This window comes from Ambystoma mexicanum, chromosome 2p, assembly GCF_040938575.1.
Source record: "Ambystoma mexicanum isolate Mex_15411 chromosome 2p, UKY_AmexF1_1, whole genome shotgun sequence".
NCBI classification, from domain to species: domain Eukaryota; kingdom Metazoa; phylum Chordata; class Amphibia; order Caudata; family Ambystomatidae; genus Ambystoma; species Ambystoma mexicanum.
This window is the reverse complement of record NC_090923.1, coordinates 758,792,062-758,936,240: the sequence shown is the minus strand read 5'-3', so window position 1 is coordinate 758,936,240 and position 144,179 is coordinate 758,792,062.

Here is a 144,179-nt window from a genome sequence, read left to right as displayed (position 1 = left end):
ACACGTCCCTTACGGGTCCCGTTAGGGGACCAGGCCGCTAATTACGGGCCTGCCATTAGCAGGCCCGTAAATAGCACCTTCCCCATTCCCATTGAGCCCTATGGGGGCTCAAATGGGAATGGGGAATGGTTTGTTCAATGGGGACGTACCGGTCCCGCCAGAGTCGGACTACACCGGTAAGTCCCCATTGAACAACACCGGACTCAGACCCGTTATTGGAGGCAGTCATGGCGCAAATAGCGCCATGACTGCCTCCAATCTTGGAATGAGGCCCAATGTGTCCAAAAGTCAAACCCAAGTATTGGCAAAAAGTAATTGATAGGGAACCCTTAGTGAATCAAGACAACTCCTGCAATGAATGGGAGGGGGGAATGGAAGAAGGGATAAGGGGAGGGGGAAGCGGGAGAAGAGATCAGGGCAAGCTTCGGGGGAAGGACATTGAGGGGGCGAGAAGAGGGTTGGGGGCAGGGGGCACAAGAGACATTACAGGGTCCAGAGGGAGTGTGGGGGGCACAGAGAGACATTACATGGGACCAGAGGGGACGGGGGGCACGAGAAGCTTGCAGCATTCAGGCAGCAGACAGGGAGCAGACAGGGGCCTTTGAAGTGGGCCTTTGCACAGTGGGCTGGCTCCCGCCTCCCGCCTCCCAGTCCAACCGATTGGCAGATGAGGTTGAGGTGCCAATGGGTAGGGGGCAAGTACAGGCTGAACAGGTAGCATCAGAAGGTAGCACCCATCTTGGAATCTTGGAAGGGGGTGAGGGCTACCCAAGAAATTTTGAACAAGGCTCGCAATTGTGCAATACGAGGCCACACGAAGCACAATGTAGCCAAAGACACATCCTTCAGCACATGTGTTTCATCATAATAAACGGCTACAAATTACACACTGTAAACATCAAATAATGGCCAAAATCAAGTACGGTGACATCATCTGTTCATTTTGATGCTAGGGACCTCTGGCAGTTCTTGGGGGCCACAAGACTTACTTTGGTATGAGAGCGCCCACAGCTGCTGGTGGTAGTTGCAGGAGATAAAGAACAGCAGAGTAGAATGAAAGATGCACACAGAGAGTACAGCTAATTACAGGAAAAAGCGAAGCAAGGAATACCTGATGCTCAACACTCTCCCTCCCATTGTATTTTGCTGCGGTTCCCTGAGAAGTTTGCTCCTCGGAGAATGGGGGTCTGTTTATCTTGTAGCTATGGCATAGGGGAGGGTGTTCAGATCCTACACTCTGCGGCGGTAGGTAGCTGTGGAAAAACACATCCCGCTCTGTGTTGTTGCCCCACCCGGTTCTCCTCGATGTCCTCTTGGTCCCACCAGCCACACCTTGCTTTCGGGCCTATATTCCATACCATGCCATCTGTGGTATGAGCAGCACTTTTGAGGTTTTTCTCTATCCTGGTGGATTGGATGAACTTGGCACGCTCTTTTTCCAGGTGGTCAGGAAGCCTACAATGCTCGGATGGACAGTTTTTGAATCCAGTGTTTTGCTTCATAGTGGACCTTCATCTAGGCTTGCTTTCCTGCCTTTATCTCCTTGATAATATTTTGCTTATAGGTGGGCTCTAAGCTTAAATTGACCCCTCTAATCAAACACCAAGGTCTGATGTTGTTGGCAACCTTCCTTCCTCACATAACGTCAAAGGGGGGGTACTTCAGTCACGGCCTTTTGAGTGTGTCTCTTCATTTCAAAGGGCATCATTCATCGCGACTTCCACTGCATACCCATCCAGCACAGCTGCCTACACGCTATCCTTCACAAACCTGTTGAATATATAATCAAGGATATTCACTTGCTTGAGGATAGTGCAGGGCAGCAGTCTGGTGCTGCACCCCCAAGTCATTCATCTCTCATGAGACCATATGCACAACGTTGTCTATGATGATTGTGTCCAGATATCCTTCACAGACAAACATTTTCCTGAGGAATTTGACCATGCATGCTGTGATTGTTTGTTTAACAAATTCCACTTCAGGCCATCTTGAGAAGTAAATGAGGACCTCTTTGTCCCTTGGTAGCCTGTTTTAGGGTCCAGTCAGGTCCAAGTCTATTTTCTGCCATGGCCTTCGTGGAAGTGGTATTGGGTGAGATGCTTCTTGTTATTGTTGACACAGTCTTGGTAGGACCTCACCCAGCTGTCTATTTCTCTGTCGGGCCCACTACCAGAACTCTTCAAGGGTAAACCACTTTATTAGAGTGATGCCCATGTGGCCTCTATGAGTACCTTGTATAATTCTCCGGTGTAAGGGAATGGGAGGCACAATGAGCTGCAGGGAATGAAGTTGATGATTTTGCTTAGCTCGTTCACTACCACAGATAGCCTTTGTGGGAAGTCAACCCTTCCTTATCTGCTGTTTGAGTTTAGTTAAGAATGGATCCTGCCTGTCAGTGTCTATCCACTGTGGGTCTGAGAAAAGCCCTTTGCTCATGGCGTCAATGCACATGGTTGTCTTCCTCCTGTCGAGGATTTTTGCTTGCACAGGCTTTGGCTAGTTGGGAGAGGCAATCAGTGGCAGTGTCCTTTTTATCAGACTTGTACTGCACTTCATATACATAGTTTTGTAGTTCTGCCGATAACGGGGCTAGCCTGGGGGACACTTTGCTATCTCCCCCTGCAGTCAAGATCCGTCCATGGTCTGTAAGGAGGGAGAAGGATGCCCCCCACAGGAGTTGTCTGAAGTGCGTTGTTGCCCACAATCATACCAAAGCTTCCTTTTCTATCACTGAGTACTTCAATTTTGCCCCCATCGATGGTCATGAGGCAGAGACCACAAGGAGCTCTCTCCCTCGCTCATTTCATTTGTGAGTGTGTGATATATGGCTGCCTATTATGTCCTCAAAGGGGTTCCGTTGGGCACTATGGATACTTTTCTTACAGTAACTGCTGCTTTTACTGTATGGCTGAATTCCAAGTTTGACCTTGAAGTGGAGGCTTTAACTCCAGCAGTGGGATAGAGGTAAATCCTCCACTGTAAGGTAATATATCAGCAGATGTACAGTGCAGAATTACTGCTCACGGTTAATCTGTCAAAAATCCAAATAGATTCCCATGGACTCCAAAAATGGGGATTTACACTGCTATACCACCACTCACAATTCCGTGTCATTTCCACAGGACCAAGTTGAAGTAACAGTGAATTAATTTGATGATAAATCAGTGGATTTACTCCTGAGTTACTGCCATATTTGTAATGAGGCCCATTGTCTGTTTCTTGGGACACTCGTGCCCTGGCTCCTCTAGCCATGCATCTATCTATGTGATTGAAGTCCAATTATTGGGCAAATCTCATGTTTCTATCTCATGAATGTCGGAGCTGAACTTTACATGCTCAACTATGTTATATCTGGTCCCCCTGGGCCCACGCAGGCACACACACAGACCCGAACACACAAGAACACTCGGGACGCGATGCTGCTTGCTCCGCGTCCCGGCAGGAACTGCCGCACGGGCGCACTTTATTAAACTACGCATGCGCGGGGCCACAACGAGGCCCGCGCATGGGCAACAACCAAACGGGGACGTCACATCCCTTTTTAACTTTAACCAACACAAAGTAAACAGTTGGGCGCGCATCTCCATGCACGCCGGGTGCACGGGCGGACATATGACTGCCAGGGAGTCTCACCTTGCCTCGTTCAGCTCAGTCACGTGAGTCCAGGACATAGTCCTTGAGATGCCCGGGCAACCGCCGCTCACGGCGGATAGGGTACCTTGGCGAGGCGGGAGGCGGAGTAGAAACCTCATGTTCCGGTCTCGGTGGTTCCTTGCTCTGCACGCTCTCCTGAGCTCCTGGCGGACTGGCCTGCCCGCTCTCCGGATCTCCTGGCGGATCAGCCTGCCCTGCGCTTTCCTCGGAGGTCCCATTCTCAGCCGGTCTTTCAATGCGTTTGAAGAACGACCGGTTGCGCGTGACTGTTCCTCGGTCGCAGGCTGCCGTCACCATGGTGCCCTTAACATGCGTTACCTTCCACGGGCGTGGCTCGAAGGGCAGGGACAACTTCCCCTTGGGGTGCCTGTTCCGGACCAACACTGTGTCACCCACTCGCACCTCCTTTTCTTGCAGACCCCTCCTTTCACTTTCTTTATCATTGCGCCTGGCCCGTTCATCCCTGACACCCTCATCGTCTATCACTCCGGGCAGACGGCCATCCTCCTCCGGTAGCATTCCCCTCGGGCATCGCTCAAATAGTGCTTCGGCTGGGGCCACTTTCGTGGATTGGTGTGGCGTCGTCCGGTATTCCCTCAGAAACTCCACGAGCTTCCTCTCCAGGTCTACCCCTCCGCAGGCGGAGATCCTCAGGACCTTGTTAAGAGTCCGCATCATTCTCTCAGCCTCTCCGTTGGCCCGCGGCCAGAGCGGGGACACCCTGCGATGCCGGATCCCCCGTTCACGCAGGTAAGTTGCAAATTGGCTGCCGGTGAACGGTGGTCCATTGTCCGAGCACAGGAGGTCTAGGAATCCATGGGTGGCAAACATTTTGTCTAGTGCCTTCGTTGCGAACTCTGTCGCTGTCGACTGTACCACCTCCACCTCGGGGTACCTGGACCATTGGTCCACTGCCACCAGGAAGTACATTCCCCGACCAGTCGAGCCAAAGTCCACATGGACAGTTTCCCATGGTCTGCAACTACGCTCCATCGACCTTATCGGCGGAGCTCTGTCCCCCGGGGCCGCCGCTTTGCATGCGATACACCTCCTCACGAAACTCTCCACTCGCCCCTCCAAGTCCGGGAACCATACTTTGTTTCTCAGCCGAGCCTTCATTTTGACAATCCCCTGATGGCCGATATGGGCAAGTTCGAGGATCCTTGACCGCAGTGCCCTTGGGATAACAATTTGCCGCCCTCGAAGTATGAGTCCATCGTCCGCGACTGGAAGTTCATCCTTCACCTTCCAGAGCGCTCAGAGGTCGCTCTGAGCCTCCGCTTGACGGCGGGAGTTGTCCTGCAGCACTTCCCTCCACTCGCCGCTCCTCACAGCATTCTTGACTATGGTGAACACCTCATCCTTTGAGCATTCCGTTGCTATCTCCAGCCTCGATATTGCCATTGGAAGAGACCCTTCCACCACCTGACACAACAGCCCGTGGAACTCATTCGCCCCAATGTCGGTGACGGAGTTCTCCTTGTTGGGATGGCGCGACAGGTAGTCGGCTGGGTTGTTCGTGCCTGGTCGGTATACGAGTTTCACCCCGTACTCCATCAGGGCCAGCATCCACCTCTCGATCCTGGGGGGCGGCTTGGACGACCCCCCAGCCAGTATGGGCAGGAGCGGCTTGTGGTCCGTTACCACCACTACAGGTTTGCCCAGTATGTACAACCGGAAATGGCGACAGCCCCACAGGATGGCTAACGCTTCCCGTTCAATCTGAGAGTATCTCATTTCCGTGTCCGAAAAGGCCTTACTCACATATGCGATGGGGCGCATGTCCCCACGTTCGTCAGGCTGCATCAGCACCGCTCCCACTCCTACCGGACTGGCGTCAACCACCACCTCTGACTCCACTTTGGGGTTGAAATAGGCCATGGTGTCTCCATCTGATAGGGCATTTTTCAGAGACTGGAATGCCTCCTGCTCATTGGCTCCCCATTTCCAGGCAGCGTCGTTCCTCGTTAGCACTCTGAGTGGTTCTGCCAGCGACGCTAGCCCCTTGATGAAGCGCCCACAATAAGTTACCATCCCCAAGAAGCTCCTCACTTCCATAGGTGACTGGGGGGGGGGGCGGCTTCCCTAATGTCCTTCACTTTGGCGGGGTCGGGCGACACACCGGCTGCGTGGAATATGAACCCAAAGAAGCCAATGCGGTCCTTGAAGAACTCACATTTTTGTCGATGAAGGGTGAGCCCTAGGTTCTTCAACCTCAGGAGCGTGTCCTCCAACCTCTTCATGTGCTCCCGTTCAGAGTCCGCGAAGACTAAGATGTCGTCGCTCATGTTCAGCACCCCTTTAAGGCCAGCCAAAGCTCCTCTGATGGTGTTCTGGAAAACTTTGGCGGCTGATGAAATGCCGAAGCTCAGTCGTTTGAATTGGAAGAGGCCGTCATGTGTCGTAAAAGTAGTTATGAATCTGGAGTCCGGGTGCAGTTCGAGCTGGTGGTAGCCCGCTCGTAGGTCCAACTTCGAGAATACTCTCGCCCCCTGAAGCTCTCCGATGATGTCATCCAGAGTGGGTGTAATGTGCCTTTCCCTCTTAATTGCGGCGTTTGGGAGGCGCATGTCTACGCAGATTCTCACTGCCCCAGGCTGCTTTGGCTTGGGGGCCACCACTATCAGGGACACCCAGGGCGTCGGCCCCTCCACTCTCTCAATAATGTCCATCTCTACCAGTGATCGGAGTTCCTCCTCCACCTTTTCCCGCAGGTGAAACGGGATCCTGCGATGCTTGAGGGCCATCGGTCTGATGGACTCGTCGATATGCAGGCGCACTGGGGGTGCTTTAAGTTTCCCTATGCCTTCGAAGATGCCCGAGAACCTGTCCAGCAGTGTCTCAATGTCTATCTGGTATACACCATATGCAAAGTGAACCAAATTGAGGGCCTCCGACGCCGCGCAGCTGAGGAGCGAGTGAGGGCTCACGTCAGTGACAAAGAATTTTGCCTTGATGCTACTACCCCCTTTCGACACCGGTGACACGAACACACCCTTGAGTGGCAGCGGGGTGTCTCCTCCAAAAGTAAATATCTTCGCCGTGGACTTGTCTAGTGTCGGCGGACCTGGAAGTTTCTGGTAGTCCTCCTCTGCCAGCACGCACACAGAAGCACCTGTGTCTATGAGTATCTGGGTCGGCACCCCCAATATGTCCACCTCGCACCTGGGCTGCCTCCTCCTTTTGCTCCCCGAGGCAATGTTGGAGATGAAGAATAGCTCCTCTTCGTCCTCTTCGTCTTCCTCCGCGATCTGTAACTTCCGTATCTCCTGTTCGAGGGCAGCAATGCTGCGTTGCCTTCTGAATCCGCCAGCTCTCGCTCTCGCGGGACCTCTCTGGGTGGGTACAGGGGCCGGTGCGCGGCACATGCGAGCATAGTGTCCTAGACCATTGCACCGCCCGCACGACCTCGTCTTGGCGGGGCACTCCTCAACATGAGGCAAGTCATACCCGCAATCCGGACAAATCGACCCAGGCGTGGACGGGTACCTGTTCCCCGATGCCTTCAGGGCCCACTTTTCTTTCAGCTTAGTTCTCTTGGAAACGGCAAAGGCCTCCTCCCTTGCATTCGGCCTGACCGCTGCGTCCATACTCGCCCCTCTGGATTCCGCTAGCTCGTAAGTCCTCCCACTGTCCAGTATCTGCTGCAGTGACCATCCTGGCTCCCTCAGCACTTGACGTCGCAATTTGCCCGAGCTGCAGCCCTGGAGCACCTGGTTTCTAATCATCAGTTCGTCGTTGTCCCAGTGACACGTGCTGGCAATCAATCGAAGTCTGGCACAGAATTGGTCGAGAGATTCTTCCTCCCCTTGCTTCTCTCTGCAGAAAAGGAACCTTTCGTAGTCGACATTGGACTGTGGGATGAAATGGTTTTCCAGCGCGGTCTTGACCGTGTCATACGTGACCACCGGTATGGCAAGTGATTCATAGATGCGCATAATGTCCAGGCCAGCTGAATATAGAAGGGTCGCCCTTTTTGCGTCGTCATTCGAAGTCCCCGTCGCTGTAAAGTACATTTCCAACTTCTTGACCCATAGGAGCCACCTGGGACCCAGCTTGGACGGGGGCCCTGACATGTCGAATTCCTGCATGGGCAGTAGCGATCCCCGTTGTGTCCTCACCACTCTTGTCGCCACTTCTGCTTCATCCTCGCTGCCTGACATCTTCACAGGTGGCACAGGCACCACTCGGTGTGATAGAGGCCGCTAATCTGGCTGATGTGTTCTTCCGCGCACGTTCCACTGTGTCCAATCAGCGGCTTCGTGCCTGGCTTTTGTCATTTTTTTTTTTTTTTTTTTGGATTGTCCCCGGATTGCTGGGGACAATCAAAAGTTCCAAATTTTTTTTTTTTCGTGGCAGCGCACGAGCACCTTTTCAGGCCGCTACTGCCTCGAGGCGACAAACGTTCTCGCTCAGTCCGTGTCGTGCGCTGTCGTGCTGACGACGTGTGTCCTACGCCCACGTCCGTAGGGCGAACGCTGTGGCAGCGATCCCGCATCGTCGCCAGTTGTTATATCTGGTCCCCCTGGGCCCACGCAGGCACACACACAGACCCGAACACACAAGAACACTCGGTACGCGATGCTGCTTGCTCCGAGTCCCGGCGGGAACTGCCGCACGGGCGCACTTTATTAAACTACGCATGCGCGGGGCCACAACGAGGCCCGCGCATGCGCAACAACCAAACGGGGACGTCACAAACTATTTACTAGCGTAGTTTTTGCAAAGGTTTGTGAGGTGTTCAGGTTATGGCAATGTTTTATTGCTGCATGTGGTCTGAAAATGGGCAACATTTAAAAAATACATGAGATGAGGAAACCGACTTGGTAAGGTGCCATGTGCGTGCGCCTGCCAAAAATCATCATTCCATGATGAGTCTAAATGGAATTAATCTTAACTGGAATTATTTGTAATGTTAGCATAAACAATTCTATCAAATTATGCAGTACAATTTTATGTGTTTTCATAAGTGTATGCACTCCTTTGGTGGACTCCCATTGTTATTTAGGGAAAATGTATTTTAAACGTAGACAATGCGTTTGAAAATGTTTCTGCACGATGGTCCTATTGGGTCTAGTATATCCACTGTAGAGAGGTAGGCTTGTAAAATAGAAATAGGTCACAATATCTAACGAACCGAACATGATCAGCCATGTCCTGCAATTCCTCTATGTGATCTTCAAGTTTTAACAAAGCCACATGTAGAAGGTTCCACTAAAAGTAACAAGTACTTGTATTTGTTAACTGCTGTCAAGGGACTTCTGTGATCCACATATATAGTTTGGTTTTATGTGTTTTCATCGCAGCAATATTTACTGTGGCAATTTGCACCATGGGGTTTTCACCCCGGCTGTTTTTCGTGATTTGTTTTTAATGGGCCGGTCCTCCTAACATCCACCAACCCCCAAACCCCTGCACAAACATACTACATATGTATATATATTTTTTAAATTGACAAAACAACCGGGGTGAAAACGCCACAGTGAAAACTGCCACGGCAAAAATAGCAGCGATTAAATCACGGTAACCGATAGCTTCAAATGGTATTGTTCCCCTTAGTAGTGAGGTTTCTTTTGGTTTACTTTTATGATCCACTGTGGTCTGCAAATATCTCCAGCGATTACCAGTCTACTTTTATACCTACTTTTCTCAACTCTGGCCACCAGTACCTATCCTTCAAAAACTAAAGTACTGCTAATATCCCAAAGTGGGTAATATTAATCCCTGCATGTTCAGTAGATATTAATTTTAATCTGTCCTGCTTGTCTGGAAGCACCTTCTAGTTGGTGTATTTTTTCTTTTCAAGGACTATGACAATAGTGATTTGACTGTGTGTATATATGTTAAGAGATCCTTTCAAGTTACAACTGCTTACTTGTAGGCAGGATTTTATATCATCATCACTGTATGCAGACGAGTGTGTCCAATTTGTCACCACCAAGCTTGTGGTCTTCTGCCTACCGGAAGTGCCTGCTAGCATATAGACAGTACTGTGCACAGAATCTGTTCTGTGTGATTTTCCCATATAAGAGGATTGACCTCTTTGTTGTTGCAAAATATCTGCCAAAGCTGTTTAGATACTATTGATTTCCCTTTGGACTCTTTAAAATCATTTAATTTTATTCCCACCATTGCAGCTGATCCAAATTGTATACCACGACTCCGTATTTTCAATCAGAGACAATGGCTCTCATTACGAGTCCAGCGGTAGCCATGCCGGTAAAACTGGCAGGCTGCCGCCGGACCCGTAGAGATTTATCTGGTCCGGACTTGCCGGAATTGATCTGGTAATTCCGGAGCCAGCATTCTGTAAATCCCCATTCCCGTGGAGTCCCATAGGACTCCACGGGAATGGGGAAGTTGAATTACCGGCACCATGTGGTAATGGTGGCGGTGTTTCCGCATCTGTTTGCGGCCGGTGGCGTTACACCCGCCAGGTCAGACCTGGCGGGTTTAACACCACACGGCCACAGAATCGTATTTAGCTGGTCCGGAAAACAGTGCCAATACGGTTTTACCGGCACCATTAAATCCAGACCGGCTAACTTGTAATGAGGCCCAATATGTTTTTGCTTGCGTGGATCAACACGTTGTAGTGCCAGTAGAAGACCATTTAGCTCTCCTGTCTGTGCTAACGTGTCTCCTAAATTATGTGTTCTTGTTTCCTGACATTCGCAGACATTATTATGGTTGAATGGCCTTTTATGGAAGCACATGTGCCTGCATGTGCCTGCATATTGAGACCATGTCACAATGGCTGGAATTTCTGAAGCATTTGTATTGTATGGTTCTGCAAACTTCCACTTCCAAATTTCCACAATGGTAAGTCTGGTACCGATACTTCTTATGACTGAAAGATCCATTCAAGATCGCACATCTGATTTACCTCTTGGCTGAAATGGTACTCAACATAAAGAGCTTTCTGAGTAGCAGCCTAATAAATCCATCTAGTGTGCATCCTTTTAGCCCTTAAGGCACTTGATTGTGTTGCTGATTCCAGCTGAGCTATGGAGTATTTGGGTGTATAGTTTGATTGGCTGTGAGAGCCCTTTCTTTATTTCCCTTAACCTGTTTAGATACTATCTTCTGGAGTGAAGGTCTTTTCTGGTATTGTGTAGACATGGGAACTGCCTGCTATTGTCTTGGCACCACCAAAAATACTAACTGTGTATGTAAATTAATTCTTGCCAGGAAACAATGTTCCTTCTAAATCTTTATCAGTGATCCTGTCTTGACGAGGAGTGTTTTCAGTCATTGGATTGTAAACGTGTTTCACTATGTGTGTGTTCTTCTTTCCAGACTAAAAGATGAAAATTCACCTTTACTAATCCAGAATGTAGTTTTGCCAATGCTGTATAGTTAGCTACATATGTATGACCATAGTTAAACAAACCGAGTAATGCCTTCTGCTATCTGAGCATGTGATGGTTTTTAAGTGTGCACAGTTGTCTATACATTATAAGGAGAGACACCTTCCCTTCTAGCGGGCTCTGTATTCTGCTTACAAAGGTTGCTTGACAAATCTTACTGTGGAGATTTTGAAATGCGTCTGAGCCAATTTGAGTCAATTCCTTTGTGCCATCATCTTCATACTCGGGCCTGTTGATGCGCTCGATCCGCCTGACCCCATCACTATCTTCCGCCTGACCAAGAAATGTCGGGTGCATCGTGGCCCCAGAGCGAGGACTACGACCTCGTTGCCCAGCCACTAGGCTACCAAAGCTCTACTTTTGTGAATCAACTTCCGCCGGGAGGCGGAAACGCCGGCCTACCGACAAAGGCCCTGTTTGCCCCAGCACTCAGTACAGCAGTGAGCGCCAAGGGAAGAGGGCAGGAGCCCCATCCCCTCTTCCAGATGCATCGAGGAGCGCAGTACCATTACATGACCTGACCGCGAGTACCACTTCCCCAGTGTCCAGCAGCCTGCAAGGGAGAGGATCAGGATTATATTACACCCGCTTCCCTCTGAGCCAATTTGAGTCAATTCCTTTGTGCCATCATCTTCATACTCGAGCCTGTTGAAGCACTCGATCCGCCTGACCCCATCACTATCTTCCGCCTGACCAAAAAATGTCGGGCGCATCGTGGCCCCAGAGCGAGGCTACAACCTCGTTGCCCAGTCGCCAGGCAACCGAAGCTCTACTTTTGTGAATCAACTTCCACCGGTAGGTGGAAACGTTGGCCTACCGACGAAGGTCTTGCCACAGGCCCTGTTTGCCCCAGCACTCAGTACAGCAGTGAGTGCCAAGGGAAGAGGGCAGGAGCCCCTTCCCCCCTTCCAGGTGCATTGAGGAGCGCAGTACCATTACACTACCTGACCGCGTGTACCACTTCCCCAGTGTCCAGCAGCCTGCAAGGGTGAGGATCAGGATTATATTACACCTGCTTCTCTCTGAGCCAATTTGAGTAAATTCATTTGTGCCGTCATCTTCATACTCAAGCCTGTTGATGCGCTCAATCCGCCTGAGCCCATCACTATCTTCCGCCTGACCAAGAAATGTCGAGCGCATCCAGGGCCCAGAGCGAGGCTATGACCTTGTTGCCCAGTCGGCAGGCAACCGAAGCTCTACTTTTGTGAATCAACTTCCTCTGGCAGGCGGAAATGCCGGCCTACGGACAAAGGTCTTGACAAAGGCCCTGTTTGCGACTGTTTACCTCGGGGCATCAAGGGGAGGTGAGGATCCTTCCTTCCCCTACATGAGCTCCGGGCTAACCAAGCGATTGATGACCGTCACTCCCGCATCCTCATACTATTGCTGCACGTATGAACTACCATCCAGTTAAGTACTTTTCAACCATTTTCCATTTGTTCATCATTATTGACTTACAGCCCAGTATTATCAGCATGTCTATCCCGTTCAGGATGAGACTGGCAACCTCATTGTGGCCTTATCCTTAATACCCTACCCACGCCTATAAGGCACACCTTAATACAGCCTCTGGAACATGTTCCTTCTTGTTAGCCACAGCATCCGTTAGATCCTAACATTATATATCATATACCTGGCAGTCAGCTCCACATTTCTGCTCAACCCTGTCTGCATTCAGCCTATTCAAATCAGGATTCTGCACTGACAAAATAATACATTGCCGGTCTCAATAACCCTGCTTAGCCCATCTTAACCCTAGCATCCCACTGAGTAATAATCTAGCATCTCGCCAAAAACTATTAATTCTCCCACACATCAAAGCGAGATACCTAGTACCATTTTATTATACTCAGCCTATGTGATGCCGCTGAATACTGCTTCAGCCATGTCATTGAATACTGTATTACTAACCTATTGTATTTAGCTTATTTGATACCATTGAGCATTGCATTAGCCATGTCATTGAGTACTGTATTTCCAACCTATTGTATTTAGCCCATTCGATACCATTGAGCATTGCATTAGCCATGTCATTGAGTACTGTATTACCAACCTATTGTATTTAGCCCATTTGATACCATTGAGCATTGCATTTGCCATGTCATTGAATACCGTATTACTAACCTAGTGTATTTAGCCTCTTCGATGCCATTGAGCACTGCATTGCATTAGCCATTCACAAAATATTGTACCCTTTATCGTGCATCACAGACCTACTCAGTACTAACCCAGTACATTCAGTCCATTTGATTACTAGCCATACCATTGTGTACTGTACGATCCTCCTACTATATACTGTACCCATTGTACTGTGTATGATACCAGCCTATCTGACACTAAGCCACTTGAGCTTAGCCTACCAAGCCCACCTGATGACAATCTCACCACTACTTCTACCTCTTGCCAAATACTGCCACATTCCTATGGCGACTCAAGACTATCGCCGCTACACCCAAAGGAGATCATCTCCTCCCTGGCCGCTTGCACCGCTGCATTCACTCTCTGCCCTATTTCACTGCACGATTTGCATATATTAACATTGCTTTTGCCTTACTAAACCTAGTCAATTTTCCCATCAACACCCCCAAGCATTGTCTGGGGACTTACTATCTTACCATGTCTGCCACACACAGCAATTCAATCAAACGTTCCTAGCTCCTTCAGAAACTCGAGACTCGGATCTCGCACTGCATCAGGCCTCCTAGCCCAACATAAATCACAGAGGCTCATCCATACTTCCATTATGGACACTCCACCCCCAACTCCTAACCTAACCAAAAAGTCTGACGGTCCCCTTCACATCTAGAAAGCGCCTCGCTCAAAGGAGCCCTTATCAACGCTAGGTCTCTAATTGCCCATGCACTAGACATCGCTGACTTGATCACATCCAATGATCTAGACCTCCTGGCTATCACAGAGACGTGGCTACACCCAGCGGCTGGCCCAGCTCTGATGCTAGCAGTCCCAGATAACTATACCATCTTCAGGACCGATCGAACCACCAAGAAAGGAGGCGGGGTAGCCATCATTGCAAGAAAAACTCCCTTGCCATTAGAGAATGCCCTAATACCCAGTTTACATCTGGCGAACTCCTCTCAGTGAAACTTCCTCTCTCAGCAGAACAGACGATACTCATCCACATTATATACAGACCTCCCGGCCAACTCAAATCCTTTGAGGATGACATTACCAGCCTTCTCTCCCTAAACACAAAATCCAATTCACAAATACTACTCCTAAGCGACCTAAACCTTGGTCTACATGACAACTCAGATTCTAACACCCTAGCTATCCAAAATACTCTCCAAGAACTGGGTTTCTCACTAAGGATCTCCAACCCTACTCACTGCAAAGGCAGAACGCTAGATTGGGTAGCAGATCTTAACTGCAACACCAAAATATCAGCCAACACCCCCTGTGCTTGGTCCGACCACAATGTCATATCCTTTACAATCTCATTCTTCAAATTTCCTTCCCAAAAGGATACTCCAACCCCACCAGATTTAACTAGAAATAACCTCGAAATCTCTCTAGAAAACATTCTCCCTTTGATCACTCAACAACAGCGACCTTCAGATCTAGATCCAGCCGCTATGGTAGAATTCTACAATCAGAACTTACTAGCTGCCATAGACCAACTAGCACCCCTCAAACTTAGGAAAGCCAAACCGACAGCACATCTCAATAAATGGTTCACTCCTGAATTGAAAACATTACGCAAAATAAAAAGAAACGCAGAAGCGTCCTGGAGAAAAAACCCTTCTCCTCTAAATCAAGACAAATTTATAAGCACCTCCAACACTTATAAAACAGCTATCCTGGAAACCAAAAAGGAAAGCTACAATAATAGAATTTCCAATGCCAAATCCAATACTAAGGAGCTCTTCTTAATTCTTAGAGAATAAGAATCTCCTATTGTCCCTCCTGATTCATGCAAGAAAGACATCCTCTGGTGTATAAACATCCAAAAGGCGCTCCTCAATAAAATCTCACTACTCCAAACCAGAATCGATGCTAAAAAGGCCAGCCTTGTGTTAGGCAGAAACCTGTGCAGTTCCCTCTGGGACCACTGCAAAAGATTTAGGACTAGAGGTGTTTGGCAGTAAACCCACTTGGTAGCAGTCTGTACCACACAGATTCACTTGGTAGCTGTGGCTGAGCAGTCAGACTTCCCTCAAGAAGAGTTAGGCAGTATACAGAGTATTCACAATAGGTCAAGAGCACACAATAGAACAAGTAAACACGGACCAGGGCTTGGTGTAAAAGAGATATAATTATTTATTTAAAACCACTTCTAGAAAAACACACAGGCACTAATAATAAGCAATTCAGAAACACGGTCACTAAAAGATATACACTCCCTTAAAAGAATATTAGACAAGTCTTAAGTAAAGCCCCACTTATTTTCAGACAGCGGTGAGCGCTTAACTTAGATGGCACTCTAATAGTTCGTTTTTAAAAAGGGAGAGAAAAGCAGAGAACAAATTGAAACAGATCCCAATGCTTTTTCAAGAACACAACAAGGGAGAAAGGCAAAGAAAAACCGTGTACTTAGAGTTCAAGAAGCCGGATCCACCTTCGGAGGATCCAAACGAAATGTGTCCAAGGTCACACGGTTGCAGTGCACAAAGGTCTTGTAAAGGTTCAAAAAGGAGTTGGACCACAGAAAGGGACCATTTAGAGGGTCAAGGCGGCCAGCCCAGTCCAGAAGGTTAAGGAGCTATTATTACCTTGTAGCAATCTTTAGAAAGGGAGGCCTGGCGGACACGGTACCTTAAAGTGGTGAGAGCCCTCCTGCGGGGGCAGTTGTTCCTGGCAGCGGGTGCAAGTTGGTGCTTCGTCCGGGGGAAGAGAGGATCTCGTCGTGGAGGAAGACAGGGGTCTGTTGCACTGCCAGGGTAGAAACCAGCTGCAGAGTTTCCCAGGTATAAGGCGCGATCCGGTGACTCGCGGTTCAGGGGTGTGTGGCTATCCGGCTGCCGGGGTGCTTGGCACGGGCAGTTCGACCACAAACCGGGCTGGGGTGCGAAGAAAGAAAGGAAAACTGGTTGTGCCCACCAGTCAGGGGAAGAAGCCTCTCCAGCAGGGAGATCTTCTCTGTCGTCGGGAAGTGGTGAGTCGGTTCTGCAGGGCTCCACCAGTGGTGTCGTCGTGGTAGGTCGGCTCAGCTTCTCCCTCGACAGATCCTCAGGTCCTGTGGCGACTTCTGAAGTTCCAGTCCCCAAAGCCCTGCTTTTATGCAGAAAACCACATTCACTCAGCCTAGCTGTCACTCAAACATGCTAAGTGGTGAGCCGGCCGGCTCACCACTTGGGCCAATCACACAAGAGTGCACTTGAGTTACCAAGGTAACTCAGTCCAGGGTGCCTAAACCCCCTCCCACACTCCCTGTGGTACCCAGACAGAGTGGCACCACTTTTGGAGGCTTCTGTGGAGAAGCCCGCCAAAAAGTGGAACAAAGGGCTCGACTTGGGTTGGAGTCACAGAAGAGAACACAAACGCCATTTTAGAATCGAGTCTTGGCAAAAAATACCAACCGGAGAATTAATATTAATTAAATAAACCGGCGGTATGTTGAGGCTATGAGAATTAAATAATTAAATTTGGTAGCCTCAAACAATGGGAAAATCCCATTGGAAAATATTCGCAGTCGAATATAAAACGTAGTTTCCACTGCCACCAGCCAAAACTCGATCAGGGGGACAGAGACGTGCCCCCTCGACTAATAGACCCCGGGGCAATCAAATTGCCCCAACCAGTACGTCCACAATATGATGGTTTGTACTGGTTTATGTTAATAATTTGGGACCAGTAAAGCCAATGGTGACTTTACATGCCCTGGGAGACAGTAGTCAGTCCCAGGGTATGGAGTCTATGGTGGGGGTCACTATGACGCCCCTGTGTTACTGCACGGAGGGTGCTGTGTAACACACATAGTAAAAACACATGAGACCCTATGGAGTAAAGGACCCCATAGCCCACAAAACACATAAGCAGTCAAAGGAACACCAAAATCATGTCCAAGAGTGGGAGAAAAAAGAGTCTCACTCTTGGCAGGAGGAAAAAACAAACTCCAGAAATCCAGCAAAGCTGCTGGGGGACTCACTAGGTTAGGAAATTCAGCCTAAAGAGAGAATTCTCCCTAACTCCTTGCACTGCCCACCAAATAGAATAGCCCCACTGCACCTCATCCTAAACAAAAACCCCAATCTGACTTACCAATGACATTAAATACAACTTTCAAATTCATGCCTGTTACCCCCCCTGAGGTTGAATCCATCATCAGAAGCTTGAAACTTTCAAGGTGCCAAGGCAAGGTGACATATGCCCAGCTACCATCATAAAAGAAGGTTCTAAAGAATTAGCACCCCTCATCACATCCTTCATTAACGCCTCCTTCCCCTCATGTACCGTCCCAAAAAATCTCAAAGACGCCTAGGTCATGCCGGTTCTCAAAAAGCCGAATCTTGACCCGAACATCCCAACCAACTTCAGACCAATCACCACAGTGCCTTTTCTTCTAAAAATCCTAGACAAGGCCGCCTATATTCAAATCCAAAATCACATAGAAGTAAATAACCTCCTAGGCCACAGACAATCAGGCTTCAGACAAGACATGGGACAGATACAGCCCTTCTGGACCTGAAAATCCAAAGGGATCAGGCTATAGACAACGGCAAACTGGCACTTCTCTTACTCTTGGACTTCTCTGCAGCATTCGACCTAGTCGACTATAACATCCTTACTAACCATCTAACCTCAGGGGCCTCATTCTCCAGCCTAGCGGGAACCTGGGTCAGCTCCTACCTGATGGACAGATCTATGAGAGTCTTCTCCCCTATTGCATCAGCCATACCATCACCCGTCACCTGCAGAGTCCCCCAAGGCTCTTGTGTATCACCCACCCTCTATAACATATACACTAAGCTACTGTTTGACCACTTAGATGAGCTAGGCATTTCTTACACAAACTACGCTGACGGCGCACATATTCTCATCACTCTGTCCGGCAACTACCAATCTGACTCTACCCTTCACAATGAAATTTACAGTAAAATACAGGGATGGATGGCCAACCATTGCCTCTGTCTCAACGACGACAAAACTAAGATCCTCCTCATTGGATCCAACAAAAGGCTCAGCAAACTAGGCCCCAAATACTCATTCTCCATTGATGGCAACCTTATCTAAGTAGACAAGGTAGCTAAAACCCTAGGTTTCTCCCTAGTCTCAGCCTTAAATCTCCAAAGACAAATCAATGCCACTGCCTCATCCACGGCTTACACCTACAAATTGATCAATGCTTGCCGACCCTTTCTCAATGCCAACAGCTGCCTCACTTTGGCCAGAGCCCTCATAATGTCCAAACTGGACTACTGCAATACCCTATACTTGGGCACCAGGCAAAAGAATCTCCACGAACTCCAAGTATTGCAAAATAATGCTCTCAGGGCTGCACTCAATATTCCTCGCTCCAGTCACATCACACAGTCTATACAAAATGCCAACTGGCTTCCAATCCAAGACAGGATCACATTCCAAACTCCTGTGATTACCCACAAATGCCTCAATGACTCTGCACCCAAATATCTGATGAACAAATTCTCCAGGAGAGAATCCATGAGACTCACCAGATCTTCTTACTCACACTGCCTAAACATTCCTTCTTTTAAACTAAAGAAAGCAGGAGGCACCAGTTTCCCTGTGTTAGCAATCAAAACCTGGAACAAACTCCCCCTTGATCTAAAAACTGACACTGTGTTCCTCTCTTTTCAGAACAAAATATAATGTTGGCTACTCCTGCATCCAAGCTAATTAACCAATAACATCTTAACTGACCTATCGTGATCTCTAGACCTTTGCCTCCCACCTGACTATGCCCAAAGCCACAGTAGGCCTTACCCCTAGGCTACTGGCTATTCTTTCCAGCAGCTATCCTACTAGCTCTCATCATGTCCCAAAGAGATTGTACATTCTATAAACCTCAAAATTGTGTATATATTGTATATATTCTCGTCTTTATACTCTACTGCATTTCTCTGTATACTTGCACTTCTCTGTACTCTGTGTTCCTCTGCATATTCCATTGTATTTATATTATGTATCATGTACCTAAGAAAAGCGCCCAGATACCCTAGGGCTTGGTGTGCTATACAAGCAAATAAAACAAAGAGTGTGCATTAAGTACTATGTAGTCTAGAATACAATGGTATGTATCTTCTGCTTTATCCACTGGAGGTATGTTTTTATCTTGTAGATTTGCCTGTTGTAGTATGACTCCTTGGTGTAACAACTGATCTACTCTAACTTATATATGGGAATTGCCTGTGCTTTGATGGGATATTGTATCTGATGACTTGGTATTAAGTACACTGGTATTTTATGTCATGGAAATTCAATAGCATAACCAAAATGGGTTTTGAATAGTTGAACTGTTCCTATACCAGCCCCCGATTCTGTGTATTTATTGAGTAGTTCTCAATGTCATGTGAATAGATGATTTAATATAATCTTCTCCACTAGGATTGTGACTAAGGTAATGTGGGCGAAAGTCTTGAGTTGCCAAAAGACCATCCTCTTTTATATGTAATCTGGGCCACAAAAATGTGCCCCCTTTTCTTTTGGCTGTTCCTCTTCTAGGTGAATTGTTACTAATTGAATGTCATTGTCTTGCGTGAGTAGTTATTTCGACTTGCCTGTTTGCTAGTATATTAATTCCATTTTATTTACGTTTATCCTCAAATATGGAAATGTATGAAGAAAAATCTAAAAGTACCTCAATCCTGTCACTGGGTTTCCTTTGTTTGATTTTACATTGTTTGCTTGTAGAGCTCTGTCTGCTTTTTCGATCCCTTTTTCGCCTTCTCAACCACATGTTTTTTATTTCTCTGGCTTGAGTTCTATTTCTGAGATTATAGATAATTCTAATTCTACTTTAATTAATTCCTTCTTTCAATTGGCTATGTTTTTAGGACTGGGTCCTCTCTTTTAGAGGAGGTTGCTCTGTCACAGTTGGTTTCAAGAGCTTCATAATCTTCCTTTGCTATATTATGCAGGCTTGCTTTGTGCCAACTCTCCGATTATACTGAGCTAACGAGCTGGTTCTGGATCTATCATATTTGCCTGGCTCTATCGGATTTCCCATAGAATGTCACCCTTTTATACTGCTTTTTCTGTTTTGGTTCTGTTCTAGAAATGTCTCTTGACATCTAAACAGGTGATCTCTACCTACAGCTTTATATGTATTTTGTATTCATTGGGCAGTGAAGTCTGTTCTCAGTAACACCGTCTGGCAATTTCACCTTGTAGTAGTTGCATGGTTTTCCCTTTCACCATGGGATAGTCCCCACGAGCCCCAGCTATGACTAATGCTAAAATCATTCTTGTGCTTGCTCCCTGAGTGTTCATTATGTCCTCCAGAATATTGGTTAATGTTATGATTGACAGAGTGCCTATGAACTCCAAGTATAGTCCACTTTAAATTGAAACATAACTGTCATGGTTTTCTATTGGTGGACTGATCCCCATTGGCATTATTTTGCTAGATGGCATTCAGAGGTTTTTGATACATCAACCTCAAAGTGTGTTGTCCGTCTGCCATTTTAGTAGTTCTTTACTAGGTTTGTCTATCTTTGTATTGTTAAGCTTGAGAGCCCTCTCTGTTGACATTTTGTATCATTTGTAGCCTCTGGATTCTAAACCCTAGATGTAAGGGTCCCACATTGAGTGCCAAATTGAATGCTTTTCATCACACCTTGCTTTCCAGGGCATCACTTTTACCCTAGAGGTAATTGAAATGCCCACCTGGTACTGTGATAGGTTTTGTGGCAGATAATAGTGCTCTAACTCATGCAAGGCTCCAGAGAGAGTTGGATCTTTGTAGTGCAAGAGAAACCACTACTCCTGAACAACTGACAGGTTTACTATTGGATATCAAGATTGTCATGGGCATATAATCTAGGAACCAATTCTTATCCCCCTTCTGTAAATGATTAGCATTAGATGTCATCAGTAAATATAATATAGTGCCTCTATATACTAATAAATAGAAACACAAAAGGAATTATCTGTTTTTTTATTTATCAGTTCTGTTTATGTATTCTCTTGCAGAGATAATATATGGTCATTAGAAATAGTACAGTCAAACAATAAGCAGTCCCTAATATTAGCTTTGATGTAATTAAATATATTCCTAACATCCTAATCTTCCCCTATTAACTTCTATGATTCTAAAGCCTACAACCACTCAACATTGTACATAGCTACCTAAAGTATGGCTAAGTAAAAGATATGCTCATGGTATTGCTGTCAGGAATGGTAGCCAGTAGACCACCGTAAACTAGTTAAATGGAAAGGGCCAAACAATTATACAAATGGCTGGTGCCTTCTAAAGGCATTCACCTAAAACAATCTAAACCATGTATTAAAAATGCAAGTGCAATAGTTGAAATCTATGTGCTGTAATCCTCCCTTTCCTCTCCTAGTACACCTGTACGCCCACATTTCCTGACACGGCAAACTGCACAGAGAAACAGAGGTTATTAAATGCTCTTTGCCCACACTTTCCATACACCATGACTCATTGGTTTTCCACACACCCATCTGGGGAATAGTCATAAGCTATCCTAACATAAATACATCATGGTCCCTCCAGGCTATCAAATGGTATGGTAAGGAAAGTGTGGTCTTTAAAAAGGTTTTTAAAAGGCTTTGAAAATATTTAAAAAGGTGTATTTAAGTCCACACATACTTACTTTGCTTTGGTAAATATACTAGCATAGCTCCTGTATCATTTCACCAAATCCAGTCAGGAATCCTATCCAGCTCTGTGGTTTAGTCTCTGGGGAAACTTGGCAATGCATGGAATCTGTTTACCAGGAAACTTCAGGAAGATTTGTGTTACCACTCCCCTTTGGAGGATGGTTTATAAAACAAAGTCAGGTTTACCTAAACTTCACACATTTGCTATTAGTTAATCTTGATTTGTGCCTTAGTGCCTTATCCTCAATTTGATCTTTTCAATCAGCTGGCTGCATGTTTTCTTCATAGTTTAACCTTGTTTTTCTGACATTGTGAGGTTGTGGCCTGTAATCTGGGTGTAATCCCAAAACAAAATGTAGCCAGGCTACAACAAAGTTCACTACAACAACTCAATAGCGTAACATGGGTGTGTAAGAAAAACAGTAGACATGTTGTGTTAACAATATTTCAATGGTTCCATAGCATTAACGTGAATCATCCAAGTGTTATTGGGTCAATTGCTTGACCAAAAACTGGTCAAGTTTATTTTTCTCATTTATTTCCAATAATTTTACCACCAAAAGAGAGATGGTGTGTTGGGGTGGGCCTGGCAATTTTGCTGGGGTGGAGTAGGCGTAGTGGGAGGGATGAAGGAGGTCTCCCTCCACCTTCTGTGGTAAATCATTTGAGACAAATCGAGCATAAAAGATGTGAGCAGTTTTTTCAAGGACTAGCCTTTTTTCTCAGATTTTCAATTTACTATTCAGAATGGCTGAAGATCCAAATTATTCTGCATATGCAGTCTTTATTATTGAGAAACCCAAATTACTTTCAAATTGTGTTCTGTTCATTATTCAAAGGCATGTTCTTCCTGAAACATAAACAATGATTTTAACAATGTGTTATAACTGACGCCCTTCATGCAAAATTTTAATGATTTCTATTTACAAGCACTTTGTTCTGAGCATATGACCCTTTGGATCTCGTGCTTGCAATGGATGGGGATGCAGAATAACTCTGACACCAAATAATCGAACCAACTCAGGAAATGGCAAAGATTGTCGTTTTAATATTAATTATCTAAAATAGGGAGTTACAATGGACATCAACAGACGTTCACTCGAGCTCACATAAAAACAACCTTTTACACAAAAAATACATCAGTCGTGATGTCATACTACATGGCAAATGAGAAAAACCTACGAGGGGTTGTGATAGTCTCAAGGGGAACATTTAAGTATACTTTCTATAAGAGGTGGGATTGTGATTGGCTATCTACTATCAGGTGGACAACTTATGCCTACCTCTAAAACATATCATCTTCAATACTATTAAGTACACAGTATATCATTGGTCTTCAAACTATAAGGCCCTTAATTATATGGCCCTCTACAATTGGTTGGCACGCTCGTGGCATGTCTGGAACATTCAGTTCACTTAGCAGCACGTAAGCTCAGACCCAGGTACCAGGAGGTGGACTTGACTTTACCTCCCCACCCAATTAGCCCAACATCTCTCATCGACCATGCCTTTTGTCATGAAGATTGTCTTTGAACTTGGCCTTGCAGTATATTCTTGTCTCTGGGAATATAAGGGAGTGCAAGCACGCACTATTGTTGTTCTAGGACTCCAAGCTCCACTCTATTCCGATCCTTGGCTCACATAACAGGAGACCACAATTTGGTCCATTTTGCAGCATTTAAATGTCTTAAATTAATAAAACTTGGCACGCTTGTTGTTCTTTCTTTGCACCATAACAAGGGATGATTCAGCTTCTCACGTTCATTGCCTTTGAGAATAGATAACCGGCCTTGGCTGCCTCAGCTTTGACACCAGGCCAGACAGCCTCGCCATTCATTTCCACGATCTCAGCGTATTTTTGCTGTGACACAGTTCTCAGCCTTTCCTCCCCATGGGTTCGGGCTTACTAAATTCATGACACCGATGTCCAGCTACTATACAATGACGGTTTCACCTGAAGTCTATTCACTACGTATAGCCAGCTTCTAAGATTACTTAATCTACTTGCGTTACTGCATCTGTACAGTTAGTGAACGGCTGGCATTTTCTGCAGTGCTTCGCACACATGCAATATTCTTTTCACATTTATAAAAGTTTACTCGATTCTTAACTTCGTTATCAGTTTTTATAAGATCCATGCATTCTCTTCAGCCAGTATCCTCAGTGCATCACGCTCTTCTCTCGTGACGTCACTAACCTCTCTTTCATTTTTTCTCATATTCCTTCGGGGAGTTCCTCCCTCAGATTGTCATCTCTTAGGGAATGCATTTGATAGGGTTTTCTCACTGGGTATCTTCTTTCGAATATTCGCTGTGGTATTGTCACAATAGCTGGTGTCAAGCATGGCACAATCTCAGGCTTCCAACATACAGGTGGTAGGGGTGGGATTTCCTGCGTAGGCATGCGCTGCTCCTCTACAGTGCTACATTAAAACAATTTGATTTTTTGGTGAACACAGCAGCCTGTATGTGTGCATATTTACTACCGATAACTAAATGGGTAACATTTTAAAATAAATGAATGAACCACATAGCGCTTTGTACACATAGTTAATGTCTTGCATGTGAAAAACAAGGCACCACACAATTCATATTTTCACATCTGGTTTGGATTCGGGTAATATTTCGTTTTTTTGACAAGCAAAGCAAAGATAAACACTGCAATGCCTGAGAGCTTTGTTTAACAATACTACAGAGCAAAGTCACTTTAAAATGTGGGCTTCATTACAAGTTTGGTGCTATTTTGTCAGTAAATCTGCTGAAATACTGGCAAACTGAATTACTGTTACCGCCACTTGCTCCAGCGGATTTATAATGGGATTACAAGTGGCGGTAGGGTGGTGTACATTTTCATTTTTGGAGTCTGTATGCCTCTCTGGGGATTTAGGTGGAATTTCTCCCGGCGTTAATTCAACTAGCAGTAAATCCACCAATTTTTCAGATCTTGGGGCTGTAAAGTGGCAGATTGAGCTCCAACTTTTTGGTGGAGCTTTATCCTCCACCTTAACAGCAAACTCACAGTACAGCAGTGCAGTAATGCAGTGGTAACACATCAGTAACAGAATGACTGCCACATTACTGCTCTTTTTCTCAGACCGCCAAATTCGTAATGAGGCAAAGTGCTGTGTGCTCTACAGGGATCTGTGTATGTGTTTGCCACAAAAATAAAATGATACATCTAATATGGGAAACCCAAAGTAAGACATGACTTTTTAGCATGGGTGTAAACAGTTCAATTACTGTTCAAATATCAAATGAATAATAGTTTGGGGTGGATTTTTTAATGTCTTTCCTTTACATTTTTTATTGATTTGGCGCAGGCATTTGTTTAGCACATTAACATTTCTTTTGAACCTTTTAATTACTATAGAACTAAAATACTGCACTGCTTTATTTGTTTATTTTACTCTTGTGTGCACCTTTTTCATACTTTTCAGAAGCAACAGTCTAATCTGTGCTATTACTCTGCCCAAATCACCCAATGAATACTGGTCTATGTGAGGCTCACCTGGTGTGTGAATGATTAATTCACTTGGTTTGTCAAGACGCCGTTTGTGTGAAAATCTCTGCTTGTCTTTGAATTTTGGGTTGGGTTGATATGAGGAGAGGGCATCACCCTAATATGGAGGTTTTAACATCCTGCAGAGTGACCTATACGATCTCTAGCCCGTCACGAGTTGCTCACACCTTTTAACATGGGTGATTCCGGTCTTTCCAGGATGAAACATGTCAAAAGGCCCTGATTAAGGCAACAACCGTTAATGGCTTTATTTAAACAGTTAAACTGTAGAGTTCTGCGCTCCTCGTGTATCCCTCCTCTACTTCCCAATCTTCCCCATTAGAAGTCCCCATTTTCAAGGCAACCATGCAGTTAATATTTGGGATTTGCAATTAGCTAATTCACCTTTCTATGGGGATTTCTTTTCAGTTCCTTCTTTCTTTTCCAGACTAATATGTCTGGCTCTTTTCACAATGGGTTGGGGTGCCTGATATACATGATTTCTAATTTACTCACCCATGGATCACCCATGGATCAATAGATTTAACCATTTACACGTGAATCTGCTCTTTAAGGAAACATTGTCTACTTTGCTTTTTGAAGAAAAAATTGAATTATTTTTTAGATCCTTTGCATAGTATTTGCTTTATATTGATTTGCATATTAAGTACTTGCATATGTAGTGCAATAAGGACAAGAACTTTGCACTTTAAAACTTTAAAACAAGGATTCACTGTTTTTTGGACTGCTGTGGATGAAACCTGTAACCTATGGGCAATGTGCCATCATGTTTTGTGTTTTTACTTCACCTTCTATACCTGCTCATAGGAAAGATTTCTCTTTTAGGCAACTTTCCCTCCACATTCTAAGGACCCCAAATGTGTTGCTTTTGTTTTACACCTTGTCCTGACAGAGAAGCTTCACTTCCCTGGCCTTTTTGCTCAGTTGTAATGTCGAAACTGACTAGTTCTTTCAGACTGTCAGAACTGGGAACTATGTTTACCTTTTGTTTTGTACTTGTTAACTGTTTGGGTAACTTTTTCATATTGCACACAGCATCTTCCAATGCAGTGCATTGGGGATACTTTTAAATCACCCTAGACTTTTTCGTAAAGGATGTTTGATTACTTTTAAATATGTCGAAAGACAAGTTGGTGGAAGCAGATACATTTTTACAATTTTTGCTATATTTTAATATGCCAAGTCGCGTTTACCATGTTTGCTACTAACAGTATCTAATGGCCAAAGAGGGCAGTGCCACAAGACTTTCCACTTTTTCTTTGGCCATTTTATTCTTTGGTCTTCTTCCTGCCTTCTCAGGCCAGGAATTCCCTTTTTATGATCATGCATTTGCAAGGGAAAACTGCTGTTTTCTCAGGATAGTGCATGCCATGTGTTTATGGAGTCAGGAAGTGGGATGGGACTGTCTGGTGCATGAGTCAGCCCCACAATGCTCCCTGACTCGACAACTGCTGATGTGCATGAGTGGTGCAGATCCTTGCTATTGGAGGGCTTAGTTTGATCACTCTCCTGAATTTCAAATAAGAAGATGCTTCCTGCAGCCATTCCAGCAGATCAGAAGAGGAGGCTGACTGAAAACCCGAGGACGACTTCTAAAGAGGCCTGGCGATCATTTCTGCAACTCTCCCAATAAAGCCCAGATGGACTACCTGATCTGAGGAGGCCCTTGTCAGTACTTAGATCCTTGGGCTGGTGGGACCAAACAGCCGTGATGTCTTTTCATGATCCTGCATCCTGGAGCCTTTGGAAGTGTCTCTGGACCACCCGGTGGACTGACCAACTTGTTTTGGGCTACCGTGGCAGAAGCATCGCAGTGACGCATTTTTGCCAGGAACTTCGGTAGTCACCAGATAGTCCTATTAGTCGCCTTCCTGACAAGTTTCAGCACCCCACTATCCAAGGATTCTGTTCTTGCAGTGCTTCCATTGTTCATGACTGGAGAGACTCATGCTGTTGCCCGTGTGCAGTGACTGCCACTGGAACCGGCCAACACTATCTGGAAGCATGTCCTGAAGAGCCCTGCACTGGTGCCTTCTGCATTTATTTGCTGGAACCTTCCTTGCACCTGCAGCTCCTGGTTATCTTCTACTGGATCAAACAGCAGGAAAACCTACCTCCAACAACTCCCATTTGACCTGGCAAGTCCTTTTGGAAATTGGAGAAAGGGCAATGACTAGTCACAATACTCATTGGTGCCCCTGTCTTACCCATTAAAAATGTTTGTGAAGAACTTTGATTTCTTCCATTCTCTTGCTTTTTAAATATTTATTTAAAGAGCGATTCTAAAAAATATTAAAAGTACTTTACTTATCTTCGAAAGTCCTTAGAAGTCTTCTGTTATCTTGTGTGATGAATCAACATCCGGGGAACCAGTGGTCCAGGGATGACTATCGGTTTCTAAACCATCAATCAACCTGAAGGGATCCGAACAGATTGGAATACAGGTGAATTATAAGACCTCCTTATCCAATTTTGTTAACATGAACGTAACGGCAGGCTTATCTCTACAGAGTCGTAGATCGTTGGTTCGTTGCAACACAGCGAAAATACAATTATTACCCAATGATAGAAGGGACTGAGTAGTCAAGGTTGTATAAAAAATATCTACTTTATTATTACTACAATAGACAGTCCTAGCACACTACAAAATACAACCCTCCCTGTAAAGGAACAAAGAGGACAGACAGTTTCACGAAGGAAAGGGAAGCACTCTGGACACTGACAGGAGGGTAGTTGGTGAAGTAATCAGTCTTACTGTTCAAGGTTATTTGGTTTCAGCATCAAGCAGGCAAAGGGTCATAACTGTCTCTAAGGGCCTTTGGCGAAGGACCAGAGGGGCAGAACCACAATGTACCTGGTGCTGTAGAAGTCCTTGGTGCTTGACAGTTTCAAAGCGGTTCCAGGGTGCTTCAGAGCCCTTGAGACAGAGTTAGTGGTGGGAGACAGCCGCGGGTACCAGGCAGCAAGCTGTTCGGCAAGTAAAGCTAGGCGGACATCTGCAGGCGTCCGGGGCAGTGGCTCAGGGCCAAGAATCGTTGCTGGTTGGCGGATCTGGAATGCGGATTGAGGGACCTCGGACGGCTCCGGTGACTGCGGCATGACAACAGTCATTGGTGCAGCCAGATGTGTTACGCTCACCTGACTCCCACAGAGGCGCTGGCCTGGTTCGCACTGCTGTGACCTCTTCTAAGGTGATGCGCAGGGTTCGGAAGACGGACTGGACCGGGCCCCCAAATCTGGCTTGTCTGGCTCGCAGAAGTATCCTTCTGTAGGCGAAAATAGGGGATTAACTGTCTGCGGGGTAATGCAATCGGCCTCCCACTTTCCCCTCTCACCCTCCTTGAAACTCTTCTGTGATTTCTCTTAGCATCTCACCTTAGGGTCTGGAAGGACGAGCTCTCCATCCTGCTTCTGATGCAGGGGCGCGTTGGTATCCAGTTACTTCACTGGATTTTCGGATTGGTGAGAACCAAACTTGCTTGGCTTCCAGGTAAGTTTTTTTGATAAGAGGTTCCCCTTGTGTCCATGCATTAATGTACTAATGCTAGTGTCTTTTTCCCCATAGGGGCCGGGGTACGGAATGCCGTGGAACAGGCACCGACCCGAAATGAGAGGTGAAATCCTTGTACAAATCAGATAAGTCTTTAATGAGCGTTTTTTGGTAATGTCTTTTCATTCGCTCATTAACGCTGATGTCTCTTTTTCCCCTTAGGGGCCGGGGTCCGGAAATGCCAGGATATGGAGCGGACCCAAAATGAAGAGGGAATGAATCAACAGGTAAATCTTAACATGGAGATTTAGCTTTCCTTATTCCCTTCTCTCTCTCACCTTTTGTTCTTGTCTTTTTCACCCTAGGCGCTGGGGCGTGACTGCGAATCCGGATGATCGCTGCTGAACATGGAGGTGCCCTGTAAAGGTGAGTGGAATGCGGCGCTGCAGCGATCGACGCGATGAGCTTTTAAATTAAAGTCTTCCTTTTCAGGATTGTCGGTGAGATGTCTCCGGGATGCGGATTTAGCAGGTAAGGACTTTTCCTTCTTCTGTTCTCTTCTTCTGTTCCTTTGCAGGTGATCCAGGATGCTGGCAGGCGTGGCAGAAGTCAGGATTCAGAAGCAGACACGGTGAGTGTCCAGCTGCTAGATGCAGAACAACGCGAAGCACGTGTGGCTGTTCGGGTGGGGTTTAAATAGCCTTGGAAGAAGTTCCAGGTGTGTATCCTTCCTCCAATCAGGTATGTATCCTTCCCCGACCACGCCCGGATGGTAAATTAGTCCCACAGGTAAAGTAGTTCCTTTCAGGCCTCAAGGAGGCCGGGATCCTGCAGCATGGTCTGCATCAGGTAAGTGCACCCAAGCATTCCCATAATGAGCCTGGCGCCTATGGCGCCAGGACTGATGTCTTTGCTGGGTCCTTCCTTGGGGACTGGATGTCCGCTTTCGGGGACGCCGGGCTTGAACCGGCTCCCCGGGAGCGGGCATCATGACAGATGCGGTTCAAGGACTTGACTGTCTCAAAATTGTCCTTAAAAGTTGGATGCTGGATGAAGCTTGTGTGGCACACCTCCCAGCTTCTTCGCAGGGCTCATATCATCCTTTCAAGGAACATGGCCTGAAGCTTAGGTGAGTATTTGCAGGCAACGGCTGTGTCTTTTGTCCAGAGACTCTCCGGAACTTCCCAAATAGGAAGCTTGCTGTCAGAACCTAGCAGGGCATGCTGTGTACTGGCTGGGTACCGGTTCTGGAGCGGCTGCATGGGTTCTCTGGGAGATGTTTGCTTCCCTCATGGAACTCCTGGCCTTCAATCACTGGCGAAAGATGTAAGGTAGACTGTACCTTCAGCCCAGGTCCAAATGAGTCCTTCTTCTTACTCCTTTCAAAGTCCTTGGATGATCTGCTAAGTGAAGGGTTCAGCCCTCTTTTAAAGCCAAATGGGCCCCAGTGATTTGTGTAGGCTAAGCCTACCTTATTTTTTTTTTTATTTTTTGTATATAATCTATATTAGATTTTTACAAAAGGAGTTCTCGTGATTACGTATACCTGACATAGGAAATGTTAAAGTGTTGAAAGTTACGTACTAATAGAAGTTTTAGAACATTGTTAGTGTTAGTGTTTACACCATCCAGAATTTATCAAAGTTAAATGGCTTTTCTCGTTAGATGTCAGAAATGTCAGAGATGGCTAATCTTTTCCATAATGATGTTTAGTAGTTTTGTCGTCGGGATTAGCCATCTAGTTTGGGCTCCTGTAATTAGGCGGTTCCACCACATATCTTCATCGTTAATAAAAGAGTTTGTAAACAAGGGACCAAAAAAAACGTCCCTTTCCTGTGCGATCGCAGGGCAAACCATCAGGAGATGTCTTATGGATTCTGTAATTTCAGAATTTTTACAGAGACGACATGATTTCTCATTAGTAGCAGCTCGGATAGCTAGAATTTCTTTTGTAGGAAGCAAATTAAGACGAGCTTTCAGTAGAGTTTTCATTGACAGCTTACTGGGATATTTTTTACAGTATTCCATAGGCTCTTTAAGTTTGTTAAAGATGGGTGGTAGATGGATTAGCAGCTTGTTTGATGTTGCTTTTTCATTCGTATTTGTCCAATCTAACCACTCCATTTTTGATTTTATTCTTAACGGATTCTCGATTAGTTCATCTTCTGAGCAGGCTATCGCCTGCAGGGATTGTTGCTGAGTTTCAACCCAGTTTTTAAGTAGCTTGTTGTTTCCCTTGCTGATTTCTTCATTGATCATACGGTATATTTGAAGACTCTCTGGATGTCTTATTTTTCTGAATAACTGAATCCTACTTTGTGCCACCACTGCAGCTATAGAGAGCAGACCTAGTTCGCGTCTTATTGCTGCAGAAGATGTAGATTTAGGAAGTCCAAGTGCTGTTCGCCAGATATGGCCTTCTAGTTTGGTCCAGAGGGTCGACGGGATAGTTGGTGTTGCGTCCATACCGTATGTTAGAGACGGGATTACTTTAGCTTTATAGAAATGGATAGCAGGTAGGAGGCTGAATTTGCCATATTTTCTATGAACTGCCCGAAGCTGAGATGTTAAATGTTTCGCCTTTGTCCATAGAGTTTGTTGCATTGTGTTAGCGTTCTTAGAACTGTCAATTTCAACTCCCAAGTATTTGAATGTTGTTACAACTTCAATTTTTGTCTGGTGAAGGAACCACTGGAGATTTTCTTTCTTTTTTTTAATCCCCTGTTTTTGGAAGATCAGGATTTTAGTTTTTGATTTGTTTATCTCCAGGTTATTATCCTTTATGTATTGGGCAAGGTTGTCGAGTTGTCGCTGGAGTCCAACCTGCGTGTGGTCCAAAATTATCAGATCGTCGGCGTATAGGAGCCGGCTGACCCCTACGTTGCCGACTTTAGGTGGAAATGACCTGATCGCATCCTGGGAATCTTTAAAGTCGCCTAAGAAGGATATAAAGAGTGCGGGGGCCAGCGGACATCCCTGTTTCACCCCACGATGAGAGGGAATTTGATCTGATAGGAGTCCTTGGTTGTTCAGGCGGACGGCCACCCTGGTGTTCGAATGAAGGGCGATTATAGGGTCCAGGATGTCTTCAGGACATTTCCACGCTTTCAATTTCTTCCACAATTTCGACCTGTCGACTCGGTCGAACGCCTGGGAAAGGTCAACAAAAGCTAGGAAGACTCTTGGTGCTCCCGACAAGACTTTGTCTTTGATGATGCTCAAGATCATTATGTTAGCTGCCGTACTTGCGTTTTTTTGAAAGCCAGTTTGCAGTGGGTCTGCCGAGGGGGATAGCCTTACCCAGCTCTGGAAGCGATTCAAAAGCATAGTAGCGAAGACCTTGCCTATAACGTCCAACAAGGCTATAGGTCGATAGTTCGAGGGGTCCTCCCTGACGCCCTTTTTAAAAATCGGAACAATGACCGCCTGAGTCCAGGAGTCTGGAATTATCTTCTGATCTCTACAGTCTTTGAAGATTAAGCTCATTACTGCTGCCCACACGTCGGGGTTTTGTTTAAGGTCCGAGTTTGCTAGCCCGTCCGGACCTGGGGCTCGGGATAATTTTAATCTTGTGATGGTTTTTTTTATCACATCTTCGTCAGAAAGGTCCACCCAGTTTCTCACTGGCGATTGCTTTGGAAGAGTGATGGTTGTTGGGGGTGCCTCAAAAAGGACAGAGAAGTGTTTGACCCAATTTGTTTCTGTGACTGAGTTGGTCATAGCAGCTTTCGGATGATGGTTTGTTTGATTTATCATAGTCCAGAAATCCCGCGATTTTTTCGAAGCTAACACCTTGAGCATATTTTCTGCATCGGACTGATAGAGAGAACTCCGAACATGTCTCAGCCATTGTTTGTAATTCCTCTTTTCTGTAAGATAAATTTCCCATGAGGTAGTTGTATTTAAAGCAGCGGCTTTTTTCTTTGCTTTCCTTAGCGTCCTACGTTTAATTACCAAATTAGTATTGTAGACGTGGTTGTGTTGAAGCGCAGAATCATTAGGAAATTTCCGTGGTTTTTTGAACGGAAGAAGTAGTGGAATATAGATGTCTCTGAAAGTGACGTCATCAGTATCGATGGTGGAGGTTAACATTTTATAGTTAGCAGTCAATGATTTAATGTCTTTGGTAGACATACAAAGGCGGGTTGCCTGGGAATTTGTCTCGATCGATTGTTTGTAGAATTGCTGATCATGAGCAGCGGTTTTGCACATAAGATTCATAAGGTTATGGTCACTCGCCTTGGTTCTAATTATTTCAAAGGTGGTTATGCGCTGGTAGATTTGTTCAGAAACAAAAATATAATCAAGGGTGGCCGATGAGTTGTCGCGTTCCCAAGTAGGGATCAAATTTTGGCTCTGTGTTGCATTGGCAGCATTGTGGAAATTTCTAGAGCTCATTAATGTTAGCCAGATTTTACCTCTTCTCTCTGCCATAGTACTGGGTAGTGCGTTTGTTTTTGGCACGTTTGAAGCCACGCAGTTTGCATTTAGGTCCCCACAGATAACGATATTCGAAGTCTGATGCTTAATTCTAATTTCATCGATGATGTTAGAGGCGGCATCACAGAAGGTTTCTGGTGATGTTTTTTGGGGGTTCCAGTATGTGTTAATAATGGCGAGCGGTTCAGAGGAGATTTTACCTCTTGGCGAGGATTTCTCCGGCCATGTAGCCAGAATTACCAGCAGTCCGTAAAATGCTTCTATTTTCTTAGAGATATGTATCCCTGAGCCTATACGGACGGCTGTAAGTAGGCCAGATGATGGACGGCCGAGGGGGCCTTTATGGGCCGGAGAGATCTCTATGATGTAACCATCCAGAGCCGGTTTGTCCAATAGCCAGGTTTCCTGAAGACAAATGATGTCGTGAGTTCCCAGGTTGTAGCTGTTGTGTTCAGTTAAGTGCATATGGCCTCTGGTGTTCCATGATGCTATGGACAAAAGTGAGTTTTGAAGATCCTTTTGGCTCAGCCGGGGGGGTTGAAGAGAAGGAGTGGCCCCCCCCGTTTGCTGCTATTTTTTGAGTCCTGGTGTTAAGACATCTCGTATCCAAGACCAGCGACCCTTTTTTGGCACACTGTCCAGGTTAGTTGTCAAAGAGTGTGATGGATTTTTCCTGCTTTCAGTTTCTTGGAGTGGAGAGAGTCGACGGTCTTGGTGTCGTACTCTAGGGGAGTATCGGCGAGTTTGGAACCTCCCATAGTCATTATGGCTTCTAGGCTCTCTTTTAGTTTTTGTTCTTTCGTTTTCCGATTCATCATGTCTGGGCTTGTCCCAAGTGCTAGATCGGTCCCTATTTGGTCTAGTAAGGTTGTAGTTGAATTCTCTCCGATGGGGTGAGGTTTTTCTCCGTCCTGCTGAGCCATATAAGTCCTCCGTGCGAGATTTAAATCTGTTTTTTTTACTGGGTGAGATCTTGGAGTTTTCTTCATCCTTATTACATGTGTTCTGGACCGGGATCTCAGTAAGTATAAATCCCGACTGTTCTAGCTCCGTGTAGACACCTTCTGAAATTTCACGAATTGCCGATGACTTAATGTGGAGGTATGCTTTTGCTTGCTTGGACCTGTGATACGGCTCAATTAAGATGAAGTCGTCTGATTTTAAGGACCGGAGAGTAGCAACTTGTTTTAGGATCTTGAGTACTGTTCTTCTGTTCAAAATCATATAGCGATCGTCTGTGGTTTTTTGTTCAATTTTGAATAGGCGGGTAGCTCTAGTTATGGAAGCATGGGAACTTTGGAGCGTCTCTAGTTTTGTAATTGACAGTTTTTGTTTTTTTGTGTATCCTTGCTCAGAAAAGATTTCCCCGTGTTTTGAGGTCTCCTTTTGGTGTAAGTTCGGAGAAGGTAAGGGCAATGCTGTTGTAATTTTAGCTCTACTCTCCGGATTGAGATTAGTTGATGTCATCGTGGATTTGTCATTCTTAGAGCCAGGGAGTGCATTTGATATTTCGTTCTTAGAATTTGGTACACTTTCTACTTGTTGTTCTATGTTTTCTATTGTATCCCAATGTTGCGTTAGATCGATCAGAGGACTTCGAGACATAAATTCCTCACAGGTCCTGGGGGACGGCATAGAATCAGGCTCTGTGTTGACGTTGTTTTCACTCCGATGTAGTGTAGCCAGGTTTCCATCGAGCGTTTTTCGTTTGTTTTTTGGCGATTTTTTTGGTGCTAACACTAGGTCAAGAGCAGACACTGTTTTCAGATGGGAATTATCTTGTTGGGCACCCAGAGCAAGTTTCAGCACAGGATAATGTTCCCCTACGGGTGTCGCTTTTTGGGGCCCTTCACTGGGTGGAGCAAGATTAGGTGCTTTGTTTGGTGTGCGCGGGTGTTTGTCAATTAGTCTTGCAAACACCGGCGCGAGTTCTATAGGTGTGGGGAGCAGCGTTGTCTGGGTTTCTTTATTAATCGAGCTTTTTTTAGCTCTGGTAATAGATTTTAAAAAGTTAATCTGTTCGTCTAGCATGGCCAGTTTTAAGTCCCAGGTGTCGCTATGTATCTTGTTCCTTTGGTCCAGGGCAGTTATAAAGCCTTCGACAAAGCTCAATTTAGTGTGCATCATTGCTGTAACTGTAATGTGGTCTTTTAAAGAATCGCTAATATTCTCGTACAGTTTCCCAAAAGGTGCCAATGCTATTGTTATAGCAGACATGATAGTTGTAAGGTCAGGTTTTTTCGGAGTTGCTTCCTTGGTACAAGGCGTAGATATTTCGCTAAGCCTCCTGTTTTTAGGTGGTGACCGATCCCTTGATCTGAGCGGTGATGATGGCATGGATATTTCAAAACATTCATCTGTCTGAACTGCTTTTTTCAAGTATGTTGGTTGTGGCATAGATTTATCAGGTTCCGAATGGTCAGTAAATGGACAGCCAGGAGGTCGGTGGTGAATAGCGGGTGGCGACAATACCGAAGTTGCTCTTGAGGATGATGTATCTTTTGATGTGCTCTCCACGGCTCGGGATTGCACAGAACCATTCAAGACTTGGTCTGCTGTGGCTTTAATACTACTGAGTGTTTGTGATTGCGATTCTGGTTGTGTTAGATTTGTTTTGGGCGATCCTCCTGGAATCGTTTTTATTGGTGAATCATATTCCATCATCTCTCCAGAAAGGTTAACTATGGACGAGTTTTGAGCGTCCATAGGTCTTGAAACTCCTTTAGAGTCCAGCTTTTTTGCCAATGTAGGTTTGTCGTTTATGGGTGAACCAAATGACTTTTCTTTTGTTGTTTCTCTCACTTTCCTTACTTTGGACACTGGGGGGAGATCTTGGATGGCTTCGAGAATCTCGGCGTCCGAAAGTTCATGTACTTGGTCCAGTTTTCTTTTACATTGATTTTTAAAGAAGTCTTTAAGTGCAACTGAAAGAAGCGGTTGTGGGAGGGTTTTTTTTGTTAATGGTTTTTTTTTGAGTTTTGAAGTTTGTTTATTCTGTGAACTCAAACTGAGTTCTTTTGACGATTTTTGACGCGATGATTTTACTGCTTTGTCGACTTTGTCAAAAGAAGGTAGTTTTTTTGACTTTTGTTTTTTGGGAGTTTTGATGTTTTGTATCACAGAACAATCTACTTCTATATTATCGCTTGATTCTTTTTCTGTCGATAATTGTCTGGTAGAAGGCACCTCTTTGAGTATTAGCACATTTTGAACATTTCTTTCCTTGTTTCTATGTGGTTCCAGAGATGGGGTCAAAGACTTCCCCGATGGTGTATTGTTACCCATGTTTTCGATTTCGATCTGCAGGCCTTCGTTGTTCTGCTTTTGCGAGTCCGTACTGGGACTTCTTGATACGTGGATTTGTGCTATAACCATCGTGCTTACTTGTCCCACGTTAGTACTGCTAGTAGGAGAGACTTTTTGGCGACGGCCTTGCAAGCCTTCAGTCAAGTCCTCCATGGTTTGTAGCTGGTGGGGGTGATTAGGTTTAGTTGCAGCGGGCGAGGGGAAATCCACCTCCCTTGGCGGAGCCCTCCAACCGCTGGTCTTCGTTGGTTCCCGGCCCGAGACTTGTACTCCGGCAGCCGTGATGTCACGTCGCTCCCCCGACGGGGCGACCAGCTCAAGGGCGGCGGCCGGCCGTCCTCCGACAGTCACGGCCTCCGCTCCACTCGCCACCCCGGAGGGCTGGCGCTGAAGCTGGGCGGGAGAAGTCGCACAGGGGGAGGAAGAGAAAATCGGCGCCGCAGGATTCAGGCGCGGCTCGCATGCTCCCCCGGGGGAGGGGCACGTCTCCAACGCCTCCAGCGCCACGGCCCGCGATACTGGTGAAATGGGAAGAATCGGGGGCATGGTCGGATCGATGGAGGAATTAATGGGGGACAGAAATGGGGAGCGCCGAGTAATATCGAAAGGGTTTTCAAAATCAAACTGTGGTCTTACCATTTCTGTCACTTTGTTTGGTGAAATATTTGTAGTGGAGGGCGGGTTGATACCAGTCCTTATCTCCTTCACCTTTCTGGTTAAAGACTTCTGTGCAAGGAGTACGTGGGGTTCCAAAACCTTGCGGTTGCTCCTAAGTCTTCGTACTTCCAAAACTGATTCAGCAGGAGTCGTCAGGTCGGAGAACTCAGGAATTGAGTTTGTGGTTTCGACAGGCTCCGTAGGCTCCATATGGACAGGCACGCAGACAGCCGCGGACTGCTGCAGACTGCACAAGCCTCAGCACACGGCTCCGCTCACCGCTCCGCGGTGTATACCAGGTATAAGTGGGTCCTCCCACAAAGAAAAGAGTAGAGAGACTGCTGCAGACTGCAGAAGCCTCAGCACACGGCTCCGCTCACCGCTCCGCGGTGTATACCAGGTATAAGTGGGTCCTCCCACAAAGAAAAGAGTAGAGAGACTGCTGCAGACTGCACAAGCCTCAGCACACGGCTCCGCTCACCGCTCCGCGGTGTATACCAGGTATAAGTGGGTCCTCCCACAAAGAAAAGAGTAGAGAGACTGCTGCAGACTGCACAAGCCTCAGCACACGGCTCCGCTCACCGCTCCGCGGTGTATACCAGGTATAAGTGGGTCCTCCCACAAAGAAAAGAGTAGAGAGACTGCTGCAGACTGCACAAGCCTCAGCACACGGCTCCGCTCACCGCGCCGCGGTGTATACCAGGTATAAGTGGGTCCTCCCACAAAGAAAAGAGTAGAGAGACTGCTGCAGACTGCACAAGCCTCAGCACACGGCTCCCTTAATGAACACATCATGGGTTCCCACCAACAATCTTCTGTTATGCACAAGGTCTGGATCAGAGTGCTCTGCACCAGGACGGACAAGGGGTGACAACATATACCTAAGTCGCACTCATCTTCCTGTCTGTGTAGATAAAAGTGTCTCTCTGATTAACGGAGCCCTCTGCAACTCTTGATTAAAGCACAGGTTGTCCCTTGAGATAAGTGCTGGGAGCAGACTACCTTTCTCCCCCAAATCACATCCTTCATTTCTCTGAAAGGGGTCTGCTCTGCAGGGACAGCTGTGGTAGGTGCTGGAACCAGAAAGGCCATTCACTGCCTTTCATACAGAGAGGTAGGAACTAGCTTCAAGCTGACACACTGCATACCAAAGGGGAGTTAGCCCCGCCCTCCTGTTGTCTTCTCCAGCAACCAAGCCTTTCCTCTAGGCTGGATCCAATTATCTTGTTAGTATGCACTGCCATCAGCAAGAGTTGGCAAAGGGAATGCAGATCCATGGAGCCTTTGATATTTAAATTAGTCTGTCCATGGCTGGGGGAAGGCCCTAGGGATCATGCATGTCACGTACGTTTTATAACATATTTATTAAGCCCTTGTTCGACCGATCAGACAAACTCAAAGTGACCTATACTAATTACGTCAAAAACCGATTTAAAAAAATGCAAATCCTTCTAAATAAATTGAAACACAGTCTCTGCACATTATGAGGTAAAAATATTTGAAGTCTATCTCGACTCCTCACTAACGCTCTCTGGACAAGTTAACACCACAGTCTCCTTGGCAGCCTACACTGATAAGCTCATCAATGCCTGCAGACCTCTCCTTACTCCAGAGAGTTGCCTTACACTAGCAGAGCCCTCATCTTATCCAAACTCGATTACTGTAACATCTTGCTTGTAGGCTCCCCTGCCAGTAAGATAAGATCAAAAAGCTCCAATTCACCCAAAACAATGCCCTCCAAGCAGCCCTTAACATACCAAAGAGAGAGCACATTTCCGACACTAGACGCAGTGTTCACTGGCTTCCGGTTCAGGACCGAATCAGCTGAAAAACTTTGTCTATCACTCACAAATGCCTTGCAAATACAGCACCAAAATACCTCACCAATACACTCACACCATCCCAAAAGACCAAGCTCACCCGTGCCTCATCCTCTCACCTCCTTACGGTACCCAAACTCAAGAGAATGAAGGCAGGGGGTCCCAGCTTCCTCGTCATGTCAGCCAAACTCTGGAACAACCTCCCCCTCTCCATCAGATTTGACCACTCACACTCATCCTTCTGTAAAAAACTAAAAACCTGGCTCAGAACCAACAACCAGTAATTTATACCCACTTCACTATCTAATATCCTCCAGCACACCCTGATAATACCTAGCATAACTTATTTATGATCCTCACTTGCTGCTAAAACTGTAAACATTCAATGCTAAATACTCTATGCAAAAACTGCATGCCATGCTCGATGCCTGTATTCACTATTTTCTGTTCAGCGCCCAGATACCTAAGGTTTCAGCGCGCTCTACAAATGCCAAATAAATAAATGCATAAAATAAATAGAAATATGACAGGGGAAGATGGCGCCTGTAGGCTGTGTCTTCCCTGAGTACACATAACTATGCATTTTGTGCAGGAAGCAGATGGACTGTCTGCAGAATTGCCTCACACAGCACTCAGAGGTTGATCTCCCATCATTCATTTTCCTTAAAAAAAATCAAAAAAGCCCAGGCGAACACAGTTTCCCTGTGCAGGTGGTCGTATTCCTCACACCTTGTCCATCCCCACAGGAACAATTCCTAACTGTGTCCCCTCTTCTAAAGGAAATTTGTGAACTTTTGGCCATAAACCCACATTCAACTTAGGGTTGGACTGATAAAGTGAGGGCTTCTACTCCTGTGGACGGGTTATCCAATTGCTTATCTAGTTACCTTCCTTTCATGTGTATAGGTTAATTGTATGCATTGTCATAACCAAAGGTGACTGCATATATGTTTTACATTTAGAGTGGTGTGCAAAAATATTACCGGCTTGATTCATTTTCTTAGTGCCTATAATACATATAGTGTTTGTGTACTACCTGTCTAAGTGGAATCATTGCGTATTTCACTGTGTGGACTCATTGCAGACCCCTGACCCCACTCACCTCTCCTGAGACATTATCTAGATTTGGCCGAATTCCCAGAGTTCCCCTGTTCACTGTAACTAGTCCTCCTGAAATCTGTTCACCAGGCCCAATTTGAGAAGTCAGTCTTAACACCTGCCTTACCTGCAATGCATAAAATAAGTGACCAAAGATAAGTACCAAGCTGAGAGAGCTTTTATGAACTGGGTATAACATTACAGAAATTCAGCAATGGCTTGTCACTTTCATGGTATCCCTCACATCACCTACCAACTGCTATCACACCAGCGCACCTGCAGAAGAGGATAATTAAATATGAAGACAAGCCTGTGTTATAGTGAATACTGCAGGAGGTGGTGGTGCCCATATATGGAAAGTGATTCCTATTTACAATGGGGTGATATCAGATATATCTCTCACCCCAAAGCATCAGTTGGTACATTTGGGCCTTACAATTACCCTGTCAAAACTTTAAAAAAAGATTTGCATGGTTCTGAACACAGGTAATTACGAGTTGGGAGGATTGTTAGGATTGGAACATTGCCAGAGGAAATTGTCACCTCTGCAGCAGTATTTCTGAAAATCTCTCCTTTCCAGAAATACCACAGGTGATGTTCAAGAAATGCCACATCAAAAATAATGTGTTGTCCGTTTTTTATATCCATCTCCGCCTTCCTTGTGAAGGTGGAAATAAATAAAGTACAGCAGTGGTTCATACCACTACTGTACATTGTTTTAATGCAGAAAACAACAATGTTGACCCTTTTATGCAATACATTGGTATGGTGGTCACAGGGTGGTATCACAGATGCCACCCTTTCATCCATTTAACACGGCATATGCCCTGTCTGGTGTATGTAAAAATAATATTGAATTTTGGAATACAAATCTACCAGACATGGAACCAGACATGTGATGTCATCAATTAATATTGTGATGTCATCTTTGATGTCCTGGGTGTCAGTCTTAGCAGTGCATGGTAGTGGCGCAAGTTTTGTTTAATTAGCTTACCATAACTGGTGAATTTCAGGGGTTTTTCAGTTTTACTTGAAAGCCGTAACATCCCTTTAACAATGTTTTTTCACTGAATTTCATAGGTTTTTAGTAGCGCAACTTAACCATAACGTCCCTTTAACAATGTTTTTCACTGAATTTCATAGGTTTATAGTAGCGCAACTTAACCATAACGTCCCTTTCACACTGTTATTTCACTGAATTTCATAGGCTTTTAGTAGTGCAACTTAACCATAACATCCCTTAAACAAATTATTTTCACTGAATATAGATATAGATATCATGAATTTCATAGGTTTTTACTAGAATACCCTTAGTTTATATAGATAAACCATACAAAATATGGAACCCCCCGTCCCATGCTAGTGGCTGAAATGTCAGCGGACCATGCGAATGTCCGCGGATGGACTCGGTCAACATCAACACTATCCAAAAGCTCAGGGGGTATTTTACATTGTTGTATCATACAACAAACACACTGAACATGTTCAAAGAGCAGCATATAAATAATTTACCTTAAAAAATAAATAAGAAGTACAAACTGTATATGTAAAACCCCTCCAGTCCAATTCCATACTATATGAAACATAATGGACCATACCAAAAAAAATAACATATGCCTCCAGCAGAATTACCTCACTGATACTTTATACAGATTCTGCACAACACATATCAACAGCACACCTACAAAGCACTAACATGAAAATGAAAAACAAACTGGTAAGTGCAATACATTAATTCCTATAGACAGAAACTTTCTTTAGTGGGTTACACTAAAAAATAATGTATTTTTTTTTTACACAGAAATTGATAGCACTCTGGAGTGGCTTCAAGAAGATTTTCCCCAGGATGAAATGAGTGAACACAGTGATACTAATGGTAGACACTGCAGTTTTCAAAGTAAGCCAATAAATACACATTATTTCACATGTGCCTAACACATTTGTTTTTCTTTAACATAACTTACAGAAAATAAGAATAATACTGAAACAGGCACTGTGGTAAATCATCTACAGTGTTCAGAACAAGAAATGTATCAATTAATGACCAATGTCATTATTTTGAAGGACTTTGTAGAAAACCATATCATGGAAAAGATTTAATATCACTGTCCCACCCACATACACCTGTACCCCTTCTCCATGTCCTAGCCAACCATCCCCAAAAAATACCCATCACCAAAAATGTTATGCTGAGACTTCAATCCCTTCCTCCCCTACCATCCAACATGTAGAAAACCCTAATTCCCCTGTACTTGTCTCGATTTCTGCTTCCCCCTCTCTTTCACAATGTCTATGTTTGTGTACAATAATGAAATATTATGCATACTGTTACTATATTTCTCTGTGTTTTTTTTTAGGGTGTCCGCAAACAGCGCGACTGTCCGGGATGTCCGCAATTATCCAAAATGGGGGTGTCCTAAGGACACTATGGGCCTCATTCCGAGTTTGGAGGTAACTACGCCGCTATTTGCGGCATGGCTGCCTCCGAACTCGTCCAAACTAAGCGCGGGTCCTTGTCCACGGACACAGTCCGGGCCCCCAGACAACGAAAAAAAGTGCTTTTATGAGCAATCCAAGGTATTTTACTGTGAGATTTCACCCTTGCACATGTCCCAGACCATGTCCCTAGCGATCTGGATATTTTTTTAACTTTTTGAGCCCTTTTTGGTGTTCGAGGTGTTCACGGACAGGGCAGCTGGCCGCGAAGCGCGCACCAGCACCCCTACAAAAGGCCATACCCCAGAGATGCTTCTCATTCTGTTTTTTGGAGTTCCAGGACAGACACTGCTACACATTGCTGGACTGCATTGCTCTTGTTTGCTCTTTCCTGTCTGCAGACTGCTCACATCCTGGCGGTTCCTAACACCATTGAAGCTGGCAACCATGGCTGCTGCTGGTGCTAGTTCGGCCTCAGCACCACCTCCACCCCCTCCACCACTACCACCTCCCCAAGGGCCTGGAGAGAGGAACAGGCATGAAGATGCAGAGAGTGATGAAGAGGATGACGAGTTTGAGGTAGTGGAAGTCCCTACTGCTAGCAGCCCCTGTGAATCTTGGGTGTGGAGGCTGTTTACCACCGTTGGAGGTGTACCCAAAGCTTGTGCACACAAGGTGCGCTGTACTGAGTGCCAGATGGAGCTCAGTCATGGCAAACAGGAAAACAAACCCCCTGTGCAGCCCACATACCACAGTCAAAATATTTGCTTGTATGGGTGTGTTATGCCTCGGTGGTTGTGGCCAGGGCCTAGAGTCTTGGGTGCATGGCAGAGGCTTTAGGCCCTGGCCACAACCATCGTAGCATAGAACACCCATGCAAGCAAACACCTGCCAACTGACCATCCACCAAAAACATAACACAGCCACCTCAAACCCTATCCACTTCACTTGACATACTAATACACTACTTGCAGCCAATGCACAAACTCTTCAGTGCATGCCCTCTCCACCCAATACTCAACTAACTACCCAATAACAATACATCAGAGCATAATAGAATACTCAGTAGTGCAGTCAATGGTTTCCCAGTATGAAACTTTTTAAACTTATCAGAACTGGGAGCTTGAGCTTTGGAGTCTATGTACATCTCCCCCCCACCCCAATTCATTGAAGTAAAAGCTGTAGAGTGAGAGAGAAAGAGAGAGACAGTGTGTGTGTGTCTGTGTGTGTGCGTATGTGTGTGAGAGAGAGTGAGAGAGAATATCTGTGTGTGAGAGAGTATGTGTGTGTGTGCATGTGAGAGAGTGAGAAAGAGACTGACTAGATGTACAGCACTGCCCTGTTTGGCCAATAAGTGAGAACTCATAACAATAAAGATTCAAACCAAAATCTAGGGGTGGAGGGTGTCGGCCCAGAGAAACTATGCCTAGGAAAGGCCAGCAAATGAAAGAGCCAGTGGGAGCATGAACAAGACATAGAACTGAGAAACGTACACACAGGACACAGGTTCAAATGCCAGCAAGATCCTCTCTGCACCCCTGTTGCTTCTCACACTGCTCCCCCAGCCCCAGCAGACTGCTTTTTGGGCTCCTCCCAGCACCCCTGGTTCTTTTGACACTGCTCACCCAGCCCCCAGCAGACCGCTTCTTGGGCCCATCTCTGTACCCCTGGTCCTTCTCATACTGCTCACCCAGCCCCCAGCAGACTGCTTTTTGGGCCTTTCTCAGCATGTCCGCGAACAGCTGCGGTGAACGCGGACATCGCAATCACATCACAGCTTTTTCCCAACTAAACAAATACAGCATTTGACCCATCTCTCACTCCCCCACCCTCTCCAGCTACACCAACACACTCCCCTGAATTGGATTCCAGCTCTGTTCCAACATGGCGGGCGCATCCAGAAAATGTGAGCAAAGTTTTTCTCCATTCAGTCCCCCTTGACCAAACCTCACCAAACTTTGCAAAAGAATTCAGAGCCGGCCATATACTAATTTTGAAAAGTTTGGTGAGGATTCGTCCAGAGGGTGCAAAGTTATAAGCCGCCCAAAAAGTGTTCTTCCTATGAGATGAGCAACTTAACCATAACTAATGGGCCGCTACCGCAGGCCCAGTAATATATACAGGAGGAACAATGCTCTTTTAATCACAAAAGAACGTAAAATAGATAAGAAATCTGATTTGACGGGAAGCAGTGTGCTTCTTACAATGGGGTGAATTTGAGGGACATTCTGACCAGGTTGTGGAGGGGAGTAAATGGAACAGTCACCAGGAACAATCATAAGTGGACATACACAGATTAAGGACAACCAACATTGGAAATGTTTAAGTGCAGGCAGGTGTTACGGCCAGCTGTGCTCGGAATATGAGCATGATGGGTGAAGTGCTAGAGTGGAGGCAAGGAAGTGAAGGACAGAGGCAGGTTAGAGGCGAGCGAAAATGGTTTAGCTTTCAGTCAGATGAGAGGTAGGTTAAGAGGGTAACTCGGAGGTGAGGAGGTAGGTTTTTGCTTCTCAAATGTCCGGGGAAGAGAATTTCATGAAGTGGAGCAAGAAAAGTGAAAGAGCGGAAGCGATAAGAAGCACAAGGAGACCGAGCAGCCACAAGGGTAGTTGAGGAGGCAGAGCAGAGATTACGAGAAGGCTTGTAGATTTGAGTAGAGGAGGATAGATACAGTGGTGCCTTTCCATGGATAGATATGTGAACAAGGAGAACCAGGAGAAGACATTAAAATCCGGCCCTGTTTTGCATCATCAGCCATCTAGCCTGGTCAAGGTATGAGGAAGTATGTGTGAAGTGTGGGAGTTCAAGGAGAGTCCTGGTAGCAAAGTTAATGATCTTGTCGAGAGAACAGAAAGCATAGTTTAGAAGACCAGAGAGGATGCTAGCACAGTAGTCCAATAACAAATAATGTGCCTACAGTTATACAACCTTTACACATACCTTTACACATAAAAAGTTATGATCACATCTCTCAACATCAAATAGAATAAAAGTTTTAAACAGACAATATTTTTAGTACTTAAAAACAGTCATTAAATAACTAAAAGTTAAAGAAAACCAGTGTTTCCCCTTTATGAACAAAGCTTGCTAAAAACCTATGTCATCTTTATCGTAGAACAATTGTCAACTACACAGGCACTCATAGTTTTAAAATTAATCCGTCTGTCCTTAACCTGGTTCCATATGTGGAAAGCAGCCGCTGTAATCACGAGTGATTCGGCACCATGTATGCTGCTCCAAGTCTGGTCTGAAGAATAATTACGAAATTTCCTGTAACCTTTTTTGTAGAGATCCAACAGTATGCAACAGTTGGCGGGAACACGTCTCACTGTTTCAATTTCCCTTTTGCATATTCTGCAGAACCAATCCTCTCTTATTTAGTTTCATGGGCTGTGAATCCACCTTGGTGCCTATATCTCTCATATTTTGATTCAGCCGAGAGCTTTGATAGAGACTGGATTCAATCATAATTCATGATTTTTTTACCAGGCCGCAGAGGTGAAATTCATTCAGACTAGTTGGGCGTTGCCACACCCGAATGGTCAAGAAGTGATTACCAACCATGCAGTCAAGGTCTGTGAACCAAGTACTTTGTAAGCGCATTGTCTGATGTGTCATGGCAGGCTACTGATTGCTTGTTTCCTATAAGAACATTATACTTGCCCAAAGTCTACATGTTGCCATTTTCCAATGGGCAGTTAAAGATGTTAGGCCACGTTCCAATCTGATCACCTTGACGAGCGTGTCATATGGTAGACCAAGTAACGAGCAAAGTATTTTGACTTCAAGAGGCTTCAAGATGGTAACTTCAGATACACCCCTAAAGCATTTAGTAAGGCTGGGATGATTGCAATCTTGTAAGCTTGAACCATTGTTTCAATTGAACCTCCACCAATCCTATTGATGATCTTTCTCAGGACCATCCACTTCTTCTGGGCTTTAGTTTTGATAGTGCTAGATCAGGGTTTGCAAGACCGGTCATTGAAAAGCTGAATTTCTAAGTATTTGTACACACCACCCCGCTCAATTCGGGAATCGCCCACTCACCAGACAAAGGTGTTATTCTTTTGGGCCTGCTTTCCAAATATAAGGAGCTTGGATTTGGATGAGTTGATTACCAGCCCATTTTCATTAGTGTATTGGTATGATCTGGGTAATGAGGGTTGAAGGCCAATCGCGTTTCTGGTGAATGTTGTTGGATCATCCGCGTAGGTGAGACAATGAAGGCAGTTTGGACCATAGATAGGCGGATGAATTTTGCCAACTGTTTCCAAATACTCTGGAAAGTTGGAAACATAAAGATTGTAAAAGGCTTCTGATAATTCCCCATTCTGTGATAGGCGAATTCTTATCTCCATATCAGAATATAACATCTTGAGGAAGTATAGCAGTGACGGATCTATGCCACAGCCGCTTAACTTCCTCCAGAGACTACTACGGACAACTGAGTCAAAAGCACCCGAATAGTCCACAGCAGACATACAAGGGAGACTCCTAATCGTGCCAAGAGTCAGATATCAGGGTCTGGACGACGAGGTGGTATAGTTCTTCCTGAAACCCATTTGGGAATAGTGGAGCAACCCTCTCCCTTTGACACAAGTTGTTGGCATTCCCAGCAGTAACTTCAGAACATTTTTTAGGAGCTATCCAACACAGCTAACAAATGAAAGTTAGAGGGAATGTCCCGAGGGCCGGATTTATGGACTGGCACCAAAACTGATTGCTTCCAGGACCCCGGTATTGTGCCAGTCTCGCAAATATGGGAACAAATAGGTATAGTAAGTCTGCCCAGAGGGAGGGTTCTTCCTTGAGGAACATATTACTCATCCCATCAGGCCCTATCGCCGCAGAAGATTTCAATGCGTTTATAATTAACTCTAGGTCCATTTCATTGAGAGTATGCCACACCCACATGTCTTTCATGGACTGAGTTTGGATGGTGTCTGGGGCCTCCCTATCATCCCAAAAAGTGTTCTCTATATGGGACGCCCATGCCTCCTCTGAAGTACCTATAATCTCTTTTGTAGCAGAGCCAGCCACTGAGAAACCGGCTACATACCAGAACTTCTTTCTGTCATTAGTTAGAATCAGTCTGTTTATATAATTCCAACTTTCACTGGCAGAGCGGTGGCTGGCCAACCATGATTTAAAGCACTTTTTGATGAGGTAGATTTTCACCTTCTTCACTGCCCATTCTAGGCCTACTTGATTTTGGGTCTGTCTAAATTCCCTGTTTTGCTCCCTTTTCCTTTTCACGATCTCAGTATCATAAGCCTGCCCCAGGCGTCATTAGTTCTAAATCTTAGGAAATGTCTAGGGGTGTGATGGCCAAACAGTCTCACCAGGCCATCCAATTGCCAGTCATTAGAGACCAGCATCTTGGCTCCGGTTTTACCTACATTTGCGACCTTATGGTTTAATTTTCTAATATTGGAAGTCGTTGTTACGCTCACCTGGTATCCACCGGGACGCCACCCAGCCGGGTTACTCACTGGTATGCTTCTCGGCTTTGCCCTGATGTGGTCTGCGGGGAAGGTTCTGCCTGAAAATACAGGAGGACTGTGTTCAACACTGACCGACTGGGGTAAGTATCCTCCCTCCACCCCCGTATGATTTCAGTCCCTCTGGCGCCCTCTCCTCACCTTGTGGTAGAATTAGGCGTGCTCTCCGTCCTGCCTTCTTTGCAGGGGCGCGTTGTCTTTCATGGGCGAGTGCGGTCCAGTTACTTCACTGACGCCGGCCCGTTTGATATTGTTCAGGTAGGTCTTATTGCTGTTCTTTAGTTTTGTTGCTATCCTGCATGCCTTTCTTTGTTTAAAATGTCTCTTTTTTCTCCTTTAGGTATGCAGAGCTTCAGCGCGGCGAACTGGCTTGATTGAGCCCTGCTGGTATATGATGGTGCATTAAGAGCGCTATCTATGATGCGGTAAGTAAGCGCTATGCACAGCGCTGTGAAGTCTTGCCTTTGTTAACCTGTGTTTTCCTTCCTTGTAGGTCGCTGTGTTCTTCAGCGTGAGTGGAATGTCCGGAGTGGTGCCAGCCGAGAGGCGACCAGCCAGGTAAGCCTTTTGAGTAGTTCGTAATTTGTAAATGTCTCTACTGCTTTCTTTAATGTTGCCTCTATCTTCCTCTTTCAGGTTGTTCTGTCCGGGAGGCGTGCAGATTCAAGGAAACTGTTCTCAGTAGCTGCAAGTGTTTAAAGATGAAGACTGCAGGTAAGATGCTGCTGCTAATGATGTTCCTTTTGTCTCCTTGCAGGTTCTGCTTCTCCGAGGTGCGAGGGAATAGCTGGACACGCTGAGCGTCACGTTGCAAACTGCAAAGTATCGCAAAGCGTGTTGTCTTGCTCGGGTGTGGTATAAATAGCCCCAACAAAATAGTCCAGGTAATGTAGTCCCTAGGCTACCACACCCAAAACACTAGACCGCATAGCTTGGTTCTTAGGATGCCTCCATGTTGGTTGACAATACAATAAAGTAGTTCCCAAGCACATTGTTTTTCATGGTGTATGAGCCTGGTGCCATAGGCGCCAGGACTGGCTCCATGAGGGCTTTGGAAGAGGATGCCAGGCTCTAGAGGACCGAGTCCTGACTACACCTGGCCAATGGGTTTGCCAGAGGGGGTTTTGGGCGAGGGTCGTGACAGCACTCCCCCCCCTAAGGCCCCTCTCATGGTGTTCCTTCTGTCTGGCCCAGGTTTGGTTGGGAAGTTCCGATGGAATTTCCTGATTAGACGTGGTGCGTGGATATTCTCACTGGGCTCCGAGGATCTATCTTGTGGTCCAAATCCTTTCCAATCGACGAGATAATATAGCTTGGTCCTAGAGTATTTAGAGTCTGTTAAACATGATTAAAAGGGACGCAGCCCCTTTAGGAACAGAGACACAGGGAGAAGCGGGAGGAGGACGGAAAGGGAGGGCCCAGGGAGGGAAAAGTTATTTACGTTATAGGAGTGAATAAAGGCAGTTCACAGCAGGCGAGGCTCCGTCTCGTGATTACGTGTGGATGTACATGTGTGAGGGGAGCCCAACACTGGCGGCGAGGCCGACACGAAACCCTGTGTGACGGCTGCAGCAGAGGGCTGTGAGCCCAGCAGGTCCAAAGAGCGCGTGCTCTGTAACTGAGCAGCGGCCAGTGTGCCCTGCCGGAGGGCCCGTGTTCCAAGCAGTTCGAGGGGGCCTGCGTGCCCTGTAATAGAGCAGAGGCCCATGCGCCCTGCCGGAGGGCCTGCGCGCCCAGCAGTTGTGGGTGGGCCTGTGTGCCCTGCAATCGTGTAGAGGTCCGTGTGCCCTGCCGAATGGCCCGTGCGCCCAGCAAGTGTGGTGGGCCTGTGCGCCCTATGAATGCAGAGGCCCGTGTGCCCTGCTGAAGGGCCCGTGTGCCCAGCAAGTGTAGTGGGCCTGTGCGCCCTGTGAATGCAGAGGCCCTTGTGCTCTGCGATGGGGTATAGGACCGTGAGACCTACGCGACCCGAAGAGGACCGCCCGTGGGCCTGTGCGCCTGACGCCAATTGCGCGGCCCGTGTGCCCATGACGGAAGTCCCAGCATCTGTGGAGCTTCCAGAGAAGAGAGGACCGGACCAGCAACGACAGAGCCACCAGCAAAGGAAGGAGAAGACGCCCGCAACCGCGCACCAGGCCCAGCTGATCCATCCGCCCACCGGGAGAGGACGAGAAGAATCACCCGACCGACGTGGTCGCAATGATCCAAGTAAGGAGCTCGGACGGGGGCTGGGAGCGAAAGGAGCCACGGCCGAGAGAAACCCTGTGTCTCCCAGAGTGACAATTGAGAAAAAAAAAGCATATAACCCAGCAAGGTTGACCCTGCGCCTCCCGCTCAGTGACACCAGACAAAAGAGGGAAACCCTGTGTCCCCCAGACTGACAATGGAAAACAATTAATAAAACCCAGCGAGGTTAACCCTGCGCCTCCCGCTCAAGGACACCAGACAAAAGAGGGAAACCCTGTGTCTCCCAGAGTGACAATTGGGAACAGACTGATTAAACCCAGCGAGGTTAACCCAGCGTCTACCACCTAGTGACACTAGAAAATATTAGAAAGAAAAGTGGCACTGCAAACAGTGATGCAGGCTCATGTGAAAGGCCAAAACCAAGGGCCCAACGACCCCACAAGAACACCACAGAACCTCACGGCTGACCCACCGTACCAGGCCAGCCACCTCAAGTTCCCAGAAGGAAAGACCACACCCTAACACCTGCCAAGCGACCCCAGTGCCGCCAGAGACATCCACATCCGGCGCCCACGTGCCACCGGAACCACTAAAGAACATCCAGCAATGTGGTGACTGGTAGATAGCCGAATGTCGATCTGCGCCATTACACAACATTTTTTCCAGAAGTTTGCAACAAGCTGGCTGCCTCGATCAGAGACCAGAACCGAAGGGAAGCCATGTGCTTAATCACACCCTCCAGGAACACTTTTGCTAAAGTGGCTGCGTCTGGGAGGCCTTTGAGAGGAATAAAATGGGCCATCTTTGAGAATAAGTCCACAACTACAAGGATGGTGTTGAACCCTTGGCTTGGAGATAGATCAGTGATGAAGTCAAGGGAAAGAGTATGCCATGGAACTGGAGGAATGTCCAATGGTTGTAGGAGACCAGATGGTTTTTGTTTCTGTGATTTATTTTGTGCGCAGACACCGCAGGACTGAATATACTGAATGATGTCCTTACGCCAGGTAGGCCACCAAAAGTTCTCTTTCACCTTAGCTAGGGTTTTGGCGATCCCAGGATGCCCTTCGATCAGTGAATCATGATAGTTTGAAATAATATGCTGTTGTAATTCCTTCTTGGGTACATATAGGCGATCCCTAAAAAAGGATAGATGGTCCTTGATGGTATATTGTTCCCCTTGAGTTTGCCATGCGAGGTAGGCATCAGGATTCATTGTCCATTGGATTTCTTTTCATAGTTAAGTCTGTTGTGATACCCAAGAGTTTGTCTTCAGGTATAATAGGTACTGGGTCTGGAGTTGTATATACTATTTCATCTATGCCCATGCGAGATAAGGCATCCGCCTTTCCGTTTTTTACTCCTGGTCGAAATGTGATTACATAATCCTATTCGGCGAAGAAAAGGGCCCACCGTAATTGGCGCGAGGACTGGGCCTTGGCAGTTTTGAGATATTGCAGGTTTCGGTGGTCTGTGATGACTGTAATGGTGTGTCTGGCCCCCAGAAGGTAATGCCTCCAGGCTTTAAAGGCGATTTGATAGCCAGGAGTTCATTGTCCGTGATGGCATAATTAATCTTCTGGAGGTGAGAACTTTTTTCGACCAGAAGGCCACAGGATGTAGCTGGCCGGTTTCCGGGTCTCTCTGTGAAAGGACAGCACCCATTGCGAGACTGGACACATCAGTTTCAACGACATAAGGGAGGTCTGGACGAGGATGTCGCAGGATTGGAGCTGAGGTAAACCTTCGTTTAAGTTCCTGAAAGGCTTCTTCTGCTTCTTCGGTCCAAGCAAACTTTTTATTGTTTTTTCGTAATAGTACTGTGATTGGGTGCACAACCTGAGAGAAGTCTGGGATGAACCGGCGGTAGAAGTTCGAAAAGCCCAGCCTGCTTTGTACCCCTTTCAGAGACGTCGGTGAAGGTCATTTCAGAATGGCATCTTCCTTGCGCAGGTATTTTCTGATGCCTCCTGGAGTAAGGATAAAACCAAGAAATTCTACTTCGGTGACGTGAAAAACGCATTTTTCAAGCTTTGCAAACATGCAATGTTGATGGAGCTTGGTGAGGACTGAACAAACGTGCCTGACATGATCTTGTTCCGAGGCTGAGTATACTAAGATGTCGTCTATGTACACTAAGGCGCACACATCAATTAACTCCCTTAAGACGTCATTCATGAAATACTGGAATGCCGCAGGAGCGTTGCATAACCCGAAGGGCATGACTTGATATTCAAACAAGCCGTACTTAGTACGGAAGGCGGTTTTCCATTCATCTTCTTTTCTGACTCGGACCAGATGTTACGCTCCTCGAAGGTCCAATTTGGTATAAATCTGGACATCTTTGACTTGGTCTAGCATCTCAGGGATAAGTGGCAAGGGGTAGCGGTTCTTCACAGTGATCTGGTTCAATGCGTGGTAGTCAGTACAGGTTCCCAAGTCTCCTTCCTTTTTCGGTACGAAGAACAAAGGACTGGCAGCGGGGGACTTGGAAGGACGGATAAATCCGTGTGCAAGGTACTGGTCTAAATAGGATTTCCAATGAAGGTTTTCTGGTTCTGTGAGAGCATAGATCCTGCCGCAATGGATTTGTGCACCAGGAACAAGGTCGATCTGCCTGTTCAGCAGCAATGTATTGGCTTGGTCCTTTCGGAAAACATCCTGGAAATCATGGTATTCACTTGGCAAGGTATTAGTTGCTCTCAGGGTTGATACTGTTGCTCCGGGAGTCATGGGGATACAGACGTCGGGTTTCTCCACTTAGTAATAGCAGGCAGGGAGCAGTCACTGGGGAAGGTTAATTTTCATGCCCGCCAATCTATCAAAGGGTTGTGAGCAACCAACCATGGCATCCCTACTATTAGCCTGAACTTAGGTGCCTTGATGAGATCGTATGAAATAGACTCCCGATGTCCGTCCTGGCACAGCAAGGTTACCCTGGTTGTACACTAGGTTACTGGTCCGGAAGCGATTTCTGTCCCATCCACGGTGGTTACCTTGTCCATAGTTGGCTTAGAACACAAAAGAAGCCCCACCTGTGCTGCCAGTTCTTTATCAATATAATTTCCAACTGCTCCACTATCGATGTATGCTTCAACGGCATGCATTCTTGATTACTGTTGGTGGTTAATTAAGTTCACTGGTATTGCAAAGTGTGAGGTCAGCAACTCTTTCTTCTCACTCGACAAACTGACCTCTACGTTTGTCGAGCTTGGTAGTTTTCCGATTCCTTAGCTTCATCCTTCTCTGTGGCCCCGACTGTTCTTCTTTGGGGTTTTACTGGACAGTCCTTCAGGAAATGTCCTGGTTTCCCACAATACAAACAAAGCTCTTGTTGTTTTCTTTTGTCCCGCTCTTGTTTTGTTAATGGAGGCAGTATCCCTCCAATCTGCATGGGTTCTAAAGCATTTTCAGGTACACGGGGTGTGTTTTCCCTTGGTCGAACATACACGGTCCGAGGGTCCGTCTTAGACCGGTCTGCCTTTCGGTCCTGCAACCGGTGATCTAGCTTCACGACCAGATTTATGAATTCTGCACAGTCTCTGGGTGGATCAACCACCTGGGCTAAGACGTCGTTTAATTTGCCTCGTAAGCCTCGATGGAATAACGTGGTTCTTTTGTTTTCTGGCCACCTAGCTTCGGCAACCAGTCTGTTGAAGGTAGCAATGTACGTTAACAAGTCCTGATTCCCCTGTCGGAGGGACAAGAGTTAATTGTCTACTGCTTGTTCCTGGGTATGGCGAGCAAAATTTTTTCCATTTCTCTCTGGAACCCCTCAAAGTCATGTAATAGAGGATCTTCATGGGTTACCAACGGCACCGATAAAATCTGCTGCACTACCACTCAGGTACGATAAGACAAAAGCTACCCGAACTTGGTCGTTTGGAAATGCTCCAGGCCTACAAAGAAAATGAAGACGGCACTGATTGATGAATGCCGCATACTTCTGGGGGTCGTCTGAGAACCTTTCTGGTGGTGCCAGGGGCACTGTTCCAGATAACGTGATCTGTACCAGAGTGGGTGGTATGGCGGGGTTTTGCATCGTTGGATTGCTTCCAGGTAGAGGCGTCTGTCCTGCCTGTGATTGCAAGTATTGCCTGCTAATCTCTTCAGTGTGTTCTTTGGTCACTATTAGGTCTCTCCAGAGGGCATTAGCCTCTTGTCGGGCAGAATGAACCTCAGCACGAAGCTCTCCTAGTAATTGGGCCAATTGGTCCATTTCTGATGTCTCCATGGCGCCCAGGTGGATTTGTTATGGTAGGCTTTGCGTTCTGTTACGCTCACCTGGTATCCACAGCGACGTCATCCAGCCGGGTTACTCACTGGTATGCTTCTCAGCTTTGCCCTGATGTGGTCTGCGGGGAAGGTTCTGCCTGAAAATACAGGAGGACTGTGTTCAAGACTGACCGACTGGGGTAAGTATCCTCCCTCCACCCCTTGTATGATTTCAGTCCCTCTGGCGCCCTCTCCTCACCTTGTGGTAGAATTAGGCGTGCTCTCCGTCCTGCCTTCTTTGCAGGGGCGCGTTGTCTTTCATGGGCGAGTGCGGTCCAGTTACTTCACTGACGCCGGCCTGTTTGATATTGTTCAGGTATTGCTGTTCTTTAGTTTTGTTGCTATCCTGCATGCCTTTCTTTGTTTAAAATGTCTCTTTTTTCTCCCTTAGGTATGCAGAGCTTCAGCGCGGTGAACTGGCTTGGTTGAGCCCCGCTGGTAAATGATGGCGCATTAAGAGCACTATGATGTGGTAAGTAAGCTCTATGCGCAGCGCTGAGAAGTCTTGCCTTTGTTTTCCTTCCTTGTAGGTCGCCGTGTTCTTCAGCGCGAGTGGAATGTCCGGAGTGGTGCCAGCCGAGAGGCGACCAGCCAGGTAAGCCTTTTGAGCAGTTCGTAATTTGTAAATGTCTCTACTGCTTTCTTTAATGTTGCCTCTATCTTCCTCTTTCAGGTCGTTCTGTCCGGGAGGCGTGCAGATTCGAGGAAGCTGTTCTCAGTAGCTGCGAGTCTTTAAAGATGAAGACTGCAGGTAAGATGCTGCTGCTAATGATGTTCCTTTTGTCTCCTTGCAGGTTCTGCTTCTCCGAGGTTCGAGGGAATAGCTGGACACGGTGAGCGTCACGTTGCAAGCTGCAAAGTAACACGAAGCGTGTTGTCTTGCTCGGGTGTGGTTTAAATAGCCCCAACACAATAGTCCAGGTAAAGTAGTCCCTAGGCTACCACACCCAAAACACTAGACCGCATAGCTTGGTTCTTAGGAACCAAGCTATGTGGATGCCTCCATGTTGGCTGACAATACAATAAAGTAGTTCCCAAGCACATTGTTTTTCATGGTGTATGGGCCCGCGCCATAGGTGCCAGGACTGGCCCCATGAGGGATTTTGAAGAGGATGCCAGGCTCTAGAGGCCTGAGTCCTGACACCACCTGGCCAATGGGTTTGCCAGAGGGGGTTTTGGGCGAGATTTGTGACAGTCGTCCAGCGTACTTGATTGCCCTGCACAATAACCACGGGTTTACCATTAGTATATCATTTCTACTATGGCCATCAGGGAACGTCATAGAAAGGACAGCATGGTCACTTAAATGGGTTGGAAATACTTCTCCCACCGGATTGCACTGCAACATAGCATCATTTATAAAAATGAAATCAATCCTACTTGAATACATACCATTAGACCATGTGGCTCTGAACGCTCCCTCCTGCGGTAACAATGCATGCACTTTAAATTCCAGAAACAATTTGTACCACTCACTTTTCCCCCTTCGGTGTTTAAGAGCTCTGCTCACCCCCTCCTTGGTAAGGCAATCTGTATTAAAATCGCTGGCTACAATGTTTTTACTCTTAGGGCTTTGGGCAATCCATTATATCAGGTAGTCCTTGCCTGATTTAATTAATTTTGAGGTACAGCTACCATCTGGGGGATCATACAATGTAATTAAAAGTGAGGGACGTGTGTCAAGAGGGAGTGTGCAATATAACTCCACAGAGGAGATTTGAGTGGGACCATCCACCCATACTCAGCACTTGCCCCATACAAAGTCCACCCTTCGGATGACCCATAATCGGGATATTCTGAAGGGTGAAAAGCAGGATCTAACCATCCCAAGCAAACCTGCTAGTAAGGCAAGTCTCCTGTAAAATAAATATATTGCCATTCTTTAGCCTAGCAAATCCCTCCGGGTTGGCCTGGAAGGAGCTGTGGCCACGTGTGTTCACGGAAATCATGCTTGGTACATCAGGTAAAGGATGTTTGACTCATGGTGGAGTAGACGGTATATTTAGCCAGCTGCCCAACACATGGCCCTCATGCCTGAGCTGATCCTTTTTAGGGTTGTGGGGCTAGGAGCTGCTCTGGTGGCCCTTTGTACTAAGGTCATATGCACTAGCCAACTCTTTATAAGGTTTGAATATTGCTGCGTCAAAGCCCAGTGCAGCATGGTCATTAGCATGTTTGCAGATCATTTCCACGGTCTTCGGCAGGGATGTGGTTATCAACACCTAGTAAGTAGCACTGCCTATGGTAGTTCCAAAGAGGAAATGTCAAATAATGTCAACTTAGATAGTGAGGGAATAAGGCCAAACAGCTGGACGAGCCATGACTGATTTAAAAAAGGGGTTGAATCTGAGGGATTTTTCTCCACTATCTTCACGAACCTCGAACCCAAAGCATGGCTACCAGCCAATTTGTCTTGCCCTGATGGTTCCTTTTGTTGTTGCAGTTTTTCCACATATTGAAGCAAAGGGAGTTGGCTATTATTATCAAGTTTTTTTTAGTCGCCCATTGATGGAGCCTGCACATGATAGTTATGAGAGCGAGTCTGGACTGTCCGCTCACTGGCAAAGGCAGTTTTTTCAGCAGCTGGTCTCCACTTGTTGGATAACTTTGCCTATTCTGGCTTGTCCATACTCTGCGCACTCCTTTGACCGTATCCGGGCCTCTGCCACCACTATCCGGTTTGTTAGGTATGGCTGGCGTCACAGAGGAATTAGTAGTGTGCTGAATGTTACCAATATTTTCAGTGTTTACCTTAGTGCCAAAATGATGTTCTTTGTGGGGCACTTGCTGCATAGAACAGCCCTCCTTTCCCTTCCCATTAGAAGCTGTTGCCCATCCATCTAAGGGGCCATGTAACCGTACCTGCATTGGCGAACCATCACCCATTTCCTTGGTAATGGTGTAATATCCAGAGACTGAAGGAGGGGCTTGACTTGTTTTTGAGGTCGGGGTGTCAAGTACGGACCTGCTGAGTACCTGCACATGTGCAGGTAGTAGATGTGTGGCTGTTATGGTCATTGATCTAGATCATATCCAGCGTTCTGTTTAGCATTGACATTTCAGCACAAAGGGCCTCAAGGGCATGATCCTCTGAGTGAGCCACAATGTTCACTGTGTCCTTTTCTCTTCCTGCCTCTTGTGGAAGTCTGCTGGGTTTGACCCCAGAAGGCCCCACCACAGGGCCACTAGCTTTGACCATCTTGCTTCCATGTGCTGTGGGTGCCACTGTTGGTTGCCTACCCACCTTAATTGGGACAGATCTCTTTTTTTAGTTGCAATTGTTCACCAGCAACTATCCTCTGCATAATAATTTCTAAGGGGGAAGTAGTATCTGAATGATTTTCTGCCAGTTTGGTGACTAATAGCAGAAGGGCTTCCAACTTTGCTTTAATGGATTGGATAGCCTGCTAGGAACCACCTTCGCCCTCACCAGAATCCAGGTCATCACTGTAGGATGTGTCCATTTCCGATTCAGTGTCTTCATCAACACTGTTGAATGTAGAAGCAAATTAATCTAGATCTGGGATGGCGGACAAGTTGATGGCTTGGATTGGAATTTGGGCCGGAACTTCAAAGCCCAAAGATTTCCTTCTGATATTTTTGCAAAGTTTGAGGAGAGATCCATTGTTATCTATCATAAAAGAGTTGGCCAAAGGAGGGGGCTCTATCCTGGGGTTTGAAGGTTCCTACAGGCTGCAAACCGGTGTAGGTGAAGGAATCAGAGTTTCTTTGCACAGTGAAGGGAGAACCTGAGGTTTATCAAAATAGCCTTTGATTTTTGTTTGTTTGCCCGGGCCCTGTTGTTTCCTTTTTACCTTTCTTGGCTTGGAAGGGTGGGGGCGGGTCACATTTTCCTCGTGCCTCAGGAGGCGGGCTATGCCTCTGCTTCTCTCTTAAGGTCGAGGTGTTTCATAATCTGTATCTAGTTTTCTTGGAACTCATCTGGTTGGTGGCAAGGGGCAAGTATTAGGGTTACAGCAATACAAATAAACAGCTAAAACGCCCCCCTCTGTGTAGAATAAAGTCTTTCTGGTGACTCTATGGAAACACAGCCACCACAATCACCGTCTCGAGCCCAAGAGTAAAGAGATAAGGGTAAGGAACTAAGTAGGGAAAGGAGGAAGAGTCCAACCAATCAATCGGTCTACCCACTGCAGCACTTACTTATGGGGGGTGTCGTGGCACAGCCTCCACAGCTCCCACAGACCACTGAAGACCACCTTTTGCTCACATCTTCTGCTCCGCGTTCCGTAGCCAAATGAATATTAGAGGGCTTCTGCAGAATGCATCCTTCTGGTGTCCCACCTACAGTGATAGTAAGCAAAAAAAGACTTCTGACCACTATAGACCAACTTTTGCTCGCACCTTCCACTCCTCGTTACGAGGGCCAAATCAGACATTCCCTCCAACTTTCATTTGTTAGCTATGTTGGATTGATCCTCCAAAATGTTCTCAACTATACTGCTGAGAATGCTGACAACTTGGGTCAAAGGGAGGGGGCTGCTCCACTATTCCCAAACACAGTTCAGGAAGACTACAGCACATCTCACCCGATATGGGTCATCCAGACCTGATATCTGACTCTTGGCCCTATGAGGAGTCTCCCCTTTATGTCTGTTTTGTGGACTATTCAGGTGCCTTTGACTCTGTTAACCGTAGTGGCATCTGGAGGAAGTTTAGTGGCTAGGGCATATATCCGTCACTGCTATACTTCCTCAAGATGTTATACTCTGATACGGAGATAAGAATCTGCCTATCACAGAAGGGGAAATTATCAGAAACCTTTTACACTAACAAAGGCCTGATACAGGGTTGTCCACTAGCCCCTCTGTTATACAATCTTTATGTTTCCGTCATTCCGGATTTACATACGCTTTTGTTCAATGGGAAAAATAAATTGTAAAAAAAAAAGTTTGTACATTTTTTGTAATTCTTATCTATTGCCCTCTAGTTCCCATTAAGAGAGACTAGCATCCACCTTGTTCACAGTAGTCCAGGTTAGAGACGACAAGAGTGTTTAAAATCTCTGCTAGGCTGTGTTGAAAAGTAGGAGGTGCCCGATTTTCCTAATATTTAGGCAACTGAGGCGAGCTGCTGTGTCAGTTTTGGAGATGAAAGTAGAGAAGGTGCGAGAAGGGTCATAGATGACGCTAAGGTGTGTAGCTGAAGAAGAGTAGGGGAGAGTGCCAGGTAGAAACTGGATAGACAGAGGAAAAGATGAGAGCAAGCTTTTGGCAGAGAAGAAGAGCATCTCTGTTTTGGTAGAGTTTAACGTCAGAGAGCGCAAACCCATCCTATATTTAATGGCAGAGAGACAGTTGGAAATTTTGGTAGAGAGATAAGAGGAGAGTTCAGGAAAAGAGAAGAAGACGTGGGTGAAGAGTTGGTACAAGAATGCAAAGGAGGAGATTAGTGCCCCAGGAGCAGAGGTGCAGAGTGTAAAGAGGAACGAACCCAAGATAGAGCCTCCTGGAACACCGACAGTTAGGGAGTGAGTTGAGAGGTGTTGTTGCACCAGGAGACAGAGAATTGGCGCAGTGCAATGTTGGATTCAATCCAGGCATGGGCGTGATCACACATCCCAAGAAGAAAGAGTATTACGGAGATCAGAGGGACCGACAGTGTCAAAGGCAGCAGACAGGTCAAGGAGAATTAGGATAGAGGATAGGTTGGAGTGCTTAGCAGAGGCAATGAAGTTGGACACATTCATCAGAGCAGTTTCCATGGAGTGACAGGAGAGGAAACGTGCTTGTAGGGGGTCTTTAATGTTGTGGATGTTTAAAAAAGGCAGTGAATGCAACTGAGCACTTTAGAGTAGTGCAGAAGTAGAGACACGGGGCAAATGTTAAACGAGTGCATGTAAGCTCATTTCCTGCGCCAGTCCTCTCAGATATCAATGTGGGTTATGCGGCTAAGTTTGCTTGGAAAAATAGAAAGAAAGACACTTTGCATCTGTGATTAAGTATATTATTGAAGAATTTCATTTTAATTACAAGTTAATTGTAAGTCTTATGTTTGAGTTAGATTGAATTAGATTCATTCAGACACCCAGTTTAGTTGCATTCTTTAAATGTAGAAGTATTCTCCTTTGAGGGGTTATCTTTGCCCATTTGGTCCAGTATTCGTGAAAGTTGACCCAGTTAGGGTTGTATATGTACAGTTTGGTCACTTTTTCAAATGGTATTCATTGATGACTGTATCCTCCTGGGTGTTGTTGGTATCTTCCTTGGTTTCCTTGTATTGAGTAGCCAAATCTTCTGTAATTTTCTATGTTCAGTTTGGTCAAATGTTCAAATGTTAATCATTCATGACTGTATCCTCTTCGGTACTGTTGTTGGTATCTTCCTTGGTCTCCTTGTACAGAGTAGCCAAATCATCTGTAACCCTCTACACGTGTTTCACAACTTCTATTGTGTGGCTCATCAGGAGGGATCAAGTTTGAGCAAATTGTCTCATATTATAATTTGTGAAAGTTTCAGTTTGACTGTTAGGTGTATCCGCAGTTCTCAAGTTTGAGCAAATTGTCTGATATTATAATTGCCACAAGAATTGTGAACGTATCTGTTTGACTGTTTGGTGTATCCACAGTTCTGCTTGGGTAGATGAGTGTACAAAAAATAGTTGGACTTCCCTGGTAAGGCGGTGTGTCCTTATGCAGGTTTCAAAAGGGATCTAGTACATTGTAAGGGTCCTGTTTGTCAAGACGTCCGCTGATCCTGATAGATGGGCAAAAGTTAGCCGGTAGGTTCATGCCAGCCCCTTGCTTTTTTAGGAGAGGGATCACCATGGCTGTTTCAAAACAGAGGGAAAGCAAGCAGAGTCGAAGGACAGGTTGAGGAGTTCAGCAAGGTGATAGGCCACAAAAGAGGCAATAAGCTTGACTAGCTGAGGAGCAAGAGGGTCTGATGGGGTACAAGAGGGGTTAGCCTTCATCAGTAGAGATCGGACTTTGTCCGTATTAGTGTGACTAAAGTGAGTAAAGTGGAAGATAGAGGCAGAGGATAATGGTAGAGTGGGCGCAGTATCAAATGTAGGAGGAGGACAGGAGGAAGTGTGAGGAAGGTCAAGCGAGAGTCTCTAATTTTGGAAGATTTGTCAGTGAAGTATTCATCTAGGTCATTAGCTGTGAGAGTGGAGTTTATTATCATAGATTTAGGAGGAGTGAAGAGTAAGTTCACGGTGCCATGTAGCCAGTGAGGATGGTTGGAGTGAGAGTCAATGAAGGTTAGGTAGAATTCCATTTTTAAGTGGACTTGAGAGAGTTCAGGGCAGAGAGGCAGAGTTGCAGGTCCTCATGTGAGTGGGTACTCCTCCATTTGCACAGCAGTCAATGTATGTCTATGTGGAGAGAGCACATTAATGGGGTGACCCATGGTTGAGGATGCTGAGAATTAGGGGTGAAAGTAAGCAGTGGGAGATGAGAGGAGAATGAGTCATATAGTAGGTTTTGGAAGCTGGGGAAGGCAGTGTTGGTGGAAGAGGCATTGGGTGTGAAGGAGGAGAGTGATAACTATAGGCCAGAAGAAAAGGGGGAATGGCAGAAGGTTTAAATTTCCTTTCAGTAATAGGTGAAGCAAGTGGTGAGAACAGGTGAGAGGGTGGAAAAGAGATGGTGGTGGAAACAATTGAGTGATCAGATGGGGATCGTGTGACAGTAGTATTAGTGACTGAGAGAGAGGTGGAGATGAATAAGAGATCCAAAAATGTACCCCCTGTGTGTGTAGGTAGGTTATGGATAGATTGGAGAGTGTGTTCACTAAGAAAATACTGAAGTTCAGATTTCTGAGAAGTGGTTGGAGAGGGAAGGTTGAAGTGACCCAAGAGAATGAGGTGATGTTTGGTGGAAACAGAATCAAGAAGTTGCCCAAGATCATCAAAGAATGGTCCAGTGGGACCAGGAGGTGTGATAGATGGAGATGATGTGTACTGAGTCAGGGAGAGCAATAATAGAGATGTTGAATTCAAAAGAGGCAGGGGATGATGTTGCATTGGAGATGTGTGAGCCTTTGAGGTGGGAAGAGAGTAGGTGTCCGACGCCTCCACCTCCGCCAGTCAGTCGAGGAGACTGAATGAAGGATAGTTTGGAGTCATGTAGGGCCACCAGAGTGGCAATGTAAGATGGAGAAATCCAGGTTTAAGTGATAGCAAGTATGTCTAGGGGAGGAGAGCTGGAGTGAAAGTAGTTAGAGAACACAGCTTTGTTTCATACAGACTGAGCATTTTGGAGTGCAATGTTCAGTTGATGAGGTAAAAAAGTGGAGAGATGGATAGGTGTAAGAAGAAAAAACAACTAATGCCATTTTTGTTGCTTTTTTGGGGGTGCCCCCAAAACCTCCCTTTTTTAGTAATACTTGTCCCTTGCCCACAAAACCACTATTCCCACTGCCAACCCCATTTGAATTTTTTTCCCAAATTCGTTATTTTTGTTTTCATTGTTTTTTCATTCGTTACAATGTCATTTCTTGTTTTCTATTCAATATAATCACTGCATACCGTAAGAAGAGCTATGGTCCGCATGTCTGTTGGAAGAAAGCGGAAGAGAGATTGAGAAGTATATAGCCCATGATATTTTGACGCCAAAAAGTTTCCATGTTAATAAATGCAGTTTTTAGCTGTTGTACTCCCATAATTTTCTGCAAAAATGTAGAAAACCAATATACAGAGATTTCGAAATTTTGTGCAAACCCTGGAAAAACATCACTGAAATTCAGAAACCCTATTTACAATGGACAGTTGCCCTTCTAGAGGGTTGTTCTTAAATTCAGAAACCCAATGGACAGTTGCCCCTCTATAGGGTTGTTCTTCAGTGAATATTTCCTTTGATTTAGCTAGCCTATCATGTATCATTTTTTCAAAATGTACCAAAGTGATATGATATGGTATGATATGATATGACATTTATAACGCGCCTATACACATTGTGGGAACACCTCAACTGAGAATGAACATGGCCAAATATCCTCTTCTCTGGGATAGTTTTATGTCAGGAGGTTCAATAACCATGTTTTAGCTTCCTGTAGCTTTCACAGAGGAGAAATATCTGTTTGAATGCCAGTCGTAAGGACAGTTCAGACTGATAGGCAAATGGATATTTCTCCTCTGATGAGGCACAGTGGACTAAAACGTTGTTATAGACCCTCCTGGACCTTTCCACAGAACTGGTCGTTTAAGCATTTTTCGTTCTCAGATGAAGGCCTCTTACACTTTTGCCCATTCATTGACAACTTTACCTCTGATTTAATTTCTCTCTCAGTGAATTTCACTGCATCCCTTGGAGAGTATACAATGTGCCATCAATTTTTACATCACATAAGACAGAGGGGAGCAGCACAAGAACAGCACACTTAAGCAGTACAAATACAATGACACAGTGACATCACACTGCCATTACAATTTGCACAATTTGCATGGAGTAGCCATTCAGATACTGCTCTTGCATGGCGGTTTTTACTTCCTTGTGTGTTTCCCGCTCCCACACAGTGTACCTTCACTGCATTCACCTTCTTTACACAGCCAATCCTCGGCTCTCCCACTTCTGACAGTTGGCCTGGCAGCCCCAGATCATATCCCTGTGGTCTGCAAGGGGTGCCTAAAAAATGTTATCTGACAATTCTGGCCTACGCATTTCAAGTGCTCCCTGAGCATATCGCAGGGCCATCACACAACCATGCGTCAACTAACTCTAGTACTTCCTTGAAAGCAGCCACAAACTACAATCACTGGAAATGTGCTCTTTACCACGAGATTTCTTAGCTTCCCTCTTTCTTGATCAGCTTCTGTTTCATCCACGCTCTGCCATTACACGTACATCCCTACTCGTGCAACCCTGTTCCCATGACAACATTTTGAAATAGGTTACCACACAAAAGAGGCCCAGGGTGCAGAGGCATACCCGGAAATGTCCAGAGTACACTATGGGCCAGTCCACCCCTAGCTACCCCTTACTTTGTCCCTTTTCACTTTCTTCTTCTATCATATACTACAGTCTGGTTACCCCAACATGGAGCAGGGGGCAAAATATGACAATTTCTCGGACAGGTACAGGCACGATAGGACCACTACGGTAGTGAACGGCGCACTTAAAAGCTTTATAACATAACTTAACATAACATTATCCTAGGGGAAGACACAACCCACACTTAATATTACTATAGACTGTCATTGGCAGTGTTTCATTTCTGCAACTATTGAGTATGTAGGGGACAAGTAGTTATCGCATTCTTCCCAATAAAGTAAAATGGAATAAATGCCAGCTAACCTAAACACTATTGGCTGTGCAAATGCTTGTTAAGCTCTGCTGGGGAGTGGAAAGTCCCGAGACTGAATCCGAGGGGTGGGGTGGAGCACCCAGACGTTCAGGGCGTAAAAGAACATGCCAGAGCTCGTCTAGTGACCAAAACCAAACATGAACTATCTGGCCCAGTGCATTTACAGTAGTGACGTGCAGCATGAACTGGTCTCGTTGAGAGCCGATGGCGGTAAGCGATGGAATAGTTTGTGAGATTGAAAATGAGGCAGACGAGAGCTGGTGCGTAGTTACAAATTTCAGGTCTGAGGATTTGGCGCGCTCGCTGTTTGCCTCCTGCCCGTTTTTTTCCAGCCGACTCCAATGACTGCCTGCTCTGTCGTCAGCGCTCTTCTGAAGTGTGCAGGGAAGGGAGTTTCCCTGGCTGTGCTGTGTGTGTCTCAGGCTGCAGTCACTCCCCCTCTCTCCTATCCATTAGTAAACCTCCGAGACAGTCGGAGGTTTAAAACTGCTCTTAGAAAGAATTAGAACTGAGGGGGAAGTCTCGCTGCTCGTATTTTCCCACTGTCTGGACTTCAATCTTTTCCTTGTTGGAGGGCACATGCAATGAGTAAGACGATGCGTGTGGGGAAGTGGAGATCCCCAGTGCCGCGGCGCAAAACAGCGTTACTCACATAGCGGGCCAGCTCAGCAGGTCGGGGGGCCGTACCTGACAGCGGTTCCGGTGGATAATTTAGGCGTTACACATCTGGTCCCTACACAAGAGTGAGTCAGGCTGGAGGAGTTGTGTGCACATTACCTAACAAGGTCCTTCCTGACCCAGGTCTTGTGCCAGCGTAGTAACTTAAGCCACTTGCCTATGACGGTCACTAAGTGAAGCATGTTCGCACTGGTGTATGTTCTATGCCAACAGTGGCAGCTCAGACATACCCCATCCTGTGTGCATGCAGCCAGGACAATTCTCCACTACAAGAGCTCAAGTGTATACAAGAAAATACTGCACTTCATCAGAATGCTTCTTATGCATGAGGGTACTGCACTAAAGCTACATGTGTGTGTTATGTTATTGGGCATTTGTATAGTGCCTTTTATCGTTGGTATGATTCCAAAGCGCTGTGGGTTGAGCGCCCTTGTGGATGGTAGTCCAGGTCAACGGAGAGAGTAGTGTAGTAAATAGTGCTTGGGTGCACTTGGTATCTATGCAGCCAGGGCAGATTAAGTGGTGTTTAGCTGCTTTCTAGTGCTAGGCGTGGTGCAGTGGTTGTGTGAGATCAGTAGAATGTGTTCAGCAAGGCAATTGGATTTGGGTAGCTGCATTCTGGCAACGGTGGAGTTTGTGAATGGGATTTTGTGTGCAGCTAGGACGATTTTCGTGGGGTATAGCTGCGTTCTAAAGACTGTTTGGGTGCTCATGGAGATGTATAGGTATGTGCGCAATTAGGATGAATAGATCAAGGGGCAGTGCTTTAAGTGGGCTAGGGCTAGCTGGGGTCAAGCCCTGGCAGTCTCCAGAAAAAGCTCCTGAGCCGGGGCCCTGCTGGGGCCCACCCCCGACTATCGCCAGCCATGCTGACACCTGAGGCAGCCTGCGTAGATGCTGCACAGTTACACATGCTGCCTCCAGGTGTCAGCACTTCGGATTATAAACCGAAATGCAGACACCTGCAAGCAGCATGTGCAACTGTGCAGTGTGGGTTGCCTGATGGGTTTGTACTCTGAAACAGGAGGAGGGGTGGACTGCCCAGCCCTCCTTTTGTTTCTGAGTAAATAGCCATCACCCAGGATGAAGCCCCTGTGCTCCTCACGCTGGCTGATGGATATTTACTTGGAAACAAAAGGAGAGCTGGGCAGTCCAGCCTTCCTCCTGTTTCAGAGTACAGAGCCATCAGCAGCAGGCAGCACTTTCATTCAAGGAGCCCATGGAAAGCATTGCACCATGTAGCTCCTTGAATGAAAAGGCTGCCTGCTGGGTGTGAGCTGGGGCACACTGGTGTCACACCTTTGGTGTGCCCAGATCCTTCTTTTGTTTGAAAGGAGAGGCTGGGCGCATCAAAGGTAAGAATGCCAGTACGCCCCAGCTCTGCTTCTTTTAGCAGCCCCCAATCCTTAGGCAAGTGGGTGCTCGCAATAGCGGGTGTGGCCTAAGCACACCCGTACCTAGGTAACTCCACCTAACGAGAGCCCCCTCAATTTCTAATCCCAATTTAAAGCACTGTCAAGGGCTACAGCTGCAATCTATTGTTTTTTGGTGTAGAGGAGAGAATTAGCATATTGGTGTGGTTGAGTGTCTGTGTGAATTTGAGAGGGACCCTGTTCCTTATGCGTTTCCATTGTCTGTAGAGGGGATGGTATCACCCTTTGGGGTTTGAGACTATTAGGCTAACGTCCTCCCTGTATCTTGTTTGGTCTGCCATTGCTTATTGGCATTGTCTGTTGGATAATGACAGCCAGATCAGACCCAAATCATATTGTTTCAATATAGGTGCTAGAGAGGCCCTTGGTCAGTAGTTCTGCTAAATACATTCCCAAATATGTAGGATTAGGAAAGATATAAGTGCTAGTAGGCCCTTGTTATGTATGTTTTTCTCAAAGATTTCCAGCAGAGTAAGGAAAGCAGGTTAGATATTTCCTGGACTGATAGCGAAGTGCATATCTGGCGGGGGAAATGTTCAAGCATAGTTATGGAGTTGGTGCATAAGTGCTATTAGTGCTTGGGTTACGAGCCTAGCACAATCTATCCAGATATTTCATTGGTCTCGGAGCGTGGTGGATACCTGGTGGAGGAAGGCAATGATTCAATTCTATTATGGCATGGTTACGTAAGTGCTACTGGTATTTGGATTTCAAGTTTAGGGCAAAGGCTCCAGAAAGTTGGAGGTAGATATCTCCTGGCCTGAGAGCCTAGTGAAGGACCAATATTGAAGGGTTGCCAAGCCATTTCTTGGATGTGGTGGTTGGTCAAGTGTGCAGAGTGGTCACTTATGTGTTTTTGTGGGAAGAGCCATGTTTTGAGAGCCTTCTGGAAAGCCATGTAATCCTGGCTGTGTCTAATGAGGTGAGGCAGTGAGATCCACAAAATTGGCGCCAGGGTTGAGTAGGAAATCCCTCTGATCTTGGCCAAATTGGAAGCAGAAAACACTAGGAGGAGGGCTGCGCTGGATTTTAGGGTGCGGGTTGGGTGCCAAGGCATAATCTTTTCTTGTAGGAATGTGGGGCCTGCTTTGTGTACTGTTCAGTCAGTAATACACAGGATTGTGAAGGTAGCCCTACGTCTGATTGGGAGCCAGTATAGGGTGCGGAGAGCAGGTGCACTGTCTCTTCGTTCCAGTGTGAGAAACAGTCTGGCAGCCGAGTTTTGGGCTCTTTGGAGTTTGTTTAGTTGGAAGGCCCGTGCACCCAGGTAGCAGGAGTTTGCATAATCAACTCTGGATATGACAGTGGACATAATTGCAGCCAGTCTATTGGGGTAGGTGAGGCAAGGGAAGATGTGCTTTATGAGCCCAATGTGAAAATGACAGGATTTGGAAGCATAACAGTGCTGTGCCAGTCTGTTTATCACTGTTCTTGTGATTACTGCACTATAACGGCATGCTTATGCAGGAGATTGTGGCACAAAAACTGCATGGGCATTCATGATGATGGCTACATGTAAACATACTGTGCATTTGCACCGGCGATGGGCGATCAGCAAATCAGGGGCTGGAAATGCAGGCATGAACTGCCAGTGCACGCCCGCGTTTTCCCAGCTACCCAAAACCCTTCCGCGGGTGCTGCCATCTTGATTATCCCTGTTGCTCCCCACCCCTAAGACTTCCTGCACCCTTCCAGAGCCCTTTCCCTCCCTACCACTTACCTGCTATACAAGAGCTTTCTGCTCCGGGATTGGGACTCCATCCATTCCTTGGTCGCCATAGAATTAGAAAAGGGACTTCTATTTTATTATTTGGGCAGCCGCATTTTTATTTTTAACTAGATATTGGGCTTGCACAATATGCAAGGAGCTCATCTCCATTTAAACAAAATAAAAAAAAATATTACCCCCTTGTCGGGTAACAGAGCCTGAGCCCCCATCGAGGCGCTCACAAGCTGGCAGGCCATTACCAGCCCTTTACGCCCTTGACGCGGGTTGATTGCTACAATAACTGCAAGTGTTTGCGGGAGTGTACTCTGTAAAACTGCACATTACTTGATATAAATGCAACTACTGCACCAAAAGTTCACATGTGTATCTATAAGAGTATGGAACTATGGCTACACCTGTATGTGTGGAAAGTCGCTTGTGTGTCTTTGTGACATTGGAGCGCCTGGAGACCATGTAATGGCAGCTGTGCATGGTACACATCACAGCATGAAATGACACCAAATGTGTGTGCTTGGCAGTACTGTAACTGGGTATGATGAGAAGGTGTCACTGGGTCCATTGGTTAATGAGTTGCTTGGTCGAACTTAGAACCAGAAGGCGACGTTCCGCTAACCTAAGGCCAAGGCTTTTCCCGTAACCCCCTGTTTTTATATACACTAAGATCAGCTTCTTTGAGAGCCCAATAGCCCCTTTCAGTTGGCATGCCGGATGTCCAGCGTCCGTGAGGGCCCGATCCTGATGGCCTGAAATGCCACCAGGTTTTTGATGACGAGACTGTGACGAGGGTGCGTGTGCCCACCAGCACTCTGTAGCAGCAGCATTCTGTGATGTACCTAGATCAAGACGACACTGCACGAATGGCGTTCAATGCATGACGGAGGAGCACAGACTTTCTGGAGGGAAGCAAGCAGGCTTGTTTGTTTGTCTGATGCTCAGAGAAAGCACTCTTTCCACATGCTCTAGCAACCTGCACTGCTGGTCAGAGGCGTGGCCAGGATTGTCTAACAAGTTGGGCCTGAAGCTCATGTATTTGGTCCCACCACAGTGACGTTAACATCTGTAAATGCCTACACAGAGCTGCTGGGTGGGCATTTACAGGTTTTGGGTGGGCCTTGCCCGCTCTGGCCCTACACTGTCTATGCCTGCTGCTAGGTGTCTTATGGAGCACAATGCAGCTCATTGTTGAGGTGTCCATTTTAGATTTGCCCTGTGACACAAATATTCCTGACAGATATATTACGAAATCCTTGTGCTCACCTGGATTGCTTGTTGTGAATGCAGATGTGCCATTTAAACATTGTATTGTTTTGCCTAACATCCAGTATGATAACCAGCAACCCCCTCGACCTCCCCCCGCCCCCCCAACACACTTCACCATCCGCTGTTTCCACGGCAAATATGTGTTAAATGCATTGCTGTAAAATAATACTTATCAGTTGGTATTTATCACCCAAATTATATGTACTAATGTGCCTCCTCCTTTTAGTCCTCGTTCCATAATGGAGTGCCCCTGAAAAGTACCCAATAATGAATCATCATTGCACAGTGTTGTCGACAGATGCACTTTAGCCCTTTCACTAATAAATCCAAATCCAAAAAACAAATCTGTGTTTTTTGTGTTTTATAGTCTTTCCACTGGTGAATTTATGTCATTTCTATACCAAAGCTGCAACGGATTCGATAAAGCCCAAAGGCGCTGACTAAAGAAATAGGATGCAGTTGACTGAGAGGCCCTGCGCAAGCCTTCTAAAGGGCTTGGAAATGTCTCACAAAGAGGTCCCGCATGGGCTGAGAAGCCAAGTTCCCTCTAATCCTATCAGTTACAGATTTCTGACTAAACCCCTCCTGAGGATTTGAGTAATTCCACTTTGGCAGTCGTTTTTCAGGGGGGACAAATCTCCCGTAGGAACAATGAGGCCCAGCGCAGCTTGTGAGATTAATAGCCATGGACGCTGCCAACTCACCGCAGTGCTCCAACAAGCCTCTCCAGCGGGACCTGGAAGTAATCCCGTGCTTCAAGTGCAACTATTTCATTAAGGAAGCACAATATTTATCGACCAGGCGCTTGGAGCACAGAAACTGGCTTCTAGCATCAACAGTGCCGTCGCCAGGAATCAAATTTAAGAGGGACACAGAGGGGGAGCCACAGACAAATGTGGGGGGGGCTCCTATAAAAGGGCAATGTGTGACGTCAGAAGTACTATTGCAGAGAATCTCTTGTGCACACCAACTACCACACCCCTTTTGTGCATCTCCCCTCCCATCAGAATTTAGGCACTAAACCATGAAGTCACTAATGACCCATCATTAGCGGTTCATGTGCTACATTCTGATTGGAGGGGCTGCTCTTGTTGCAGGGTGATTGAGGCCTTGTGTGTGTGCCACAACACTTCAGACAGTCTAGAGAAAGTAGCCCAGCTGAAACATGGGGGGCACAGGGAGGGCCCAAGATTTCAGAGGAGGGGCCCAGGCCCTCCACACCTCCTAGCGACGCCACTGAGCATCAAATATTGATTGAAAGCAGTGGAGTTTCTAGGGGGCGGGGCAGGGCTGAGGGGGGCCATAGGCCCAGGTCTTTTGGTAGTAGCCCCAGATAGAAGCCCAGGGGCTGCAACCAAAAGGCTAGCTAGCCCTGAGTTCTGACAGTCCCGACATTAGTATAGCCCCAGATCTTTTCCAGACCTAGCAACACCCCTGATTTAAAGGGCTTGGAATTTGAGAGCTCTGAATATGTGATTGGAATATTATTAACATTGCAGTGTTTGGAAAAATAACAGTGCCCTGTAGAAGTCGTGTGGAAATAAATGTAGTTCTAAGCTTCATAGGACCATTGCAGATGGCGACAGTAGAAGAGAGGATTCATTCCCATTAGGGAATACATATCAGTGTTTCTATTTTTAGGTCCACCCAGGGCGAGCTTGTGACGAACCAACTTACGAGGCACCAGTGGTCCATGGGTGAATATCGCTTTCTAAACCATCAAACAGCTCCACACCTCTAGTGCACCAGAAGGGATCCGAACAAATTGGAATAACAAGCAAATTGTAAACCTCCCCTTCCAATTTTTGTAACGTTGATGGAATAACACATTTATCTCCGAAAGGTTGTTGATCATTGGTTAGTTGCAACACAGTGAAAATACAATTATTATCCAATGATAAAACGGACTGTTGAGTCAAAGTTGTATCAAAAATATCTACATTATTTATATAACAGACAGTTCTAGCAAAACTACGAAATATCTCTCACCCTATACAGGTATGCAGAGGACAGACAGTTTCAAAGAAGGACAAGGGATGCACTCTGGTTACTGGCAGGAGGGTAGTCGGTAAGGTTAACAACCTTAACAGTTTAAGGTTACTTGGCTTCAGCACAAAAGGAACAATGGGTCTTAATATGTCTCTATGGGCCTTCTGGCAAGGACCAGGGAAACATAACCACAATGCACCTTGTACTGTAGGTGTTCTTGGTGCTTGACAGGGTCAAGTCAGCTTACGGGCACTTTGCAAGCTTCTGTGACACAGTTCAAGACAGGAGTCAGCTGTGGGTATCAGGTGGCAAGACGTTTCGGTAAGCGAAGCTGGACGAACAGCTGCAGGCTGGCCTACACGGCAGCTCGGGATCAAGAATCCTTAGCTCATTGCTGATAGATGGGTCTGGAGCACTGGTCGAGATGTCTCAGATGTCTTTCAGTGAATGCGGCTTGACAATGGTCAGCGTTGCAGTTGGTTGCAGCTCAAGGAACTCGACTGGCTCGAAAAAGTCCCTTAAGGCAGACAGCGGTAGATGCTTGTTGAGGCGTTCTCCCAGCTTCTTCAATGGGCTTGTGTTGTCCTTTAAGGTGGACAGCCCAAGGCTGATGAGTGTGTTGAAGGCAACTGCCTTGTCCTGGGTTTTGGGTTCAGAGACCTTCTGTCACTTCCTAACTAGGAAGCTTTCTGAAGATCCTAGCATATCACACTGTGTGCTGGATGGTGCTGATTCTGGTAATGGCTAGAGGGTCCTCTGGATTTGGTACCTCCTTCTGTTCCCTGGGAGATGTTTAGGGGAGGGATCTTGCTTCCCTCTTCGGAGGTCCTGGCCTTCTTTCACTGGCAGAAGATGTAAGGCAGACTGTACCTTCAGCCACGGTCCAATGATGAGTTCTTCTTGCTACTCCTTGAAATGTTTTCAGATGATCTGCCAAAAGAGGGATTCAGCCCTCTTTTAAAGCCAAGTGGACCACAGTGATTGGGGTATGCTAAGCCTACCTTAATGAACCAATACTGGGGCCCCTACCAACAATCTTCTGTCCATTCCCATGCAAGACTACTCCTCTTTTGAATGCCTTGTCTGCAACCTCTCTTTCTCTCCTGGCCTTTCTCTCACTGTGGCCACTATCTACAGGCCTCCTGACCAGGTCACCCGTTCCTCTCTGAGTGTACGGATCTCTCCTCCTCTCTCCTCACTTCTATCTCTCAACTTCTCCTCTTCTGAGACCTTAACATCCACATGGATGCTACCTACCCTTCCTCAGGACTCTTTCGTGACCTCTGCGTCTCTTTCTCTGTCTCTATTCTTCCCTCTGGCCATACTCACTCTGCAGGGCACACCCTGGATGTTGTGATCTCCTCAGACCTCCCCTTCTCCAACTCTCTCACCACTCTTCTCTACTGAAGTGATCACTTTCTCCTTTACTCCCGCCCTCTCTCTCTACCCCCCAGGCTAAGCCAACTCCAACATTGCCACCTACCTTCTCAGTCATCCAACCCATGAAGCGTGAGTCAGCTGAGGCTTTCACTGCTGCCTTCTCTCCTCCTTCTTCACTGTTGGCTGACTCACACCCTGACACAGCCCTTTCTAACCTTCATCTCTAACACTCTTGATGTACTTGCCCCTGTCATGAGGATCCGCTTGAAGCCCAGATCCTAGTGCAACTCTTGGTACGACTCTGACCTGGTCACCCTCAAACGCAAGTGTATGATGGCTGAGAGGTAGTGGAGGGCATTAGGTGCACCCTCTGAGAAACTGGCCTGCCGCTGGCTTCAACAGCAGCACAGACTCTCTTTCCTAGCCAAGAAGCAAGCCCACTTCCAAGCCTGCGTCTTTGCGGCATCTAACAACTCGGCCAAACTCTTCAAAGTCTGCAAGGAGCTGACCACAGTCTCTACCTCTCCTGTTCACTCCCAGGCTCTCTGTATGGTGAGCCTAGGGCTCTTTAGGAAAGTGCATATATAATGGATGGGATCACACAGAATAACTTCAAGTCCAAATAACCAAACCAACTCAAGAACATGGCAAAGTACTGTTTTATTAACAATTATCTAAAACAGAGAGTTTACAACAAACATCAACGGATGTACGCTCAGGTTCTCTCATCGATCGTTACACAAACAATAGCTTGTATATCAAAAATACATCAGAGGTGACATCATACTACGTGGAAATAATGAAAAACCTATCAAGGGTTGGGATTGGCTAAGGGGAACATCTAAGTATACTTTCTGTAGGAACTAGAATTGTGATTGGCTGTCCACATCAGGTGGATAACATATGCCTACCTCTAAAACATGTAATCTTCAGAAACATTACATACACAGTTTCTCATTGGTCTGCAAACTATAAGGTCCTTCATTATATGGACTACTATAATTGGTTAGAAAAGATAGAGGCAAATCTGTTCTAGGGAAGATAAACTGAAAGTGGGAGTTGTTTTCAGTGGTTAAAAAACACTGTTATGGCGACCGTTAGCAACTAGAGGACACAACGCCGATGGCAGCGAGAACCGCACGCAGACTAAGAACCATACAGACAGAGATTAATCTAAAAGGTGTGCTCTACTAAATAACCCCTAAATGCCCCAGTTTACAATCAATGTGCAATAGTGCTCACTACTAACAATTTGTCCCCACAGTTAGTATCACAGCGCACACAGCATGATCCATCGCCCGGCTCGATTTGTGTACGCTTTGCCATGCAACTGGGTGAGTCGGATGGATTAGGAAAAAATCAAGAGGTAGGCACCATTTCAATGGCTAAACTAAGGGGATATGCACTACCCACACTGACGCACCGCCTGCTTTCAACTTCCATAGCGGATAGATGTTCTGCACACATGCGGAATTCGCCGGCAAGATTACTAATGAGAAGATAGTCCCCGCACTAGGAAAGAATAAGAGGTAGGCGCATCTATATCGCTTTCCAATATATACTTGTTCTTAAAAAACAAAGGATAATTGTACCAGTCCTGATCCCCTGCTTTCACATAAATGTTTTAAGAAGTCTGCCCACTACCACGCAGAGATTTAGCTTAGAGATACAAACAATAAGCCTGCAGAGGTTTTCCTACAGGAACACCACTTTCAGTACCAGCCAGCACGCCTCCTAAGACAACTGCGCCATACTAAGTGAGAAATATTATGGCCTTGTATGCACTCAGTGGGGTCTATTGGAATATCATTTGAACCCTGATGCTGTGTAGAACACTGGGAAGAATTTCCCTTTTATATTTTTTTTGACAATTCAAGCATCATTTAAAAATGCTTTTCTATTCATTAGGCCACAGGAAGAACGCTACTAGCACCTTCCTCCTGTTACAGTGAACAAGTTCACCCTCTATAACTCCAACGCAGGTAATTATTCATACCTCGGGTAGGAGTTTTCTACTCATTTGTAGAGTATGACTGGAAATTTGAGGACTAATAACTCAATCCAGCATTTTATGTTCTGTTTTTGCCTGTTAGGGGAAGTACATCACTGCATAGAAATCCCTTCACCAACACACTAGCACAGCTCTGACGCTTTTACAAATACCAGGGTCTACTCCTGAAGAAGGTTCTGGATTTACCACCATGATGAACTGAAACATGTTGATATTACATACTGTTTAAATTAAATACAGTTATCTAATTGATGCATTTGACAACATAAGTGTGATGTTGAACCGTTGGTTTGTGAAAAGAAATGACTAATCACAGGCAAACAATGTTTTTCTAAATGTTTGTGTTAATAGCCTAGCCCTAATAGGGTCATTGTTTATGTGTAAGTGTATGTGACCAAAGAGTTTACAATGTATACTTTGGTTTTTAACAAAGGTCTTGTTTAAAATAAGCACTGTGTTTTGTGTAAAAATGTATTATGTTTACTCATGAAGTTTATGAAGATTAAAATGTTTTTTAACCACTGAAAACAACTCCCACTTTCAGTTTATCTTCCCTAGAACAGATTTGCCTCTATCTTTCTTATTGTGAATAGTGAATCCCTACCCGGGAATAGATAGAGGCAGCACTCAAACATTTGTTATAAGAGTGCACACCCGGGGTTCCTCCAAGATTCCAGGATCCTATAATTGGTTGCCACCCTTGTGCCATGTCTGGAACATTTGGTTCACTTAGCAGCACGTAAGCACAGACCCAGGTGCAAGGGGATGGGGCATGACACTACCTCCCCACACAAGAAGCCCAGCAGCTTTCATCACCCATGCCTTCTGCCATGAAGATTGTCTTCGTACTTACCCTTGCAAAAGTATACTTGTCTTTGCGAATGCACGGGAGGAGGGCACTCACTATCGGGTCTAGGATTCAACGTTCAAACTCTATTTTCATCCTTGGCCCACGTGACAGGAGACCATGATTTGGTCCATTTAGCAGGTTTTAAATGCTCTAAATGCTCCAAATGAATTAAACTTGGCACTCTTAGTGTTCTTTCTTTGCACCTTAACAAGGGATGATTCATCCTCCGCACATTTGCTCCTTTCCAGAATAAATAACTGATCTTGGCTGCTTCAGTCTCGACTCCAGGCCAGACAACCTAGCCATGCATCTCCACGATTCACCTTATTTTGCTGCAAAACCGTTTTTCCTTCCCTCTTCATGGGTCCTGGCTTATTAAATTCATGATACCGATGTCTAGCTTCTATACAATGTCGACTTCACCTGCATTATATTTACTACATATAGCCAGCTTCTATTATGACTTAGTCTACCTTCCGTGTCAGCATCTGTAAGATTTTGTGCATGTGTAATATTCTTCTTCGTATTTAAAAGCTCACTTGATTCTTTACTTCATCATTAGTTTCTATAGGATCCATACATCCTCTTCAGCCAGTATCTCGGGACATCATGTATGTCTCTTGTGACATCACTAGCTTCTTCCGTTGCTCTTTTTCATATTCCCTCAGGGAGTTCCTCCCTTAGGTTGTCATCACTTTGGGGGTACATTCAGTAGGGTTGTCGCAATGGGTATCTTCTTTCAAACACACGCTGCAGTATTGGCACAACGGCAGGTGTCAGACACAGCATGGTCTAATTTCTCCTACAAATGGGAGGAAGGGGGACGGGGTCTCCTGCAGAGGTATACAGCTGCTCCTCTACATTCCCCCCTCTGGTCGAATCCTCAACCACCTCTTCAAGTTTTTCTACATCTTGGTATTTTCTTTTGAAGAAGTGTTTCTTAGGTGTCCATATTTTCATCACCCCCCTCAGGGTGTCTGCTGTTTTGACATTTTCATCTACACTGCAGTTTCTTAAGTTACATTGTCCATTCAGGATACAATAGACCCATCATCCCACATACTTCTTATGATTCTTTAGATACAGAAACGTCATTCTCTCAGGTGCTACCATGCCAGCCTCTATATATTTTCTGACAGCTTCATCAGTCAGCTCCTTGGCGTTTGGTTAATTTTTGACATCAATCATGATCTTCATTCCCACTATGTTCTTTGCTGTTTTCCTGCATTGGGCGATCATCATCCGGACTATACAGAATCCAAACATTACTAGCACCAGTATTACTACAGGAACCTTGAATAGATTTGCCAACCACTGAGGAATCCACGAGAACACGGAGGTAAACAAACTGTTAGCTTCAATGTCATCTGTCTCGTCTTCCATCTTGGTTTGCAGGTGTGTTAACATTGTTATGGCCTCTGTCAAAACCCCATTATGGCCATCGTGAGAAGGTGTAAATGTGCAACATGATGGCCCAATTTTGGCGCAAACTCCTCCTTCCATCACTGTGATCATATCAAGGAAATACCTATTCTGGAGGGTATGGCTCTCAGCTCTTCTTTAATGGCAATGAATCCCTTTATGGTAGTGATGATTGACTGCAAAAGCTCCCATCTGGTGATTTGCAACCATTTGGCGTTCGCTACTGTCTGAATTCCAGGCATGAATATAGCTGGGATTATCATAGCACTTCAACATCCTGTGCTCTTCAGGAATCGTATCATACACTGTTATTGATTTGGCTGAGAAGCCACTCTCTCTTTTCATCTGTAGGAGTTCAAGTGATCTTCTTTTTCTCATATATTCATCCACTTTTGGAAATTCACCAATGTTTAGATTGCTCTGAGGAATCGCTAATGCTGGAACATGGATGAGCACCAGGGACCACACGCCGCCCGCATCCTTGGGCAACTTCAAATAGGCTCTAGATTCACAAGCACAATATCGATCCATAAGGACGCCTGTCCCTTCTCCCATTCTGGGAACATCAACTATGGTTTGCATTCTTTGTTATATCCCACATGGTTCTTCCCATGTCTTCGGCAGCATAGTGTCGCATTAATCAATGGCATTACAACTACTGGGCCTGATTTGTCATGCCAGTAGCTTAGATTGCTTGGCCCATGACTTTAAGTATCTATCATTCACTTTCTGTACTTCTTGTACGTAAGATGTTTTCAGCACATGAGCTGCACAGGACATAATTTCTTCTTCCCATCCCTTCTTGGTATGCATTAATTCATAGATCAATAGTTGAGTTTGTTCCCAACATCCAGGCGTTCTGCTATTTCCATCAAATCAGGACAGTTTATTCTCTTCATTTCTTCAATGATTACCTCATCCTGTCCTGCAGCAGCATACACAAGCATCTTTCTTTTCCATCAAGGCTCTTTCTCCATTTGTATGGTGTTGATAAAGTCATCCTGGTATGGAAACAACCATTTTGATCTCCATCGCAAGGTCGCCCAACTTCCTTGGAACTGTCCTCCAGTAGTACATGCTGCAAGATGGCTGAAATTAAATTCCTTACCGTATTCATGGCATAGGGCATGAAAGAGCAGACGTAGAACCTCTCATCAGATGCTCTTTCCCCCACCTATTTCATGTATTGATGCCACATGTTATTCCCCAGGTGAGCTGGATTATCCAGATAATCATTTATCTGTTCATTATCTTCTTCTGCATCTCTCTTATGTCTCCTGACATACTCATAGAGATCAGAGAATTTGTCATCATTCGTACTCATAGTGGGAAGAATCATAGGAACTCTTTCTTCAGTAGAAGCATTAAGATGATAGAGACTGTGAAAAATAAGGAATAAAAAGACAACAAGAACAATCAGGCAGCTATATATCATGCATAGAGATCTGGGCAACCATTTCTCGCACCATCCTACTGCTTTCTGAACTTGTTCACTTTCTATGATCATGCCATCTTATTCATTAATCATTTTTAATACAATCATTGAGTTCCATTACATTTGCAACTGTATTACTTGTTCAATTATAGCAATGAGAAGTCTTCTTATCACTGGGCCATTTTAAGGCTCCTGTACAAAATTATGAACATTAACGTCTCTTCTAACAAGAGCAGGGTGAGATTGATGTATGAATACAAAGACAGCAACCACAAGCCAATGAACTTCACTATTGGCAGGTATCATGTCTTTTTATCACTTTAAAACAGATACTCTCCATGAAATGAATCCGGATATGGATCACCTTTCCAATTTCTGATTAAGAACTGATGTTTGGACATAATTCTGATGCATTCATTCACTGCTTCAATATTTCTAAAAGTTCATTTTCAATCTCTGGAATTTCTCTGCAAGTCCTTTCACATCCTGCTCAAATATATATCTATTATATATATATATAATATAAAATGTCTATTGAATACCAGTCCAAATAAATGACGTGTTAATCACTCCTTGCTTTATCGTCCTTCTTCTTAGTCATTGATCGAGTCTGCACATGCTGAAATTCTTCTTCTTGTCTTGCTTCTGGATTAGCAATGGTGGGAGGGAGTGTCTCGCCTTTATAAACCTTCATGTCGTTCAGATGCAACCAAGCTCGCCTTCCTTATACTTTAACAGCTGAAGTGGAAATGTCTTCAACGAAGAAGGTGCCATTAAATCAAGGCTCCTGACACTTCTCGGTAACATTTCTTACCAGGATCAAGTCCCCAACATATAACTTAGGTGGTGGTAATAGTTCACTCTGATTGGTCGCAAAATTATTTTCTTCCGTGTTCCTAGACTTTCCCCTATGCTTGATTTGATTTGATATGAAATGAAGGAAATACTGGTAGTCATACATGTCAAATAATCATGCATTTCATCACCTAGAGTTTTGGCTACACTCTGGGCATCACTCCTGATCCTAGACAGAGGTTTAAGGGGCATTCTCATTTGGCGCTCCATTACTAGCTCATGTGGGGTGAGCTGGTGGTCCGACCTTGGATGATTCCGAAGGGCATATAAGGCCAGGGGTAGGCAATACAGCCATCTTTTTTTCAATGTCAATTTAATCTTGGCGATCCTTTCTTTAAGGAGGTTGTTGAGTCTCTCACATAATCTGTTCGCTTGTGGGTGATACACAGAAGAGAACTTGTGCTTTATACTTAATAAAAGCTATGTTTGTTATAATAGCTCATTGACAAAATGTGGCCCATTGTCGGATCATAATACTTGGCACACACCCCACCTCGGGAAAACTTCACATAATAAAAACATTGCTGCACAAGAGGCATTAGGGTGTGCACACAGACCTGCCTCAATCCACATAGAGAAGGTGCACACCACCACTAATAGATACCTATATCTATTACATTTCTGCAGCATATTAACATAGTCTATATGTAAATGCTGAAATGGACCATTCGGTTGAGGTATTACTCCCCTAATCTTTCTTAGTGTATGCCGAGCAGTAAACTTTTGAGACACAATGCAATTCACCATAAACAGTGCAACAGGCTCCAACAAATTAGGAATTAACCAGTCTTCTAAAAAAATGGCAGCAAAACTTTCTCTCGTTACATGCGCAGGGTAATGCAGCTGTTCAAGCGTGACTTTTAATAAAGCTACTGGCATCACTGGCTTTCCAGTGTTTTCCTGTTGCCATAAAGCTTCTGTAGGGGATAAAGAACACTGCCTTCGTTTCCGCAGTTCTTGCTCTTCCTGTGGTGCACTTCCCTGAATATCTATTAATTGGTGATAGACAGCGTATTAAAGCCCTCCTGTACTAACATGGCTGTAATCAGACTCTTTTTAATATTCTCAGTATCAAAACTTGAAATTTCTGGAGAATATGCAACCCTTTTGGCTTCTACATCTGTGACATCATCATTCCCGCAAGAGATAAAATCTGTTTGTTTAGTATGCGCTGTGCATTTTATGACCGCTCTGGCCACTGGGAGTTGTAGTGCTTTAATGAGCCTATCCAATAAGGGCGCATGCTGCACTGGAGAGCCGTCTGCGCAGAGATAGCCCCTTCTTTTCCAACGTGACAACTCTGCATGTATGGTTGATGTCACATAGGCGGAGTTACTGTACAGCGTCACTTCCTGCCCTTCATGTTTCTCGAGCGCGACAATGAGCACAACTAATTCTGCTGCTTGCGCTGAAAAATTAGACGGTAGCCTTGCACTCGCCACCACCTCGAATTCTCCATTTAATCTGTGTCTGACTAATCTGAATTCTCCATTTAATCTGTGAAAGCCTGAATGCCTTTCCCTACTAGCCTGATCAATTTTCAAAGAACCATCAATAAAGAAAATCTCCCCTCCTGCTAAAGCATTCTCCTTTGCATGGGGTATATCATCATAAAATTCAACATAATTGGCACAGTCATGCACATGATCACCTTCTTCTACTGGCTCAGCTATGAATGCGGCTGGGTTCACTATTTTATATTATATAATCTTAATGATTGGGTTAGAAATCATGACCTTGTAACCTGAAGCTCTTTGGCATGTCAATGTAGCTTTGGCTTTCTCGAAAAGGGCAAACAAGGCATGCTCTACGTAATGGGTCATAGAGCAGCCCATAACAATACTTGTGGACTTGTCAATTGCAAACGCGGAAGCTGCCAAAGATTGTTCGCCAGGGAAATGTCCTCTCATAACTGGGTCTAGAATCCCACTGTAATATGCCAAAGGTTTGTACCTCAAATTGGTTGTTTGTGTAAGTACTGCTGTCATGACTGTCCCATTTGTGTGCAAAAACAAATACAATTCCTCAGCATAATTGTAAATCCCTAAAACAGGGGCTGTACAAATTGCTTTTTGCAACTCCTCAAACCCTTCCTACATTTCTTCGGTCCATTCTATTTTTATCTTACCAACTTGTGCTTTCTGTAATGCTTGAGGAAGCGGCTTTGTGTACCTGCTGTAATCAAACACCCATGCTCTAATATAATTGCACAAACCCAGAAACTGCTGCATCTGTCTTACTGTGTTCGGTTTTGTTGTTTTCATAATTGCCTCAGCCCTTTTCGGATGTCACTTTATTTCCTTCTGGTGATATTAACTGACCTCTGTACAGCACTTTCTCCTGACAATAATGTAATTTCTCCTTGTCCACCTTATATACTTTGTCTGCTAAAATAGTCCTCAATTGGACAACATCCTGTCTGCATTCATCCTCTGTTTTACTGCAAATCAATAGATCATCTACATACTGTATCACCACACTTTTGAGATTGAAATTGCCTAAATCCATCTGCAGGACTCTGTTAATGATTGCTGGGGACTCACAGTACCCTTGAGGCAAACATGTGTATTGCAGTATCTTTTGGCAAAACGTAAAGGAAGTCAAGTCTTGTGAATCATTGTGCAACAGGATTGAGAAAAACACATTTTTCAAATTGTTCACCGTGAAGTACTGAGCTTCTACTGGGATACTGCACAATATTGTTCCTGTATTATTAAAGGAAACTCAGCATCTACAATCTTTTTAAGAGGTCTCAAATCCTGAATAAATCTCCACGACCCCCCTTTACATTTTTTAATCCGATGCACTGTGGTATTGCATGATGATTCTGATGGCACCCGAATCCCCTGATTCATCAGTGCTGAAATAGTCTGAAATATACCTTCATCAGCTTCTCGAGACATGAGGTACTGTTTTGCTCGGGGTAAAATTGCTTCTGGCTTAAGCTTTATTTTAACCTCCTCTACCCCCTTCAATGAACCGACGTCATAGGGGCCTGTGGTCCACATGGCACTCAGCACATTTTCAAGTTCCTCTTGAAAAAATGTTGTTGCCACATTATCACCATTCTCTGTGGGACTTCCCTTTTTCTATCCTTATCCAGTATGTAACGCTCATGAAGAACAGCTCTTCGTCTTTGCTTTGGTCTTCCCTGAACATATCATCATCGGTTATGTCAGTCAGTCTGTACCCCTCCTCAAATGCTATCACTGTTTCCATGGTCTACCCTCATCGTCTATTCCTTCAAGCATTGCTAGCCCTTCCTCATCCATGGGTATTTGTGGTCTAAATAAAAATTCATCTGGTATCTTCACAATCTTTCCTACCAGACCAGGTAACCATGTCAGCAAAATGCTTACCCCATATATAAAAATGTCTATCTACTGGAATGGCCAGTAGAGCCACTTGTCCTGTGAACACAGAATAAACTCTCCCACGTTAAAATAGTGTATTCCTGGAGTGGAGCGCACTATTCCTTGAGCATTAAATGAAATTGTCATGTTAAGTTTTGTTATTAAATCTCTTACTAAAATGTTAACTGGTGTCTGTCATGAATATAACAAAGGGACGGACATGTCACATTCTCTTATGGAGACCAGTAATTTATGAATAAAAGGAACTAGACTCATAGCTCCAGAGACCCTTGAGCATTCATTGCAATACCTGACATTGGATACTTTCCCTCTCGTATACACAAACGAGTTGTCCCTATGTCTACAAGAAAAGAAAAAGATTTGCCTCATATCGTCACATCGACCCTTGGTTCCTCTTGGGGGTCTGGTGTCACAGATAGTACTGAACACATCAAGTCACCCTGTGAGCAGTCCTATTGTGGGTACAAGCTCATCCCCTTCCCTGTGAAAGGATTTCCTCCTACCACAGTGACACCTCCTAGTCTAGCTGTTAGTACTTGTCCTGTATTCGCATACTGTTGTATTTGCATAGCGGCCTGTTGTGACTGCCCCTGTGGTGTATTTATTTGTGCCTGTCCCTGCTGTGGCATTTGCTGTACTTGTGGTGCTTGTGCCTGATAAGATGTGTGATCCTGGGCAAAGTCCTCTCTGGTCTGTGTGCTGTATGGTGGAGGATGCGCTGTCTCCCCTCATGAAAACTGGCCATGTTGTACATTCCCTCGGCTCTCGCATACACGCGCAATATGTCCTGTCATTCCACAATTCCAACATACTGGGGAGCCCTTCTGGTAAACCCTTCTTGGTTATATCCTCCCTGAGCACTCTGGTTCTCATTCTTTGTGTTTTGAAACCCACCTTGGTTATTCTGAAAGCTGCCTCCTCTTCCCTTATAACCCATACTGCTGCCTCGTGGCGTAAACCCTTACCCACCTTGGTCCATCAGGCGCAAATTATGCACCTGTAATGTACTGATTGCTTACTGCATTTACAATCCTTCTCCACTTGTCAATACCTCCCTTTCTATGGCAAATTTTGACAACATTTTCTGAACCAACTTGACTTCCTAAATCTTCCTATTCTCATCTTTCTTCTTGTTTTTCTCTTGTAATACCTGACAATGGTGCACTATTGTCAACTGTATCTCAGCCCATGGCTTCGCCCCACTTGTTTTTTCATCTGCCTCTGTAGTGGCTCAGCAACCCCAAACATAAACAACGGTAAAATAATGCCACTGTATTTTCCCATGGCTTGCGAGTTTCAAGCTACCATTTCTCCTGAATATCTTGAATGTAAGCAATAGGGTCTTCATCCTCTTTCATTTTGTGAGTCATAATTGAACTCATATCCGATCGGATATTGTACCCTGAGAGCCCTCCAAACGTCTGCCCGACAATTATTAAATGGCGCTCCATCATGCGCTGTGTTTTGTGCAGTCACACTTGAATATCCCGCTCTCCTCCATATGTCATCAGACCTCTTCAAGAATGGCTTCAAGGAGACCCTTTAGGTCCCCTATGGCCAACATATTTCCTCCTGTCATTTTCTCTAATTCGTATATCCATTTCCCAGCCCCCAAATTCAAACTAAGGAGCTTGCATTTTAAGTTATCCTTGTCCATCTGTGGCCATGGAATGTATTGTGGTCTTGCTCCCCCTTCTCTAACAAGGGAAACTGTGTGAACCCCATCCCATAGTCGGATCCCACTATTAGTCTATGCATGGCAGGGATAATCGTCCTTGTCTGTCTCCTTGTCGGTAATGACCTTAACCTGCTTACATATGGTGCAGACTCTCCCTTCTCACTATGTGATTGTCCTTGGGGATGCTTAGGATATGCTATAGGATCTGTCGTTATTTCTTTAGGATGTTCCAGATCGGACCATCTCAATTCCTTACCCATTTGCTTTCTTCCTTCAGGGGCGTATGTGCTCCCTCCTTGTTCCCCAAGAACCGACTCTCTTTCCTTATTGCTAAACCCCAGCTGGTCTGACTCTCTTCCCCTTCTTGGTCTTAATCTAATCTACTTTTAGATAATGCTCTGCATTCATCACTAAATAGGTTTCCTTCCTCACTTTGTGATTGAGATACTGGGGATCAATCTTTATTCCATCGAGTTACATGCTCACTATCTCGTATTAATTGCTGATAGGCCTTAGCGATCCTTTCTCCAATGCTTTCCATGTCTTACCTTTCTTAATCCAACGTTGTTCTAGGAGCTTCTAGCATCCTCTCCTTTATTGGGAGAATATCTCTCTCTCCCTCATCGTATTTCTAGGCTTGGTCTCATCTGCCCTTTAAGGATGAAACTGGTATCCGAACCTCGCTGTCTTCTGTTTTGTTCTATTTTTTTCATCTACTTCCCTTCGCTTTCTCGCATCTCTTCTAACTCTTTCTTCCTCTTGCCTTCGTTCTTCTCTCCTTAATCCTTCCCTTCTTTCCTCTTCATCCCTTTGTCTCTATAATCCTTTGTCCCTTAATCTTTGGGCTTCTTGTTCCTCTCTCTTTCTTTCCTTTCTGTCCCTTTCTTCTATTGCTCTTTTTCTATTGTCGTACTTTCTCTGTTCTTCAGCCCGTTATTCACCTTTCTCTTGCTGCTCCTGATATATTTGTTCTCATCGCTCCCTACTTTGCCTTCTCTGTTCATCCTCCTTTAATCTCTTCTCTCGTTCCTTATTTATTTGTTTGTTTATTTATATAGCACACCTAACCCAAAGGTATCTGGACGCAGGAGTACATGTTTCAATTGAGTTACAGGTAGTTTCATTTATATTTGATAGTACATACAAAAAATGTGGTGACAAATTAAAATACAATAAATAATACAGTTACTGTGCAGGTTGTAAACAAATATTGATGCAGGGCCGGGCACAATAGAAGTATGCATACATTTCCCTACATGTGTCAATAGCCTTATATTTGTGTTATATTATTCTTGTGATAATAGCCAAGTTATATTGTTTTTTTTCAAAAAGTCCATTTGGCTCTCTCAGTTCTCAGGTCAGATGGCAAGGCGTTCCAGGGTTTGGATGCTAAGACTGGAAAACTCTTACCTCCTGTTTTTTCTAGTTTGTACCGAGGTATCATAAGTAGGTTGACCTGGGAGGCTCTAGTGGGTCTGTTAGTTTGGATCTGGGTGAACTTGCAGTTTAGGTAATTACAGGCTTTGTTCGCAAGGCACTTGTCGGTGACTGATAGTACTTTAAAGGCAATCCTGTTTGTCACTGGAAGCCAGTGGACCTTTTGTCTGCTTGCAGCGATGTGGTCAGCTTTTGGGATGTTTAATGCCGCTCTTAAGGTGTTGTTCTGTAGCACTTGTAGTTTGTTTAGGTTAAGGCAGCTAATGCCAATATATAAGGCATTGCAGTAGTCCAATCTTGATAATATGAGGGCTCTAGCCAAGGTGATACAGCTGTCAGGAGATAGGAAGGGCCTGCAAGCGGTGAACAGATTTGCTGCATAGGCCACCGAAGATGCTGTAGTATTGATTTGTTTTGTTAGAGTGAGTGTCGAGTCTAGGTAGATCCCTAGGGTTTTAACTTTGTTAGCTACTTTGATGATATTATTATCAATAACACAAGATTTGAATTGGTCAGGTAGTTTTGTCCTTATCCTTCCTTTCTTGTTTGTCCTTATCTTCCCTTTGCCTAACTTCCTCGATACTTTTCCCATCTATCTTAAGTAATATCTGTCTTCCCATCCATTTGATTTGTACGAGTGCTACCTTGTTAGCCTTATCTTTCTCTCCTTTCCATCTCTGGATTTCTCAGTATATATATCTGTCGACAAATTTGACCGTTCGCTTTTTTCTTCCTTGTCTTGTATGAACTTGTAAATATATTTCTTTAATTTATTCTCTTCCGGACTATAATCACTACTGTAAGCAGGGGGGTTCATATATCGGATTACTGTACTCCGTTGCTGCTCTCAATTGCTTTAAAGGATACACTCCTATCTCCTCAAAAGTACCGCTCTTTGCTTCAGACAAGGTAAGGGAAGCTGAGGGATCCACTTCTTCCCCTTATGCTGATTAAGCATCCACTCCTCAGGTGGCGGATCTTCCCTTTCCTCGTGGGACATCTTCGAAAGTTCTAAAATTGCTAATCTTTTCTCTAATTCCTTCCCTGTGTACGTGGTGTGCAAGTATGTGGTCATGTGTTGCAATACCGCTTTTGACAATGATCCCCCTTGTGGCCACAGCAGTAAAATGTTATCTGCTGTGCTCTTTACCCATTCTGCATTGTACTGTTTGAGCTTGGGCATATGTTTTGGCGGTGCAATGGAGGAGTATCCCCCATAATGACAAGTCTCAATTGACCTTCAATACTTACCAGAGCATTAAATAAACCTTTTCTCTTGGCTTAAATCACCACTTTTAACGTTTAAAACAACAAATATGAGCAAGCACCAACAATCGCTGCTCAATCCTCTTATTTCAATTGCATATCTATTCTTTTGATTGACACCAATCGTTTTTGCTATACTTTATCTTTAATCACTGTTATTTTTCAACTCTTCACAATTTCTATCGTTCCTCGATACTTCATTTAACAAACAACATTTAGACTAGCCAGACATTTACACATTATAAACACCATGGTCACCTTTCCACTTATTTATTTCTCATTTATAAATATGGTGTACTTCTTCTCTCGCCTTTATTTTACCCTGTACAGGGTTTGAGACATCACCTTACATGGTCCAGACTTGTGCATTTTTTATTTCTCTCTACTCCCGTTGGAGTTTGAAATGTCTCCTTGTAATTCCCTTGAATTAGGACTCCCAAGCGGTCTCCCTTATCTCTACAATTATTTCCTGTTACTCAAAATTATCACAATCCCGTCCATTTATATGCCATTCCCCTTAGTCTACTTAGCATTCGTTAATAAACTTGAGGCCTTCAGTATCGACTCCTCCTTAAATCCAACCACTTCGGCTTCCGTCTGCAGAGCGCCCAATGTAAACGGGGCAGCAGTTTCTTCAAAGGGGGACCTGCCCGTTGTCTTGGTTCATCTTGTAAGTTTATTTCTATATGGCCACTCTCCACAGGAAACTCTGCGATCTTCCAGCTAATGGCGGAGGATGCCCAATCGTCTGAAACTCTGAAGCTGAACTAGTTTGGACCTTTAAACCATCCACACTGCTACCATGTGAGCTTAGGTCCCTTTAGAAACATGCATAAATAATGGATGGGATCACACAGAATAACATCAAGTCCAAATAACCAAACCAACTAAGGAAGATGGCACTGTTTTATTAAAAATTATCTAAAACAGGGAGTTTAAAACGAAAATCAACAGAGGTACGCTCAGGTTCTCTCAGCAATCTTTACACAAACAATAGCTTTTATATCAAAAATACATCAGAGGTGAAGTCATAAAACGTGGCAATAATGAAAAACCTATCAAGGGTCAGGATTGGCTAAAGGGAACATCTAAGTATACTTTCTATAGGAACTAGGATTGTGATTGGCTGTCCCCTATCAGGTGGATAACATATGCCTACCTCTAAAACATGTAATCTTCAGAAACATTAGATACACAGTTTCTCATTGGTCTTCAAACTATAAGGTCCTTCGTTATATGGACTACTATAATTGGTTGCCATGCTTGTGCCATGTCTGGACCATTCGGTTCACTTAGCAGCACGTAAGCACAGACCCAGGTGCAAGGAGATGGCGCATGACACTACCTCCCCACCCAAGTAGCCCAGCATCTCTCATCACCCATTCCTTCTGCCATGAAGATTGTCTTTGTACTTAGCCTTGCAAAAGTATCCTTGTCTTTGAGAATGCACGGGAGTGAGGGAACTCACTATCGTGTCTAGGACACCAAGTTCAAACTCTATTTTCATCCTTGGCCCACGTGACAGGAGACCCTGATTTGGTCCATTTTGCAGGTTTTAAATGGTCTAAATGAATTAAACTTGGCACTCTTAGTGTTCTTTATTTGCACCTTGACAAGGGATGATTCATCCTCTGCACGTTCGCTCCTTTTCAGAACAGACAGCTGATCTTGGCTGCTTTAGTCTTGACTCCAGGCCAGACAACCTCACCATGCAGCTCCATGATTGTGCTTATTCTTGCTGCAACAAAGTTTTTTCTTCCCTTTTCATGAGTCCTGGCTTACCCAATTCATAATACCGATGTCCAGCTTCTATACAATGGCGGCTTCGCCTGTATTCTATTTACTACGTATAGCCAGTCTCTATTATGACTTAGACTACATTGCGTTGTAGCATCTGTACAATTATTGAACGGTTGATTTTCTGCAGCACTTTGTGCATGTGTAATCTTCTTCATATTTAAATGCTCACTTGGTTCTTTACTTCATCATTAGTTTCTATAAGATCCATACATCCTCTTCAGCTAGTATCTCGGGACATCATGTATGTCTCTTGTGACATCACTAGCTTCTTCCTTTGCTCTTTTTGAAATTCCTTCAGGGACTTCCTTCCTTCGGTTGTCATCACTTCAGGGATACATTCGGTAGGGTTGTCTCAATGGATATCTTCTTTCAAACACATGCTGTGGTATTGCCACAACGGCAGATATCAGAAATGCACAGTCTCATTTCTCCAAAATATGTGAGGAACAGGGGCAGGGTCTCCTGCAGAGTTATATCTCCTCTTCCATTCTCTTCCTTTCCCTTGTCCACCCCGACAATGTTTCTAGAGAAGTCTGATCTATGAAAATCTCATCAAAACAGGTTCTCCCCTGTTTATCCAAAAGCCATCAAGAACCACACCGACACTCTTGCTCCAGCCTTTGCCAATTTCTGTAATCACTCCTTTGCCACTGGAACCTTCCCTTCCCCCTTTAAGCACTCCCTTGTGCACCCCCTGCTAAAGAAGCCCTCTGCTTATCCTTTGTCTCTGGCTAACTATCACATGATCTCCATCACCCCTTTCCTGGGCAAACTCTTGGAAAAGCTGGCCATCTCCTGGCTTAATCTGCACACAGCATCTGTTGGTTGTCTCCACAACCACCAGTCTGGCTTCATAGCTGCCAGAAGCATGGAAGCTGCTCTCCTGAACACCCGTGAAGATCTGCTCTCGAGACTTGATTCTAACCTTCCTTCTGTCCTCATTCTCCTCAAACTTTCTTCTGCCTTTGATAAAGTCAACCGTTCCATCCTGTTCAATCGCCTCCGCGATAACCTGGGTATCACTGATCAGGCCCTGGCATGGCTGACCTCCTTTCTCACCGACCGACCCTCCCAGGTCCAACTAGGGTCTTTCCTCTCTTCTCTCTCTCTCTCTCTCTCTCTCTCTCTCTCTCTCTCTCTCTCTCTCTCTCTCTCTCTCTCCACTTGTGGTATTCCCTAGGGGTCTATCCTCTCTCTCTGGCTGTTCAACCAATACCTGACACCTGTTGCCCAGCGCATTGCTTCCTTCTACTCCAACTTTCAGTTTAATGCAGATGACACCCAGCTTTCCTTCAGGCTACCCTCATCTGCCTAGTCTCCTTCTCTCGTTCTAGACTGTCTGACAGCAATTCAAGAATGGCGTGCCACGCCAATGATCTCTGCCTTAATGGCAGTAAGATTGATATCCTACTCATTGGAAAACCAGCTCCCTCCTTTCCTCCCTCTCTCTGGCGCCCTCTCTTGGCCCTCTTCCTGCTCCTACCTGTGAGTCTAAGAACCTGGGGGTCATCTTCGAATCCACCCTCTCTTTCTCTCCTCACATCTCTGACTTCTCTATGAAGTCAAATTATCAACTGCACCTCCTCAGAGGTATTCTTTCTTTCCTCACTTTCCCCAGAAGCTCACTGTCTCCAGAGGTCTGGTCCTCTCTAGGCTGGACTAAAGCAACAGCCTCTTTCTAAATCTTCCTTCCTCTACTATCCGACCTCTTCAACTTATCCAGAACAGGACTTTGAGACCTGTCCTTGGCCACAACCCTAGGGATCGTATCTCTCCCGCTGTGAAATCTCTTTACTGGCTCCCAGTGGGGCAAGCGTCAAGTTTAAGACCCTCTGCATCGTCCACATGGCATTTTGGGGTCTGGGACTGCACTGCCTCCAACTCTCTCTTCCTAAACATCTCCGCTCATCCACTTCCAACTCTCTGAGGGTCAGTCACTTTTTCAAGCAGAGAGTTGGGGGAAGATCTCTATCCTCAGCTGGGACCCCCCCTCTGGAACAACCTCCCTGCCGCTCTTAAACTTGAACAGAACCATCTCTGGTTCCGGAAGCATCTCAAGACCTTCCTCTTTGCTTCTGCTTCCTCTCTTCCTCTCCCCTGCTGATTCCCAACTGCTCCATGCACTGGCCACCTGGCTACCCTAACACTTGTGGTCTGTATCTGCAACGCTACAGTCCCTTCTCTCTGCACTTATGAGCCACTCGATTGCTGCACTTCTTGATTTACCTGCACTGAGTCACACGCTGGCTGCTCTTTTGAGTTACCTGCACTTCTCCCTCCACCCCCCTCAGCAGTTCTCCCTTTCCTCTTCCCTGCTCTTGCGCGATCTGAATGACGCAGGGCCTAGTAAGATCATTGTATTGTCATCCCTATGTTTCCCCCTCCTTGTCTTGTCGCACCTAGAAAAACTTGTGTACAGGCGCGTTATAAGCGCCATATCATATCATGTAATGAGGTCATAACCAGAGTGCTTTGCAACAGGAAGGTAAAGAGGTGAAAACTTGTGATACTAAACCCCACCCATCCTCCTGTCTGTTGTGGATCAAAGAGTCTCTCTGATTAATGGATCTCTCTGTGGTTCCTAATTAAAGCGACAGGCTCCCTTGAAGCTGCGGCAAGACCAGACTCTCTGGCTCCTTCAAGCCAACCACATTCTCATACCTTATGAATGGGGTCTCCCTTTGGGGTGGCTTACTGTAAACACACAGTTCCAGACATGTCAGGTCACTGTCATAGATACTGAGGGTCGGAGCTGGCTTCAGGTTTACCCCGTTACATATGAAAGGTTGTTGGGGGTTTACTGTCACCTTTGTTAACCTCTGCAGCCAGGCCCCATGTGGGACTCTTTGAATTACCATCTAATTGGCATGCGAATAGATGCCACCAGAAGCAGGACGCAACAAAAGAGCAGGGCGGATCAATGGAGCCTTTGTTAGTTAATCAGGCTGGCCATGGTAAAGGGAAGGTTTGCTACACCCTTTCTGGAGATGACATTGTGTACTCCTGGCTGTCATAGTCCAACTAAATATGACAGAGCAGACTGTGCCTGTAGGCTGTTTCCACCCCGAGTACGCAGGTCTATGCATTTGTTGTGGTGTGAGCATAGGAAAATGTGTGTGGATTAGCCCCACCCTTTTTCCTGAGGTTGGTCTACCATCATTTCACCTAATTACACATTTAAAAAAAAGCTCAGGTGAGCGCATACCCATCCTGCAGATTTTTGAATTCCTCACAAGCTCTATGTCACATGCAGAGCTATTGTACACCAATGTAAAAGGTAATCCTGTGTCAATTAACTCAGCAGCACATCATGAAGTGCTTCTGATTGTTCCATTGGCACTTGCCCCGGCTCTACTTGCGGAAATGGCATTATCCCACCTCTTTTTCATCCACTATATGCAAGAAGGCGTGTTTGAAACATCCTACCGACTACCACTTCACACATTGATCTATTTTTCTCTCATGCTGTTACTTAAGCAAGCACAGATTGACACAAATCCATACTACCACAAACACCCTCCCTTACCATCATTACCACTAAACTTGTTGACGTAACCAAACAAATCCCTTCTTCTATCTCTGTTACTTGACTTTATTTTGTATTATATGTATATCTTCATTATCCCACTTTTGTACCTGTTTCTTCACACCAACAGATCAAGGTCTGGAGCTAGCCTGAAGGGGTTAAAATATGTCACCTCTGAGACAAGGTCAGGCGCCATAAAACCACTATGTTAGTGAATGGCACAGTCCAAATCACTTCCACACACCACTCCCATCACTCTTGCCTGTCCAACATTCAGGACACATCCCTTTGTTAGAGCCTTCCCCCTCGAGTTCACATCTCACTGAAAGCACTTGCTTTCATGTTGTCCGAGATCAGACCTGGGGAGCCCCGCCGTCCCGGGTGTCCCTAGGAATTTTTAAGTTAATCTGGCCTTGCTATTATTCTTTACATTCCAGTACTCCTAGTATTTTTCCAATTCCAAATGTAGGACAAATCTCCGAATGCAAGCCAAAAACTTAGGACAGGGTGAGTTTCTCCCGCCTCACATAACACAACGCGACAGCAAAGCAACCAGCCATACCTCTGGAACATTCCACTGCGCAGGAGCATTGGAGGTTAGAAAGGTGATTGATGACTTGTGATATTTCAAGAACAAAGTTTCAACTTTACCTACACTATGCAATACTTTATACCCCTCTACTTCTTGCTCTCTCCTACCTTGTGCTGCCTGCCCGCCATTATGCCGTGCACCCTTGCTCTCTCCTACCTTGTGCTGCCTGCCCCTTATACTGCGTAGCTTTGCTGTCTACTGCCTGTGACCCCTGCCCTCTCCTACTATGTGCTCACTGCTGCTTGTCAGGCTGGGCCTGGAGGCTAATCATCCAGCGCTTGCTTTGTACTACCACCCTCCAGCTCTCTCCTACCATGTGGAGGCCAGACTCCGGTCCCCAACACAGGTAACCGTTGTAGTACCATACACACTCGTACCCCTAACAACCCTGATTGTGCTACAACAGCGATTCCAACTTCCTAGCCAATACACAAAGAGCGCTCCTGCCGTCCCACTTGTCGAGCGCACTTGCCCACTCACAGTGTGCCAACCCCCAGCAACAACACATGCTTCCCCCAACCCCCGACCTGCCCCCACCACCTGGAAAACACTGCGCATGCTCAGACGCGCTCCCCAACCCTGCAACAAGCAAAGAAAACACAACCAGCCCCGGCCCAAGGCTAACCATCCCTCTTCCATGCCCGCCCCTCCCACCAAACACTTTGCCCCCACTGCCTGGCTACAAGCAGCTCAACCACTTATTATACTCCCAAACCCGCCCAAACATGCACTGCTACCCACGCTGCACCAATGCCATCCAGCTACTTTATCCAGTGCGCCAAATGCTCCAGACGTAACAACAATCCTAATGCATGTTCCCTTAAATGGCTTCACCGCTCACCAACATTTTATGTTATGTTAAAGGTACTTATATAGCGCACCATCACCAAAGGAATTGGTCCCCAGGTGCTTCGGCGTATCTGTAAACAGGAAGGGGAGCGGGTAGGGTTAGTCGGGAGGAGGGGAATAGGAGAGTGGGAGAAGTGGTATGCTGTTGGCAGCTTCAGTTTGGTATACACCGAGTGCTGGGCTTTGGTGCAAGTATCGGATCGGGCGATACCGCATGTGCTGTAGGTGCTGTTTGTGTGTTGTTGATGCAGTGTGGTAAAGTGCATGCGGATTGCTGGGAGAGAAATGGTTGTGTGACATTTGTTTGGGTTAAGTATGCAGAAAATTGAGGGTTGGGTTAGTGGGGTCTGTATCCTGATGCCAAGTATGAGTAAACATGAGCAAATTAGGAGCAACACACGTGTTGACTCTACTGCCACGATTGGCACAATGCCCATCAACAATATGCCTGTTGTCCTGATGAATATCCCACCACTTATCACACCTCACTATGAAATGTCTCCTATCCCGCTTTGCACACTACCACCATATACCTACCTCCTGCAAATTATACCTACCTCCTGCAAATAATGTAAGTGATGCCCGTGCAGCAGACACTACTGCTATGAATGTAATGCACGTTCCATCATGCATATGTACAAGTGCCAAAAATGTAATGAATGCTCCCTCATGCATATGTAAAACTGCCAAACAATGGAATGGATGTGTAAGGAAGCCTTCACGGTTGACATAAATAGTGTTTATATTTAAGCAATATGACCCGAGCGGCGGGGGCATTACCGACTCAGGTAATTCCCCGGGGCCCATAGTTATGGGCCCGAGCGAAGCATTATATGCGTGACCGGGGCACTAAAAGCATTTTTTTCTGTCCTGAAAATCTGCTGCGTTTCGCGATAGAAAAAAAAAAAAACGACCAAGAAAATGGCCGCCGGGAAAGGCAAAACGGGAGTCCGTGTTCTCTTTCCATGGCAGCCTTCGGGAGCGGATGCGCTGGGAACTGAAGTGTTCCCAGCACTTCCGCTCCCGAAAAAAAAGAAGCAGAAGGTAAGTGGGGTTGGGAGGGCGGGAGGGAGGGGAAGGGGTGAGAAAAAAAGAAAAAAAAAAACGTACCTTCGTCCCTGCCAGGGGACGATGGAAGCCTCCAGCTGTTTGGAGGCGCAGAGTCTCCACACTGCTGGAGGCTGCCATCGTCCCCCACCACGGACGCAGGAGCAAGAAGGTAAGTGGGGTGGGGTGGGGTAGGGAGGAGGGAGGGAAGGAAACAAAAAAAACCTTACCCGAGTCCCCAGCGGGGGGCAGAGGCAGCCTCTCAGCCGTGGGGAGGCTCGGAGCGGGGATGGCCCGCTTCGAGCCTCCTCATTGGCTGAGGGGCTGCCACGCCCCCCCCCCCCCCGCTGAGGAGAAGGCAGCTGGAGTCCTGGCCGAGAATCGAAGGATTCTCGGCCGGGTAAGAACCCGGCGAGAGCCAATCAGAATGCGTGTTGCATTCTGCTTGACTCTCGCCGGGTACTAATAAGTAATACAGCACAGAAAAGAAAAACAGCACATCCTTCCCAGCCCCACTCAGCAACTGACAATCCTTGAGCATAAAAATTCCACACTTGAGCTTGTCATGGATGGCATTCCAATGTCAGGTTCCATGTTCCACCAGGAAGCCATAAGCAAGCCCGTTACAAGAGAATGTTCCCTCATTCATATGTAAAACTGCCAAAAATGTAATGTATGCTCCCCTGTGCATATGGAAAGGTGCCGAAAATATAATGAATGTCTCGCCAGGTTTACGTGCACCCACTTGCAAACTCTGTAACAACTTCCCTGCCTACCACATATGCCCAGTCGGACCCACCACCAGCTATGCCCCGCTCACCCAAAGCCTCCCGCCTCTTCTTCCAAAGTGCTGCCACCGGTCACCCAACTATCCATCCTGAAAACATGCTATATGACCAGCATATCAAGCCTGCACCCTTCCTGCCCGAGCAATTTCTGCTGCATTGATAAATACTGTGCTCATCTTCCGTCTCCCTCATACAACCTGTCCCAATCGCTGTGTCTAAATATGACAACTAACCCAGTCCCCCTCAGACACGCAGCTGCCCTACCATCAGCACTATACAACCTCATAGACACATTGTCACCCAGGCTAACCAAACCCAAGCCCAAGCTGCTGACTACCATGCCATGTGCCAAGCTCAAACCCACAAGAACCTTCACATAGATTCATGCATTCCACCATCAAAGCGGCCTGGGTCACACCTCTATAAAAAAAACACACTAAATCTAACTATCGCTACTAATTACAGACCCATCACCACAGTGCGCTTCCTGCTTAACATCCTCGACCGCCTAGCCTACATTCAATGTCAGAAATTCCTTGAACAACACGCACTCCTTGGCGTCAGACAATCGGGTTTCCAACCCAAACATTGTACTGAAACGGCCCTTATCAACCTCAATGTGCAACTAGAGAGCATTAGAGACTCCGGCAAGGCTCCCATCTTACTCTTCCTATACCTCTCAGCTGCTTTTGATCAGAACCTACTCTGCCAAAACCTGGCCAGCTCCTTCCACTTCTCTCTCGAAGCAGTCCGCTGGATTAAATCCTTAAGTGACAGCACCTCTAGAGTCTCAATTGAGAACCATGCAGCTGACCCTGTCCGTGTCCCTGTTTTCTGCTTCTCCCTGACTCGTAACACATACACCGAACCCCTTTTTGATATCCTCAACACCCTAGGCATCACATACACCAACAATATGCAAATCCTCATTACACTTACTGGCAACTACTCAAACAACTCCAACACCATAAATGAAGTCTTCTGCACTATCAAGTCCTGGATGGCGACCCACAACCTCTGTCTTAATGACGACAGACAGAGCTTCTCATAGTAGGCTCACCAGCCCGCCTCAAATCCCTGGACCCCTGCTATACTGCCTTCATCATTGACGGTTCCATTCCTGTCCAGAAACATGCTAAAACCCTTGGGACATACCTAGACTCAGAACTAACCATGACAAGACAAGTTAATGCACTGGCATCCTCTACCTCCCACACTGCCAAACCCACCTCCCTTAGTAGAAAAATCCTGAGCCCGAAACATTGTCTCACGCTATGCAGAGCCATCATTTTGAGCAAACTGGACTATTGCAATGTTCTACTCAAGACTACATCCGCATCCAACCTTGCTTAGCTAAAACTGCTCCAAAACAAAGCCCTGAGGGAGGCCCTTGGTATCCGCAAATCAGACCACCTCTCGGCCGCCCGAGAGAAGTCCACTGGCTTCCCATCAAAGCCTGGATTGACTTTAACATTCTGACGACAGCTCACTGCTGAATCCAAAATGAAGCCCCCCACTTACTTAAACCAATACATTTCAAAGAAAAAACACGGTCGCCCACTCCATTCCTCCAACAAACTAACTTTAATGGTTCTACGCTTCAACCTTGCCAGAGCAGGGGGAAAGCTTCAGTTTTATGGCCAGAACAAAAGGAGGTTGTTTGCTTCCTATCTGCGCACTTCAACAGCAAAGGAAATGCAAACATTTGCACAGTTTAATTGAGGATCTAGTAGCCTGACACGTGTTTCGAGCTGTAAAGCTCTTCATCTGAGGCTTGGAAATCCTTGCGAAACGTGCGAAGCACAATAGTGGATGTGTAATAATGCTGTTGCAGTTTCTATATATGGGCTCTACTATATGACCGCTAATGCGGGTTCGGTGCACTCAGATAAATGTGAATAATTCAGCGCCTGCGCTCGATCCTCAATTAAACTGTGCAAAAGTTTGCATTTCTTTTGTTGTTTAAGTGCGCAGATCGGAAGCAAACAACCTCCTTTTGTTCTGTACATACCTATGGGTAATTTGGCAGGCTACGCACATCTTGCTTTCGCCTGCAGCCCATCAACACACCAATTTGCAGTTAGTAAGCTTGTCCTCAACCAGTCCCTCTCTGCTAAACTCCTTTTATTATTTCCAGTTTTATGGCCCCTTCCCTGTGGAACTCTCTACCTGATCATCTATGAAACGAGCCCACATACCCAGCATTAATAAAAAGGTTGAAAACATTGCTATTTAATAAGTTTGATTAACACCTTACCATGAACTGTCAAGTATGCGTTTTACCTGTTCAAGAAAATTATATGTTATGCATATAACGTATAATGTTTTACTGAACAAACGCTGTGATACCTGTGGGTCTGGGCATTACATAAATGTCAATTAAAATAAATACAATACAAATAAATAAATACCCTTTGCTGCCTGTCCGGTCTTAATCTGTGGTGGTCTGCCAATCATATCCCAGGATACCTTGCCCTTTTAATCCTGTTCTTCCTTATGTCACTTTACCCTCTGCTTCCTGACTTTCTCTCTCCTCGTGCTTCTTCCCCCTCTTAACCTGTGGTGCCGGCCCTCTCCCACACTGTTCCCTTTTCCCTACCACACAGTGTGAGCCACGCTGCCCTAGCCTGTGATGTTTGTTCACCATGTCTGGGATGCCTACCATGTACTACCCTTTGATACGTGTCCCCTCCCATTCCACCCCACAAGTCACTCCAACATCATGCTGCAATTGCATCGCATCCCACGCTGCCATCCCCTGGCTGTACCCTGTACTGCCTGCCCCCGCCATTCTCTGTCCTGCCTGGTCGTGTGCTACCCTTTATTACCAGGTCCTGCCCTGCCAGTCCTTTTGACACTTCTTCTGCCTACCCTGTCCTGCCCCATTCTCCTTCTCTCACCTACCCTGACCATTCTACCTCTCCTGTCCTACACAGTGCTGCATGTCCTAGACCCACCATGGGGTTCCCATCTCCCTCCTACTCAGTATTGCCTGTGTCTGTCGTACCCTGTCTCTGCCGACCTGGTATGCCTATTTATATCCTACCATTTGCTGTATGCCTTATTCTATTCTATAATTCTTACAGTGTAATTGAAATCGAGTGTGCACAGGCCATGGTACACATTAACAGAACTGTCAACACTTTTTTTTATAAAGTGCTTACCATGCTTGGGTGACCGGATTTTCAAAATAAAAAACTGTCCCAGACCACCGACATGAAAGTAAGACAACAGTTTCAGTGGCAATAAACAAAAAAGAAGGGCTAAAACATAAACAGAACTCCAATGTTACTTTAGTCCCACATCTATGTCAGTGGCATGAACTGGCAATGGTAAAAATTAACATAACTGTCAATATTTTTTCTAAAGTGATTCTTACCATTAGGGACATCATTTGGGACTCGTTGCAACTCCTGTGTGACCCTTGGCTCTGCCTCTGCAACCAGTGGGGTCAAGCTGGTTTCTTGGGTGCGTGGAGCATGGGAGATGGACCTGCCCGCAGAGGAGTTCCTCGGTGCAGCAATGGATTTTGACAAGGTAAGAAAGTGGTTTTTGTTGTAAATTTGTGTGCTTGTGTGTATGAAAGGGTGCATGAACGGGTGTGTGTGTGTATTTTATTTATATTATGTAATGTGTGTGAGTGAGTGCATGATGGATGGGTAGCTGGGAGTGTGAGTGAATGGTAGATAGGTGCAGTATGAATGAGCATGTTAATGGTGCGCTTGTGTTCAATACCTATATTACTAACATGTAATCTTCATTACTCCTAGTCCTACTCTTCCTAGACCCAGTACTTGCCTATGCAGCACCTTGACTAATTCGTAGGTACTGGGATGAGGAAGAAGGGCGTGGAGGTAATGCTGGGCCAAGGGGTTGAGGTTGGTGTTGGAGGAGGAGGGTTGGCGGTATAGGGGACATGCCTGGAGGGTGGGTCAAATGGGGGGTGCGCTATCACGTAATGAGCATCCATGATAAAGCAGGCGTGATATGTGTTATTAGTATCTAGACACGCATTTTGGTACAGTGAGTCTAGTCATTTCTTAATGTGGCATTACATTTTTACGGGGGATCTATGATAATTTAAGCATGATAAGTGTTATTACCTGTCTAGACAGGCATTTGGGTGCAGCCAGTCTAGTCATTACTTACTGTGGCATGACATTTTTACAGGGCATTGCTAATAGATAAAGCATGATAATTGTTATTACCGGTCTAGACTAACATTTTGGTGCACCCAGTTTAGCCATTTCTTACTGCGTCATGGAATATTTTTTGGGCATCTATAATGAAATAAGCATCATAAGTGTTATTACGTGTCTAGACTAGCATTTTGCTGCAGCTAGATTAGCCATTTCTTACTGTGGCTTGACACGATAAGTGTAATTACCTAGATAGACAGGAATTTGGGTGCAGCCACTCCTTACTGTACCATTGTATATTTTTCTGGGCAGCTATTATAAAGTAAGCATGTTGAGTGTTATTATTTGGTTAGATGGCTTACTGTGGCATGTCATTTTTTACTTTGCATCATCAAGGCTACAGCAAACTTGATAAGTGTTATTACGTGCCTGGACTACATTGGGCACCCCATTTTGACATGCTTTCTCATGGTGGCATTGTATTTTTTATTGCAAAGCAGTAAGATGACTCAGTGGGTTAAAAGCTCCCTGCTGTGATCTGTGTGTGATCTGCAGGTCGCAGGTTCAAATCCTGGACAGACCAACTCAGCCTTTAATTCTTCTGAGGTCGATAAATGAGTACCAACTTCGGTTGAGATAATAATTGTATGTAAATATGAGCTATGTACAGCGCTTTGGTGAAAGCCCTATATAAATAGCAAATCATTATCATTAAAGTATTAATGCTCCTGTGCACTGAAGATGATTTGCATCTATTGGATTTTTGGATACTGTATTATCGCAGCAACTGGCAATGCAGGGGATCAACTTTTCATATAATGACAATACCTGGCATGCAGCTATAATTGGCATAATATGGAAGTAACTAGCCATACAATGCTGAAGTGGCATATCTATGGCAGTGGCTCAGCCTATTTTTTGTGTGTTTATAGTTTATTAAAATCATTAACACATTTTGAATCAGATACTTCACAACTCTTAGTTCATTATGAATGGCAATAACTTCCTTCAGGCACACCATTCTAAACCAAACATTACAGACCTTAATTCATTCAACACAACACAATACAATATAGTTTAATATGTTATATACCTATGAGGGCCTCCCTTTCTAACCCATAAGATTAAATGTTCCACCTATCCAACAAATTACTCCCTTCCCTACTTCATTATGGTAGACGAATCGAGAAAAACACTTTTCCCCAACTTTTTATGTCTCACTATTAAAATGTTTACAAAAGCAGTGTTAATGGAGATAGAGTATCCATACAAGAGCCTAGCCATCCATGTTTTATGAAGGTAGCACCCTTCTTAAAATGTGCTTGGTATCTAAAATATTCTTGTCTGTTTCAGTACGTATTTGGTATTTTACATTTTTTACGTTTATGTACTTTTATTTACTCCTGCAAGCCACTTTCGGTAACATCACCAGGCGTAAAGAGGAACTAATCCCATCTGGGTCAAAGGTCAAGTGACATCACTTCCTGTGATGTCATCAGGTCTGTGATGTCACTTCCGCTACCGCTGGCATTTTGGTGAATTGACATCCCTGCTTACCATGCTCGGGTGACCAGATTTTCAAAACAAAAAACGGTGACAGACCACCAATATACACACAAAAGAAGGACTAAAACACAAACAGAACTCCAATTAAACTGTAGTCCTTTTTCTATGTCAGAGGCCTCTCCCGGCGCAAGGTACTGGTTTGTATTGGATGCAAGGAACTCTGTGATTGGAAGAGAGAGTGCATGGATGAATGAGAATTTTTGGGAGTGAATTCAATGGGGGTGTCAAGAATCCTACTCCTGTGCGAGTAGCTGGGGCATACACTGTTGCCAAACTGCCTAACAGAAACAAATGCCTTTATTTCAGGGCCCTCCTGTGTCCAAAGTGCAGGCAAATGACTTGGGACCAGCCCTTCTGGCATAGTAGTCCTCAAACACCTGAAAACGAACAGAAGACTACATTTCCCAGAGGCCCCGCGCGACCGCGAGCCTCTGGGAAGCTTTGGGACCACGCCCGTCCAATCGCGCATGCGCGCAGAACCCACGCGGATCCCCGCTTGCGCTACAGACTCTCCGCCAGAGAAGACGTGTCTCCGCGGGCTCCTGCAGGCTGCTGTCAGAGGGGCCATTCCCCGCCTGCGAACACTGCAGGCCCCGCTGCTTGCTTGAGATAAGTGCTTTCACTCATTGGTTGGGAACAAGGGCGTGTGGGGAGTTTTTGTGCTACTAACCCGCTCCGACTCGGGGCCTTGAAACACCGCGGATTGGGCTCCGGCACCGGCACCATTAACCCTTGGTTGGCAGACTTGCATGCCGGACTCTAATATTGTAGTGAACCGGGGCACCCGGCATCGTTAACCCTTGCTTGGCAGAGCTGCATGCTGGATTCTATGTTGTAGCGAACCGGCACTATTAACCCTTGATTCTTAGAGTTGCACGCCGCATGCTGACTCTAGCAACACTCGAGCTAGTTGAGTTCATAAATGTCTAACGCTGTTTATTTCTTGTAGTGGCAGAGCGCCGACTACGCGGCCTCGTTAAAGAACATTGGAGTGATCGATCCATGACAGAATCCCGTACTTCTGAAGCTAAGTGCCTTAACCTTTTGTGTGGTTGAAATGCTCTCGTGTTAATGTTTTGGGGGCATTTACCTGTGTATCTGAATCCATGGGAGCTCTCTGAGTAATGTGCTACGGTAAAATCTATGAATCTATGAATGTGATATGGTATTGCCTAATGCATCCAAGCCTAGAGAAGTAATCTGGGTGTTGGAATTGGTAAGCACGAGAAAGTGCAAAGTGCATGAGTCTGGCAGTATCTGAGAGTCCACGGAATGCCCAGGAGGGCTGAACATTTATTTACCTGAACTACCCCATCCCTATCCAAAACCTCTCCCTTTCCCTCAACCCGGTTTACCAAATTCCCCCTACCCATCCAAACCAGCGGACCCTAACCCTCTTTCCCCGGCGGGTCGCGGATGCCTGAGTGCTGAATATCCCAGGCGCCAAGACCCAACGGGGAGGCAGGTGTACGTGCTACCTCCGCGCAAGACAACGTTCCTGACAGGGGGAGAGGGGTGGCTGGCCCGATTTCAATAATTCTTAATCAGGTCCAGGCGAAAACTGGGATGGTATCCAACTGTCCTTCAAAACCCTGGAAAGGGATTTTAAACTTAAAAATGCTTTGCGACACCAGGGACAGAGGGGCAAATACTGGAACAGCCTGGAAAAACTGAGACGTCTTGTCACCCTGTACCATGCTTTACGGGACTGTTGTTAATTAACATTATTCCAGAAAAAAAGGGAACTGGCCCTTCCTGGTTTTGAACATGTTATCAATGGTATGAGTTGAGACCCAAACAACAAGCACCTAACACAGTGAGCTGTCTATCCTGCAGATGAGCTTGTGCAGTGTAGATGTGGCTGACTAGTGACCAGTCCTCTGTTTACACTGATGACTGTGGAGAAAAGTGCTGCTGAAAGTCTCACGTGCCCTTTAGCTATGCTCATGTGTATTTGTTTTGTCTCTGTTTGGGCAGCGCTAGCGATGGGGTGATTTATCACATGGAGGGAGGCAGCCCTAAGGTATCAAGGGATCAACCCTGGACTCGTTGATGCCGCTGGGTCATCTGTCTAAAGATGTTGCATTGCTCGTGGGGGGCAATTTCAAAATTGTGTTTCCAGACCCCCTTGTCTACAGCTGTGGAAACTAGTCTGGGGCCCCTGCGGGGTGCACAGATTATAATGGAGTGATAAAAGAATGCAGGGAGGGGATTAACAGCTGCAGATTATCCTAGGACAGCAGATAGCATGGAGCTGAAACACTAATGGCCCACTGAAAAGTTGTTAAGCTCCCTTTGTCGGCAAGGCACTAATGTAGTAGAAGCCAGGGTAAAAAGGCAACAAAGTGATAAGAAGCTGTATACTTCGAGGTCAGAGGAAAGTCATGGTCTGGGGGCACCAGCAGAGGCAGCCTGTAACAAACTCCCGGAAAAATGCAGATTTAATGTACGGAACGAAAGCAATATTTTGCTCTCTGATAAGGCTACCAACATGGGGCAGCAGGCCAGGAGCCCCTGGGGCTCAAGGCCCATTTCAAATTAAAATCTTTAAAGGTCCTGGCGCTGCCCCTGGCACCAGGCAATCGTGTAACCTGTTTAATGTCCAGTCCACCCTTTCTGATGGTTATGTAGCAGTGTTGAGATTTAAGTAGTGGCGGCTCCACGGTTTATGATCTTTTTAAAAGAAAGCAATTGTCCCAGTGTATGGGTTCCTGTTCTGGATCAATTCACGGGCACTATGTTAAAAGCTGCTGATATGACTAGGCCATGTCCGTTGTACGTTAGTACAATATTTAAAACAAAGTTCTTCTATAACATGACTGCTCAGGCAGATATCACCACATCAAACGCACATATAGATTCCACATGTCATCACATTAGTAAAGTCTGTCCGAGGTAAGTCCAGCTGCTTCCACTGTGCATTTCTCGCTTTCCTCTTTGGTCCACACCACCTTCCCTCTTTCTCCTTCTCGCATTCCTCCCCTTGGTACTCTAGGATCCTTGCATGGACCTTGTAAGTCTGGCCTCATTCCTCTATTTGGCAACGTCCTTATAAGGAACACTAGGGGGTACTGTATCCCATATACTATCTCCAGGTGCATGGATGATGATGCTCGGCTTTTCAATTATCAGACAGGCATGATTCCTCTCAGGCACAGTCAATGCTTTGCTGTGCACTCATTGTTTCTAGGCATCACAGGCGGCTTCTGCCTGCCACAGAGGAGTAATGCCGACGCAGGCTATGTAGAATGAGCTCCAGGAGTGGGCTTCTCATCCAGAAAATTAGGAGACTTCCCAACAGGCCAGTGCCTCTAAAAGGGCAGAGCCAGGCATGTGAGGCTCTGCTTTACATGAGATTGACTGGCACAGTCTACACCGGCCTTTCAGAAGCACAGCCTGTTTGGCATTCGCCTCAATATTTGGTTTTGACTTATAGGCGGCACTTAAGCGCCTGCTATAAACTGAAACTATTGCATTGGAGTACAGGTAGAATGGAGCTGACATGAAGAGAGATGACGGGAGCATAACTCAGGAGCAACATGCTCGCCTTGGAAGCAAGGCGACACTGAGCAATGCAGGTTCGATCCCCGGGTCCGTGCTTAGAAACCTTCTGGGTATTAAGCGCGTTATAAATAACCTATCATATTATCATATCATACACAGTACGGGTTGTTGTTTTGTTGTAGAAACGCGCCTAGAAACACTTGTGTAGAGGCATGTTATAAATGACTTATCATATATAATTTACGAACCCATTGGCTGCCATAGCCATGCTAATCATTATGGCCATTCCCACTCAATGCTTGCCCCCTCCCAGCCCAAAACAGATCCCCCTTAGATATCCATGAGGTACCTCAAACAATTGGTAACATCAATATTGGATTGGCCAGTGGTAATTAAAACAGTATACTGAGATGTAATGGCTTAACTGCAGCTGTAAATACGCTACTAGTGTAATAAAAATGTGTTAACCAAGTGTGCCTTCAGCCACTTGAATGGTTGCTTTAAGTGGCCTGCCAAATCGCGTCGGGGCTCTTAGGGGGCGTGAACTGTCAGGGAGTCTGCGCCAAGTTTAAGAGGCAACACTTGCCTCACCTGAATGCCACCTGTTAGACCAAGCCCTCGTAAGAGCCACGGCCCGATTTTGCAAAACGCCTGTGGCCTAACAGGAGGCATTCAGATCAGGTGAGTTTTGCCGCCTAATTGCAGCACCGACCCCCTGCCAGACACCACTTTGCATCAATTATCAACCTCGCACCTGGAGCACAAGTGTGATGATCCCTGCATTTCTAATAAAAGGGGTACCTTGCAGGGGATTGGTGCCACAATTAAAAGACAGGCAAGGTTTTTTTGTAAAGCCTGAAGCTCTCGCTTAAACATGAGAGCTTCAGGCTTTAGAAAAAACGCATTGGCTTCTAGTGGGCTGAGGCTAGCAGGGGACATTAGGCAGCCCCGGCAAGGCCTCGTCTCAGACACAATTGCCAGAGCCTGCAGGGGTTCTGCCCCAGCCCACTTAAAGCACTGTACTTGATTTATATTTGTTCCTTGCACTGAAGTCCTGTTAAAAACAAACACTTGTGGCTGGTGTCTCGGTATTAGGAAGCATTTGCCAGGAACTGCAATCATATGCACTGGTAATCCCACAATTTTCCAGCTGGTACCATTATTGCAGTGCCTGGCAAATGCCTATGCCATGCCCACGCAAAGAGCAAAACCCGTTAAGCAGGGCAGGTTGTTGGGCCTTACGAAATCCCCTTCAGTGTCTAAAGGCTTTTTCGATAGTATATGTAGCAAAATATTCTTTGACATAAATATATGTCGATTTACTATTTATGCTTTTTTTAAAATCTCGTTTCCTGCTCTGCGTTGGTCTCCCCCATAGTTTGTGAGCGGCGTGTGACGAAGCTCAGCGCCTTGTGGGTAATATTAAACCACGAGGAGCATCATCGCCCGTGTGTTGCCGTCTTTCCACCACGTGCATGACTCCTGGGCCGGCGGGGAGTATTCATAGCTTTCTGGGGGACTGCTGGGGGGGGAGGCCTCAGTGCTTGCCAGTGAATTGAGCATGCCAGCTCAATGAGAAATCGACCAATTCGCCAGGAATGCGGTGCGCCGGCTCCTGGTGGCGCTTCCACGCCCCAGCCAGGCCTCCGCCTGCTCGCGGGCTGTGCGCCTCCCGCGGCTCAGCATGCATGGAATGCCAGCTATTTTAAACAGTGCAAGGAAAGAACCTCGCGGGTGTCCACAGCTGATAATCACCACTTGCACGCGAGTAAAGAATGAGTGAAGACCATTAAACAAATGGAGCGTTCCTATACAAACCATATCTCTAGGATTAAGGGCAGGTTGGGCTGGAGCATACAATTGTCTCAGGCACCAATGAAAAAGTGGCCCACAGTTTGGCATGGCAAGTTGTTGCTTTTATGACTGTTTGAGTAGTACCCAAGGGAGAGGTTTTTGATAAAATGTGGCACAAATGATGCATATTAAAGAATATGTATTCAGTAACACTGGTCAAAACTACTGGCTGCATGGTGAAGTAACTTATCAAACTGGCCCCAAAAAAGTGGCCCACTTAGACCAAAAAAACAAGCTCACACTCGCGTTTTGTGTTTTTGTTTCGGGCATTGCGCTATTGCCCTATACACCAGTTTGAGCCTCGGGGGGGGGAGGGGGGAGTCTTTGTGCTGCCAGGCGGAGATAGGGCGAGAAAATGCACCCACTGTTAGGTAATAGGACCCGTCTTAAGGAGACGAGGTTTTATTTTCTAAGATTGCACACCAGAAACAAAATAAACACTGGAGCGCGTTTGCCATAGATGTCATTTAAGCTCAACATGATGAAGCTCACTGTATAGAGCTCAGAAGTATACAATCTTGTTGACCCTATATCGCGATTTTGAACTGTGATCCCCAGATTGCACAAAGATCTGTGAGGCCTGCGCACAGGGGCGGAGCCAGCCTAAACCTTTTGGGGGGGGGGGGGCTGGATGGCAGTTTTGAAAACTGTTAAGTGAGGCGGGATATTAAACATATTGGGTCTCATTACACGGACGGCGGTGGACCAAGGTGTAGAATACCAGCACCATAGGGCATAATGGGAATGGGGAAGGTGCTAATTACGGCACCGCAAATTGCGGTACCGTAATTAGCTCCCTGGTCCCTTTGCGGGTTGGTTTTTAATGCCTGCAAAAAGCAGGCGTTAAATTCTCCAACCCGAAAAGCGACCTCGTAGAAGGGGGTAAGGGTTTACCGGTACCGGTAAAATACCGGTACCGGTAAACCCTTACCGCCTACCGTGTAATGAGGCCTATTGTGCTACTTATTTCCCCATTTTACATGTTCTACCGCCCCCTCCCCGCGCCCAGGAGGCTCTGTAGATATTACACTTTCCTTTGGCCCATTATATCCATTTTTCACTCCATTTCACCAGAGACACAGCCATGATTCTGTAACAAGTGGGGCCTGGAGCTAATGTAGTAGGGCCCACACTAAAAAGGGCCCACAGAAGGAAGGACACTTGTTCTTCCCCCAGCCAAATGCACAGGAGTGACAGAGCCTAGTGCGGGAGGACGGACCAATCAAGGGGGGTTGTCCCCTTGAGAAAAGTTTTTAAATACTGGGTTAAAATACTGAATTTTACAGTACACTTTCTGTAATCATTTAGGTAAAAAGCCAAACAGTTTACAGTCGGTTATGTAGGGTAAGACATACAAAGTCCATTACATGCCAAGCCACCAACAATGCACAGGAGCATTTTCAAACACTATTTCCATAAAGCCTTTGCCCACTATATGCCAGTGCTCTGCAAGTGTAAAACACAATTTCCATATCGATTGTGCTCAAACATGTCCATTCTGGTTCACGTATATATATACCACTATTCCCATATGTGAAAATACTCATGTTTGCTTTGTCCATAATACCAGTAACAATGCTATAACACAGCATGTTTATGCTGGCTCTGCCAATACATGCTGGTATCCCCATGTAAGAACATACTCCTGTTGGCTTTGCCTTAATGCCAGTGAAGAAAAGCCATGCCACAGTAAGAAAAAATATCCTTGCTGGCTGCACAAATCTCCCACTCCCCATATAAGAACTTTCATCATGTTATATTTGCTCCCCAACGGCAGTAAAAAATGTCATGCCACAGTACAAAAACATTGCATTGCAGGCTGCACGAATGCCCCCACCCCAATGTAAGAATACTTATGTTGCCTTTGGCCTTAACACCAGTAATAAACTGCAATGCTACAGTACGAAAACATGCTCTTGCTGGCTAGATAGCATGCTGTTGTAATATAAGTGTGATTCAGTGGTTTAAATCCTGGCAAGGCCAACTCAGCCTTTCATACGTCAAAGTGACCTCCCTGATCTCTACCTTCCTCTACGGGTCTTGTACTATAATGTTGCTTTTGCACCTTGTTACCTCTCTTTTACTCTGTACTGTACTGTGTTTTCCCAGCTCACCAAGTTGTACCACCGCCGTGTTTTCCCTGCTCACCAAGTTGTACCACTGCCGTGTTTTCCCTGCTCACCAATTTGTACCACCGCCGTGATACTTACGGGTTTGGGCGCTGTCAATAAATGCAATAAATAAAGCTCATCAAATGAGTGCAACATTCGGTTGGGTGATACATTTTATGTTAATATGTTCTCTGTACAGTGCTTTAGCAAAAGCGCTACATACATAACATATAGTCATCACAGAAATGCACCCATATAAGAACACTTATGTTGCACTCATCATGATATATTCTCCCCCATAATACCGAAGAGTTTTTTAAGCACAGACCTGGAATTCAAACCTGCTTTGCTCTGCGTCATTTACGAGCAGGTTGCCACTGAGCTAAACTACCCATGTCAAATGTACAAATATGTATGTTGCCTTTGACCTTAACACCAGTGAAACAAAAAGCCAAGTCAAAATAAGGAAACATGACCTCCCCACGTAAGAACACTCCTCATGTTGGCTTTCCACTGTATGCAAGTACAACATTCCATGCCACAGTAAGACCCAGCCCGACCAGCCCCACTGTAGTTTTCCCCACCACTCCAACCCCACCATCATACAAAAACACTCAAGTTGGCTTTCCTTTGCCCAAAAACGGCAGTAAAACATGCCATGCTCTTGTCAAAAAATGTTCATGCTTCAATGCCCCTCCCAGGCCCCAGCTTGCATACACAGAGATGCACACAGAGATGTAGACTTATTCAGACACATTCACTCACCAGTCACGCACCCACACAGCTGATCTGTTATTCACACGAGTGCCCAGAACATTTAGACTGCGTGATCATTAACACATGCATGTAACACATGCATGTAAACCATGCACACTGTATTAATTTATAGGTGTGCACTTGCAGACACCTCCTAGCATACAGCAATACACCCACTTACACACTCCCTCGCATGTATGCATGCATACATCCATAAATGCATGTATACATACAATCCCTGCATGCACACAAATACACTTTCTTTTAGCTAATGGCAATTATAGAAAGCATGGGCCATGCAAAAGCTGAGCCAGCAGTTAATTATTTAGCTGCAACATAGGGGCTGGGGGGGAGTCTACGGTTATCCCCTGGGCAGGCTTTTTTACCTCTGCCTCTACCTTCATTTCAATGCCTTTATTCTCACCTCGGAGAGCCATGTATTTGCTTAAGTAAATGAGAAATGTGACAGGTTCTAGCAGTGTGAGCCCGGGCTTGGCATAACAGCAGAGTGTTGCTTGTTGCGTCAAAGGGGGGGCTTTAGCCCTCCCAAGCTCATGCCTGGCGCCACCCCTGCCTGTGCAATACCTCTCCCCCCCACTTTCCGTCCCATAAGTGGCGTAACCAAAATGGGGGTGCCTCCATGATGAGCTGGCCCTCCCAAACTCAGCACAATACACGGGTCTCGCCACACTCCCTGCCAGCCTGGACTACTATGCATGCGCATGATGATCACTCAACCAACACACACACATCAACACACTAGTGCTCATCGCGCTTGAATATGGCTCAGGCCTCCTCATGGGACACACCTTTACTGATGTATTCAACCTTGTTAACTGTGCTATCCACAACCAGCCATGGTCCTTGCCTACCTCCTTGCACTATCTATGCAAAATCCCTCCCTATTCATATACCTTCTTCTTGTGTACAAATCCATGCAGGGAATAGCCCCAACTTGCCAGAATCTAGTTCACAATCATCACCTACTTAGCACGCCACACTCCAAAGCTCCTCCATCAACCCTGTGGTTCCTTATGCTTTCACTACGTCACCCTCCTGGCTCCCCATCACTTGAGTACTTAGCCCCAGAAAGTAAGGACATTTCAACAGTGACTGTTTTCAAGATCACCCCTAAGAACTACAACCACCCCTGGAATGGAGCACCAGAGTCTTACAGTGCTGTCACTGCCCCCACAATGATCCATAACCACTGCCGCCCTCTGGATTGCATCTATGTATATTTCTGTGAACTGTCCAATTTCTTAAAATGTATTTAAAGTCTGTCTTTTGCCGTCCCCATTCACTGTTTCTAGCTCCTTTGTCACCAGTTACCTGCCATGATGTCATGATAACTACTGCATAATAACATTGGAAATGGTTTTACGCTACCCAGTAAAGACAGTGCTTCAGCCATCAATGTGCCCTTTAGGAGACTGATGGTGAACACGGACTGGGGGTTCTAGCCAAAGAGTACAGATCAGTTTTGCCTACCATTATAATAATACCATGCTACAGGACGTACAATGCTCCTGGGCTACTCATTTTGATCCTGTGTGAGAGGAATGGACCCCCTATACCTATATGGATTTAGTACATTCGAATGTTATACCGATTTTATTTATGATGGCTACAAGAATATTACTAGTTTTAGAAAAAGTGACCTCCCAGGTACGTGTCGAATGACCTTTCACAGACTCCTTTATGTTTTTCCAAGAATGTTACCTTCCACGTGGGGCAAAGTACCCAATGTAACTATACTATTACCCCTCCGTCTAATACCATTATTAATGATACCGAGCCTATGTATGTTAGCCCAAGCACTTTTTTCATTTGCGGACAAAGGTCCTACCCATGGCTACCTTCCATGTGGTGAGGTACTTGTCACTTTGGAGCCCTACTACCAGATGTGCACTATGCAAACTCTACTGAGATACTTGCACAGTTAGTGAAATGAGAAATGGAGGGTGACACTGCAGGAGAAATGATTGGGAACATACTGAATGGTTTTTTTCCCTTGGGCAGGTACTGGCATACATTCAGCTGCCATTAGGAAACTGGAAAGGCTATTGGAGGCCACGATGAATGAAACGGTAGGCGTTCTTACCAATCTTATTTGTAACAGCGACCATCCAATTAGAGGCACTCCAGCACTGCATTCTGGCATATAGAGGAGGAGTCTGTAAAATTGTAGGGTCTTCCTGTTGCATTTACCCCCAGATTATTCAAAGGGCATTTTTTATGCCATTACCAGGGTGCACAATCTAGCAGAGCAGGTCCATGTCGAATCAGGGATCTGGGATTTGTCCTCATGGTTTTGGAATATCTTGCGCTCCTGGGGAAGGAAAATATAGTTAGCCATCTTTGTCATCTGAGGATTAGCGTAGGGATGTTACCTCTGTGTTCCATTCATCCCTGTCTGCTGTACTATGATAGCCACGACCTGTATGCCCAACCCCATCCCCCCTGATAACGTTACACATGCCCTGATATTGTAGGAGGTAGAAATGAACAGTTTAATGGCCATTGAGGTGGACAATTAGTGACACGTTTATGAGATCTGCACAAGAGGCTGTTGCAATGAGAAATAATGTGGATTGAACTGTTGGATTGCCTAAGCCCGAGAGGCATGAATCATGACTATGATCTAATGCGTTTTGTGTAAAACGTGATGGGCTGCATATGAATATTGGAAACTGAGGCTAACCCCTTGGTACACAGTATTGGTTGATGCACACAAAATTAATTAGGGCATTACTATGATTGTATCCCTGAAGAGTGTAAAGAGACCATGATACCTTGAGAAGTCAAATGAGAAGTCAAGTGCACAAGATGTGGCAAGAATACTGTATAACCAACAGTAGCAGAATGTGAGCGGGTTTCAAAGCCTGACGGACTGTAATACTGTGGGGAATGATGGTGGTGATTTTGACTGTACAACATATATGTGCTTAATTTGTACTAGATCATATAAGTGTCTTTGACTAATGAGGCTCTCAACCTCCATTGAATTGTGTACTGCAGCACTGAGATTGAGTTTTTTCAGAGAACTGCTATAAGGTCCGAGTTAATAAGGGAGACTAACATTTACTCTACATCACTCTATTTTATGACCAGGGCAGATTCGACATCTGAGGATGGAATCAAGCCTCGGCTTCTGAAATTGGTGCAGGAAGTGGGGCGGAACATAGTATGCGGACCATGGATCTGCAGCTGCGTTTTTGCCCCACTGCTCGCACATCAGTATAAATCCAGAATGTACATACCTGCAAAACTAATGTACATATGTTTATTGTGCGTGATCGAATTTTTGAGATAATTTTCCTTTACTAATATATCATTACCAACATTCCAAATAATTCACACTCTCCTGGGTATGAATTTGCCTCAAATTATTCATTAAACATTACTAAGACATGCCCGTGATTTAACACGGCTTCCAACGCGCAAGCGGGATACACAGACTAGTCCTCATTCAATATGGCACCCATGGAGGCGAGGCGGGCGTGAGCGCGCGTCGCCTCCATGGAAACCATATAAACAAATGCAAACCGAGGGCCTCGTCTTGGAGGCGGGCGGCTTGGGAGGTTTCTGACCTCACGAACGAGGTAAGCTTTTAATGCCCATTACACATTTATACGACGGCGCTGATTTCTGCCTATTACAGCATGGCATTGATAAGCGGGTCAAAGGAAAAAGGGAAATAAAACGGACAGGTCATTTTATACCCCGTGAATCCTTTTTGATATCCAGTGTTTAGAATACTGGTAATGATGTTGGTGCGAGTTACCAGAGCAGCATGGTCCACACTATTATGTATGATCTTTTGAGTGGAGCCCATTAATTTTCTTTGGAGTATCCAATACAGACATACTGTCTAGTAAGAATTAGACCAGTAGGGATACTTCTTAAAATCTCAGCTCTTTCAGTCCCTAACCACTAGGGCCCACAGATTGGGAGTTACTCGCCCTTTACACTACCCGAGAGTCAGGCGTACATCTTCTATCGGGTAAGTGATGTCCCAATAATATTCCTCATGATTATCCATGTAATTTCTTCAAAAACGGACGTTAAGTAACCCAATTTATTTTGATATAGGTAGGAGCATCCTTCCCTTCCAGTATATGGAGACAACATAAGGTTAGTGTTCTAATTATTAAAGGAAAATCCATTTAGTGAAATCTGACCATGAAACAGAATTCTAATTAGGATACTTTCATCTCTTTAGGATGAAAGCAGGACATTGTTGATCTAAACAAGATAATATGTGCCTCTGGGTCAATGTGTATTGGCCCCAACATAAAATACCTGTTGTTCATTTGAATTGAGGAGAACCTGTTTACTTTGTTTACTTTTTTTTGTTGTATTGAAAAATGAAAATCTTTGTTGGTAAAAACAGGCATTGAGCTCTGTATGCTTTTTGCGTTTTGCTTAATCTTTTCAACTAAAAATTATTTTGTTTATAAAATGTAAGTATTGAAACAATCTGCACTACGGGTTACTTTGACTATGTGAGTGTTTGCAAAAGACAATGATACATTGTATGATGATCTAAATATTTGGGAGAGGTATCAGCCATGGCTACCTTATTCTGGTGACCATGGCCATCTCTGCCTTTGGGATGGTATATCCCACTAGGAGTGCACCATAGGGTTATCAAGTAGCAATACTTGGTTTTTGCTTTTGTGTTTTTACTTTCGAATCTCGGGTGGCCTCGAGATTTACCCTGGTGCACCTGAAATACCAACAAGTCATCATGTTGAAAACCGGATTTGAAATAACTTGATGAATACCTTTTGAACCATCACTACTTTGTTGTGCCCCCCCATCACAGTACTTTTTCGAACATTTATGACGACTGTACAGCCATACACCCGGGGAAGAGTGCACCAATTGAATACATCGGGTAAGCTTAGGCTAAAAGGAGAGGTTGTGACAGTATAATATATTGCTTAGCCCTAAGCTGCTTTATTTTGCTACAGCAGTTATGGCATTTCATATCTATGACTCCATTTTGTGGGTCTTGCTGAGAAAAAAAAACTGTGTTCGTGGCATATGTGCCAAAGGTTAGCAAACACATGTTATTGAAGGAATTGTTTGTTTTTGCAGCTGCAAGGTGGAAATGTATCCCCCAGCAGCAAGGACAAAGATATAATATGTTCAGCACCTCCTTATCTGAGATGGCTAATCTTGCAAGGCCTGGTGGTCGCGCAAAGAGCTAATGACTAACCCATCTTTTATTGAACAATTGTGTATGTAACAGGAAACCTGTGATAAGCCCCACGAACTGTAAATTGCCCCTCTGACAAATTACGCACTTCACCACTCTCCCTGACATATAGGGTCGTCGTCGAACCTGAGTCCACTTGAGTGAATAAACTTTGTATGTTTGTTTTAGCCTGCGTCTGGTGGCCTTATTTCTGCTTATAGATCCGTTTTGGTCCTAGAAGGCAGATGCAGGAGGAGGTTGCTGGAGCAGAGGAGGGAATAGGCTTTTGTTGAGGCAGAGATGGATAAGGAATAGAATTTAGTTGACAGAGGAGCAGACAATTATAACAAGATTTAGTTGAGCCACAGGTGTACATAAAAATAGGACTTAGCCCAGGGATATGTATTCAATTAAAATAGGTTTAATGGCTTTTGGAATTATTGCCTAAACTCAGGGTCTGTCTCCAACCACATAGCACTTTACCGCCTTTGGCTTTAGATAGAAAAACACCTTATTTCCTGTACTACCAAATGGCCTTGAAACATAAAGAGAGCAGCTACTTGCATATATGCACATCTGTATGTTTGTATCTTTGTCTATTGCACAGCTTTTTATCCTTTGCTCCACTCCCCTGACACTATCATATATATTTTGAATTGTAACTTAATCTCTTCTTCTAATATGAATATGAGTTTTAATATAATTGAATTATGTGTAGTCCGAATGATATCTTTTGTTCCATTTTAATAATTGATTGTATTAGGTGTATTTGTGATGTTATTATATTGACAGTCTTTACATATGTTGTCTGTATTGTTTTTTGTATTTGTAAAAAGTTATTTTGAACTAAAATACACTAAACAAATTTAAAACATAGGATGAGCCATCTTTTTGCACTACTTTTGACTCAACTACATCCCAGTGTCCACACCGCATGACCTGAACACACATGGTATTTTCTGGCAGTATGAGGACAGAGTAGGACACCAGAGAATTGTTCAGAGGTAGGCAGGAGAATAGATTACATTTAACGGCTGAAAGTGACTGAGCTGCCTTGACGTGGCCCAACCAAATGTTTATAAATTGCAAAGATGGGAATAACAAGAGCTAGAAATCTTTTTATGCAGGTTAGTATATTCAGTGTCTGTACATGTGTGTGTTGCTTTTTGTGGCCAGACCAAGCACTAGTGTAGAGGAGCAGGTGGAACCCGCTCACCACTGTCCTATTGGAGTAGCAGATGAAGAGCTACAATTGGGAACCCATGCATGAATCCATGCAACATTCCTATACTGCGTTTAGTGTATGAAAGACAATATGCACTCAGGCAGCCATTCAGAATATACCCTCACGTTGAGGCAGTGGAAGGATTCTATCTGGAAGGATGCAGCTACGGGTAATATGTACAAACTCTTAGTAAAGTCTGACGACAACAGAATGATGTTATAACGAAGATCAATGAACCTATGCAGAGACGATATGAAAATGCTTAAGAATTACAATGCAACTGAACCACAAAGAGAAACATGTACCTAAGGAAAAAGTAATCTTGAATATAAGAAGAAGTGACATGCTGACCAATAACTGTAAATACGTGGTAATGCAAGATAGAAAAGGCATACAGAAGATTGCAAAAAAGAGGTATATACATAATGTGTAGGACGCCCATTGCAAGAAAATGGATGATGGCCTGTGTTGAGAATCAACCCTGTTACCTCAAAATAAGAGCCTAGGATTGCAAATTGAAGAACTGATGAAGAAGCTGTTTTTGTGTGCAGAATAAGGGAGTACCTTGGTCTGGGATCAAGGTTGCTATTTTGAGAGATGGGTGCAAGGCGCAAAGGGAGTCGAATGAACACACCATCTGCGTAAGAAATATTTCTTCTAAGATTAAGAGAGACTAGGACACTTGCAGGTGCCAAGTGTTGAACAACCATGAAGGCAAAAGCCTATGTGAGGTGGAGTGAGCAAGTCTCTAAAGACCAGAAAGGGTAATGGCACCCTGTTTAATAAAATCAAATAGTAGAAAAATGAGAGGCTGAAATTGACAAAATAGTGGTCTCCTAAATCGTGACTCAGAAGTCGAAAACAAGACCTATTCATTAAAAGCCTAGATGGAGATAGTGGTGTGCTCATATTCTCTTGAATGTTTCAGAACAGTGAGCAGACTACGAGGTCAGCCACAAACAGATGACCTTTGCTAAGGATCAGGTTCATGACATACAATGGACTAATTGGGAAACAAGGAATGTACTGACGCATCTCGAGCACCTAGGTTTCGTTTTCACTCACAATCTGCTAAACAAGCCAAACTTCCAAGGTTGGATGGGGTTGCCAACCAATCATAAAGCCTTCCACACACTTATACATACAATGTTGCATTTACAAATCAACTGCCATATTCTCTGCTATAATCAGCAAATTACATATGTAGAAGTAGCTCATGGTGTGCATTACAGACAAATCTTCCAATGAGAGATTAACAATTATAGAATTCTATAAGTAGACATGTTCCCCTAATCCAATACCTTTCCGTTAATAGGTTTTGCAAATGCCATGTAGGATGATGTCATAAATAATGTATGAAAAAGTATACAAAACTCTGTACAAGCAAGATAAAGTGTGAATATGCAAGCATCTATTTTGAAAGCGATTATATCTCCCTGCTTTCTTTCATAGAGATTAAGCATTATTTTACCATCTGCCTTGGGTGTGTCCGGCTATTTGGTCTAAGATAATTACTGCCAATTCCATTAAGCGCATAGAAGACACTTCAAAGTGCTAGAGCACACTAGTTTCAGAGAAAAAGTCTAACCATTCTTGTAAGGCAAGAGAGGATTATATTCAGTGACAGTAGGAGAGTGTGTTGTCTTTTTGTGGCCAGAGGAATTATATATTAGTTTCAGGGAAACATTACTATATTTCTTTTTAGGCACAGGGAGTGATTACATTCAGTGGTAATAAGTGACTTCACCATTTTAGTACAGTTAGGAGAGAAACGCAGTGACAGACCACCTTTCATGGAAAATATATGTGACATTTCTTGTCAGACTGAGCAAAACACCGCAGATTGTATGCAGGCATCTAGGAGAAAATATGACATTAATTGACTGTAAATGAGTCCACAATGGATATTTTTTTATATTACTATAGAAAAGTGACCATTTTGTGTGCCAACTCAGTGCACCTAAAAGATCCAGGTTGAGGAGGAAGCACGTGGAGGTGGCTTAGCCAACTGACCCTGTAGATTTGCAGGACTTATGTATTGATAAGCCTTAAAAATGAAAGGCCTGAATCATGGAATCTTTTGCACTGCTGAAAAGTGACTTCGCAATGCTGAAACAAACCTGGATTTATGGAACTGTGCAAAGTGTATTTTTGCAGTGCAAAGTCAGTGCAAAGTCATTTAGTACTGCAAAAATGATTTAGCACTGACTTAGGCCAGGCAGGTGCACACCCACCGTGCGTATGGTCAGATGGTTGACGTGTGGATGGTCAAATTCTTCACACCTACCCAACCCACTTTCTTACAGAACCACGTGAGCGCATGGAGACAATGCTAATGGTAACAGTTCGCAGTATAAGTCAACTTAACATGAAATAACATAACATGAGGGAACACACTGAGTTTAAATCTATCTATATTCGTCAGCCCTTGACTAGACCAGGACCTAAGAAAATTCCAGTACTGCACCCCAACATTTTCAATTGCAGCTGCCACACTTTCGAACAAAGTTCTCTTGTATTGAAGAACAGTACAATGCTGGTTGTTGCAAAGCTTAGAAAGCTGCTAAAAAAACGACCTCCTTTTCCCACAATAGACGCTCCCTCTAAAAAGGTAGAATTCCCACTGCTACTGTCATAGTTGCTCTACCACATAAGCTTATTCAGACCCCATCCTGCATTGTCCTTCAGTTCCAGAAGGGCACGCTGTGGCGACAGTCGTGCTTTACAAGAGCTATTTAACATAGCATAGTAGAAGAGTTTATCTTCCCCTCAGGATAAGCCTTTGACCTTGTGGTCACAGAGAGCTATGTGGCCAATGGCTTCCAGGGTCCACGCAATCCCTCACATTCGCCTCAGGATGCTCCACAGGCAAATGTAGTTGTCTCAGCACGACAATCAGTAGAATGATAAGTCTTGGCTGTTACCTATTTTTGAATTAGCCAGTGGGCTGGTTCTCGTCTATGTATAGTCTTGTAGTATTCCCTACTTTTCTCCTATCTAAGGATTTCCAAAAGGATGGATTCCTCAGGGATCAACTGGACATCTCACTAGGTTAGCAGCCTCTGATCTCTGAGGGATAGGTCCAGTAGAATCAGCAGCACTTTAGGTCATTTTCCTGTTCACTTCAATGTATAAGTGGGGATTTGGGCGTTAGTGCTGGACACTGACATCTGTTTGTATTCTACCCATCTAGGCATCAAGAACAACCAAGCAGATGCATTGAGCAGGGCTCCAGGGTGTAAGCCAGCACTGAAACATTGGATGGCAAAGTTGTTTGCCTGCACTTTTTAAGAACAGATCATAGAGGTCCTTGTTTTATCAAATTACAATATAATGAACCCTTTTTTCCTTGCTTGATTTGTACAACTTTGTATAATCAGTATCTCTTAATGGAGTTGTGTTCTTTATCACCTGGGAGGTATACATCCTGTCCACCTTCCCCAAAAAAGTAATTAACCCCCAAAACTGTATCATACATTATGGAAAAATAAAGTAGGCTAGTGTGTTCTGGTGGCTCCAAGCTAATCCAATAGGTTTCACACCTTATTGAAGTTGGGTGAGAAGTATTCTGCTATTACCAGGGTGGAGGTACTGGCGGCAGTATTGTGGTCATGATTAAGGCTGGGTGACTCTCCTACCAGCCTTACTTTGCCATTTTGTGTATTTCTAGTCCCATTTGGCAGTCCTTGTAGACTTTGTGTGACCTGTTCCATTTGTTTTCCCCACCTTTCCTTTAACTCCCAAAAAGGCAATTAAAAACGGTTATCTTTTGAACTCCTGCTTATTTGTGAAACCTAAAAAACCTTCCCATGTGTGTCTGAACCAGGGAATCCCTGATGCCTACGGGCTTCAGCGCAATATGAATAAATACAAAAATAAGTTCTTCTTGTTTTAGTCATCTTGTTTTAGTCATCTTCCTTTGTGCATCTGAGAACACCATGGGGATCCATTTGTTTGCCCGGCTGGTCAGTCCCTTGTCTTTGTTGTAGTTGTTTAGTGTGTTATTCCTTTTTAAGAAGTAGAGAATTGAAAAGATGAAGTAGGGCAGGGATTGGGGGTCAGAGGTAGTAGGAGGAAGAAAAACATGTTGACTTGTCATGGGGCAAGGAGGAATATTTCCAGGTGGAGGATTTGTGGTTGTGGGTCCTGTGGGTGCCAGATGCCCATATCCAGAACAGGTGTTGCCTGAGGTCACTATTCGAGGGACATTGTCCCACGCAGCCCTCTTGTAGGTAGCTGATAGAGCATTGGGCAAGAGGAGTGACTGCCTAGTAAGGAGCCAAGGATTTTATGGCAGGTGGTGTGACTGCCTTCTGCCTATTGTCAGACCATTAGCTGCTTTAACTCCATTTAAGTCCTTGAGGATAATCCCTAAACATCGACCTGAGTGTCTTTCCAGTGTGTGAGAGAGGGTCACAATCAGTTGCAGAACAGTTGCATCATGGTCTGCAGATTTGAAAAGGGTGGGAAAACAAGTGTGTATCCCTAAACATATCAAGGGTAAAGGTGGGAATTGGTTATATAGGTCAGGGCCCATATAACCTATGTTCTACAAAAAATGTCCTCCCTTCTAAATGAATGATTGGTGCAGATTCATTAACTTCCTCTTTGCCTCCATAAGTGGAAACGAAAATCAAAGTATTAATCTACATTATTAGGACATACATATGGCAGTTTTATATTTCCACCCACTGTGCTATTAGCTTTGGTGAATTATATGTCACACATTACTCTAACAGTTCAAAAATTCATTTTTACCAAGTTGCAAAGGAATCAGATTTCACAGTCATATATTCACTATCCCAGCCTCCATGGAGAGTCAAAGAAAACTCTCTGTCCTCCTTCTCCTATTTATTTCTTTTCTTCTCTTCAAGTTAAAACTATTCACAACCGTGTCTTTATGCGTAATGATGTCAGGCTTTAAGTTGGTCTGGAATGTCCTGCATTATATAGTATTAGACCGACAGTCATAGCTTTAGATGCCGGGTTACTTCTGTGCTGGGCTTTTTTGATATTTTTTAAGAAATTGAATGATGGGAGATCAACCTCGGAAAAGGTGTGGGGCTAATCTACACACATTTTCCTATGCTCACTGCATGATAAACCCATAGACCTGTGTATTCTGGAGGGAAAAAGCCTTCAGGCGCAGTCCTCCCTGTCACATTTATTTGGAATGAGACACCCAGGAACATATGAAGGCATCTCCAAAAAGGGAGGGCAAGCGTAATTAAATATCAAAGGCTCCATGGATCCACCCTGCCCTTTGTCAGTTCTGCTGGTGGCAGTGCATACTGATGAGAGTTAATTGAAGCAGGCCTTCTAGAGGCCTGGTCTCTCGAGCTGACAAAGGGGACAGGAAACCCAAAACCTGTTTGATATGCATCTGTGTCAACTTGAACTCAGCTCCTGCCCCTTGGTATCAAGGGCAGTGAACTGTCATGTCTGGAACAACTGTTTACAGTAGGCAAACCCTGCAGTGGACACCCTTTCAGAGGGTAAAAGTATGTGATTTGATGGAGACAGATCATCTGTTTTTGCCACAACTTCAATGGAGACCTGCGCTTTGATCAGGAACCACAGAGAGCTCAATTAACCAGAGAGAGAGAGACCCTTTGATCAACAACAGACAAGAAGATGGGTGGGACTTTGTAGTACATGATTTCACCCCTTTACCTTCCTTGTTGCAAAGCACTCTGGTTATAAGCTCACGCATAACAGAAGATTGTTGGGGGGGAACAAGGATTAGTTAAGTAAGGTAGACTTAGCCTGCACCAATCACTGGGGCACATTTGGCTTTAAAAGAGGGCTGATCCCCTCTCTTATCAGATCACCTGAAGACTTTGCAAGGAGTAGCAAGAAGAACTCATTGGCACCCTGACCATCTGTTGAAAAGTGGCAGGGGAATTCTTCAATCAGAAGGTCATCACAGTGAACTGATAATGTCCTTCCGGGGTTGAGAATGCTGACCTCTCTCTCGCTCCATCTTTCAAGCTGACCGGCCAATACCCCGCTGTGAGGTCTAAGGTACTCATGTACTTGGCAGCGCTGAGCTTGTCAATGAGCTCATCTGCCTGAGGAATGAGGTGAGCATCGGTCTTCGTAACAGAAAGGAGCCCTCTGTAGTCCACACAAAACAGACCTCTGTCTTCCCACCACTGGTCTTTTTCGGGACCTGTACCACTGGGCTAGCCCAGGGGCTGTGGGATGGCTCTATCACTCCTAGGGATAGCATCTTGGAAACGTCCTCCTTGATGGTGTGCCTGTGCTCATCCGACATCTGGTGAATCCTACTCTTCACCAGCTTACTGTCTGCAGTGTCCACATCATGGGTGCACCAAGCTGTGCCTTCTGCAGTCAGAGAAAACAGAGCAGCAAACTGTCCCAGTAAATGTGACAGTCTGTCATTTGCTATCCTGACAAGTCTGTTGCAAGTTTGACATCTTCAACTGACCCATATGTGGCTTCAGTGTGCAGGAGGTCTGGGAGGGGATCGGTCTCCTGGTCAGTCTCTCCATCAGTCATGAATGCCATGACCAAGTCATCCTGGCCAGAAGCTTGACAGGTCAGGCAATACTGGACAAATTCATTAACCTTTACACCAAACTGCGGGCAGTAAAAGTACACAGACAACTGGTCTGATGTCTTAGTCACTCCCAAGTGACCCGCTAAAGGAATTTGGTGAGCCAAATCCAAAAGGAACTTTCTGTGGCATTGGGGAATCACCATCCTCCTGGTGCACTCGCCCTCAGTCTTTTGGCTCACTGTACAGGAGTCCATTCTCCCATTACACTTTGAACATGCTAGGGGTCTCACCCTTCACCTGCTCCTCCCCCTGCTTCCGCAGACCCACCAGAGTGGGAAATTCTTTTTGGGCTGTGAAGAAGTCAGTGTAATCTGCGCCCCCAGCAGATGCGAACTCATCCAGCTTGGGAAGGCCCTTCAGATCATCACTCACCTGGTCCTCCTCCTCCTCAGGTTCCTGCACTGCGTTAGGGAACTCTGAAGTCATCATGTCCCCTGCTACCAAAGTAGGGTCCTTGGCTACTGACGTCTCTCCGGGAGGAGTAGGCGACTCAGCAGTCTGTGGAACTGGACTAGGGGCTACTGGCCACGCTGGTCCTTCCAATAAGTCCTCTGGAAGCACTCCAGGCCCTAAGGTTCTAAGAGGGTCTAAGACTGTTCAATCTGGTGATCTCGTTGGCCCTCAATCAGGTAGCCGCTACGACTATCTCGGGATCAGGAACATCATTACCCAACATACATGGGACAGGGATGGAGCCTTTTACCACTACACAGCGCTGGGTCATTTCACCTCACCAGAATCCATACCATCATTGGATTATCTCTGGTCCCCGGTGATATTGCTGGCAGCGCTCCTTTTATGCTAATCACTGTGAGTTGGATTTTCAGTCGTTTTCTGAAGGTGAGATGGGGCTCATTCAGAGCCTGCCGGTCCGGAAACAACAGTGTCGGTAAGCTTACCAGCAATGTTGTTTCCGGATTGGCACACTACAAATCTGGCAGCGGGTGCTGTCCTGCCTGGCAGGTCAGACCTGCCATGCAGAATGACACCCACCCGCAGAGTTTTCACGGAAGCACTGGCACTGTTATTAACAGTGCCGGTGCTTCCCTGGTCCCCACTCTATGGGAAAGGGGATTTACAATTTACCCACGCCTGACTTTCCAGGCCGCCGGGGTTGTAATCCTCCGGTGTTACTGGGACGTCAGGGGCTGGTAAATAATTACGGGTCCGGTCACAATGCACCAGTATCACTGGCACAGTTACTGCCGGACCCGTAATGAGGCCCATGGTCTTCTGTCATTCTTATCTCCTTCTGGATTTAGTTCCATAGATTGGCAATTAGACTGAGAATGTGGTTCTTCTGAATTTCCTTTTTTGTATTGTTTTCGATTTTGTGGTCTTCGCTTGATATTAGGCTATAATTATAATTGTAGTTGCTCTTTTACAACGTGCCTAATACCAGCGAGTGGTTGAACCTGTGTTGCGCTGCATTGTCTTGTTTCCAAGACGAACGGATTGCCCCTGAGCTGTCCTTCCTCTTCCTGGTTGGTAGCGGTTGATCTTGGCTTGCAGGAATTCGGCTCCTTGTAAATGTAATGATTTGTGGGCGATGCAGCGGGCTTTGAAGTAAACACTTTTTTACTGGGAGCCAGTGTAGGCTTCTCATGGCTGGTGTGATGTGGTCTCTTCTGTTTAGTCTCAGGAGTATCCTTGCTGCAGCGTTTTGGATGTTATGGAGTTTTTTAGTGAGCTGTTCTGGCATTCCAAGGTAGAGGCTGTTCACATAGTCGATTCTTGATAATACTAGGGAGATGATTGCAAGGGTTCTGTGTGGGAAGGAGAGGTAGCGGATCATCCCTCTAAGTAGTCAAAGGAGGTAGAAGGATTAATTTGCTATAGCATTGACCTGTGGTTCTAGTGAGAGTCTGTTGTCCATGGGTATTCGAAGATTTGTTATCACGGCCGATGCTTCCGGTTGGTTTCCCATTCCATGTGGCTAGTTCATTTGTGTGTCTGTTGTGTTATCCTCTCAGGTGAGATCATTATTTCTGTTTTGGTCAGGTTTAGCTTGAGGTTGTTGGTTGTCATCCAGCTGTATATGTCAGTGAGGTCTTGGGTTGTGGCTATCTTGAAGATGAGTTGGGTATCATCTGCATAGTTGTAGATGGTCGGGTCGTAGTTTAGAATGATTTTCATTAAGGGGGATGTGTAGATGTTGGAATGGAGTGGGGAGATGCTAGAGCCTTGAGGTATGCAACAGATGTTTTTGGTGTTAGAGGTACATGGCGATAGGTACATTCTTTCAATTTGGTTAGTAAGCAAAGATTGTGACCATTGTAAAGCGTGGTCTTTTACACCTCATTCCTCCAGTCTCGCAATTAGTGTTGTGTGTCTGATTGTGTCAAAAGCGGGTGATATGTCCAGTAGTATGAGGGCAGATCATGTGCTGTTGTCTGCATTTATTTTTAGGTAATCTTGTATGGATAGAAGTGCTGATTCTGTTCTTCTCATGGGTCTGAATATAACCTGAGAGTGCGGCGAGTATTCTGTTTGTTTCAACGTGGTTGAGTAGAATTTTGTATACGCAGTTCCCCAGTAGGTTTGCCGGGTAAGCTAGATTAAATATAGATATAGGTCTGTAACTGGTGGGGGTCTTCTGTGTTTCCTGTTTCGTTTTTTTAGGAGTAGCTTGATGTAAGCTGATTTGAAAGATTTCTGTAGTATTCCTCTGTTAAGGGATCACCAGGAGCTGAAAGTAAGATGCTGGGATGCTATGATTGAGGATTTCTTTCTAGAAGCCTAGGAGGCATGGGTCACTGGGGGATCCGGCGATGTTGGTGTCATCTATTAGTGTGAAGAAAATGTCTTCATCTTTGGGTTTAAATTGGTCAAGTGTTGAGCGGTTGGTCGCGTGCCAGTTGTTGGTAGTTTCCTTAGTTTTATTTGTATTTATTGTTGTGTGGCTTGCTTCATTGGTAGGTTGGATTGTTTCAATTTTTGTTCTTAGGTAGTTGGTGATGTTGTCACATAGTGATTGTGATGGCATGATGCCTTTGTTGCAGGATGTAGGGTTTTTGATTTCTTTGATGATATTGAAGAGTTCCTTTTGTGGGGTTGTTGCCGATTGGATTCTTGTGGCGTAGTATATATTTTTTGCTTTAAGGACTGCTGATTTGATAGCGAGCTAATGCAGACAGTGTAGTGCCTGTGTGTCTAAGAACAATGCTGGCTGCATAATCCAGTTGTGAAAGAACCATCGATTTGACAGCCGTACTCTATGGGGCAGAAGCTACATATGGAAACAGCCTTTGGCAGGCTGATAAGCTGTCTCTAACTGAGGCGTACATAGTTTGGTGGTGGGCCTACCAACAGAATTCCTGTTTTTGTAGAGTTCACCTTTAGGCAGTTACTGTCCATCAGTCCAATGAATGCAGTTAAGCACTGAGTAAAGCTTGCAGCAGGATCATCAGCAAGCTCTGAGTATCCTCAGATATTGCACTGATGATATGAAAGGGTTGCATAAGCCTGATAAGAGGTGTTATGAAAATATTAAGAAGATAAGGCAGAGATGAACCCTGTTTAGCTCTGCAACCTAATGGCATGGCCTGCAATGTGAAGAGAGGTAGGGTGCCTATTTCTTAACACCTGGAAAGCATTTAATCCAGTCAAGATCCACATTCTGGATTCTTACATCAGTCAGGCAGGAGAGAAGGATGGAATGACTGCCAATGTTGAATGCTGCTGACAAATTCATTGCAATCAGTCACTCACACCACCAGCAACATTTTCCAATTGGAGAGTGGAGATCCAAGATGATGCACAGGCCTCTGTCCTCTTGTCCATCACTAGAAATTGCTCTAAACATCCTTGCTGATTAGATCCTGATGCACCACTACTAGAGCCACTCTATCCAGGAGCTTGTCCAACTTGAGAAGGAGATTGCTGGGAGTTGGGGGATGGATTTCTGTAAGCTGCCCAAGCACCCATGGACCGCAAATGTGCTAGGTGATCCATCTTCATGCATAGAGTGATTTGCCTTCCCATATGTCACCAATACACATGTGTTGTTAGCGGAAAACTACTGGCGATTGTCAGACACATTTGTGTTAGTGGGAGTAGGATTTCTGTAGAGAAAGGTTGTGCTGCGCAGCTGGCAAATAAAGACTTCTACTTCTTATTCTTCTCTGTAGTGTATGTGGTAACCATAGTGCAGTACAGTACAAAAAGAAGAGGGTGTGACTGTGAACACCTGCGTATTCGCTACTGACCATAGGGATTCTGAGTGATCCATCATCATTCTTTGTCCAAAAGTGAGACTTCCACAGTGCATTCAGATGATTTTTGATAACACTCAGTGAATAGGCAGTACTGCGTGGTGACACCCTTTAAAGGGATTCTCATATAGTCAGTTCTGTACACTGGAGAATGTGTCTTTGCTTGCGTTATGGCTGGTAAAGGCCCAAACACCAGGAGACATTCTACCCTATCAATTCCAGAGGAAGTTGCAGGGGACTTGAGTTCTGTGGGGTGAGGATTAGTGAAATTGATGACCTGGAATTCACCATTTCTACAGCATCATGCATTGCATCAATACTTCAGATACCATGAATTAAAGGAGCACTTTCCCACTAGGAAAGGGTTCACTACATTCTCCTGAGAATTAGTCTTGAAGAAGTAAGGAAGCAGCCAGGCCTGTTTGCCACCCTAGAGACATGCGCTTGACTCATGTATGCACCCAGTCAAATGCAGCCCTAAGCATATACTGCTTGCTTAGAGTCAAGATGATTTCATGTATTCTCCTTTGGATTGGAATCAGTGAAGACCACTAGAATTTCTTAGGAGTAGCACTCTATTCTTTAATTAGCAGTGTTCCATCATGAACGACTGCCCCATCTCAGATGAACACATACAGAATTGGGTATTTGCTTTAGGTATCAAGACATGCCAGACGTGTTTGGTGTCAACCATGGTCTGGGTTTTCCCTCATTCCTCAACCCTTTCAAAATACTTCTAAGGAAAGGGGTTCCAAGCTACCAGCAAGTTCTGTAGTGGTTATCTCTTTTAAGCAATGTAATACACTTGATGAGCATTTGCCACAGTGGTAGTCTGATTTGAGGCTATCATTGCTAGAGTCCCTTGGGCACGTGTATATAAGAACATACGTATTTAAGAAGTTGACGTTTGTGTTCTGTGGGGTTTCATCCAAGGCCCAAACCAACAGACCTGAAGGGCCAGCTGGGAAAATGACCTGCCAGCATTCAAAAACCTTCACGCTGAAAATTGGCCTATTTAGGCAGACTATGTGGATGTATTTCTGCAGTTTAAACCCTGAGAAAATGTAATTCAAATTCAGATTGAAAAAGCACATCACATTGCTGGCTGAGACAGGAATGCAGCATTTTTCACTGAACTCCAATCAAAAGAAGGTCCACTGTGACAATTCAGACCCACCTTTAAGCGGAAAAATGAACAGCAGTTGATTATAAGTGTATTTTATTAATGACTGAAACAAACAGCCCTGTACTTTCAGTGCAAAAGCAAAGTGAGCACTGATCAGTAAAACACACTGTATGTCAAATAATAAAGGCTGATGTTAGAAAATGCAATCTGTGAGTTTCCTTCAGCAAAGGACAATGGGTGGGTCTCTGCCCAAAATTTGCAAATGGCTTTCTCCACTGCTAGCTTGGTTTGTGTAGCGCAACTGTTTATAACTCCAATAACATGTGGTCTGCCTGAAGGGTGTTGAAAACAAACTTTCCCCAGAATCACTGTCTCTGAAGGATTGGCTCTGTGCAGGACAAATGGCCCTAGCAAGTGCATGACTGGAATGTGGGGAGTGGCTACAATAAAGGGAAGCTGAAACTCTGAAAAAATACAAGGAAAGTGAAGCTTTTCAGATCAAAATGGTGGTGCCCTGCATATAGGAAGACAGGATGCCAGATGTCTGCAGGACCTCATGACATCACAGGCCAGCCTAGCACATTATCTGCAGTGGGGGATCTCCATTTGGCCAGTGCACCCCCAGGTATTTATGACCTGCAGCCCACCAACTTCAAACAACAAAGAGGTTAATAAAAAAAATACTCTAGTCACAGGCTTGCCCACAGTGTGAAATGGCCTGCAGACAGGAGGGTTCATATTTGCATAACATGAAGATGTCCCATTAGTTTAAAATTGACTATTAGAATGTATGCATTTTTCTCAGCAACCATAAGTCATACAGCCTTTATTTCTGTGTCCTTGTTTAGATAATTTCCAGGCAATTTTGTTCAGATACAATTCATCTACCTGCAACTTAAGGAATTGTAATGGCCAGCTAAAAGGTGTTTCTTGCTGATCTGAAAATGTTCTGAATTTAAGAGTTGACAAACTGGTGGAGGATAAATTTATGAATGTGGAGAGTAAATTGCATGCTCTTAATTCTTATGTCTTTTGGAAAAACCACAGAAAATTGCCAAATTTCTGTGCAGTATGGTGAGGACATGGCTGTCATTTTATTAAATTCTGCATGATTAGCTGAAGCCGAATATATATATAGTATGTCACAGAACTACTTTTTTTTTGGTAAAACGCTGACACAGAAACAAAAGGGGATTTCAAATGGGAGTTGCCATATGTCTGTTCCAGACTCCTAAACCAATCCTTAGAGAGAGACTGGATTTGGGAGGTGAGAGAAGGGTAGCTGTCCAATCCTCGTTGCTGGAATTCTTGCAGGGCACTGCCCAATATTGAAATCTTGATGGTGTCATGACTGGGCTATAAAGTGGACCCACTATGAGAGAAAGGGGAGATCTCCTAATAATTGCCATCTGACAGCCGCAAGGAAACACCAAAAGGAGATTTTGCTGAAAGTGCATCCGGGTGGAGCTGTCTATTGCGGCGGAGGCCTAAAATCTGTCTGGGCCTATGGGGAAGAGCTGTGGACCATCCTTGAGAGTCGAGTGACCATACCCCTGCCCTGCCCTTCCAGAGGGCCTTGTTATGCAGCTGGCTTTACAGAACTCTAAACAGAGTTTTCAATATAAGTAGAATTAAGCCTTGTGGAACCAAAAGGTGGGGGGATCTGCTTGCCTTTAATCATTTCCCTTTATAGTGGGTGGGGGTGTAAAACGGTGTATATCCTTAGCCTAATTAACAAAATATATGAATGTAATTAATTTCCCTTGGCAGAACACCACAAGGTGATTTTTGCTCAAATTCAAAATTGAGAAAGATCATTCCCAATGTGCGCTGAAAACTATAGACTGTAATGTAATTGGGTAACCCTATTTTTCCTGTTATTCCCGTCTCCTTTTAGGGAGAGGAGTGTCCTTGCCGCTAAACTAATACTCCTAAACAGTAATTTTCCCCTTAACATAGGCCTTTAAGTGGAGGGGGTTCTGCCTTCAAAAATTCCTAAAAATCATCCCAATCTTTCTGTCCAGCTACCCCAAGACAGGCCTTTAAGTGGAGGTCTTTGTAGTTCAGTTCACAAGATGAGGCACTGCCGCATATTCATGCAGTAATGCACTTTTCTTGCAGCTTTTTCGCCTTGTATCTCCTGATGAAGACGTTGTCTACTACACACTCTACGTCGAAACCGGTTGAGCTTACCCCTTAGGGTTATGATCTATACAAACATTCTTTTTTCCAGATCTACCCTTGCGATAGATTGTTCTGAATGAGTTCTATTGCTGTATAGCTTTTAAATATTAAAATAGTTAGATGGGAGATGTTGAATATGTGTTACACTCCCAACTGGTAATCAATGTAAACTAATTTTGCCATTTTTAGCCATTGTTGGTTGGTTGAATGTCACTATGTATGATGTATGATGTATGGTTTGAATGCTGCACTACGAATGTCTGTTGAGATGGATTAATTTTAGTTTAGTAATTTGTCTACCCATGTTGCCGTGTTATGTAATTTATTGATGCTTTTGTAAGTAATATGTAATTAATTGACCTGTCCAAATGCTTGTATCATAGTAAATAAAATATTTTTGATACACCTTTTCAAGCAACACTGTTTTGCTCTCTGGACACTTTTTCAGTTTCCTATGATATGGTAATACTCTGGTCCAGGGTATAGAGTTTTCCTGCTCCTTTCAGCACTTGTAGTAATTCAGCCCGTGGCTGTGCAGGTCAGTCCTGCTTTGTTTATTTTTTGTATCCCTTTCCTTGGGAACCACATTTTTTCTCCCCTTGTTAGGGGTTGCAGGGTTCCTCCAGAGGCGAGGCTGCCATCACGATTGTGGCTGCACCATGGCAGAGTCAGATACTATTTCTTTTACTGAAGCACAAATAGCAGAACTCATTGAAGGCCCGTCATTTTTTGAAAATTTACAATTGCCAGTTCAGGACAATAATACCTCAGGGGATGCAGTCCTTAGACTAAAAAAGAAACAGTTCCGTACGGAAATGCATGGACATACGTTGAAGGAATACCTCAAGTCCAGCATCATCCCGCAAGGGTTACAGGTTAAGATCATCCCTTGTTTATTTTTGGATGATGCGGAATATAAAGTGGCTTTTAGTCAAGTGGCGACTAAGTGCAGTCGCGACTTATTAGTCCTCACCATTACAACTGCTCAAAGAGTAAGTCAAAAACTTATGGAAACTGTACTTGAACAAGAAAAGGCATTTTTGGCTAATACTCTTATTAGTGAAGCCAAACAAAAACTTGAACAAATAGAAAAATCATTCCTGGAATTTAAAAACACAACTATTGAAAAAAAGACAAACAAACTCAAAAAGGACATTTCTATGTTTAAAAAAGAGATTGTCTATCCCTATTTGGCGGAAGATTTTAATCCCCAAAGCTTTTGGAAACAACAGGCTAACCAACCCGGAGGGGCTGGTAGGAGGCGGGGTGTCACTTTTTCTGATACCTCCTCCAACAGCTCAGGCAATGAGGATCCAACTAATTTGAATTCAGGGACTCACCCTTTTCGAGGAAGGGGCGGTCCCAGAGGCCGCAGGAATTTTCAGCAGAACAGAGGCCCATACAGACAGTCTCACATGCAAATGCAGAATGCCCCCCCACAGGACCAAGGGCACCGGGATTTCCAAACTCGCAACCGGTCCTACAGGTGGTGAATGAGTTATTACCCATCTTTAACTTATCAACACGGACACTATCTGAACCTGAATTAGCCATATTAAAACGAGGCTTGTCGTTTGTTCCTACGCAAACGCCTAGTGCGATGCATTTAACCAGTGAGATTCAACAGTTCCTGAGAAAAATTAGATTAAAAGTGTTTTTTGCTGATAAAGAGAATATTTATGAAAACAACATCTCGGGTTTGGCCAAACCTTCGTCTTTCACACCTAACTCAGCTGATCTCCCTCCAGAAGTTTTAATTTTTGAAACTATTGTACTTAAGGAGTTGGACAAATGTTTGACACATTTCAGACCCAACTTAGAACTTGCCGAATTTCGTGCAATTGACTCACTAGCCCAAGATTCTACTATAGTGATCAAAGCGGCCGATAAGGGCGGGGGGATAGTGGTCTGGGACGCAGATTTGTACGATCAAGAAGCCTTGCGACTTCTCAACATACCAGGTCACTATAAAAAAATCAATGGTGACCCATCGTCATCCATAAAAAAGAAAATCCTTATGTTGAGTGAAAGAGGTCTTCGCGAAGGTTTCTTGTCCCTGAAGGAATATGATTTCATCAATTTCTCTGAAGAGAGAACCCCTCTCTTTTATATCATCCCGAAAATACATAAGGATATTCTGAGACCCCCAGGTCGCCCCATTGTTTCTGGGTATAGTTCTATTTTAGAACCCCTGTCCAAATATATAGACACTTTCATTAAACCACTTGCTATGGCAACTTCCACGTTTCTATTGGACTCAAGGGATGTCATTAATCTGGTCGAAGCACGCCCTTTTGATGCCTCTACACAAATTCTGGTTTCTTTGGACATTGAGGCGCTTTATACTAACATCCCTCAAGATAAAGCTGCCTCCAGTCTACGCATTATGCTAGACAGACGGCCTCTCCCCCATGCTGTCCCTACTGAATTTCTTATTAATTGTGTTGAATTGGTTCTGTCCAATAGCTTCTTTAAGTTTAAGGATGCTTACTTCTTGCAAACCAAGGGCACGGCGATGGGCTGTACTTTTGCCCCGAATTTGGCCATCATTTTCATGTTTTTGTTTGAAGAAGATCACGTGCTCAACGCTACCAATCCCTTTGCTAAACACATTAAATTGTATCGCCGTTACATAGACGACATTTTTTTGCTTTGGGAGGGTGACTCTGCCACATTAAACAGCTTTATGGTTTGGCTCAACCAGATGGACCCTAACCTCAACTTTACCTTTCAATTTTCCACTTCCAGGATTGCCTTTCTTGATTTATCCATCTTTGTTGATGAAGGGTGTTTACAAACAGAATTATACCGAAAACCCACAGAACGCAATACAACTTTGCAATTCAAGAGCCAACACCCAAAAAGCTTACTACGGAACTTGCCGTATGGCATGTTTTTACGGCTACGGCGCAATTGTACCAATATTTTTCATTTCAATAAACATGCAGACGTATTACAAGCTAGACTGCTACTCCGAGGGTACCCCAAAAAGCTAGTTAAACATTCCAGAAAAAGAGTGCGGTATTCCAACCGGGATGCCTTACTCAGTGTACGGCCCAAAAAAGCAGACAGAGAACAAATCTTCTGCGTTTCCACATTCTGCCAATTTAGCGAGTCCATCAAGGGGATTATTCTTAAGAACTGGAGAATTCTTAATTCTGTGGAAATTAACTTGCACAAACCACTTTTTGCCTTCAAAAAGGGTAAGAGTTTGGGACAGAAGCTCACAAGAGCTAACAGGTTACCATTACAACGTAACTGGGTCAGGGATGTTAACCTTCAACCTGTGGTAGGTCACTACCCCTGTACCACTTGTATGGCCTGTAGATTTTCTAAAAAAATTACATACTTTGAGTATGAGGGCAGGAGATGGGATTTGCGTACGTTTACTACTTGCAAAAGCAAGAATGTTGTATACGCCATCCAGTGCCCATGCAACTTGCTTTACATAGGCAAGACTTCTAGGGAAATACATGTCCGCATCAACGAACATCGCTCTAAGATCAGGATGCGCTGTCTCACTGCCCCCTTGGCCTCTCACTTCCTCGAGATGGGGCATGATGTAGACTCATTACGATGGTTCTGCATTGAAAAAATTTCAACAACCGGACACGTGCAAACTACCAATAAACTGTCATACAAAGAACAAATGTGGATTTTTAATTTAGGCACTCTCCACAAAGGTTTGAACTCCATGGAAACATGGGAGTTCAATACCAGGTAAACAGCTCTTTTTGGACAGATGCATGTGTCCTTGCACACAGTACCCTTATGTCAGCAGCATTAGATAATTAGTATTTACTTCCATATGTCCAGAGTGCATAATATCCACCCTTTGGAGGGTTCCCTTCTTTCTATCGCAGGGCCATATTAGGGCCCATGTTCTGGTTTTGCTATTTAGAGCTAGGCATCCGGTTTAAGTGCATTTGCACTCCCAGCATTTTATTACTTTTTGCGCATTTTACTGGCATTCGACCTTTAGTTCCCACTGGCCTATGGCGGGCCCCTGGCATCATACCTTCAGACCTTATGATTAAAATCACTTCTGGTTACCAAAAAATTGTGCTCGTACAATCGTTAGTACGGCAATTGGTCCGTCCTTTACTTTTACAGTACAACGCACACATAATACGGCATTACGGGGCCATCGGGGTCACGTGACACGTCCTCTCCCACGTGATTCACGTCTTGAGGGTCGCCTTCTTTAGTATACGGTCGGCATACGGACATGGCAGCATTTACATTGTGGGCTGCGGCTGGGCTGTTTCCATCCACTCCAGCTGCCCGTGCTGATCCTGGTTATATCTTTCAAGTAAGTCCGTTTGCACTTCTCTGTGCAATCCCTTCTTTTTTGCACCTTGTTCCCGGCCTCTCCCGGTGTGTCCTCCAAACAAACTCGTGTGCATTTTTCTTGCATTTTTACCATCGGTCGTATTTTTAGGTACACACGTGTGCACACCACATGGGGTTCCAGTCCACCTGCATAAGTAGCTTTACCTCACCCAGTCCGCTTCACTTTTTGTGAGCGAGCTTTTTATTTATTTTTTTCATTTTGCTCCCAGTTTCCGTGCTAGGCATATGGGACATAGGTAGTGTGATTTATTGCTAGCTTTGACCGTAATGATGTGTTCACAGCCCCATATTGCTGTACGTGCTTTAGGCTAATTTTGCCTTGCTCCTTGCTTTAACAGCACTACAGGCGTACATTTGCTGATTCGCACTTCTTTGCTGTATGACCATCTAAGAGGCCACTCCATCACAATCATTATTGGAGGGCACCACTAAGAGCAGCGGCACGTTAACTACAGGTAATAATTGGCCGCCCTTTATTAGGTTCTGTTAGTTGATTCAGTCACCTTTTAGGGTTCACATGTGCTCTATTTGTTTTTTATTTTAGTTCAGCTACAGCTCCATTGGCGGACTGATTTCACCAAATGACTGTTTCTTTTCATCCTACATGCCAATGGTCATCTATACAAGGTTTGTGTTACATCACCATTGTATGGCATGCTTTCTCTCATGTCATTTACTTGGTCATGACTGTTGCTTTGCTGTCTGTTAGTCCCTTCTTTGGTTTTCTGGTCTGGTGCTTCATGACCTCTTGACCTACATGGTGCTGCTAATTTGAGTTTACAATAGTTTTTACACTCTCGTGGTTGGTTCCCTCGCCTCTGGTTTTTTTTCAATAAAACTCTGTTACTGGGGTCGTTTCTATTCGGGTATACTTCCCCTTCACAAATATTCAGTTTTATTGGTTTGTGACAGGTGGCACATGGTGTTTGTACACAATAAATATCTTTATAGTTCAGTTCACAAGATGAGGCACTGCCGCATATTCATGCAGTAATGCACTTTTCTTGCAGCTTTTTCGCCTTGTATCTCCTGATGAAGACGTTGTCTACTACACACTCTACGTCGAAACCGGTTGAGCTTACCCCTTAGGGTTATGATCTATACAAACATTCTTTTTTCCAGATCTACCCTTGCGATAGATTGTTCTGAATGAGTTCTATTGCTGTATAGCTTTTAAATATTAAAATAGTTAGATGGGAGATGTTGAATATGTGTTACACTCCCAACTGGTAATCAATGTAAACTAATTTTGCCATTTTTAGCCATTGTTGGTTGGTTGAATGTCACTATGTATGATGTATGATGTATGGTTTGAATGCTGCACTACGAATGTCTGTTGAGATGGATTAATTTTAGTTTAGTAATTTGTCTACCCATGTTGCCGTGTTATGTAATTTATTGATGCTTTTGTAAGTAATATGTAATTAATTGACCTGTCCAAATGCTTGTATCATAGTAAATAAAATATTTTTGATACACCTTTTCAAGCAACACTGTTTTGCTCTCTGGACACTTTTTCAGTTTCCTATGATATGGTAATACTCTGGTCCAGGGTATAGAGTTTTCCTGCTCCTTTCAGCACTTGCTTTAAGTGGAGGTGGTCTGAAATCCAAAATTCTCAAATCAGCCAATTTTTTAATATACAGCTCAGGGGCAACATGCTCGCCTTGGAAGCAAGATGACACAGAGCAACACAGGTTTGATCCCCGGGTCCACACTTAGAAACCTCTGGGTATTAAGCGCCTTATAAATAACATATCAGATCATGTCAGCTTCCCCAACACAGGCCTTTAAGTGGGGGGAGGGGTCTGAAATCCAAAATTCTCAAATCATCTTCTGTCTAGTTTCCCCAACACATACCAAAGTAGGGTGTCTGAAAAACCCACTGCTAAATAACCCCATTTTTATTTTAAAGAAAAAGTGTGTGTGATATAATAATTGCAATGTGCATTTGTACAAATCTGTAAACCAAACTGCTAGCCTTTTAAGAATGCAGGAAAATAAAATTGCACAGCATTGCATATGTAAACTGATTTTGTATTTTTACCAGTGTAGATTATTTCTTGAATCGAAATCAGGATAAAGTAACGATTGTGATTTGTGTCTTTTTGCCCAACTTTCCCCAACACAGGCATTTCAGTGGAGGGGGGGTCAGAAATTCAAAATTCTTCTATCATCCTAATTTTTCTGTCAGACTTCCCCAACTCAGACCAAAAAAGGGCGGGGTCTGAAAAAAAACACTAAATCACCCTGTCTTTACTTTAAAGTGAAAGTGTGGGTGGAAGAATAATTGCCATATGCATTTGCCCAAATGTCGAAAACTAAACTGCTAGCCTTTTAAGCGTGCAGGAAAATCGAAATTGCACAGCACTACATAAGTAAATTGTGTTCACTGACCAGCGCTAATTATTTCGTGAAGTGAAATTTGTAGAAAGTAAATAATTGTGATTTGTGTTATTTTCTACTCACTTGTGTGATTTATTTATGTTGAGAGAAGTGTATTGTGCTGTGCACAGAAAAAAGTGGTGTTTGACATTTCAGTGGGAGTTTCGTCACATCTAATTCAACTAAATGCAAATATGTTTCCTGTACGCCGGCCTGGTTCTTGGATCATTGATAGCTCAGGGGAAGTGATCCAAGGGGTATTAGATAAATTGGAGATAGGGCTGAATAAAATAATCCATTAAACCGTTTATTGTGTGACACCTAGATTGGGGATCGAAGGAACTCCCTATGTTGGGGATGGCCTCTCAATAAACTGTTATAAAAGTGGGGCTCGGGCTGGGATTTGGCTGGCTGTTTTTGACTCATGACAAGTGCATTGTGAAAGACTATTGTTTTTTATGTAATTGCATTAAATTGGACGGAAAATCATCTTTTTTTTGTTTAAGTGCCATGAGGACTTGAACCATGAGTTCCAGCGGGGGTGTGTAGGTGAAAAATCAAGATCGAGTAGTATTGACATTTGATTTGGCAAAAATTGCAAAGGGCCATTTTTAAAAATGAATACAATTGAATTAGATGATGGCAGGAGACGAGGCAGGGTCCAGGGTTGAGAGATGGCTAAGGAAGGATTGTGCCTCTAGTCCTTGCCTTCTTCAGTTTTTTTGGCATACTGAGCCAGGATACCACTTAATATGCACACGAAGCTGCAGATTCTCAGCCAGCCCAGAACGACTGCCCTGGAATGAAACCGAACAGGTTGGTTTGTTCCACTGCCACCTTCCAACGAGTAGAGGACACGTCACCGCTGTGGCAGAAGCAAAGGTAAATGATACAAAATGTAAGTATGCTTGTATCTGCCGTGGCAGATCCAGGATTTTAAAAAGGGTCCTGAGATATCTCAGGACTAGAGCCCTGGGTGGGGACCGGTGTATAGAGGCAAATGGACAGTGATTTGTTGAACAGAATAATGCATTTCACTGTTTGAACAGCACACTCAGTCTACAGAGTTGGCAGTTTTAAAAAGTCACTTGCTACCTCAGTTCCCCAGATACATAGAACAATCAATTTCTTACTTTCCAAGAGTCTATTATTATTATTAGCCAATGGCTAGTGGCAAGTGCATATTTTTAAGCCTAGAGTTTTAAAGTATACATTTGGCAGAAGTACTTCTGTGCCAACATATAATTGAACAATCCTTGGCAAAGCCAATACTTTTCGGTTTTGTGTAGACATGGGATAGTCATTTGCCAGGCACTGCCATCATTGTACTCCCAGTATATAAGATGCAACAGCTGGAAAATGGTGGAAGTACATGGGCATATGATAGACATGCCTGGCAAATGCACATACTTAAGACAAAACTGTTGGCTTTGCCAGTGCTTGTTTTTAACAGGACTTCCGATGTGAGGATAGACATCCTGCTTATAAATGAAGTGGCTGATGGCATGCTTGTTTAAGACATTTGTATTACACCAGTAGCATATTTAAAGTTCCATTTAAGCCATCACCACTCAGACTGCTTTTAAATAACACTGGCAGCCCTTCACAGAACAACATTTGATGTTACTAGTTGATAGAGCTAGCTCAAAGAGATCAGAACGAGATGTTTTTAGACTGTGAGTGGCAGATAGCAGATGGGAATGATCCAAGTGTCTGGCATGGCCAGGGGTAGTCAGTAAATGAGTAAATATCCAGACAGCTACCAAGGATGTCTCCCGCTTCATTGTTCTAATCTCATTTCAATCCATGGACGAACCGCCTCCAACTACGCAGATGACACACAACCGATAGTGAAGACGATCCCTACGAGGAACAAAACTGCCTCAACAACTGCCTCACAGACATCTACAACTGGATGACAATGAACAACCTAAAACTGAACCTGGCAAAAATGGAAATAATGCTTTCACCCACAGAAATATACACAGCTAACCCACAACTGGACTGGCCGTCTGGCATGGGAACACAACCAGAGACTTTAAATGTTGTAAATAACCTAGGAATACAGGAATATGCAAGTCAACACAATCATCAAAAAATGCTTCTACCTCCTAAGACTACTCAGAGGACCACTCCCATACCTCTCCTTTCCTCACAGAACCCTCACAATCATATTGCTGATACTTACAAGAATTGACTACGCAAACAGCCTCTACCTAGGTATACCAGAAAGACTCACCAAAAACTATAAAGGGTGCAAAACACTGCAACCAGGATTTAACAAAGATGAAACAGAAGAGACCACATCACTCCAATGCTGAAAACCCTACCCTGGCTACCAGAAAAAAGAGCACATTAAATTTAAAGCACTTTGCATCGCCCACAAAGCCCTAGACGGATCAGGAACCACATTCCTCCAAGCCGCTATCAGCCGCTATCAGCCAAGAAGGGTCCTACGATCAAGCGACGACCTACAAATAGAGATAAAACAATATGAAAAAAGTATATTCGGAGGAACTGTGTTCTCAAGTCTAATTGCCAACCTTTGGAACGACATGCCCAAAGAAATTAGAACCACATCACCTTCAGAAAATGACTCAAAACCTGGTTATTCAACAGACACAGACAATGACATCCGCGAAGGGACATCAGCAGCAATAATATTCCGGACCAAAAGAAATACATGAAGGGACACGGTCACAGATACCAACAGCAATATCTTGGAGGGCCAGAATATTGCACCCCCACCTCCCGCCCGCCCATCCTTGCCCAACAACTAGAGTGATCAACGAATAGAAGAGGGCCCAACCAATGGACAGATTCAGGGACAACACCCATGCACAATTAAGCTCCAAGGTAACTCAGACAGACAAACCATCAGAACCCAAACACCACTTGTAAAAACCCATCCACAACTTTGGTCACCTTATCCTGCCCACCCATAACAAAGGCAGCCCAGCCGGGCATCTCCCACTCTATCCTCACAACTCCTGATGCACACCCTTTAGGTAACCGACAGGACAGAAGGTCCACACCCAACGGCCACGTCTAATCTGGACGAGTAGCCTAGAACACACTAGGTACAACCATCCTCCTTCTGGCACAACCCGCAGGGAAGTTAGCCCACAACCTAGAGAGGAGGCGAGATGGGCCGACAAACTACAACCAGGATACCATTAAGTGGCAACCAAAGACTTGCACCAGAGGCATCACCAAAACCTGACTGACTTACTAACCCATTCCCCCTTCCTTTTCCTCCAACATAACCAACACCATTACACTTGACTAGGGATTAGGCAAACTACACATAAACACACCAAGAATCAATCATAGGTTCACACCCTACTATCTCTATAAGATTCGGGAAGCAAACCTAGCGGGAACTACCTGGCACATAATCCACAAATCCATCAACACTACACAAATACACAAATACACACCAACACAATAAATATTCATACACCTAACAGCCATCCGTGACTCTGGTCCCTTTATGGATACAGCTTACCAGTGTGCTCAACCACAATCCACCCGAACATCACAAAACACACACACCAAACAGAAACACCAGCACACATCTGAGGCACAGAATCCAACCCATACAGTTACCACACACAGGGCCTCCTGAACCAACTGCAACATGCAAAGCAAAGCTCACAGACACCAGTTTCTCCTGGTTCTGAACCTATCCTATAATCCTATCCCCACTAACACACCCAGCCCTCCTCTCTTCCAGAGCCATGTGAGCACCTGGAGTCTCCCCTTTGGTGGTAGTGGTGTGCAGTACAAATCAACAACATTACATAACTTCCTTACTAAGATGTTCATTCGTGGTGGGTGGAAAGAGGTGGATGAAGGGAGCTGGCAAGCTAAAATGATGCAAGATGTTGCATCAGAAGGAATTGACATTTGGTGTGAAGGTGGGGCATGGCTCAAAGCATTAGAGGCGTTTTATATGACCTGACATGCTCAAGAAGAACTGAGTCAAATGGCTCAGCTCACAGCTTATCTATACTTCCACTTACAGTTAGTGGAAGAAGGAGTGCAGAAGATTGAGGCCTGTGCACAGAGTCAGATTGAGATTCTAAATCAGCCGTAGAAAGAACTTAAACAGTTAGACGATTAAGCACAGCAGAGCCATATTTCGAGTTAACACAAGGAAGCCTCATGGAACAACTCAACAATGAGTTAAAAACCCAGAAGCAAGAGAGTGCAGATCATGAAACACAGTTTTCTGCACTGTAAGATGTACATACAAAGTGTGTGGAAAATAAAATGTGAGCACACTGCAACAAGAGATGACCTTTCAATTACAAATAAAAGAGTTGAAACATTAAAACAGTCAGTTAATAGAAAAGGGGTTTATTCCCAAAATGACTTCGATCAGATGTATCAGCAGGTACACACTTTACAACAACAGAAAATTCAACTGGTGAAGGAAAAAGGCATCTTGAACCAGGAGGTGCCTCATTTGAAAATGGATGCAGAAAAGAGTCCGTCAGGTTCTCAGGAACTGACTGGAAATAGGCAAGAAAATGGATGTCTCATGGAGCGTGTGAGGCAAGCAGAAGCTGACCTGTTACAGGCAGTGCAGTCTAGAAATGCGCAAGAGAAAGAGGTTGGTCTTTTGAAAGCAAACCGCTTTGAATATGCATGCACAATGCAGGCCACACAAAATGAAAATGAGTCAAGTCAGAATTAAATCAGGGAATTGCAAGATGGATTAATATTCTACAAAGTAAAATCCTCTCACATCAGCAGGCTATCAGCCACCAAATTGCTAACCTACATAGTAGCATGTCTGTTGAACTTGGACCTGGGGAATCCCTGCTATTCGACTTCAAGAAAATTAGTGAACCAGAAGTCATTGCCCTCCTCAAATCCATTAAACCATCTTATTGTAAAGGGGACGTCTGCCCTGCCCAGCTTATCAAAGATTGTGCCCCACCTTGGCCCCTTTCATTACAGCATTCATTAATGCATCCTTCCAGTCTGGCGATGTCCCAACTGGTCTTAAGGAAGCTTGGGTACGCCCTCTCCTTAAGAAACCCTCGCTTGACCCAAAGGTCCCAGGGAACTATAGTCCTATCACCACAGTTCCATTCCTATTAAAAATCCTGGATAAGGCAGCCTATCTGCAAGTCCAAAAATTCCTTGATGCTAACCTTCTTCTCAGCCTCTGGCAGTCTGGTTTTCATCCAGGACACAGTACTGAAACTGCATTGTTAGACCTTAAAGATCAAATGGATGACTTCCGTGACACAGGCAAATCTGCGCTCCTGTTGCTCCTTGATTTATCCGCAGCGTTCGACCTGGTGGATCATAAGACACTCTGCCACAATCTCTCCTCTGCAGCAAACTTCTCACCCAAGGCTTGTGCTTGGATCCCCTTGTTTCTTCAGGAAAGGGTTATGAAAGTCTTCTCTGACTCAGCCTGTGCCCACCTAAGTGACATAAAATGTGGCGTCCCACAGGGCTCTTGCATCGCACCTAACCTATTCATGAGGCCACTGTTCAACATTCTGGACCCCTGGGCATCTCATACACTAATATGCTGATGATACGCAGGTGCTTATCCCCCGCGCTGGTGATTACACGTCCGATATGAACACCCTCAATGCCATATACTCAACTATCCAAACCTGGATGGCAGAACACTGGCTATGCCTCAATACTGAGAAACCAAACTTCTGCTTATTGGATCACCTGCCACCCTTGGAAGATGGGACAAACAATACAGTTCCTTCATGATTAATAACATACCGATCACGGTATCCCAGGCTGTTAAAACCTTGGGTGAATTTTGCATTACAAACTTACTATGAACAGGCAGGTTAACACCATTGCTTCTACCTCAGCATACCACTCTAAACTGCTTAATGCAGCCAGACCCTTTCTCTCCAAACAGAACTGCCTCTCCACTGGAAGAGCAATAATTGGATCCCGATTGGACTATTGCAATGCCCTCTTTGTAGGGACCTCTGGAAAAGATTTCTCCAAGCTCCAACCGGTACAAAACAATGCCCTTAGGGCTGCCACCAGTATTTCCAAAAGGGACCATATCTCTGAGACCAGAAAACAGGTTAATTGGCTTCCCGTTAAAGAGAGAATCGTATTTAAAACTTTTGTCCTTACACATAAATGTGTCCATAATCTAGCACCTCTGTACCTTGTTCAAAGAATAGTCAAGCCGATTTCAGCAAGACCTATCAGATCGGCCTACATCAATTGAATTGCCACCCCTAAGACCAGGAGAGTTCGAGCTGGAGGCACTAGCTTCCCTACCATGGCCGCAACCCATTGGAACACTCTACCACCCCACATTAGGAGGATTGACTCACAATCAGCTTTTCACAAAGCGATAAAGACTATGCTATTTGTATATCATAGCAACTCGTGCTCTGGCTGTTCTTACCCTTTTATACTTCATATCTGTAACCACATATGTATGTATTTTGACCTTATGCATTGTTAGATGAAATGTACTTAAAACTATCAGAGATGTTTTCCTACTAACCATATGCCTATGTACCCAAGTAATTTCTACTATCAGGCTCTCGGCTCTATGTAACCCTGAGCAACAACCCTGAACCAAGCCTTCTTACTTTGTAACCAAGACAATCTCATGCAACAGCGCCTCGATGCCTTTGGGCTGTAGCACACTTTACCAATTCAAATAAATAAATAAATAAATAAATCCCTTATTTTCTCGTAACCTCTCTCCTAGTTTACACATTGATCAGTGAATTGCATACTATGATGTCAGAATTAAGTACTTTTGCAAGATACACG